The 121,179-nt window shown below is 40.4% G+C and overlaps 14 protein-coding genes and 1 long non-coding RNA gene across 35 annotated transcripts; 5 read left to right on the top strand and 10 right to left on the bottom strand.

Annotated features, from left to right (window-relative positions):
- The first annotated feature begins 655 nt into the window (after positions 1 to 655).
- Positions 656 to 2,949, top strand: LOC115739220 (protein NRT1/ PTR FAMILY 5.2-like). Its single transcript, XM_048271386.1, has 4 exons — positions 656 to 791; positions 1,129 to 1,253; positions 1,380 to 1,996; positions 2,079 to 2,949. The coding sequence occupies exons 1-4, from the start codon at positions 656 to 658 to the stop codon at positions 2,947 to 2,949; spliced, it is 1,749 nt and encodes a 582-aa protein (XP_048127343.1).
- A 1,641-nt stretch (positions 2,950 to 4,590) lies between these two features.
- LOC125312643 lies at positions 4,591 to 9,106 on the bottom strand. The gene is made up of 7 exons (XM_048271385.1): positions 8,971 to 9,106; positions 8,776 to 8,873; positions 7,261 to 8,311; positions 6,480 to 6,944; positions 6,196 to 6,381; positions 5,230 to 5,357; positions 4,591 to 5,065 (listed from the first exon to the last, which is right to left on the bottom strand). Exons 1-7 carry the CDS (start codon positions 9,073 to 9,075, stop codon positions 4,591 to 4,593), a joined length of 2,508 nt encoding a protein of 835 aa, XP_048127342.1. The 5' UTR covers positions 9,076 to 9,106.
- Positions 9,107 to 14,652: 5,546 nt separating this feature from the next.
- LOC115739125 (phospholipid--sterol O-acyltransferase) lies at positions 14,653 to 23,504 on the top strand. 5 transcript variants are annotated; one of them, XM_030672061.2, is made up of 16 exons: positions 14,653 to 15,140; positions 16,141 to 16,276; positions 16,408 to 16,552; positions 16,988 to 17,157; positions 17,253 to 17,329; positions 18,032 to 18,245; positions 18,322 to 18,496; positions 19,502 to 19,601; positions 19,757 to 19,851; positions 20,531 to 20,582; positions 20,658 to 20,729; positions 21,239 to 21,407; positions 22,359 to 22,463; positions 22,565 to 22,649; positions 22,744 to 22,832; positions 23,048 to 23,504. In XM_030672061.2, the coding sequence occupies exons 1-15, from the start codon at positions 14,895 to 14,897 to the stop codon at positions 22,823 to 22,825; spliced, it is 1,923 nt and encodes a 640-aa protein (XP_030527921.2). In that variant the 5' UTR covers positions 14,653 to 14,894; the 3' UTR covers positions 22,826 to 22,832; positions 23,048 to 23,504. The 5 variants fall into 5 exon arrangements, 3 of the variants coding, with proteins under 3 accessions (XP_030527921.2, XP_048126925.1, XP_048126926.1); XM_048270968.1 differs by having other exon boundaries at positions 16,393 to 16,552; XM_048270969.1 differs by having other exon boundaries at positions 16,393 to 16,552; positions 22,946 to 23,504.
- A 176-nt stretch (positions 23,505 to 23,680) lies between these two features.
- On the bottom strand, positions 23,681 to 34,905 carry LOC115739124 (ribonuclease E/G-like protein, chloroplastic). Of its 3 annotated transcripts, none has more exons than XM_030672053.2 (14): positions 34,576 to 34,905; positions 33,710 to 33,813; positions 32,738 to 32,919; positions 32,149 to 32,407; positions 30,891 to 32,062; positions 30,478 to 30,795; positions 30,330 to 30,371; positions 29,712 to 29,836; positions 28,229 to 28,376; positions 27,017 to 27,089; positions 26,081 to 26,193; positions 25,720 to 25,839; positions 25,027 to 25,182; positions 23,681 to 24,223 (listed from the first exon to the last, which is right to left on the bottom strand). In XM_030672053.2, the coding sequence occupies exons 1-14, from the start codon at positions 34,650 to 34,652 to the stop codon at positions 24,044 to 24,046; spliced, it is 3,069 nt and encodes a 1,022-aa protein (XP_030527913.1). In that variant the 5' UTR covers positions 34,653 to 34,905; the 3' UTR covers positions 23,681 to 24,043. The 3 variants fall into 3 exon arrangements, with proteins under 3 accessions (XP_030527913.1, XP_048126922.1, XP_048126923.1); XM_048270965.1 differs by lacking the exon at positions 34,576 to 34,905 and adding an exon at positions 34,091 to 34,538 and having other exon boundaries at positions 33,710 to 33,817; XM_048270966.1 differs by lacking the exons at positions 32,149 to 32,407; positions 32,738 to 32,919; positions 33,710 to 33,813; positions 34,576 to 34,905 and having other exon boundaries at positions 30,891 to 31,785; positions 31,820 to 31,879.
- A 2,410-nt stretch (positions 34,906 to 37,315) lies between these two features.
- LOC115739129 (indole-3-glycerol phosphate synthase, chloroplastic-like) lies at positions 37,316 to 43,151 on the top strand. Of its 7 annotated transcripts, XM_030672069.2 has the most exons (13): positions 37,316 to 37,583; positions 38,760 to 39,005; positions 39,589 to 39,849; positions 39,940 to 40,116; positions 40,600 to 40,674; positions 40,813 to 40,857; positions 40,951 to 41,115; positions 41,606 to 41,684; positions 42,144 to 42,226; positions 42,333 to 42,401; positions 42,797 to 42,883; positions 42,916 to 42,961; positions 43,020 to 43,151. In XM_030672069.2, the coding sequence occupies exons 2-11, from the start codon at positions 38,838 to 38,840 to the stop codon at positions 42,878 to 42,880; spliced, it is 1,206 nt and encodes a 401-aa protein (XP_030527929.1). In that variant the 5' UTR covers positions 37,316 to 37,583; positions 38,760 to 38,837; the 3' UTR covers positions 42,881 to 42,883; positions 42,916 to 42,961; positions 43,020 to 43,151. The 7 variants fall into 7 exon arrangements, with proteins under 7 accessions (XP_030527929.1, XP_030527928.1, XP_048126917.1 ...); XM_030672068.2 differs by having other exon boundaries at positions 42,916 to 43,151; XM_048270960.1 differs by lacking the exon at positions 42,916 to 42,961 and having other exon boundaries at positions 42,797 to 42,902; positions 42,981 to 43,151.
- Positions 43,152 to 43,724: 573 nt separating this feature from the next.
- Positions 43,725 to 49,035, bottom strand: LOC115739130 (tetratricopeptide repeat protein 4 homolog). The gene is made up of 8 exons (XM_030672071.2): positions 48,751 to 49,035; positions 47,711 to 47,923; positions 47,448 to 47,639; positions 47,133 to 47,333; positions 46,057 to 46,137; positions 45,528 to 45,663; positions 44,194 to 44,289; positions 43,725 to 43,947 (listed from the first exon to the last, which is right to left on the bottom strand). Exons 1-8 carry the CDS (start codon positions 48,853 to 48,855, stop codon positions 43,877 to 43,879), a joined length of 1,095 nt encoding a protein of 364 aa, XP_030527931.1. The 5' UTR covers positions 48,856 to 49,035; the 3' UTR covers positions 43,725 to 43,876.
- Positions 49,036 to 49,747: 712 nt separating this feature from the next.
- On the bottom strand, positions 49,748 to 54,038 carry LOC115739126 (ribulose-1,5 bisphosphate carboxylase/oxygenase large subunit N-methyltransferase, chloroplastic). The gene is made up of 12 exons (XM_030672062.2): positions 53,542 to 54,038; positions 52,856 to 53,019; positions 52,662 to 52,745; positions 52,486 to 52,543; positions 52,175 to 52,228; positions 51,739 to 51,810; positions 51,578 to 51,658; positions 51,330 to 51,502; positions 50,951 to 51,053; positions 50,743 to 50,874; positions 50,457 to 50,579; positions 49,748 to 50,257 (listed from the first exon to the last, which is right to left on the bottom strand). The coding sequence occupies exons 1-12, from the start codon at positions 53,929 to 53,931 to the stop codon at positions 50,171 to 50,173; spliced, it is 1,521 nt and encodes a 506-aa protein (XP_030527922.1). The 5' UTR covers positions 53,932 to 54,038; the 3' UTR covers positions 49,748 to 50,170.
- A 3,191-nt stretch (positions 54,039 to 57,229) lies between these two features.
- LOC115739127 (zinc finger protein CONSTANS-LIKE 9-like) lies at positions 57,230 to 65,547 on the bottom strand. 3 transcript variants are annotated; one of them, XR_007196656.1, is made up of 6 exons: positions 65,324 to 65,547; positions 63,788 to 64,533; positions 61,587 to 61,814; positions 59,608 to 59,903; positions 57,531 to 58,149; positions 57,230 to 57,453 (listed from the first exon to the last, which is right to left on the bottom strand). XR_007196656.1 is itself a non-coding variant. In XM_048271131.1 (5 exons), the coding sequence occupies exons 2-5, from the start codon at positions 64,361 to 64,363 to the stop codon at positions 58,020 to 58,022; spliced, it is 1,230 nt and encodes a 409-aa protein (XP_048127088.1). In that variant the 5' UTR covers positions 64,364 to 64,617; positions 65,324 to 65,547; the 3' UTR covers positions 57,230 to 58,019. The 3 variants fall into 3 exon arrangements, 2 of the variants coding, with proteins under 2 accessions (XP_048127088.1, XP_030527923.1); XM_048271131.1 differs by having other exon boundaries at positions 57,230 to 58,149; positions 63,788 to 64,617; XM_030672063.2 differs by having other exon boundaries at positions 57,230 to 58,149.
- Positions 65,548 to 70,589: 5,042 nt separating this feature from the next.
- LOC115739140 (thymidylate kinase) lies at positions 70,590 to 74,649 on the top strand. 2 transcript variants are annotated; one of them, XM_030672090.2, is made up of 7 exons: positions 70,590 to 70,893; positions 71,071 to 71,136; positions 71,713 to 72,069; positions 72,932 to 73,043; positions 73,131 to 73,190; positions 73,597 to 73,701; positions 74,279 to 74,649. In XM_030672090.2, exons 2-7 carry the CDS (start codon positions 71,099 to 71,101, stop codon positions 74,393 to 74,395), a joined length of 789 nt encoding a protein of 262 aa, XP_030527950.1. In that variant the 5' UTR covers positions 70,590 to 70,893; positions 71,071 to 71,098; the 3' UTR covers positions 74,396 to 74,649. The 2 variants fall into 2 exon arrangements, with proteins under 2 accessions (XP_030527950.1, XP_030527951.1); XM_030672091.2 differs by lacking the exon at positions 71,071 to 71,136 and having other exon boundaries at positions 70,591 to 70,893.
- Positions 74,650 to 77,838: 3,189 nt separating this feature from the next.
- On the bottom strand, positions 77,839 to 87,226 carry LOC115739138. Of its 3 annotated transcripts, none has more exons than XM_030672088.2 (16): positions 86,689 to 87,226; positions 85,563 to 86,287; positions 83,837 to 85,003; positions 83,339 to 83,728; positions 83,162 to 83,233; positions 82,960 to 83,040; positions 82,820 to 82,854; positions 82,637 to 82,724; positions 82,430 to 82,570; positions 80,601 to 80,792; positions 80,438 to 80,517; positions 80,247 to 80,319; positions 80,031 to 80,132; positions 79,755 to 79,860; positions 78,836 to 78,923; positions 77,839 to 78,043 (listed from the first exon to the last, which is right to left on the bottom strand). In XM_030672088.2, exons 1-16 carry the CDS (start codon positions 87,104 to 87,106, stop codon positions 77,866 to 77,868), a joined length of 3,936 nt encoding a protein of 1,311 aa, XP_030527948.1. In that variant the 5' UTR covers positions 87,107 to 87,226; the 3' UTR covers positions 77,839 to 77,865. The 3 variants fall into 3 exon arrangements, with proteins under 3 accessions (XP_030527948.1, XP_048127085.1, XP_048127086.1); XM_048271128.1 differs by having other exon boundaries at positions 85,563 to 86,284; XM_048271129.1 differs by lacking the exon at positions 77,839 to 78,043 and adding an exon at positions 78,287 to 78,561.
- A 2,773-nt stretch (positions 87,227 to 89,999) lies between these two features.
- On the bottom strand, positions 90,000 to 94,147 carry LOC115739162 (uncharacterized membrane protein At3g27390). The gene is made up of 10 exons (XM_030672129.2): positions 93,987 to 94,147; positions 93,628 to 93,736; positions 93,324 to 93,516; positions 92,023 to 92,159; positions 91,652 to 91,940; positions 91,430 to 91,536; positions 91,164 to 91,323; positions 90,899 to 91,094; positions 90,562 to 90,802; positions 90,000 to 90,381 (listed from the first exon to the last, which is right to left on the bottom strand). The coding sequence occupies exons 1-10, from the start codon at positions 94,078 to 94,080 to the stop codon at positions 90,159 to 90,161; spliced, it is 1,749 nt and encodes a 582-aa protein (XP_030527989.1). The 5' UTR covers positions 94,081 to 94,147; the 3' UTR covers positions 90,000 to 90,158.
- Positions 94,148 to 95,273: 1,126 nt separating this feature from the next.
- Positions 95,274 to 97,825, bottom strand: LOC115739103 (probable glycosyltransferase At5g03795). Its single transcript, XM_030672009.2, is given in 6 exon segments — positions 95,274 to 95,626; positions 95,629 to 96,211; positions 96,534 to 96,885; positions 96,978 to 97,121; positions 97,273 to 97,364; positions 97,453 to 97,825. Coding segments are annotated over 6 exon segments (1,563 nt in total). The 5' UTR covers positions 97,759 to 97,825; the 3' UTR covers positions 95,274 to 95,540.
- A 405-nt stretch (positions 97,826 to 98,230) lies between these two features.
- Positions 98,231 to 115,539, bottom strand: LOC125316751. Its single transcript, XR_007199832.1, has 3 exons — positions 115,529 to 115,539; positions 113,733 to 113,737; positions 98,231 to 98,296 (listed from the first exon to the last, which is right to left on the bottom strand). It is a non-coding gene; the product is annotated as an uncharacterized LOC125316751 (long non-coding RNA).
- On the top strand, positions 105,519 to 113,284 carry LOC115739101 (subtilisin-like protease SBT5.3). Of its 2 annotated transcripts, none has more exons than XM_030672004.2 (11): positions 105,519 to 105,728; positions 105,849 to 105,968; positions 106,072 to 106,169; positions 106,610 to 106,774; positions 108,816 to 108,924; positions 110,494 to 111,028; positions 111,212 to 111,309; positions 111,450 to 111,695; positions 111,836 to 111,950; positions 112,033 to 112,246; positions 112,492 to 113,284. In XM_030672004.2, the coding sequence occupies exons 1-11, from the start codon at positions 105,649 to 105,651 to the stop codon at positions 113,028 to 113,030; spliced, it is 2,319 nt and encodes a 772-aa protein (XP_030527864.1). In that variant the 5' UTR covers positions 105,519 to 105,648; the 3' UTR covers positions 113,031 to 113,284. The 2 variants fall into 2 exon arrangements, with proteins under 2 accessions (XP_030527864.1, XP_030527865.1); XM_030672005.2 differs by having other exon boundaries at positions 105,519 to 105,729; positions 105,859 to 105,968.
- A 2,565-nt stretch (positions 115,540 to 118,104) lies between the features above and the next one.
- On the bottom strand, positions 118,105 to 120,822 carry LOC115739102 (transmembrane 9 superfamily member 12-like). 3 transcript variants are annotated; one of them, XM_048285945.1, is made up of 3 exons: positions 120,652 to 120,822; positions 120,421 to 120,521; positions 118,105 to 120,339 (listed from the first exon to the last, which is right to left on the bottom strand). In XM_048285945.1, the coding sequence occupies exons 2-3, from the start codon at positions 120,452 to 120,454 to the stop codon at positions 118,376 to 118,378; spliced, it is 1,998 nt and encodes a 665-aa protein (XP_048141902.1). In that variant the 5' UTR covers positions 120,455 to 120,521; positions 120,652 to 120,822; the 3' UTR covers positions 118,105 to 118,375. The 3 variants fall into 3 exon arrangements, with proteins under 3 accessions (XP_048141902.1, XP_048141903.1, XP_030527868.1); XM_048285946.1 differs by lacking the exon at positions 120,421 to 120,521 and having other exon boundaries at positions 118,105 to 120,358; XM_030672008.2 differs by lacking the exon at positions 120,421 to 120,521 and having other exon boundaries at positions 120,652 to 120,821.
- Between the last annotated feature and the right edge of the window lie 357 nt (positions 120,823 to 121,179).

Raw genomic sequence — 121,179 nt, 5'->3', positions numbered from 1 at the left:
ACAATGTGTCTCTTTATTAAAAGACAAAAGACGGCAAAACCCATCTCTTTATTAATGTTTATGATCACCAGGAGACACGCGGAACTTCCATTAGTTTTACCCACTTGAAGGGTCGTTTTTCACTAATAAAACAAGGGTTAGATACTTAGAAAAATGCGCCTAGCGTTTGTTGCTCAGTGATAGCTCCGTTCAAGATGTCAATGTCATCGAGAATGATTAAGACTTGGTCGATGATTCGTACCGACATTTCGCCCGGCGAGAAACACCTAAACGATTAGTACAACCGAAAAAAACGAAGTAGAATGTATTCACTATCGGAAGGAAAAAATCCTTTTTCACTTTTGAAATGATGTGACCTGACATCGTCAATCCAATCGCAAGCGTTGTCTTAAAAGATCAGTATAGTATCATGTAATATCACCTTAAGCCTGAAAAAGGGTAAAAAGTAAAGTCTAATTGGTCGACCGGGAGAAACCCTAGGTAACTTAGTAAATACAAATTCCCCTTGGTGAGAGTTAAGACCTAGGATCTCTTAAAGATAATTATTTTAATTGACCATGAACAGCCAGCCTTATAAAGAGCACAACAAGATGAATAAACACAGTTTATTGAGGAAACCCTTGGTGCTCTCTCTTCCCCTCTTTCCCTTCAGAACATGATGACAGGAAAGGTTGAAGAGAAAGGAAGTGCAGAGAAAGACGATTACACACAAGATGGCACTGTGGACCTCAAAGGAAGACCCATCCTAAGATCCAACACCGGCCGATGGAACGCTTGTTCCTTCATCGTAGGTAAGGGCGAAGCCGGTGGCGCCCCCTTTCGACATGGAATCGGGGCTTGGTTAGCGAAACATAGTAATGTTTCGAGTTCATAAGTTTTCGCTTCGGTTTATAATAGCCAAAGCTGCTAGATAAGTAGTTCATTCTAGAAAAGTGCCATTTCATACTTCGGGTAGAAAAGAGAGAGTTAACTTTCTGATATATCATGTCGTGTCATACAAAAATTTTCTATCCTGTAATTATAGTTTACTAAGTCCTCAAACGTGCGTAATTTCTTTACCAGACGTGGGAAAGAGAAAGGAGTATATGATTTGATCCACGTTAATTCATTCTGGCGTTGTGTATGTAGGATACGAAGCATTTGAGAGAATGGCGTTCAGTGGGATTTCGTCGAACCTAGTAGTGTACCTGACGAAGAAGCTCCATGAAGGCACTGTGACATCCTCGAACAATGTCACGAACTGGATCGGAACGGTTTGGATGATGCCCATCCTCGGCGCTTACATTGCCGATGCATATCTCGGACGTTACTGGACTTTCATTTCCGCATCCATCCTTTACCTCATGGTATTGCACATGCATTTGGATTTATCTATGTAGGTATACATACAAATTCGATTTGTAACACGATCAACGAATGCACAGGGCATGTCCCTCCTAACGCTGGCAGTGTCAGTGCCATCGCTGAGGCCTCCATCATGCGGCCCCGCGATCAAAGAAGAGATGTGCAACAAGCATGCCTCGACCCTCCAGATAGGCATCTTCTACTTCGCCCTCTACATAATCGGGGTCGGAACTGGCGGGACCAAACCCAACATCTCGACCATGGGCGCGGACCAGTTCGACGACTTCGAGCCAAAGGAGAGGGCCCAAAAGTTCTCATTCTTCAACTGGTGGATGTTCAGCATCTTCTTTGGGGCACTATTCGCAGCCACAGTCCTGGTCTATGTACAAGACAACGTGGGTTGGCCACTGGGTTATGGCCTTCCCACACTAGGTCTTGCAATATCAGTCCTAGTGTTCTTGGCGGGCGCTCCATTTTACAGGCACAAAATGCCCTCAGGAAGCCCATTCACCAGGATTGCTCAGGTGTTGGTGGCGTCAACCAGGAAGTGGAAGTTGCCCATTCCAAGCGATCCGAAGGAGCTTTATGAATTGAGCCTCGAACAATACGCTGAGTCGAATAAGTTCCGGATCGATCACTCCGCTTCTTTGAGGTTCTCACGTCCCAAATTCTATGGTTTTTCATTAGATAGTTTCCTAGAAATGAATCATGACAGTTGAGAGTCACATTTGTAGATTTCTCGACAAAGCCGCAGTGTATATCGATTCAAGCTCGCCGTGGATGCTATGTCCGGTGACCCAAGTAGAGGAAACCAAGCAAATGGTCAAAATGCTGCCGATCCTAGCGGTGACGTTCATCCCGAGCACCATGTATGCGCAGGTGCACACGCTCTTTATCAAGCAGGGCACGACCCTGGACCGAAGCATGGGCCCTCACTTTGACATCCCTCCCGCGAGCCTCATCGCGTTTGTCACGATCTTCATGCTCGTAAGCCTCGTAATCTACGACCGGTTCTTCGTCCCTACCATCAGACGCTATACCAAGAATCCTAGAGGCATCACATTGCTGCAGAGAATGGGGGTAGGCCTTGTCCTCCACATAATCATAATGATCACAGCTTGTCTCGCCGAGAGGCGGAGGCTGAGCATCGCCAGAGAGAACAACATTTACAGCAAGTTCCAAACAGTTCCTCTCACCATCTTCATCCTCCTGCCACAGTTCGCCCTCATGGGAGTCGCCGACACCTTCGTCGAAGTGGCAAAGCTCGAGTTCTTCTACGACCAAGCGCCGCAAGGCATGAAAAGTCTAGGAACATCTTATTGCACTAGCAGTTTGGGGATCGGGAACTTCCTAAGCAGCTTTCTTCTCAAGACGGTCTCGCGAATCACCAAGGAACACGGCCACAAGGGTTGGATCTTAGACAACCTTAACATCTCCCACCTCGACTACTACTACGCGTTCTTGGCGATCCTCACGTTTCTCAATTTTCTCGTGTTCCTCGTCGTGGCCAAGTTTTTCGTATACAACGAGGAAGTAACCTTCGATAAAGGAAAGGAAGCTTTCCCTGCCAATTCAGCTAATCACGAGGCCATGGCCGAAGGATGAAAACACAATGTAATGTCGTTCACACATGTAATGATTCATAAGATCGCTACAATTTGAGCTTTACTAGATATAGTTGACGGACATTATCCTCTTTTGTCCCCTATGATTATCAGTTTGTTAATGATTTAGACGCACCGAAACTCATAAAAAAAACTAACATGTGATTGTACCCTAGTCTCCTGTTACTGACAGTATGAAACCTTAAACAAGCAGCAAAAGATGGATAAGTCACAACAACGGATACCTTATGGGAAGAAAAAGAGGCCATGGATGATACTAAGCTGTTTTACAACATAGAAGACTAATTAAGAGACTTAATAAAAGTAAGGTTAATTTCACAAAAAACTCCAAACCGGTGCCTATGATAAATTTAGCACAAACTAATTTTTTTACCACCAAAAATCCAAAACCGATACACCAGACAAATTTACTCTTCATCAATTTCCATTAAATTGGGTTAAAATCATGAAAAATTCCAAATCGATATACCCGTGACAAACAGAGAGTAAAAGCCTCAAACCGATACACCGATCAATTGTCACATGTCATCTAGCTTAATAATTTGAAGATAAAATTTAACATAAACTAACGGAGGATAAATTTATCACGGTTGTACCAATATAGGGTTTTTGGTGGTCAAAAAATTAGCTTGTGATAAATTTATAGCAAGTGTACCAATTTTGGACTTTTCATTATATTAATCCATAAAAGTATTAATATAAGCATATGTGATAGAACTATAAAATCGTTATTGTCGTGCAACATTTTGTGTTCATGGAATGAAAAGCACTATATGACCAATTTTTCGGAAAGAAGAAAAAGCGATAACACAACACGGATCCCACAAAGTAGGGGTGTCAATGGTTCAGTATTTTTTAAGAAAACTCGAACCGAATTGAACCATCGGGCGTACATTTGAAATGAATCGAATCTCGCCCTGAAGCGAATATGAACTAAACCAAAAATTCATTTCGGTTACGTTCGGTTTAGTTCGATTTTTCTTTTTTGGTTTTTTATTTTCTTGTTATTTTTCCTTTTTGTTGCTTTTCTTTTCATTTTTCTTTTTTGGTTCAAATCCAGTAGAGCCACCGGCCACCGGCTAAAGGCTGGCGACCCTCACTGGTCCCCGGGTGAGGACCACAAAGCCCTCGCCGACCCTTAGCTAGTGGCCTACAGCTTGCCGGCCCCTAAAAAGAAAAAAAAAGAAAAGGAAAAAAAAAAGAATGGTTATTTTGAAGAATTTTAGTGCGTTTTGGTCAACCGAACTCAACCGAACCGAAATAACCAAATAGGAAAAAAAAGGAACGGTTATTTTTCAGTTACCTGAACCAAAAACCGAACCGAACCGAAATGTAAGAAATTTTCAGTTCAGTTCACTATTCAATTCGATTTGATTTTTCAGTTCGGTTTTGACAACATCAGAGTTTTATGTATCTTCTGCTCTTGTGTAACTTTTCGGTATGATGGTACAAGGTATGACAAATTCCAAAACGTAAATCTGCATGGGAGTCAATTCAGATCAATTTCTACTTCAAGAAATTCAGCATGTATTTAAATTCAAGAAATTCAGCATGTATTTAAATTCTTTCTCCTGTCATATCATTGCTCCAATGGTCCTGATCCTGGGGAAACACCATCTCTCTAGTTAGTCTCTTCCTCCTCATCAAGCCCGTCATGTTGATCAGAGATCTCTACCTTGAAAAGCTGTCGCGGCTTAAGGTTATCATCGTCCGTACCCTCAAGATGCTTTGTGTTCATAGCTTCATGAGGCAACAACACATTGGATTCGTCGTCGACCGATGCACGCTTCTCGCTTACAGGAGCACGCTCGTTAAGTGGGTCAGCGTCTGCTTCCATCTTATTAGTTGGAGCTTCCCAGGCATCTCCGGCGCTCAAACTCCCTTCCGACGTCGAACTATCATCTGCTATGATGCTTGTAGAATCACCGAGCCCGGGGCTGCTCTTGCTCGCTAATTGGTTCTCGGGAAGGTGATCATCTCCGTCTTCAACGGCATCCTCACGCCGTCTCGTCAAATCATCATTTTTCTCGATCTCCATTAGCTTTTCAGCTGCTTTACCGGCGGCCGTGATGGCCCAAGAATCGCCAGTTGGGTTCCTATTTGAAATAAACATGACGGAATTAAAACGAAGCAACTAATGATAACTAAGACACATGCCCTCCTCATGGATGTCTTAAATGTTTATAGCTTAACACGAAATCAACAACTTTGCTGATGTCTCTTTTACTTAGTGCCGATTGATCCCGCGATCGAGCATCACCTTCGAGGATCCAATCCAGCTGAGAGATACGCAGACGTCAAGAGATCTATCAGAGCCGAGGGATCCTCAGAGAAGTATCCACCGCGCCTTGCTATTTCGGCTATAAATTGCGCATCCAAGATAAATAGCTGCTTCAAGCAGATTACGATTACACCAGAACAGAGTTAGTATCAGAGATGAGAGTAATTCATAATAGTCGAAACAAGTGACTGTTGATGAACGCTCATGCAAAGCTTCAAGTATGGAAAAGCCAGACTAACTCTTATAGGTTTCTCTAAGAGCTACCATAGTCTTACATCAGTGAAATCATGTTAGAACTTGGTAATTGTATGGCGTTGATAAGAGACGAATAAATTGGTAATTATAGGGCGTTGATAAGAAACTCGTAATTTGACCAATTTGGTCCGAGCCCTTTTGACGATTTTCTTATGTAGTCTCTTCTTGCTAATTTTAGCTGGGTATCGCTGACGGGCCGCCCGTATTGGAAAATAGTCAAAGGTTTAGTAATTTTTGGACAATAGGTTTAATAATTTTTGGACATTTTTTACACTTGCAATTCTTTCAAAAATCTGGCGGCACAAATGATTCGTTTTCAATGGAACACTAGAATCGTTCTTCTATAAGGAGTGATCAAGAGACAAAAATTGGCCCGACTGACCGTGTTAACATATTTTGCTTAAATATGTTTCATTTTCCGTAAAGAAAAATGATTATGTGACTGTTCTTAGTAAACAGCCTATTCTGAAAAAAAAAAATAACTAAAAATTATTATGAGGTCCACTCCTTTAAGAATTTATGGCCCATAGCATATTGTTACTCTCACAGTCACTCGAAACTGTTATGCTACCAAAGCCCTTCCGTATATACATGATATTTTGATGCTCTATTGATCGTACCGGACAGTACGAGTAGGAAATGGAATCGACTTTTACTGATGAGGGATCTCAAAAGGAGGAACAAGCATACCTCTGCCAAACTTTTTGGATATCGGGTCGTCGCAACGCAGTCGTCGAAGTCCGAGTTCGTTTCTTCATTCGACATCCAAGAAAATATCGCTTCTGTCAACTCCCTCAAGAGCTCCATTACCCAACTATGCTCGAATGCATCTTCTTGAGCAAGTTTTTCTATATCCCTAAGCTCCAAGAACAGCATCTGGGGATTCAAGATAAGATGATGAACATTGAACCTGTCCAATTGACGCACAGGATCCATAGTGATAAATAACCCTTGAGGGCGAAAGGGCAGCATACCTGAAACGAAACTGAAGGCATCATATCATGGATGGAGTGATTCCCTGCTCGGGTATCGATTTCTGATATGGTTTGCCCGTTGCTCTGCCGAGATGTGACTCTAGATAGAAACACCCGACAAAAAGAGGCTCGAAGCCGGTTATACGCCTCTTCGGTAGATGATAAACACGCAGTGTACTCATCACCTTCGCTTCGACGAGTTATTTTGCCATCGGTTCGGAAACTGCTTCTGAGTATTCTGGAGAAAAGGCCTTCCAAAGTCGAAAGACTCACCAAAGCAGATACTTGTCCAGTCAATATCTTGACAGAGCTCGAGCGATCTCTCTCTTTTTCTAGCGTAAATGATTTGCCAATTACAAGCTTTTCGAGCATCACAGTATAGTGTGTGAACAGATCTGTGAGTCCCCTGATGATTGAATTTTCCATCTGAGCTGCAACTAAAGGCCAAAGTTCTTCTGCAACAGCCTAGAAGAGAAAACAACGACATTGTAATTAGCACTAGACATAAATTCTTACCATGATCAGGAGGTGTTCAATCTAACACTAATGTTCTCATATGTTACAACGTAAAGTACAATAAGAGCATTGTAATGGCTAGTTTACTTTATGTTTTATAATTTGCTGGTGCACATTTCCATCAGATAGGATGCAGATTTAATCACGAGCAATCAAATGAAGTCGATTTTCAGACCTCGATGCTTTTCGATGCAAAAAACACGACAGAGTTGTATTACTGATCACTGAGATATAATCATGGAGCACTTGAGCAAAATAATCATACCTGTAATAGTGTGATTATTTTGCGACTGCTGCTCGTGAGAAAACAATATTCAGGCGGCTGACCGACTTCCATAGATGAATATCCTTCCGCCAAAATCCCCGAGATGAGGTACTTACCGAGTATCCAAGTGTCAGTAGCCGTGAATATGTCCACCACTTTCCTGAAATGGTCTACATGAATTGCTAAAACCTCCTCCATGTGAGGTTGCAATTGCTCAATCAGGTATGGCCTCAATACTAACTTTTGATCCCTCTCTAGCAAAGAGCAATAGGACAAAGCGAATTGCATCGATTGTATTGCGATGGACAGGCCGCCGCTTATCTCGGAAGCTGACTTTATGTATTCGCTGAAGTAAGCGACGAAAGCTTCGACTTCTTGATGCGCCCATCGGACGAATTCGAGGCTGTACCCCGATACATCTCTTCGCAACATCGCAAAGCTCCTTGCCGATTGAGAGATCAAAGAGAAGGCTAGCTTCGAGAGTTCTCGTATGTATACTTCATTCAACAGTGATTTCGATTGTCGTAGATTGCGCATTCCAGCCGCGATATGTGAGTGGTGATATTGAAGCGACAACTGGATTGCGAGATTACTGTTGCCAAGTCTTCGAAGACCAACCAATGCCTTGAGAAGTTCTGGTGCAGTTATTCTTTGATTCTGAGCCAATTGTGTTAGCTGAATTACGAGCTTGACTTTCCTCTCGCTTCTCATAGACTTATATGACTGCACACTGTTCGGCGAAGAGTTCACTTCTCTGTTCAACTTCGCGAAATTTTCATCCTCTAATTCGAGAATGTCAATAGCTTCATCGACTCTATTTTCTATTAAGAGAAGGTCGAGAGTGTCTAGGACATTGATGGCATGAGCCTGTATGTTCGATAGGATAGATTCCTCGGCTTCATGTTTGAAGGCGATCGGCTGCATTGCGTCCTCTATTGACAATTCAAGATCCATCTGATCAATGAACTCCTCCACAAGTCTCTTTTGATTTGTAGCGTGATCTTTCAATTGAATCAGTTCCGTCTCGATCATTTCGACTTCCTCAAATACCCTGCACCATATGCAAACTAGTTAATCGTCCCAGGATTACATGAGAATAAGAGTTGAGACCACCATTATTGTGACTTTTTATTTTAGGTTCTTTTGTTGTGTTAAGTCTTTAATGTATTACAACTAGTCTTGTTCTTTTACAGAAATTATACATTTAACGTTCATGACGGAAATAAAAGATCGAACCTTGTTGAAGTATCATTACGTCCGCGAAGTGATGATAATGTTCTCATCATGCGCAATGAAAAACCTTCTACATTAAGTGCAACTCCAATTGCGATTACAGGGCTTGAAATATCGAATGAACATAACCGAGGATTATCTTGAGAGCATATCTCATAAGTATGGTATCTCATGTATACACACAAAAAGAAAGAAAGTTATTACTCCAGATTAATTCAATGAACATTGTTAAAAGCTTCTTTTGTTGAGTACATCCAGGCAGGCTTGTCGAAAACGAATTACCTAACAAAGGTTGAATAATTAGAATAGATGTTCTGGTGAAACTCCTCATCAGACACCGCCTTTAGCTCGAGAAGCTCCGACCGGAGATGTTTTATACCCTAGCAAGATCGAGGAAATTCACTCAAACCTATAACCTTCATACAGTTTCACCCAACCCGTAGCGTCTCGCCACGAGATCAGAAACGCCATGCATACCTTGGCAGTCATGGACTGCAGCTGATCGTCGTCGTCGTCGTCGCCGTCGCAGTGTGCACTTGAGGAGATGCCAGTGCTCGGGTCGGAGAGCATGGAATCGTCCATGTCTTGGTGGTCTCTGAACAGGAACCTGGACGTAGACTCCATTTGTGGAGATGATTTTTGTGAAAGATGAGCCAGAGAATTGCCTTTTTATTTGGGACTACTCCTTTGTCATGTTGTGCCATTCTTTTTCCAGAGCATTGGTCTTGTCGCTGGACAATCAAAGGTCCTCGTGTCTTTTTGACTGATTCTGCCGTTTAGACAAGGCTCATAACCATGTCCTTGTCCTTTTGCTGATAGGCACCGGCGTTGGCCTCCACAATCAACTTTGGTCTTGGTGATGCCGACTTCGATTTTCTTTCTTCCTCAGTACCATAACTAGGTCGTGCCAACGTGTTGCAGAGAGAAGAAGAAAGAATGGTACATGTCTTCACGCGACAAATGGATTCATCAAACTGAGTGGAAAGGCTCGAGCCTCTGCAAGCCACATCCCAAGTGATGATACGCAGCAAACCATCACTCCCAACTGAGCATAAGACATAGTACTACCAAACTAAATCTTACTGCGAAGGACTTTGGACCTAAGCAAGTCGGCTCAAGGAGAAATAGGAAAAGGAACTTTCCGATATGATAGAGGGACCTACTTATAAGATATCTTCATATTCCCTCTCTTCACGGATATATATATTTATTTATTACGAGAGAACTTAGAAGCCTTGAGGAAAGTAAACTGCAGGTCCACTTCGATTGGCGACTGCTGGATAGGCAGGTATAATAGTCTTTTGCGCTATGGGAAGTTTTTCCTACTAAGTCATCCCAACTCTACAGAAAGAATAACTTGTTATAATGGCCCATAAACCCAGCCCATTCTCCAAAAAGCCCAAGCCCAATGTCCTTGCTTCCTCTTCGACAGATGGGAGTGCTGAAGCCAACGGAGAAGAAAAGGCAACGGCAGGGTGCTCGTCCGTGAAAGAGCAAAGGCCTGGATAACAACGATTTTAATTCTCTGATTTTGTTCTTCCGAATAAAAAATGACGAGAATCATGTTTAATAACATAAATGATTTTGATTTTGATTTTGATTTTGTTCCTGCGAACAGTTTTAGAGCCAAAACAAAAATCCAAAAAAAAATTCATTCTAGAAAAAAGAACCATTATTTGTCTAATCAAAAGTAATTTTTGAAGGTAGGTAGTAAATCCGAAAATATGTAAATTTTGAACTGTGAAGTTCTTGAGGAGTTGCTGAGCTTTGTGTATATGTGAATGATAGTTTAGGGTATTGTGGAGCTGTGGGATTTAACAAAAATCAATTTCGAAGTACGGTTTAATCAGAACGAATTTCTGAAGTTTCCTGTTCAAGTTACGCACAACAAATAATACACATAATGGTCAAAGGTGAGCATGTCAAATTCGTTATATCAACTATTAAGCATCATGTAGCTGAATCATTGGTTAGAGTAGTGTATACTTGTTGACACCTAAATTTTAATTTTTAAAAAATCATTTATGTAAGCCTAAAATGAGAGTTATTCATAATTCTCACAAAAAAATAAATTTTCATGCATTGCATATTTAATTTTCGTCGGTCAAGTGTACATCATGTTAGCTAGGGCCAGAGATGAGTCAATTGAGCACATTCCCAATGGACGACCGAGTTAAAATCGACTCGAAAGTCACTAGAGAGGGTGCAGAATTTTTTACTATAATTTTGGACTCAAAACAGCCCATTTGAGCTCTTAAAATTGCAAAAAGGCCTTAATTAATTACTCATTTTATTAGTTAAGGTCCAAGTGAGTACGGGATCACAAAACGAGCCCATAAAACATTGAACAGTAGCCCATTTCGCCCTCCTCATTCATTTGGCCGAAATTGATAGGTGTTTAGTTAGATTAGGACTCTTTTAAGGTCAAAATTCAAAATTTATTTAAAGAGTCTTATCTTAACTAAGATTTTATCACTAATTGGCTGCAAATAACAGAAAGTTTTGGTGGATACGGACTCTTAAAATCTAAGGCTTACATTCGATCCCGTTCTAACTAGAACTCTCTATCCAACGATCCAAATTGACTCCTATTCCTACTAGGATTGTCGAGACAAGGTCTATAAATACAAGGTCGTTCACATGGGGGGGTGAGCAAAATTTTTTTGAGAAGAACACTGAGAATTCACGTGAGAAAAAAAAGGAAAGAGAGGGCAGGAGAAGAGGAACCGAGAGCCTCTCGGTCAAGTCCAGCCACACGTGCCATCTTTGCTTTCTTTGGCTAACATCTGCAGCTCCGGTGGTCCTTGCTTCTTGCTTCGACGGCCACCATCGACGGTGGAGCTGCCCGATGCACATACCGACCCGTTCGTGCCGTTGAAGTGCCCCCTTGTGCTGCGTTTGTTCTGGTCCAAGGTGGCTATCCAGTGCTGTTCGAGCCGCTGTTTAGGTGGAATTCAATCACCATTTAAGGTTGTCTTTGAGGCTTTGTCTGAGCAAACTCGTGTGATTGCTCAAAGGAAAATTTCACTGCCGTCCTGGGAAATTTTCACTGCTGTTTCGCCCAAAAACACTGCTGTTTTTTGGGTATCTTCGCTAATTTTTCCATGCAGATTTTTGCTTGTTACCCAAGGTTGATAATTATATTATTCGGCGCAAAGTACTTGTTGTTTCCGATTTGATTAGGCGCAAGATCAGCTGCTGTCCAGGGGCCTTTTAATCGCTTTTCGAGGTCCAAAACAACTCTGCTTTGGACGTGTTTCATTGGTGGTGCAAGCTCGATTGGCAAAACTCACATTCGGTTCAAGACGTGCTGTTCATGCGGCCTTCTTTGGGTGAATTAGTGCGGGATTTCAATTTGTAAAGGTAGACTTCGAAGAAGCTCCATTGGATCCGAAGCTTGCTTGGATAACCAAATTTTCGGTTCAAGTTCGAATTAGGTAAAATCTCTATTTCATGATATTCTGAAAGTTGATTGCATAATTTGAATGTTTAGATGAATGAGACTTTCGGATATGATGAGATTATTATCTAATTTTAAAAAATCTGAATCGGAAGTTATCTTGTGAATATCTCGAGTATCATTGAATTCGGCTTTGGGATACTGGCATATCTTTGTATATCACGTGATTTGATTTGAATATAATTTGGTTCATGATCATATCTTTTAGGTTTGGATAGTTATCCAAAAAATCTTTTTTCTCAAATCTCAAGAGATAATTTTCTAAGTTTAAAAGATATGTGAATCCTTTGCGGATAGGGGTCTATCCCCTTTAAAATTTCGGCACCTACCCTTAGTTGGCCGAACATCATTTTTTTGAATACTTTAGTCTAATTCAAATATTTTTATAATCCACCTTGAGTATAATACATGCTCCCTTGTGCCTTGTCCCTCGGAATATATGCATTGTGGATGACTATCCGACTTTACCCCCGAAGTATGACGTCATCCGCACATGGATTTGTCTAACCTATCCCATAACTTTGGGACCGGATCGACAAATTTCATAATATATAAATTCACTATCTGACCCCACCCCCGGGGTACGACGTGAATAAATTACCTTCTGACCCCACCTCCCAGGTACGAAGCGAACTCATCGAAAAAATTCAGATTATAAGGTGTATTATGCTCAAGGTTTATTATATTTTTATTTGATTCATTTTTTCATTAAAAAATCATAAAAATCATAAAAAAAAAAATCATCATATCTTGACCTTGAATGAATTTTTTCGGAATTACATCTTAAGAAGACTCTTAATATAAATTAGATTTTGACTAATCAATTTGTGTTAATTGTCCGACAAAAAATCATAAAACCGAAAATTCATTAAAAGGTTATGACATTCCATGTGCATTTCGCATAGTCTAATTCGTCATGCGTTATTATATGTCATTCATGCATTTTCATGTCATCAATATAGTCCATATTGCATGCCATGTAGTTCGAAGTTCATGTTCACGTTCCATAAAATTCAATTTTTCCAAAAGTAATTCATGCATTTTTTTTTTTTTACTATACCACATGATGTAGATAAATCATCTTGCATGTCATATAGGTTAGTTTTTATGTTACACATCATGTAGTTAGAATTCACTTTCCTTTATATGCATCAAAATACATTTTCTCAATATCATCGTCATTCATTTCATATAGTTGCATAGCATTCATCTAATCAAGAAAGCCCAAAAATAAATTGCACCTAAATTCATTCATTGAAATCAATCGGATTCATTGAAATCAATCGGATTTGCCAATCAAGAAAATTTTTACAAGAATGGTACCGAAAGGATGTTAATTGAAAAATTAACATAATCAAGTCTCCGAACCTAAATCTCTGGTTAGCAGAAAATAAAGTATTCTCCCGTACTTTATTTAGGTATCTAATCTACCTATCAAAAAAGATTAGTGACGGCTCCTAAATTAAAAATCAAACCTAAGTTGCGATTGGTAGGGCTTGGGAGAGTCCGTATTAGGTTAGTTAATTCATCTAATTAACCTAATAATCCATTAACCTAAAAATTTATTTTTAGGTCGCGACAATACTCGGATTCTGATATTGTCTTTCAATTAATTCTTATTCCAATGAATGCATCGGCTTGATAACCTTCGTAGGTTGATTTTCATCTTTTCCATGTAAGTGGTATCATCTCGCTTGTGAATTTATAAACCCATATCTTGAAGGTGATAGAGATTTAATATAGTGCGAGTTATGAAGGAACATATTTCTTGCATAAATTGGATTGACCTTTAACTATATTTTCAATTGGTCGAAAAGGCATTGGTAAACCTCATTTGGAATATTTCGAAATGGTTATCGGTCAATGCTTTGTGAGATGGTTTCTCATTTGGTTGTGAGTTGTTAGAGATTAAGGTTGATGGATTATGTTCATATCGTTACCCAATGAGGGGTAAGTATGCATAGTGTTATCAGGACATCCTTGCGGGCCACACCATCAGACGATAGAGGTAGAGACCATATGGGTAAACTTAGTCTCCTTCATCATGGGTGCTTAGTGTAATCATAGTTAGATATTAGAATGAGTTAGTGTTTTGTTGAATATGTGTACATATCTTTTTTTACGGATTACACAAATTTTGATATTATAACATGTTTTTTTTTATCAAATATTTATGGATTTATATATTTTCATATAAGGTTGAGTTATGGTAACGTTGAGACTGCGTGCTTTGGGTGAAAAAGCCAAGTTGATGCTTATCATTATGGTCGGAATTGCCTTCATCTTTATTTTGATACCGCGAAAAGAAAAGGGATAATAACAAAATTTTAGTTATGTAATGTCATCCATAGACTTTTGATTTGAGCAATGGTCCTTTAACTTTAGTCAAATTTACGATGTGATTTCAGAACTTTTAATTTATTCAATGCGATCTTTAAACTATTAATAAGTATTTTATATAATCCTTTCGCTTGTGTTATTTTCACATAGTTTCATATTAAGTAAAAATTATTGAACTACATTGAATAAATTAAAAGTACAATAACATCATTACATATTAAACCAAAATTCATAAATCATTGCGTCATTTTACTACAAAATATATACGTGTGTACACAAACACGGCGTCGTTTGCTTACGTCACAATCCGAAAAGGCAACAACCTTTCTTGTCGGAGCTCGCCAATCTGAAGCGTCGGGGAGCTGAAAATGAAAATCAGGTGGCGTCAAAAAGTCAGGTGCGGCTGGCCTGGCGGTGATTCTCAGTGAAACTGAAACCAACCAACCAACCACTCAACAGTTCCTCTCTCTCTCTCTCTCTCTCGCGTCCGATCAAACATCCATTTGCAGACGCGACGACGAGAGGAGAGCGAGAGCAATCTCGGTCTCTGCCGCATAATCTCCCGGCGCGGCGTGCGCGGTTCGGCTTCGGAGGCGAGCAGATGAGAGCGAAGGCGACTCGGGTCCGCTCCCTCGCCTCGGTTCTGCTGCTGCTGGCGATCATCATCGCCGCGGGCGCGTCGACGGGGGAGGAGGAGGAGATACGGTCGAAGCAGAGGCAGAGGCTCTCCGGGATCATCATACCGGGGTTCGCCTCCGCTCAGCTTCGGGCTTGGTCCATCCTCGACTGCCCTTACTCGCCGCTCGATTTCAACCCTCTCGACTTGGTCTGGCTCGACACCACCAAGGTCACGTGTGGTCGGATTCTTCTGCTGTGGAGTTCATTGTTTCGTGAGTTTTGTGTGCATGTGCTGCCTTCGAGCGTGTTTGTTCCGAGTGTGCAACTTTCCACTTTTTGGTGTCGCTCTATCCGTTCGTTGATTGTTCCTTCGCTCGAGGTTTCCTACTATTGTTTTTGTGTTTTTCTGTGTTGTCGAGACAATTTGGCTGGAACGAGTGTTTTTTTTTTTGCTAGAATATTGATCTCTTGCTTCTAGTTGGAGTTGCCAGAGTCGAAATGAGCAAGGTTCTGCTTCTATTATGCGTCAGTTGAGCCATTCATGTTTCGAAAGAGGCTTTTGTTCTTTCATAAAATCTGTGAATCGTGTTTTGTGCATTAATAGGCATTAGAAGCAGAAGAGAAAACGGTGGACACAATTTGGGAATGATTGGAATGAGAACGATAGATGTCATTACTCATCTGATTGAGGAGTGATGTCTTGTCTTCTTTGCTTCATAGACTAACAAATTCTGTTGAGCTAACAGCCAAGCTAGCCAAATTTTCTTCCCCATCTTTTCCAATTTTCCCCCCATTTTTCATGCGGTCAGTCTCCAAGTGCTGCTATGAGCATCCTAGGGTAGTCCAAGCAGCTAAGATGAAGCTTGATATAATGCGTTATGGCTCCTGCATAGTTATCAGCTTATAAATATCATTGTAATGAGTTTCCTGTTAGGGATTTGTTCAGTTGGATTATGATGCTTCCTTTCTTTCCTTGAGAAATCAGTCTCTTTTCTCCTATAGGATCAATGTAAATCTATTTGCTCTAAGATCAATGTGCACATCCATAGTTTGCTAGGTTATTTTGATGTTCTTGATTGGTGCTGTTCTGTCATGAACTTATTCTTGGACACAAAACTAAATCATGTACCAAAGTTCTCGACCTCTTCACCCTTGTAGTTTGGATATTCCCCATATGCTAGTGCGTAAACGCTGGTAAATTGAAAGTTAATTTGACCCATTTTTTGCAGCTTCTTTCTGCTGTAAACTGTTGGCTTAAATGCATGCTTCTAGACCCTTATAATCAAACAGATCATCCTGAATGTAAATCACGCCCAGATGGTGGTCTTTCTGCAATTACAGAACTTGATCCTGGTTATATTACAGGTACTTTCATGGACCTTATGTTTTGTGCTTTGGCAACATGTCTTATCCTTGTGCCTATTAACTTTCTCATTATGTTATTCGTGTGCTTTTGGTAGTAAAGAACGCTTTTGCGAAAGTTTTTTTTTCTATAGGTCCTCTTTCTTCAGTATGGAAGGACTGGGTAAAGTGGTGCATTGAATTTGGTGTTGAGGCAAATGCTATCATTGCTGTTCCATATGATTGGAGATTGTCACCATCAATGCTTGAGGAGAGAGATCTCTACTTTCACAAGCTGAAGTATGTACAGTCATGATGATCTCATAAAAGCCTATTTTGACTAGCTTTGGCAAACTCTTCATTTTCCTTTGTCTTTTGAAGTAGATACTAAGATATTCCAATGCATTTGTACATAAATGCTGTTTGAAATGCAAATACAGCAAGAAATGCTCGTAGATGATGTTTAGCATAGGTATTGCATAGCTGCCACAGCTTTTGGAAAGGGCGTGGCTGCTTTTGCTTTGTTTTCTTCAAACGCCTCGCAGCAGCGCCTCCACAACTGCAACGGCTCAGAGCTGTTTCTAACATGCTGCTTCACCCAACTTTGAGGAGTTGCCTTTCTAAAATGGTTTGTCAAACACATGGACAATGGCACATCCAGCACAGCTGTGGCTACACTAGACGTAAACCTACCGACATAGGAATGTCTTAAATAATGTTTTGTTGCTGTGACAGGCTGACATTTGAGACTGCACTAAAACTTCGTGGAGGGCCCTCATTAGTGTTCGCACATTCCTTGGGTAATAATGTTTTCCGCTACTTCCTGGAATGGTTAAAGCTAGAAATTGCTCCAAAACAGTATCTTAAGTGGCTTGATGAACACATACATGCCTATTTCGCTGTCGGTATGTCAACTTACAGAAAGCTAATTATCAGTCTAAATAGCAGTCTGAAAGCAGAGAAGAGCACATGTTTGACTTTCTTTTGTGCTCCATTGCAGCGGCTCCGCTTCTTGGTTCAACTCAGACTATTGAGGCGTCACTTTCTGGATTTACATTTGGTCTTCCTATTTCTGAGGTCAGCCTTCATTTTCCTTCAAGCCAGCGGGCCTGTTACACAAACAACGTGTTTCTGTTTTCATATTAAAGTTCCTGCTGGCCTTTCCTTTATATGTTTCTCTCTTTCCTAATTATTGTGTGTTTGACGCCTTTTAGTTTGGTTCGGACTATAATCATAGAATTCTAGGTTATCAAGCATTGATCCCTTCCTATGATGCAGGTTTAACAGAAATTTACCCATATTTATTTTAGTTCCCAGATGTTCTTTTCTACATGTCTGTGAATTAGGTCTTTGTTCGCGTCCAATTATAGAGTGCTTCATTATTTGGTTTTTTACTTCTCAAAAAGGACCCTGTTGCTTCTCACATTTTCTTTGTACTTTGTATCATGACATCTTGGGTAGATACAGCCCTTGCCCTTCTCTGGTTCTTTTTATTTTGTGGTTATATGTTAATGTTTATGCATTGAATCTAATCCAATTATCTTGAAATAATTCATGGAGTTTAAATAGGAATTTTTAAGTCGTGCTAATTCTTGTATTGCATGGATATTTCTTATTAATTTATGTGCTTCTTAAACCTTCCAAACTTGAAATGTCTATAAGGTTTAACCTGTCGTCATATTATACACAGTCACTCATATGCTTAACTAAACTTCAAACAAGAACAATTGAACGTGTTTGTTATAATTCTTATAATGTCATACTTGTGCAAGGCATCAGGGGACGGCGAGATTGTTGTTCAATTCATTTTCTTCTTCCCTATGGATGATGCCATTTTCAAAGTATTGTCAGACGGATAAGGCATACTGGAAGCATTTTTCTTTGGGAAACAGCAGAGGTCATCATGCATATCAATGTGACGAACAAGAATATCGATCAAACTATTCTGGATGGCCGACAAATATAATAAACATTGAAATTCCCTCTATCCGTGGTGAGAGCTGAAAGTCTCGTTTTAATAATATGGTGAAACTGCACAGGCTCTTATGCTTTTTTTCCTTCTTTGGCAGGAGTTGACGCCTACCCATCAGTTTCGGACATTGCCGATGTCAATTTGTCAAATATGGAATGTGGCCTTCCTACTCAGCTATCCTTTTCAGCCAGGGAAATATCAGATGGGACCTTCTTCAAAGCAATTGAGGATTATGACCCAGATAGCAAGAGACTTTTGCACCAATTACAAAAGTAAGTTTTTTATTATTCTCCAATGAAGACGAATATTATGGACTCAACAAGGATAAATGCTGTGTCGTTTGAAAGAGAAATTTGACATGTTTATACATCTGCCACACGAATATGGATTACGTTTTGCTTTTTGGTTAACCTAAATCTTTTAACTTATGCACTTTCTTTTTTCAAAGCCGTAACTTCTGAAACTTCGTAACACTCAACTGTCGACATGTAATTCGCATATAATTTTTTCATAATTTTCTGAGATTCAAATAATATTTTTGGGAAGACCCAAAAAGTAGTTTTTACTTTTGCTCAAGGATAAACAAACATTCTCTTGCGGCTTTAACATGGTAAAAGTGACTGAGTTCCCTAGGTCTATTGCAATATACAAATTTCCCCTTTATGGTTAAATTTAGAAGCAACGACCTTCCTGTTCCTTCGTCTTATTGCTCACCTTATGACATTACTTTCTTAAGGTTGCCCCTCAAATGCTTCAGTCGCGTATGCAGTCAGTGTCTTCGTCCTTCCATATTATGTTCTAGAACCTGAAATGATCCTTAGTGTGCTCGGAGGAATGCCCTTTTCACTTTAAGAAGACTTTTTGCCTTTCAAGGTGTAAATGCCGCTATACCTTCGAAAAAATTGCTGCTTCTATATAGGTTGTATGTTGCCATCTCGACATCCTACGCTTTCCCTATACAAACCCTGATCTTGTTGTGATCCTTGACAGAGACTCAACTTCGACATAGGAGAATGCAACGTTGACACCATAAATTTGCTAATTAGTCACTTCAGCCTTTATGTTCTACCTCCGAGGGTTGTTTTCATCCCCCTAAGAGGGCATATGAACTTCTTAGCTGTTGCTTTGTTGATCTGTTGTCGATGTTTCTTTTTAAGTATCAAAACTTTAGGTTGTAAATGAATCTCTTAACAGGTTGCTTTGTTAGAATTTTAGTGACTGAAAAACTTTTAGATTTTCTCTCACTTCGTTGAAATTAAAGATGCTTGCTGTTTCAGGTCATATCATGGAGATCCTGTTTTAAATCCACTTACACCTTGGGAGAGGCCGCCTATAAAGAACGTCTTTTGTATCTACGGGATAGATTCCAAGACTGAGGTATGAAGCATTCTCAACATAAGGATTTATGATGCATCGGATTAAACAGTGTTTATGAGTTGTCATACATGCCGACATTTTTTATTTGGTTAAGTCACTTCCTAATATAGTAACTTGGATTTTGTTCCAACACAATTCTTGATAATGGTACCCAGGTTGGTTACTATTTTGCCCCAAGTGGGAAACCTTACCCTGATAACTGGATCATCACCGATGTCATTTATGAATTTGAAGGATCTCTGCTATCGAGGTGAGTTGCTACTATTCTGACTAGTGATAATTCTACTCGAGAGCATCTACTGGCTGTGTTCCAATTGCACAGGAATCTCCTGTCGATTTTCCTATTAAATTTTATCTTGGCCTCTGCTAACAGGATAAATTCCGGTGGTTGATGGAGATTTTACTTCTCATAGATCGATGACTCTGGAAGAAAGTTGCCTAGTCCAACAATAAGAATACTTGTCAACATATGAGTACTTGCTATTAAAATAGAATATAAGCACTTGAGTTAGATCTAAACATCATATCCAATTTTAGCATGCCCTCTATAGGTCTTCAAAGGCTAGTTTCAGGCTTACTTCAGAACTATACCTTGAAATGGGAACTGGGATTTACACAGAGCCTTGAAGGGTCTAAATTGAATTTGTGTTATTTGTGTGCAATTGAAGATTTTCCCAATCAAACTCTTAGAGTACAAGACTAGATCTTATAACACCATTTTCATCTATACCTTTTGCATTCCTGTATTGAAGACATTTTGCTCTTCTATGCTGACACACCAATCACGTCCAAATCTAGGATATAATTGGTATCATTTGCATGATGTGCCCTACTCTAATACACCTGAATTTCATTAGTGATGCTTTTATTTGTGCTTTTGATGCATTGTCCATATCTGTCAAGTTATGCACTTTTTACCATTTGAACAGATCAGGGAATGTGGTCGAGGGGAATCCAGGAGCTACAAGCGGTGATGAGACAGTAAGCCTTCTTTTAGTTTTCATCAAGTTTAAAAAACATTTTTTTAATGCAAATGATCTAGCATTTCATTTGCAGGTATCGTACCATTCTCTCTCTTGGTGCAAGAATTGGCTTGGTCACAGAATAAACATTACAAGAGCACCTCAGGTACCATCCAGAGTAACTGGTGTACATGGAAATTTGTACTTCTTTTTTGAGGTTCTTGTATACACAAATCCACGTTTGTAATTTTCAAGTTTCATTTGAGATTGGTATTCTTAGTAGGTGATCCTACTTTTGGTGCATTTGAGGGTTAGAATAACGAAATCTTAATAATTTATTTGAACAAGGACTAACAAACAAGTTGGCAGGTGGTAGTGATATTGGTTGTAACACCCAATATTTTTCAATTGCATTTGACTGATCTGTAAACATGAACCTGATGGACAGTGAAGTGAAATATTGACTTTGAGGTCCATGTTTCTGGAGATTGATATATTTCATGGACTCAACAGTCTACGCTCACGGTGTTGAATTTCACAGGACAGTGGCCAGGCTAGACTAATACACATTGGAGCTTCTCATTACCTCACATGCTAGAGCAAGATAAAGTATTCACCAAAGAGCTAATTTTATGTGCCTTGCTGAAATTTGTAGCTCTGATTCTGAATTTGCAGTCTGAGCATGATGGTTCAGATGTACAAGTGGAATTGAATGTGGAGCATCCCTATGATGAAGATATTTTTCCAAACATGACAAGATCTCCTAGGGTTAAATACATAACCTATTATGAAGATGCTGAAAGCATTCCAGGAAGGACAACGGCAGTTTGGGAGCTTGATAAAGGTGCTTCGCATTCTGATGTGTCCTTGCTAGATTTGGCTTATTGATGAGTTGACTAAGAATGTCTTGCTTCAATATGGGCTTTTCAATGCATAGCCCATTGCACCAACTAACACTTTGTTTTTGACCAATCACCAGCTACCACCCGAAGAATGGATAATTCATACTTTTTAATGATGAAAATAATGAAGAAGAACGTAAATGATGTTCCTTACCAAAAAAAAAAAAAAAACGCAAATGATGTTAATCATTAATTCTAGGATATCTATCAGTTTATTTTTCACCAAGAACCACAGGAAAATAAGAATATTCCTTTCAATTAGAACTTGGGATTTTAATAACATAGACACTTAGTTCAGTTACTGCTGAAGTAGGGGACATGCTCGACCAGAAAAAAAATAAAACAAAAGTAGGGGACATGCCCATTGTTTCACTTTGGGTAACCTGAACGATGCATTCTGATCTAGATAGGACCAATTAGATTCCACTTTATGATATATATGATGTTACTTTTTCCTTGGAGATAGATGAGCTCTAGGTAAGTTTGGATGATGATTGATAAATTATAGACTTCATGAAAATTCCTATTTCTTGCCCACAATGGCTGGCCCAACTAGCAAACCATCCTTATCGAAGCATTACACTTGGATTTTGGTCTCGCTGATCCATTCACTCTGTTTTCTGTTACCGAACTAAATAAGAAGATGTTGAGGTGCATGGCAACCCTTTAATTTCCTTCTATTTGGAATATTTTGGAGTTTGTACAACGCTGCTGTAGTATGTTCTTAATATTTGTCCATAAAAAATGCTTTTTTCATGCAAAGATAAAGTATAACATTTTGGTTGAAGTATGACATATGTATGTTGAATCTGTGCAAATCATTTTACATCAACTGTATGTCTCATCTCATCTGGGTAATTCTGTGACAGTAAATTGACAATATCTTAGTGTAGCAAACCACAGGAATATTGTGAGGTCCCCAGTATTAATGAGGGAAGTGTGGCTTCAGATGTGGCACAATATCCATCCTGAAGCAAAAACAAAATTCGTTACGAAGGGTATCTTCTCTCTTCTTCGACCAGTTTTGAATGCATTTGAGTATTTATCACTACTTACACTCTAGGCTAACGAATGTCCTCTTGCAATAAATTTTTTGCAGCTAAGCGTGGACCTCTAAGGGACAATGACTGTTTCTGGGACTATGGGAAAGCTCGGTGTGCATGGCCTGAGTATTGCGAATACAGGTGCCTTTTTTATCTAACCACTATGCCTTGTCGAGCATGGCTTTCTTCTTTTGTCCTTGCAAATATTCATCATCTCAGGCCCAGGGTGGTGTAGGTATGTTTTTGGAGACGTTCATCTTGGGCAGAGCTGTAGACTAAAGAATTCTTCCTCCGATCTTCTATTGCATTATGTGTAGATAAGAGGTACCATCTTCCTATCCTCCCTTACCCCTTCAGATTGAGGGAATCGTGGATATTGCGTGCACTGCTAGACCTGTGTGGCAGTCACCTTAAAATAACAATCTATTTGGTATCAGGAAATCATTCCAGCTTTATGGACTTCAAATTAGCTTCTTCTGTTCCCTGTCCCGTTGTGTGAGCTCGGTTGCTGTTGTCTTAGTAATGTTTTATATCCTCAGGTTTTTGTCAGTTGATATACTCCGCCAGCTCATGCCGTTGGTATGCTCTGGATAGATTCTTTCTAATTACTGCTAAAGAAGACTTCTTTCATATGCTGCACGAGGAGGACCGCATTTGCAACTTGGATTTGATCCATTAGTTCATTCCGAGTAATCCCTAGATTTTTACTCTTCAGCAATAATTCTTGTATACCGTACTATTGTTTTAGAAAACAGTGGCACTCGGCAGTGCGCCAATGTACCTTACAACAGGGTCTAGGTATAGGCATTGAACCACAATTAGCATAGCTGCATCAGCCCCAAGTGAGAAGGCGTGGGAAGATCTCTACAACCCTGAGCTAGCTTTAAATGTTTCCTTGTACCCGAATTGGTCAATGTTCGTCGGTCCAGCTTTTTGTATGAATAAAAGGGAGATGTTCCCAAGTTTTCCCTCTCAGTTTTAGCTGTTACTTTGCTTTAAAAAATACTGTTCATAACTCCTCAATTGACGTTGATGGGCAATCTCCTGTCTTCTTTCTTACACTCTGGTATACTTGTGAACTTGGAATTTGATCTGCATAGTCTGACATTGAGAAGCTCGTCTCTCCTGTGATTCGGCTAACGACGTAATTTTCTGTTCAATGCAAATTGATGTGGTGGCAAGCAATTCTTATTCATAAGATTTGCTAGAGATACAGATATCTGATAATATTGTTCTGCACCACGGAAAAAATACAGTTCCCTCACAAGCAAAATTGCTTAGAAATTCAATGAGAATATATACATTAACTTATATTCCTATCTTTTTCCTCCACACCCGGCATCTAGAATGGCCATGATGTCAGAACATTCAATATTTTGATCTCACTGGATGCTCTAAGCATCAGCTTGCAGTACAAGATATCCTCCGTAAGAACGAAAAAATCACAGCTTTTTCCTCTGCTACTTTGCACCGGTTTTCTTTGTGGGAAGGCTTGACTTCTGTCCGTATAAGATAGATATTTCTCCAGGCATGTGCTATCGACGAGTTTTCCATTTCTTCACTGGAATTATAGTCACCTGTTTCCCTGAATCTTTGGCTCTTCTTTCCTTGGACCGTAGAATTGGAATGGTAACCTGATGCTGATTCTTGTTCACCTTGTTATCGTTGCCAAATGGCTTCACTTCAAATTCACCTCGGGTGAAACCTCTAGCAACCTGGGCCATGTAAAAATAGAAAAGGTTACCAACCAGGAGAACTCTCTTCATGCAATCTTCAATTACCTTCCATAATCAAATCAAATATTTTTCACCAGATGGAAGTGTTATAGTCACAACCTACAAGAGATGGAATCTGTTTCTAGCATGCAGCAAGGTGTCGTAACAGAAAGACATAATGTTTCTTTTGCAATCCTAGGCTTAATGTATCGCATTGAGCCATGAAATTTTCTCCCCAACCCACATGTCCATCCTTGGCACAGTTGGCATGATCTCCACACCTTAAAAGACTGCCTCCGTGTACTCCATTAAGATGCAACTTTTTGGTAGTGATTCAAGTCAAAAGGCCTCCGTGAATTCTTTGGGAGATAAAGGTTGAAGGATCTTGAATACATGGGTAAAACTAAGATTATGAACATTAAACACAGAGAAACGGCCAAGTCAAAGTAGCCAACATCCAGTTGAAGGGTTGGATTATTGTTCCTTTATTATGGCATCATGAGACAACTAGAGGCCACATATACACGAGGCAAAAAGCATGGTCATAAAAGCAGTTAAATCTCTACATCAATGAAAGACATACATGAACTTTCTAACTTCTCCTTCCATTAGCAACTTGTCCTAGCTAAAAATGACTATTCAGCGAACCATTTAACAAGTGCTTGCTTTTAATGGTAGTTTGAGCAGATGGGATTCATTGTTCCAGCTAAAAGAACTTTAGAGAAATACCCCAATGACAGTATTCTCTAACTTGGACTCAGAGTTACACTATGATTGAAAGAACACTTAAAGACAGGGCATACCTTCAGAAGAATCCAAACTTTAAGGGAACTGCTCAAAATTGCAAGCCGTGTCTTTTTTCCAGAGGTCAAGTAGTTGCACATGTGATTGTCAACCCTTAATACAAGTCTTGGCCAGGACTTAGCGTCCTCAGGATCAGCTTTTGGCTCCACGACAGCCTATACCAAAAAAAAAAAAGGGGTCAAAATGCAAGGATCGCCAGACAAAAATCTGATTAAGTCACAGATCAGGATACAGGTAGTTCCATCCCTGAAACATATCAAAGCCCTGGAAGCACTTAATTTGATAAGTTCGTCTTCTTTTTCCAGGCAGCAAAGTTTTTACAACATATTTGAGATAAAGATACCATAAGTGTCATAACATTCGTAAGATGCTCACTTGAATGTCATAACTTTTTCTTGGACAACTTGAGTGCCATAAATTCAAAAAAAAGTTCACTTAAATGCCATAATTTTCAATTATTCAAAGCCTTATCTTTCTAATAGCATTCACCCAGATGCCAAAAATCCAACGCGGGATGGCACTTATGGTGAATTTTAATGGCACTCAAGTGATCGAAAAAAAAAAAGTTATGGCACTAAAGTGCGCGCCGTCCAAAATCAATGGCAATTGTGCTATCCTTTTCCCCGACAGATTCTTTGTTTATCATGTTTCAAAAGTTTGAACTGAACATGAGGCATGACATGTTTACTCACCAGCAAACGGCAAATTTCCTGCTCAATCTTTGAGAAGGAAGTCTCAAGAGCTTCAACTCTCCCGGTAGCATGACAACAGGTACATGGCTCACTTATCATAAAAGTGACACTAGGTCGAACCTGCCCAAGTTATGCACACATCAGCAAGACAAATTTGTTGACGCTGAACCCCAAAACTATTGCAACCATATAATTGTGGCATTTGCTTGGACGATCAACTAATGGATGTTGTAGGATAGCAACGCACAAAACCAAAATGATAAATATTACCCTCTGATCAAGAGGACCGTACTGAAGATATTTAAAGCACTTTTTTCCAAGAGCATGTTAGTAAAATTTCAAGCATAAGTGAGCAACCTACCCTCTTTCTGGTTATTTCCATGAGTCCATGCTTGGACAATTCAGATACTTTCACCATAGAACGGTCTCTCTCCACAGCCTTCTTCACTTCTTCATATACTAGCCTTTTATTTGCTGAAGGAAGCAATTGTTCTCAATAAGAAACAATTAGAAGATCAATGAGCAATGAAATACTCGTTACTCTTTTGATGGAAACAGCAGACTCAATGCACCTTAAACGTGACCCAATCTTCACTCCTGATAATACACAGGCCTACTGACTCGGCAATTGAAAATTAGCTTGTTCTTAATCTGATATTCAGTATACATAAATGAGTACTTTCATCCCCTGCAGCATAAATAGTTTGGTTCTCTGGAGAATTTTCTACTGCCTTAACTGAAAGATTTTAGGAGACCACAACCAACTACTCTAAAAACTTAAGCTGTTAGAAGAATGCGTGGTTTAATATTTATTTATTTCAACACTCCCCCTCACACTTAGTCTGGTCTTTTGCCTAGTACTAAGCATGGATATATTCATTGGGGAGGCAAATAGGGGCCTGGAAAAATTTGAACTCGGGACCTCCTGCTCTGATACCATGAAAGATTTTATGGGACCACGATCAACTGCTCTAAAAGCTTAAACTGTTAGAAGAATGCGTGATTTAATATTTATTTATTTCAACACACACAATATATCACCTAACCAAAAAGCATCTTTCAGTGATTAAATCACTAAAATGACTTGGATAGTTTCATGGTGAACACAAATTATGAATTTCTATGCAGTAAACCATAGCTAAACACAGTATCCTCAAAGCCAAGTCATTCAAGAGAAAATGCAAGTCAAGTTCTGCTAGTTTCGGCATATGGAGCTAAATCTAGACAAAATTGGACTATTAGAAACATCATTAGGGCACGCTTGAGTGAGCATGAGAGAGAGAGAGAGATCGCTTACATTCGTCTGCCATATCAATGAAGTCTACCACAATAATGCCGCCGATATCCCGAAGTCTTAACTCCCTAGCAATCTGAAACGTACCAAGAACAGTTATGGCATTAGCTTTCGGCAAAATAGAACACTGTCCCTTTATTATGCATAGATAATCACCCACGACTTCAGTAGTTGATACAGGAATTAGGACAAAGAAAAATATTACCAGACTAACCATGCATATGCCTCTAAGATATCAGAGCTTGGACTAAAGCTTAGGTATGCATCACCATAGTAATGAATCTATCTTACTGTGCTGATGACGATAAAAAGATGACGACAATGATGATCACAACGATAAACGACGGTAGGAAGACGATAATTCTAGTTGTTATAGTACTGAACAGTCCAGACAACAATGACAACTCAAATGAAATGATGAGTCACGTCAAGAGTACATGTGAACATTAACAGGAATGCCAAATCACATTAGCTTGTATCTACTGGGCAGTATCATACTTATGACCAGGTCATCGGATGCTTATTGGGATGCCACTATCAAAGATTCTTCACCAGTGACAAATCAGATTCGTTCAAAGAGAATCCTTCCAAAACCACTATCCCTGACATCTAACGTACTTTGACCTCTAAAGAAAGATTGCATAAATGAAGACTAAATACTCAGAATAACTAGTATCTAGATGAAAAGAAAACTTACAGATGGGAAAAACATCATATGCTTTTTAACTCTTGCATTACATCCACTCCTATATCAGTCTCACTCTAGTACTTTCATTTGCTCTATTTTGGAGAGATGCCATTCTGAATTTCTGATCATTGTGGCATCCTATTGATGTATGATGAGACATTGCTTGGCACTCAAGTCGAGCATAATAGGTTTAGTACTATCTCTAGAAAAGATCAAAACCGTGAATCTTGAATCCAGGAGCTCCTGATGGTCAACATAGGACTGAAAAGAAGCCAACCAATGTTACATCGTGTTTTATACTCTCTATCCTCCTCTATAGCCATACTACGTTTAAGTAGATAGAACTCATAAAATTGCACGTTCTTAAGAATTTTAACTGCATCAGAAAAAGTCTGTTTTGCTTTTGGATAAGAAGGATACTACACAAGAACTGTAATGAAGAATAGGCAAAAGAACCTGAAAACGTTTCAGTTTATCAAACAATATGTACACGAACACTTGAAACAAGAGTTTAGTATCCAAAGCACCTGTCCAGCTGCTGCAAGGTTTACATCAAGAATTGCCTTTTCTTGTGAGTTTCCCTGTCCAAACATCCCATGACCGCCATTCACATCAATAGAGACTAAAGCCTCGGTTTGTTCAATCACCAAGGAGCCTCCATTAGCAAGTGGAACCCTGAGATTAAATGAAAGTGAACCATGTTTAACCAAACTTGAGTATGAGATTATTATGCTTAAGGCTGCAAATAATATACATGATAATGAATGCATAAAAGAGGAAGATCATCAAAAGTAATTTTTCACTCCATGATCAAATAGATTGCTCATGGTATAAATGCATTTACCCTCTAAGCATCCATCTTTGGACTTTCTTTCCTATCATTGAACTCGGCCCATGGATTTTCAATATACATTTGTTGTTGGCTTTCCTAATACCTTGAGCCTCTATTTTCACTAGACCCTCCAACATCTTATGATTTTGAAATTTACTCCGCTATCAATTCCTAGTTTTTCCCCTAAACAATCAAGTGATGGGAAAAGGACACTAACAGTCCCATTAACTTTCATCTGATGCTCACTTTGGTGCCATTACTTTTCAAGTGATCATTTAAGCATCATAACTTGAATAAACCGATCGGTCAAGTCATATTGGCAATTTTCTTTACCTCCTACGTGGCATCAGTCTAATATCGATCACCTGATGTGGCCCACCAAAAATTAAAGCCCCAAAGGACTTTGGGTGCAACGTAACTTAATTGATCTCCTTTTTAAAGTTCTGAAACTTAAATAATCACTTGAAAATTTTATGATGCCAAAGTGAGCGCAATACAAAAGTGGTGGCACTACAAGTGTCCTTATACCTCAGCTGATCAATGACCTCCTTCAGAAGAAATATTATGTAGTAGTGGCCATGCAAGATGTGGTTGACGAAGGCTGCTGCATCAACAGTGCAAATGAGGCAGAGCTCTACTCATTGACACTGAAAAACTGAGTTTGACTCAATTTATCATCATGATCAAAGTGCCCCAAGTATCAAACCAAGTTGAGTTCACAAATTGACAATACTTGACTCTAGCAGTTCCTGATTCCAAGGGAGTAGTTGGATTTTACGTTTTTGAACATACACCTGTTGTTAAAGGTAATACGCAGATGATATTGCATCTAATACCAATTGCACTTGAAAACTCATATTCATGAGTCTAAAAATCCCCAAATTTCCCTCCCTCCAATTATCCCATGAAAACGCAATAGGGATAGCTGATAGCATCCCTCTTTTCCTACTCTTTATCAAATTGCAATCCTCCAAATCATCCATAAATGCAATTCTCTCTCCCCTACCAAATAGTTAGAGAAAATTCCGTCTGCAGAAGTTCAGCTAGTGCAACAAATTTTTACAGTCTTACGACACATATTTGGTTATACTAGAGTAAATCAACGACTTAAAATTATATCTAAAAAAATATAGCATATTTGAGTTCTTCAAACCAGGAAATATCGGGATGAAACTCACCTTTTATTCAGGATATTATCAATCTCCCCTTCAATGTTGAATTCATCAAAAAGAGGAATTCTTTTATCGTACAACTCAACACGGTCACAAAGATCTGGAGCTATTTCTTGAAGATAGTTGGTAACCTGAAAGTACAAGAGATAGCTTATACTTTGTAGGTTGGAGAAAGTCCATACTCATATTTGATAGCAAAGACTTTCCTCATCATCAGAACCAGCTAGTAAAATTAGTTTCAACCAGATAAACAACACAGTATGAAGCGTCTTAGATAAAATCACGGTCACATTTTGCTTTTCGACCGTCATCTCAGTTCCACATAAAACAGCAGTATAGAAGCATTGTTTCACTCAGTAAATCATCATTAAAAATCTCATCGCATAGAGATATCTTGACCACTACTATGTTCATAACAATAACAACATGGATCAGGTTGCTTCTAAATAATATGAGGAGATGTGCCCGATTAATATATGAAGGAGCAATCATCTATATTTTCCCAATATCCAGAACCTCACAGAAACAGAGAGAAATACCATGCTATTCCATCCAATTAGCAGCCCAATAAAGAAAAGCATGTGTTATTCACCAAAGACATGCTTCGCAACTACTCAGCAATACCTCATGAAAAGTCCTTGGAGAGTCTACCACCATTTTTGTCACCTAGAAGTGGATCAGAAACATTGTCATAAATAGTATAATTTATGTTAGATTAAAAAAGACATCCACAAATCGTAATTTAAACAATACAAGTGCAAAGGGCAGTAACCTTCTCGTTAAAATAGTCCTGGACCACTGAGAGTGTTTGACCCATAGCCCTATGCAAAATAGAAGGAACAGCTCCTTCAACACCTTCATCTGAAGCAAGAGCAGCAGATTTTGCATGTTCCACTATGTTTTTCCATGTTGAAAGCAAACCTTCCAAATCTTTCTGCAATTCCTCTAAAGAATGACCAGCAGCAACAGTCCTCACAGTCAGACCGAAACCTTGGGGCTGCAAAGTCTTTGCTATAACTTTCAATCGAGTACGCTCCATCCCAATAATCTTTTTTGACACTCCAATCCTATCGCACCGAGTCATCAATATCTGCAAACCAATAGAGGTCGAAGCAAATTAGATATTCCAAAACAATAGCTCAACAGAGTCCATTAAGAGTAGATAAAATACGATGGAGAACCCACCCAGAATCTACTCCTCAGTTTAGGATATGCAGTCAACATGGGACCTTTTGTGCCTAGTCCTTCTTTGACTACTTGAACAATGATTTTGGTGCCCTTCCGGACCTTACTCCACTTATTATCCCCAGCGGATGTAAGAGTAGCGTCCTTTGCATCTTGAAGTTTAGATCTCTCGGAGTAAGTGGCAATTGCTGTTTCAAAAGGAAGAAAACCTTCAAGAGACACACCTTTTTTATGTTTGTTGATTCCAGCAACATCATCCTCTATACCAGCAGCCACACCGACTTCATCCATATGCAACAGACTACCATTCGAAAATCCTTTCAAGGACTCTGTGGCATCAAAATCATCCTCATATTCATTTTCCTCATAGTCATCATGCACAGCTTTTCCTGAAGCATCCTGGGAGAAAATCTCTGTGACATCATCAATACTTTCAACATTATCTAGTGCATGGTCATCTCCATGATTAAGTGGATGACCTTCAAAAGCTTCATGCTCTGAGCCATTTGGTTTAGTTTTCCTCGTTTCTTGATGAAATGGAGGAAACACAAAAGGTTCTCTGTTACGCCTGATATCCATAAGGGAGTGTCTCGAGTTGCCGATGTTGACAAAAGCACCGCCCATATGTGGAACAAGTTTCATGACGATACCAAGATAAACACTATCACATTGTACATCAGTTTTAACAGGCTCCAGAAGCAACTCAACTAGCTTCCCACCTTCCAGTACTGCTATTCTTTGCATTGTACATATGGAGGAATTGATTAATATAACAGTAGAAATAGAATCCTCAACCGAAACTAGATGCTTTCGTTCTTCTGTCAACATCTCACCAGCATCTTGATAGTACTGATTTTCAGACTCCATTTGAGTAAACTCATCTTCCCCGCTGCCACTCTCTGTAGGTACAAACTCTTCTTCCCCGCTGCCACTCTCTGTAGGTACATCAATATCCATATCCTTCAATGTACGACTAGGAAGAGTTGACATCAGCCAAGGCTCCTCAATAGATTGCTCTCTTTCAGAGATAAAAGTAGCAGAAACATAATCCTTCTGCGTATCACTTATCATGTGTTTATTATTGGAGTAACTCTCATGGTTGACCTCTACAACTAAGAATCTTTCCGCCTCTAGCAGATCAGTTCCCAGGCATCTGACAATTTCATCTTCATCTGATAAGCCACTGGAAGCATTTGAGTGTTCAGAAGCACCGTAAGGAAGTTTTAGAGTAACAACCCATTCAGAAAAAAGATAATACCTCTTGGTACGGTTGATGTCGAAGGCTCAACTGGCAGGTACATTTCCTCTATCCATGAGCCCCATGAATGAGCTGAGGGTATTCTACTTCTGGTTCCGAGCTCCTTCCATGAATCCCTCACAACAATATTCTTATCTTGTCCATGATGTTGAGGGACAATAAGAGAAAATTCAGGCCCTGGCCGCCAAGTTGTATCGTAAGGAGGCCATGATGCTTCTTTCTTGAAATAGTTATATTTGAAACTAACCCCGCAGGCAATCTGATGAAAAAAAAGCCTGAGCTATCGATTTTGACAGATAGCAAGTTTGATGTTTTATTCCAATTTTCAGCCATCAAAGTAAGAATAAAATGGACATAAAGCTATAAGCACAAGAAGAAAAGCCCCTGAAACAGCTACATCTTTAACTTTCATCATTCATCACTCATTCTCAAGAGACCAATTAACTCACCAGAGGTAAACTTGAAAGATGAAGGCAAATCAGTTAAGGCACTTAGAAAGAGAATTATGATTCTAAATTGTTAAGCAGGCAACACTTCAATTTTGATACTTGCCAACAAGATTTATTGTTTCCGATCTAGTGACAATTACCTTGACTTCAGCCTTCCATAAGTTAGCGTCTTCAGTTGGAGACATTGGAACGGCCATTTGGGGTTCCCAGAAGCCTAGTTCCATAAGATCACCAGCTAGATACAGAAGTTGATCATCTGCCACTTCTGCTTCAACAGTCCAAACCACCTTGCAGTAGCTCTCAGAAGTAATAGAGGACTTCCCTGGATTTTGGTGTGAGATAGACATGCCTCAGTCTCTCCAAAGTATTCATCCCAAACAGCTAAATAAAATGATCAGGAAAGGTGAATCTCTATGAATTAAAATATGAAGTCGACTCGGGTCATCTTGGAAACTATATAGCTAACAGCAACTTTTTCACCTGCAATTTTTATTGATAAGATTTTCCTAGTAGACAAGGCTCACGAAGGATAAATTATTCCACTAAGTTGAACACAAGCAAACATGCTCAAGTATTTAATAACACTAACTATCTTAGTGTGGTGGTAACTTATTCGATATGTAAAGTAGCTTAGTGCTGGTCACTCTAATTACCTAGGTAGTAACTTTTCAAGCAGACAAATCATCATGAGATCCTACATAGACCACAAACGCGAGATCAAGAAAATTTTGAAGTTTAGAAAGTGGTATAATGGAATAAAGCTCCTTCAAATTGCTTAGACTGATAAACATTTTTGAGATCATAATTGTCCATTATACAGAATCAAGGACGCTCGCACCCAAATTTCTTCCATGTCTCTAGTGAGAAAAACTGACACCACTCAAAAAAGAACAAGAAAACTTCCTTCCAAATGTACTGTTTATATGAATCTTCTCTATGGACACTTGAGAACACCAATACTTAGCCATAACCAACCATCTTAATAAAAAGGAGAAGAACAGCAGCACTTGTATCTCATAGATAGCTAATGCTCAAACACACTATTTGCTAGATTAGATTTACAAATATCTGGCACCAAAAGGCAAAAAAGAAAAGAAAAGGATAAACTTTACCTCTCCTTGCATGCATTATAGCTGATCTCGTGCAGAAATTGTTATTTCCTGTGCGAATAGTATGTCCCAAAACATTCTCGTAATGTGGATGCCAGCACATAGACCTGGTTCAGCATTAATCCGACATCAATGGCTTTCATACTATTAACAAGTGCCTGCACATGCACCCACAACACATGCATGCATACACGCACACACACAAGAACACAGAGAGAGTGAGAGCACACGTCAAACAATTAAGCGCACTGCAGCAAATTCATATTTTGTGAGAAAAGGATACGTTTTTGGCAAACAAAACACTTTCCAGTGTCCTTCCAACTACCATCTCATACAAATCCCAAGCTTATTCCATGGTTAAAATCCAAAGAAAATATAATCTGGAGGATCTTCCCCATGAAAGCATCCCAAAGTCATCTTCTGAATGGAACCATCGCTGGCTCTTCATAATGTACTTCTCACAAAATGAACTGCCACCCTAAATTTGTGTTAATCTAATATCCTATTGCAATGTCAGCCAAAGCCAAAGAAGTATATAGCGGCAACCGTGGACAGAACTAAAGGTTCCTCATATGAGAAGCTTGAGCGGAAAATTGCCCATTCAACGAACTCCGTCATCATTCAAGCAAAACGAGAAAGAATAGGCCACTCTGTGCTCACTGTGTGGCTTCGTAAATATCTAGAGAGGCCAAAGGCATACACATTTTAGAGAAAGAGAGCATCAGTAAGATGCTTAAACATGTCACAGTAGAAGGTCCAATTGAATTTCACCCCCAAATACAGGACAACGAGATGGATGACCTCTCGCGCCGTTCACACTCCTTCGGCGGCATTGGCACCAGAAACTCAAGACGAACTTCGACACTTACGAGCAGAGTAGAGGAGACAGGTTGGGAGAGAAGAGGTAGCGAAGGTTGGGGCGAGGCAGAGCTTCAGATACGTCCATGGATTCCGCCGCCGCCGCCACCGGAGGAAAGTTCGCACTTCACAGTTCACAGCTGAGGGAAGGAAGCTGAAACGCTGAGTCCCCCATGAGAACTCGAGGCGTTTAGCCGACTCAAGTTCGTCATTTGCCGAATCGAGTATCGACTTTTGAAGAGAAAGTTTGACTGAGGTTTCCCTCTCGGTGGATAGAATGGAACGGATAGAATCGCAGAGAGACAGAGGGAAAGGCTTTGACGTTGCGACAGAGCGAAGAAGATGATGGTATTTAACATCGTCAGAATTACATTTTCGGTCCCATAAATTTACGAAATTTCACTTCTAGTCCTTATACTTCGTTTAGTCACAATTTTAGTCATCATATTGTTCTCCTTATGCAATTTAAGTCCTTTCATCAGTTTTCCCTTCCAAATTTGCCAGAAATTGCTAACTTGGCAGTGGTTATTGACATGTTTGCCTGCGTGTCCAAGCCTCTGCAACAAATTAGACTTTTAATCCCCTAGTAATTTTCGACCAAAAAAAAAAAAAAAATCCCCCACTAATTTTAACATTTAACAAAATAATTGTATTCTTTAATGTTATATGTTATGCAAATATTTTGTAAATTATGTATAAAAAAATTTGTTGCATTCCAAATTTGTATTAAGGTCACGTAAGATTGTTCTCATTTGATAAAGTAACCCTCATTTCCTAAACAATTGCATTCCATCTATCAGACCAAAAATACCCAAATCTTATATGAGAAGTCGAGCGAATTCCCCTTCTTATTGAGATATAATCCAAGCAAACATGCATGCGAGGTAGGATACCACACCCTTTGTTCGATTCGAAGGTTCCGTATGTTTAAAGGGGAATGGATGATTTGGAGAATATTTTGTTGGAAATAGTTGCTTGTATTATCACTTAAGAAAATAAATAAACGAAAAATATTCTCATCGTCTTCGAAAATGTTGAGACATAAATTATTATCGAAAATGAAAAGATTTTTCATCAACTGAGCGATACAAAAGATCAATATTAAAAATTATTTTCAAAATCATAAATTTTCTGTGAAATAAACGGAGTCGAAGTGTTGACTAAGGGCCCCTTTAACAACGCTTTTGATTCTCTGTTTTTCTGTTCTTTGGTTTTCTAGAACATAAAAAGAACAGAAATTCATTTGGTAATATCTATTAATTTTACTATCATGTTTTAAATCCACATTCTTCTAGTCGATCGCATTCCATCTATCATACGAAAAATTCCCAATCTTATGTGAGAGGTTAAGCAAATTCCCCTTCTTATTGAGATACAATTGGATGAAACATGCATGCGAGATACGATACCACACTCTCAATTCAAAGGCTCCATCTATTTAAGGGAAAAAGGATGACTTGGAGAATATTTTCCGATAATAATATTTTGTTTTGTTTACAAAAGTGAATGAACGAAAAATATTATCATCGTTCACGAAAATATTGAGACATAAATTATTGTCGAAAATAAAAATATCTTCCATCGGCTAATTATTTCAAGCGGTACAAAGAATATTTTTCAGAATCATTAATTTTCTGCAAAATAAGCGAAGCCAAAGTGTTGACTAAGAGAGTTGCGTGAGGTTATTGCTTCTTTACGAACTCGATGGACTTAAAAACTCTTGCCTTTATCACAACTAAGTGAGAAAACATCTTGTTAATATATTCCGTGATGCATTTTATTTACAATTTTAAGACAAAAAGAGAAAAAAAAAAAACAACTGAAGCATGTTTTGCCTTCATAACTTTTGCCATTCATCGATTGATTATTTTAAGCGATACAAGAAATCAAATATAAAACATATTTTTCAAAATCATTAATTTTCTGCGTAACAAAAGGAATCCAAGTATTGTTTGGTAACGCTTTTAATTCTCCATTTTTCTATTATCTTATTTTCTAAAACAAAAAAAGAACAGAAATTCGTTTATTAATGTCGGTTAATTTTTCTATTCCCCAGAACAAAAATTATTTCCTCGGATAGAATTGCAACAAAAACAAAAAGTAAAAAACAGTAGCTTCTTCATTCCCCAAAAATAAAAAGAAAAACAATGTCATTTCACAAAAAAAACTCAATATAACTTAATATTCGTCTTTACAATCATGAGTCTATCGCCAATTATCGCCACCGTCACCGATCGGCAATCGCCGTTGTAGTAAAATATAAAAAAAAGTTGGGAGTAGAAATTTTTAGGATCGCACTAAACTCATTTCTATTCTTTTTTCTATTTTGAAATAGAAATTCTATGCAGTTACCAAATGCATTTTTTCTGCTCAAAAACTGTTCCGGAAAATAATCAGAAAAAAAAAATCATCTGAAGAACAAAAACATTACCATACCCACCCTAAGAGTGTTTCGCGAGGCTATTGCTCCTTTGCGAACTCGGTTGACATAAAAAATTTTGCCTTTGTCACAATCGAAGTGAGAAAACATATTATCGAATTATAAACAAACAAGTAAAAACACTTTTTTATCCTGAAAAATGATGACTCGAAATTTCGAAATTGTGAATCTTAATTGTTTATTTTCTTTTTCACATAACACAAGAAAAGTGTTACTATCCTCATTTTCACCGAAAAATTACAGCGTATCCACAAAATCGCCCCCCCCCCTTTTTTTCTCGCTGTTCATTTACTGCAGGATTCTTATTTCCCATTTTGCCTTTTGGCGATGAATGTGTGTGATGTGATGGGATGAGAGCCAAAGGAGACGAATTTGAGTACCAATCTTGCACCTCTCTTCCCTTTCCTCCGCTTGTTGCTGCGTATACGGTCTGAAACTCTCCTGCCGTCGCGGAAGAAGAACACCCATCTTCCGCATTGACGAGCGAAACCGAGCGGTCGAAGCGCTTGCTCGTCTCGTGAAGTTCTGCGTTAATTGTGGAGGCTTGGGAATCTTGCTCGAATCCGCAACTGTCTAAGGGTGAGTGTATTGTGCTTTGGTTCTTCAAAGTCTTCGTTCCAATTGGCTTTGCCTTTCCTTTTTCTTTTTCTTTTTTTCCTTTTTTCCTCTTTTTTGGGTTTTTTTGAAAGCAGAGGTTCTGATTGAAGTACGTGAGCTTATCCTCTGCGTGCGTGATTGATCGGAAACTCCTGGGCATGGTTAAAGTTCAAGACTTTAATGGCAATCGTGGCTGGAGATTGCGGTTTAGCTATCAGCAGCACAAAGGTGGTGCTAGAAATGGCTCGAAAGTGCATTTAGCTGTCGAATTAGTATTCCGTGACCATTGCTGGTTGATTATTGATTGAGTGAGCTTAAGTGAATTTAAAGGATTTATAAATTTTGCCGTTAATGGGTGTCAGTTGATAGTGTGTTAGTTGCTCATTGGATTAAAAGGTGACTCTTAAGTAATGTACCTGCGAATGGAGATGTGTTTGTTGATATGTGCCGCGAATGTCTTTCCAAAATAAAAGAAAATGTGCTGCAAATGATTGAGTGGGCACGCCAAGTGTTTGGTTTAAGTTCCAAAAGAAAGGTGGTTTCCCTGAGTGGCGATATGATTTCGACACTCATAATTTGTAAAACAGTGCAATAGCAGAAGAGGTTGGCATGTTGATATGCTCAAATGCCTAAGATGTAAGCGAATCGGGTGGCTTTGGGTTGAACCGGGTTGATTGTGATAGGGGGCTGCAGGTTGTATTTGCGTGAGAATATGTAGGTGTGAGTTACATGGGTCATTCAGTCAAATGCTCATAGGACCTACCCATTTGCCACCACGGGGAACCTTCTAATTGAGTATGAGCCTTGCTTTTGCTATAAGTTTGTTTATCATGAAACTCGTGCATTACCCTGTTATGCCAAAACTTTTTTTGCTCCAATTTATACTACTTAGTTCATATTAAATAGTATTCAAGAAGTTGTGGCTCCATCTAATGCTGTGTGATCTCATACGGTCATACCTGACCCATGAAAACTTGTTTTAGTTGCATGAGTACATGAATATGAACTGAATTTACATTTCTTGCATTAAACCTATGCATGGAAAGAAAATCATGTTCTGTGCCTGAAGTTCTACATTGTACTATAATTTAAGTCCTTCCTACTATTTGGTGGTATATATAGAATGAAATTTTCTCTCTCTCCATTCCTGTGTGGCAGAAGTTAGTTTTGCCTAGGCCCAAAATCAAACAATAAAGTCACTGGAAAGTACAGATAGAAAGCCAAATCAAGAAGGAGATGGAGGGGTTAGTTTCTTTTCGAGCGACGGCTAGGGTTCCATTTCATGGTGTACCCCTCATGCGCAGGCCCGTGAAGTCATCAATCTGTAAATTACTTCCAATTGCTGCAATGGACCTTCATGCGAAGGAAAGTAAGCTCTCTATCAGCTGTGTTCGAGCTCAACAGGTTACCATTCTCTTCCAACTCTGTTGTTTCCATTGCTAGAATTACATAAACAGTATCTTCAAATTGGCTTTACCTGCTTAATGACTTCTAGGAATCAGCACAACTCATCTTTGTCAACAACTTTTCCTCTCAATTTCTCGAATCTAGGGTGAGTCAATGTGGGCATGGTTTGAGAAAACAATTGTTGTCGGCAGAGTGTTGGTGCACCATTATCTAGCCTTGGTGAATTGACATTACAAAATCCCATTCATGTCCTTGCTATGGTACATATGCTTACGACTATGAGATATTTCCTTTAAAGGCAACAACCTTTTCCTTGGCTTTGTGATCATGAACTATTTATTAAGAGTACCATATTTACCACCTATCTCATCTGCTAGCTTGTGTTTTTAATAGAAGCAACAAATTTTGAAGATCTTCACCGTACTCGTGCTTCAGCTTTATTTAATATGCAGTACTATTTGAGGTCGGCGTCTTGATATGGAAACTATAAGCTTGTTTCATCATCTTTCCAAAATTGTTGATCTTATTAACTTCTATGAAAACATTCATCTACAAAAGAATTTACTGTTTTTCTATGCAGTCGGAGACGAGTGATATATCTGCTACAGTTGTATCTGCTAATGAATCACAAGAAAATTCTCTTAATGCCAAGGACTGGGAATTAGGGATGTACCAAGATGAAGTAGCTGCTAGCCAAGGGATCAGGATTAGAAGAAGGCCACCAACTGGACCTCCCTTGCATTATGTTGGGCCCTTTGAGTTTCGATTGCAAAATGAAGGCAACACTCCTCGAAATAAGCTGGAGGAGATTGTATGGCATAAGGAAAAGGAAGTCTCACAGGCAATTCATTATTATTTTTCTTGTAGTGTATCAAGCAGGCAATATTTGTGATATATTTTGATCGGTTGTTGCTTATGCTTTTAATTTCAGTTGAAAGGAAAGCAACCCTTGGTGATGCTTAGGAAAGCCCTTCAAAATGCTCCCCCGACTAGAGATTTTATTGGAGCTCTTAAAGCAGCTCATGAACGTACAGGACTTCCGGGTTTGATTGCTGAAGTTAAAAAGGCTTCTCCAAGTAGAGGAGTACTGAGGGAAGATTTTGATCCAGTAAGTTGCATATTCCGTTGTGTTATGACATCCCTATCATATTTACCGATTTGTAAGAAACCCTACTTAAAATCATACAAATGTAACAGTGGATGCTGTGTGACAATGGATATGTCCTCATCTCTTTATAGGAGAATCTCACATTTCCAATTACAGATATCTATCACCTATTTAGGCTTTGGGGAGCCTTGAGTTGTAACCACTATTCATAGCTAAGCCGATATATGTTTAATTGCATCTTTTTGCATGATAATTTTCCGTTGAATACTTGACTTGAGCTGTGGAACAGAGGATTTGGCAGACGGACCTTGATTGGAAAAGAATCCATGTGACTAACCCCACTCAATGGAAAGGACTTGATTGTTGTTGATGTTTGATGGTGTATAATAAGCCGTGGCAGCGATCTAGTTCTGAAATTTAATGAGTAGTAGTGGCTGTTAGTATCTCTTGAAACAGTTTGTTGTTGACAAATGTTTCTTTCAGATTGAAATCGCCCATGCTTATGAAAAAGGAGGGGCAGCATGTCTAAGTGTTTTGACTGATGAGAAGTATTTTCAGGTAAACTTGTCGGTGGACGTCCTTGGATGTAGCATTTTAATGTTCATAAGTATTAGCAATATAAATAGCAAATCAAAGATATGTCAACCTACAGCAGTGGCTGATATATGCTTGTTCATTTTCACTTGGCGAATGCAGGGGAGCTTTGATAATTTAGAAGCAATAAGGAGTGCAGGAATAAAGGTTTGCCCCTGGAAATAAGCTATTTTCTTGAATGGGTACATCAGTATGATGTTTGGTTTTGCTTATCCTCTTAACGAAATTGATTTTATGCAGTGCCCTCTCCTGTGCAAAGAATTTATAGTAGATGCATGGCAGATTTACTATGCTCGAGTAAAAGGTGCAGACGCCATTCTTTTGATTGCAGCAGTTCTGCCTGACCTTGACATCAGATACATGATTAAGATTTGTAAGATGCTTGGGTTGGCTGCTCTTGTTGAGGTTTGAATATCTCTCTTTCTTGTATACCTTTTCACCATTTGTATTTTTTCTCGTTTCAAGTTTGTTTTGCTGTCCAGGTTGAGAGTCGGCTTATCTCATTTCAAACTGGTTTTTCTCCTCTGGTTCAGAGTCGGCTTATCTGATTTGAAAATAGTTTTGTTCTCCTGGTTGCAAGTTAGCTTAGGAAAATGCATGATGTCTTTCATAAATTAAATTTCTTGTTCCAAATCCTTGAAAAGTTTGCTAAGCTTTTATGAATATCTGTAATGTATATAGCCAGAAGGCCTATGCCTTGTTCTACTCTTTTCTTCTATTGGTGATTGGAACTTCTGTGATGTTCTCTTTATTGGAGTCATTTGTGATCTATGTCCCATAACTGGACGGACGGGTATTATTAGGATCATCGCCCTCGGACTTTTAATTCAGGTGGTTCAGTTCGGCTCCAGTGGGGTCAAATTCATTTCCTGATGAGAATTGCATTTATTTCTAGGTGCATGATGAGCGGGAAATGGATCGCATCCTTGGAATAGAGGGAGTCGAGCTTATTGGCATCAACAACCGCAATCTGGGTAGGCTTTTCGTATATTTGATGACATAGCTGTTTAACTGGTTAGTCAATTCTATGTGATGCTAGTATCAGGGGAAAACAATTTTGTACTAGTAGTTTCAGTTTATTATTTCCAACTAAATCATTGATAGCAAAACCGATGAATAAGCTGGGAATTTTAAGGAGAACCAATGCCACAAAAGAGAAAAATACAAAGTAGATGATTCTAGCAAGGAGAAAGACGAAAGAAGGTAATTAACTGTTGAAATTCGGACAGAGAGCAATGTCCTTCAGGTGTATTATTAAATCTACTCTCAAATGCGATGTATATTCACCATGAGAAGTGAATCAGGATTTAGACCATTACTCCAGGGATTGGATGGTATTAAATTTGATGAGATCATATTGGACGGGTGTAGAATTCGAAAAATCACCTGCACATTTTAAGTATTTATGACTGATTTGACCTCTTTGTTTGCAGAAACATTTGAGGTGGATATCAGCAACACACAGAAGCTTCTTCTTGGAGAGCGTGGGCAATTGATCCGTCAGAAGGATATAATTGTAAGGCATCTCCTTTTGTATTGGTGGAAGTATTGTATGTCCTAATGATTGCTTGCCTGATCTTAAATCTCTCTTATCTTATTTCTCAATAATTGTGAACCTTAAGGTTGTTGGGGAGTCTGGACTGTTTACTCCTGACGACATTGCCTATGTACAAGAGGCCGGTGTTAAGGCGGTAAGCACTGTATTTCTGCGTTTTCTTCATTCTCGCCCAAAGTACATGTTTTGCTGTTTAAACAAGAACGACTTTTTCCAGGGCAGATCGGTCTATATTTGTAGCCCCAATCCCAAGTGATAATTTCCTCTGCTGGTTTTTTTTTCCATTTTGTCTACCATCTTATTTGGGTTGTAGTTTTGATGGATCACGATCAATCTGATGGTACCAAGTGTTAAACCAGCTTGTATTTTATTGAAGGGAGGATGATGAGATTAACTCCATCATCAGTGAACATGTTAACCTACAAACGCACTTGTAAATTGACGTTACACATTTCCATTTCTGTACTTCCAGACATGATTATCAGATGAGTCGCAGCTGATTTGATGGACTTTCATATTTTACTTTCGCAGGTATTAGTCGGGGAGTCGCTCGTGAAGCAAAGTGATCCCGGGAAGGGAATTGCCGGACTTTTTGGGAAGGACATCTCATTCTGAGCTCAGAGCAAAGCTAAAATAGAATTATCATTTCACAGATGCGCTAAGCGAATTGGGCTTTTAACGTATCTGCCAGTCATTATTAAGCTTCCTCATTTGCAGAGAACTGGAAGAGAGCATTGTAATCAAATATCTGATGGTAGGAGGTGACTTCTTACGTCGGACTAAATTGTAATAAACACTCTGTGTGATTGTTTACATTTGATAGACAGGAGCCTCTCCGGAACGTTTAGCGCGATTTTGCCACTAAAGATCTATAGTTTGTATGATAGCTTTTATACTCCACCTTGAGCATCTGGTCCACGAGCCCACGAGCATGGTATTTTCGCATTCTGTAAACGCCTCTCTCTCTCTCTCTCTCTCTCTCTCTCTCTCGAGACAGATGCTCCTAACGTATATCATGTCATTGATTGATGAATCACCAATTATACAAGTGCTTCCAACAATACAGCACAGACCAAGGATTGCATAAGATACTACTCATTTATGTCAAAAAAACGAAGACCCTCCAATTTCTTGAGATGCAGTCTCTTGACTTGGCTGACACTGATTTTGGAGCATCGACATCCATTCCAAACGCGCGGGCGGCAGTTAAAAATGTGATGGCTAAAGAACAGAAAGTGGCGACATTCATGCACTCAATCTTGTGACATTTTTTATGCCTGGCTCAATCCAACGCATAGATGTCCAAAAGCCGATGATTGGCCATCGACATAAAGAAAAAAAAAAGATTATCCTTAGAAATGATTCGCTCGTTTGGAAATTGGTAGTTATTCACAAAAGGGTAAAGGGTAATCCAAAATTTACATATTGTAAACTACAGGTAAAATTAGAAACATTTATGTGATCTATGTTGCTCCTGCTAGTATATTGAATGTGTTCCTCTACTCCAAGAGTAAATTTAATAAGAAATTGATGCGCTCACACTCGTTTTGGTTGAAAAAAAGAAAAGCAAAACAGTTACACCAAAGATACAACAAACATGGTAACCTAACATCAATGTGGAGTCCACTTTCCAGATTTGAACACTTGATAGAAGCTGGACCTTCTGGAAACGACGAAGAACACTGCATTGTCACCACCATATTCAATCAGGAAGCAACAACAAGATGTAATCAAATAAGAGATTTCACAATAGGGAAGGTGAAGTCCAGATGATGGTAGGAATATTACAATCATTGCAAGTCAATTTTGGTCATCTAAATTCTATTCATGTTTTGGTCATCTAGATTCTATTCATGTTTTGTTCCATTCCCGTCAAAAAATGGAAAGTACATTTCACTCTTTGAAACAAACAGGTCCTAAATACGCACCTGGAATTCCCGGAATAATGAATCTAGACTCTCTCAAAACATCATGGAGAGTTCTCTTCTCATTAACTCTGATCCACTTATTGGCAGAGTCGTCACCTGAAAATATGCCCAGAGATTAGATGTGAATTAAGCATTACATAGAATGTATGAACTTGCTCTACTTCTTTCAACTGAGATTTTCTCGACACGAGGAGCATGAGAGAAAAGGATGAACTATCTGAAGCTTCGTTTCAATAGTGAAGAAAGATGAACTTCAGACAACATTCTTAAATAGTATTCAACAAATAATGAGAAAAGATCACTTCACATATAAGTGATAGCCACCAACATCAGATTTTCAGATAATATACCTCTGCCAACAAACTATTACCATCAACTCCATAAAGGTTCAGGAGCAAATATACTTCAATAGTAAGAGTGAACAACCCAAAACAGTTCTGTTAAAGTTAGTCTGACTATACAAGCTTCACCCTTCAATGAACTGACAAGCATGATAATAATGAGATGTAACCACTTTCAAATATCACTAAACAAAGTCCAATACGATAACTAACACAAGTCCACCCGTTTTCTGTTTGCTTCAGTGGCGCCCAAAAAACTCCCTCAGACCTCTCCAACAAACCCAGATTAAGTACATTCCTCCATCTCTCCTGATAAATCTCAAAAGCAACCATTGAAGGTTCATTTCACTTAACCGGCTTCTTTAAGGCTCCTCACTGTTAATTCTCTCTCATCAGATGTTTTCCCAGCTTATAATTATATGCTTCATGATGACTCTAATCTCAAATTGAAGCTTCAAACTGGTCTCCCCAAAATCAAGATACTCACAGGTGTCTTTCAAATCATCTTCCCAAAGATCATAAGTACTTCATGTTCATCTCAAAACCTCACATCGATCCAAGTTAGTTACATTCTACTTAACAATCAGGAGCCAAACAAGTGAGGAAAATGTCTATCTGTATCTCTCAAAAGAAGAAAACTCCGGAAATACCAAAGGAGGCTGTTCATATGTACTTCATCGATGATTGATGTTCATAAACAGCATAACCAATGGAGAGTCCCATGCAATTAGTTGACCCTGACCTTCGAGATGTGAAAACCATCGAATTATTCTTTGATGAAAACCATTCATGCTAGCCAAGCATCTCAAAACCTTTTTGAGGTTGTTTTGTTATTTTGTTCCCAATATTTCCATAGGGAAAACAAGTACACTTAAAGACTCTTAAAAGTCCATTGGTAAGAGACATGTTCAAGTCAACTGTTGCAAAGCAACTAATCTACTAGGAAAAATAAGAGCACCAATACAGGAAAGTTTCAGCGAGGAGAAGCTCTACCAGCAGAGATAGTGGCACTAGAAGAACTGCCCGTAGCGTTTTCATCTTCATAAGGAAGTTCCACATTAGCACCTGCAGTACCTTCTAAAAAATACCGGAGGAGTTTTGCAGCTGACAGACAAGTTCCAGAACTAGCCTGCAGACCAAAGCTAGTTCTCTTGTATTAAACTTGCAAAATAAAGTTGAAGGCAGCATGTCCATTCTCAAGGACAAGATACTGATAAAGAATCTCCTCCACTATGTCTGCATTATACTATTGCCAATACTTCTGCCCAAGTGTGTAGATACAATATAGTGAAAATTTTGCAGTCTCCCAGCATCTTTCCTAAGATCAAACCGCCAAAATGCAAAGTTGCATTGTGCTCAGAAATAATCCACCAATAACATGACCGACATAAAGTATCGGAGATGTAAAGAATTATCTATGTAAACAATGAAAAATGAATTTTGACCTAGATGGCAAGATTACTCATGGGATACACAAGATGAACAAGCATGAACCTTGACCATAAAATCTCTAGCAGCTCACCTCATAATACAACTCAATAGCATCACGGGTGTACTTATTTTCTGTATCCCATGGTAACGGAGGAGAATCCACTGAGAAGATCTTTGAATCTTAAGGAAACATTCAATGAAGGAAGTGCTCACATACCAAAATTATGATTGTCAAATAGGGGTGATAAGGGGAAAAAGAACCTTCTTATTGTACGAGGACGGTTGCACCACTAAAATATCCCACGTTGCAATCTCATTATGATAGTTGTACATTAAGAACCGTTCATAGATCAATCACAATTAAGAAATTTGTCACGGATTTGACTTGACTCAGACTACCATCCAATCCATGACAAAATCTCCAGTTTTCTCTTCAAATTCAACGGAATTCTTGGTAAGAAGGTAAAGTACTTTTTCTAATGTAAGAGGGCTGAGAGCAGCTTCTCTCTTCCATCTTTCTTTCCCCTATTCCCTGATCAGCATTCAACAAGGCCCAATTAATCACAAGGCACACAGACTCAGGAGAAACCGAGAAAATACAATGAGGAGCACTGAAGAGGTTCCTACCTCACAAGACCTCATGACAAGTTTAGCTAGCAAAGGTGCCTGATCTCAAAACACTTTGAGCTCTATCCTAAAGTTTATGAGATCAATAATATCCTTAAGCATTCAATGCCTGTAAATACTGACCATATTAAAATGCTACTTATAAGAATCTAGTGTAATGGTACATCATTGTCTACTCCATTTAAAGTGCAAGATCACCACAACAGTAGCATGACTGCATTCAGCAAAGTCTTTTCTCCATCGCATAACAGATTCTTGTCAAGATTTTATGTGTTTTAAAAAATACTTTCCATAATCAAGAGTCAATGGAGGAATCCTAGCTCATTAATCCTATGTGAAAAATCTCTGTGGACCCATTACCAAAAGTGGTCCAGCATACCAAAAGAACAGATGCAGGAAGTTGGGGAATCCAAATGAGAAATGGAAATAAAGTGCAGTTATCTCAAACATGCAACTGACCATGAATAAAGACTTTGACACATGATGGCAAATCGAGTTAACATAATGTCAAGTAAAAAAGAAAGTAAAAGATAAGGATATTAAGTCAAGATGAACTGAGAACATGTCAGTCTCGCAGAAGTCCTCGATGAAGTCACTGGACATGACCTCTGCATACAAAAGGAGAACTGGCCAGTGAAGTATGTTATCTTTATCTAGTACAGGCTTTTTCAGGCCAGTAAGCTCTCGATACATCGCCTTCCCCATCTTCAATTTGCGTGCCTCAATTGCAGAAACAAGGCCCTAAGAATTTTTCCAAGACCAAGACATAGAGGTTAAAGACATAACAAAAACACTCTGTAGAAAAATGAAGATTTTCCTGGTACAAGTACAGGTGAAGATATTTGAGATGCCTACCTTAGCTACTGTCACCGCATTGGAAACTTCGGCGTCATGGCTTTGGTGCTCCATTATGTTGGACTCAACTTTCTTTGCAAGTTTTTTAAGTTCTTCATTACTTGGATCCTTCTCGAGTCCGTTTTCACAGTACAATTTGGCCTCGTTCAACAGATTCAGCAACAAAGATGCTTTGGCAGCTCGATAAAAAGCCTATAGCATGAACATCATGTCTTAAGATCCACAAAGTAAACGTAACTGGACTGTAAATGTAGATGACTTACCTTAACATTTGTTGGGCACAGATTAATTGCTTCTTCAGCATCTGTTAGAGCACGCCTATAATTTCCCAGAAGCAGATTGACATGTGCTCTATTTGCGAAAAGAACTGAATTCTCAGAGTCGCTTAGAGCTTTCTGATTAATGGCCCTTGTGTAACAATCAATAGCATTCGAATAGTGTTTTTTGCCCAACTTAACATACTCATTACCTTTCTCCTGCAAAGCAAATGGACAATTGGAACAGACACAAAGAAACTGTCTTTCAAACGCGATAATAGCAACACGATCTGAACTATGGATGAAGGCATCAATCTAATGACATTGTTTTGGCAGTCCCAAGGTGCCACTAGTCTATTCGCAGAACAGTTCCTATCAACCATCTACTCAATAAACTTACCCCTAAAAGCACACTTATGTCTCAAACTCCTGTATCTTGACGGCCAAACGTACATGGATAGAGAAATATCTACATCAATGTAAAGAACCCAGTCCTTACAAACTAAAAACGCACACAGACATAGCACAACGTTCATGTACTGATTTCCCGATAAGGAATGTAGCACCAGTTCCTGTTCCTAATACCCAGTAGCCGGACCAATACTATCTGCTGATTATAGCATACAATATCGGCAAATCCAACTAGTATTCTGATCAATAAGGTGGTAATATCACAGACAATTTAACTTAATGCAAAAGAAAATCACATGGTTACCAACTGACAAAGCAATTTAAGTTGCCACATTGTACAGGCTCCAACCCCGCAAGCAGGCCAATATGAGAAAAACAAAAACTCAGCCAAGCTTCGAACTTTCGTTCGAATCGACAACTGACATTATGCGCTCCAATCAATCCACCTCAACAAAGCATCCGCCCAAGACTCTCAAGTAGGCATGCGTGGCACTTGTAGCTTTTACATGACACGGCATGTCGACGGCGAAAGGCGTCGAAGACGAGTGATGGGTGAGAAACAAAACGCGAACTTGAAAAGGTCAACCGCGACATCCATAAAAAATGGCGAATTGACTGAGGGAAGCAATAACTACCTTCAGCTCGAGAGCGGCGGATTCTTTCAGAGCGGCAATGGCGTCGAGGTCGGCGATCTCGCTCTCGGTCTGGGGCTGCGACCCCTTCTCCATCCAAAGAGCCATATCGATTCAATGCCCGGTTTCGCTTCGCTCTCTTCTTTGATTACTAGTGCCAACCGATTTGGGTTCAGAGAAGATCCTCGTACTCGGGTCGTTGTAGTACTCTGGTGGGACTAGGAGTCGTATCTTCGTTTTCCCTCCGTGTCTTTGTCGGCTCCCGCTCCATGAAGCTCTCTCTTGCAAGTCTCCAGAGAAATCTTTCTTTCTTCGAAAAAAGTTTAAAAAAAAACGAGAAATGCCAGCGTGTCGTAACTTGTGGGACCGGGTTGTTTTAAATCCCCAATCGCTTCGATAGTTGACCAACGTTAACGCTAGTAACTTTTTAAGAGAATACCAGCTTTGGGGTCCGCTTACCAATATTTACTTGATTTGTTCCAATATCACCAAATGGTTCGATAATTATTAAAGTCAGCGATGAAATAAAGTTTATTAACTGATTTAGAAATTTACGAGCCTTGATTTGGGTGAATATCAACTTTTCGCATGTTACTAGCTCTCGATATTAATATACTAGTTAGTTTCAACTTTACTAGCTCTCGATATTTATGTGGGAGCCTACCAATATCCTAAATTCGCTAACTCTTATTTAAGTATTTTTGGTCATGTTTGTTCGATTGCTTGAAATTGTCAACTATTTCGAATTATTTATTAATGTCGGGAAAAATTATCAAAAAAGTCATAAAACTATTACAATTGCACTAATTCAATCCTAAACCTTTTGCATTTGTCAATTTAGTCCATTAGGCTGGTCAGAATTGACATGACCAAGTATTAATAATATTTTAAATTTTTAAATTTTTTCTTTTCTTTTTTGCCTGCCTTTGCTTCTGGCCAATCGTTGGACTCGACGGCCGACTGGAGAAAGAAGGAACGAAAAAAAAAATTGAAAAAATACAAAAATATATTTTTGTCTTCAAAAGTGGAGATTTGCTGGATTTAGTAACAACACAAAATGAAGATTTATCCTCCTATCATCCTCATTGAACAAAATAAGAGTCGGAGATATTCAAAATCGAAGTACAATCGAAGTGGCATTTCAAAAGCCAGAAAGATTCATGAGTAGAGCGGGCATCATCAGTTGCAATATGACATTCTGAGACACCTGATCTGCTATCGTCTCCATACTCTTGCAATCTAAAAGTACAATCGAAGTTTATACTGGGACCGGCAGCTGATTGTATGCCTGCTTGACCTCAATTGGCACCGAAAGTCCTCATATCTCCATTGACGCCAAAGTCGGATTACAAACTGAGGTCACATTGAGATCTCAACAGATCCGAGAGTCTGCCATTGCAAGTATCACCATGTTCTCACACTCTCATTTAAAGAGCTTTCTCAACCCATCAAATAAATTCAAAGCTCGCAGTTCGCCGCTCCTTAGATCTCTCAACCTTCTTCTCAGAATCTGAAACAAATAGCCACACTGGGTAAGCACGGAAAGAGATATTTTTGGCTGCAGATATTTGTATGCCATTTACACATATCTTATCCGCACATAACAATGACCAAGATGACTGTCAGCAAATGGGACATTGCCGACATAAGAATATATCACACAGAATAGATGCAACTAATTGGCAAATGATGCATATTAGACTCCTTACATATTGAGCTCGGAAAAGTATCCTTCTCTCGCTAGTGCATAAGTCTACAGCTAACTGTTTTAGAAACAATCTTCGATTGAGTTGTTTCGGAGAAGTCACATCCAAATCCATTGACCCACTCTCCTGGAACATTAGAATGAGAAAGAAGCCACAAGGTCAATAGTCACATTATCACTTCTGATCAAGGTGGGATTTATCTCTCCCAGGACGAGGAAATTGGCACATTTTAAAAATTGATGTAAGTTATAAAACTGCAGACATTCAGTCCCAAAGGCAGAATGTTAACCTGCAAGAATTTGGAGTACTTAGATATACTCGATTCACAGCTGTCTAGTATGTATTGCAATGCTTGTTCCTCTATTTCAGGGAATCTCATGTCCTTTTTTGTTGTTGTCTTATTTGAAGCGGCAGCTGCCAACTGCAAAGAAATAATAGCTGCGTAATGAAAATAAATCAATACGACAATTATATTTCTCAAAGAAAAACTTAACTACCTCTTCAAATTGATTGCTCATGCTGGGAGGGCTAACAGCTAGATAGGCATATGCCATTAACTCTACAGGCCAGCCAGTTATTTGTACGGGAAAACACTGGGTGCTGCCAAGACATAGATCACTTGAAACTCAATACAAGATGTAAGTAATAAATATCGGGACCAAGATTTATATTACACGATGCCAATGGATATAGATGAGCTATTACATCGAGACTATTGGTAAATCAACCTTAATGCCTCAATCGGATGTTGATGTTAGTGCATAAGCTTAAAACAGGATTCTGCTAACAAAATATTAGTCATAGATGGTTCAGGGGTTGCAACCAGATGTCGATGTCGAGCAAATTAGATTGATGCAGAAAAATTAGATTACTTACGCGGATAAGCCATGCTTCCTTAGAGCTTCTAGCTTTTTGCTGTAACTTTTGTCGGATTTCTTGAGTGACAGTAATACCTCTACTGAATCACTTGGGTTTGTGCCCTCTTTAGGAACAAACCCATAAGACAGTAGGAGTTCTCCATTAGACTTCCTGCCATATGATATGAAAACCTGCAAAAGCCAATCCAAGAAATCAGAAGACTTCCACATCTCATTCTTAAAACAGTTCGAGTCTTCGAGATTCACCTGCTCGCCTGGTTGATAGGGCCGGTCAGTTGTGAAGACAACTCCCTTTGTTGCACTATCATAGTCCAGAAAAGTTTCAACCTAGGTCAGTCAAAGGGTAGCCATTTAAGCATCAACCACTAAAGAAAACATGTAGTTTGACGTGAGAATGATCAACGCACCTCACAACTGTGATTCAACATATCTGCCCATGGAACTAATGCAACCCTTCCATCCATCGAGGGTAGACGGACCTGTTTGAAAGCAATATTAAAATCAAATGTCGCTATTTTAACCACCTCACCCCAGAAACAGTTAAAAACACTCACTAGCCAAATATGCACTGGGATAGATTGTATAATAATGGCTTGATTATTGATGTTCTTTTCCCAAAACATCCATTGGAATATAGATGATACATCATTACTTTATGTAAGACGTTACTACTTTCTACGATCCTTCTGTCCTCTTCCTACAGCAACATAACTGCAGTTCTTCATCAACAGTTGGTTATGAACAATCCAACAGCATTAGAAATCACAGGCACACATAATTCTTGAAAGGCAAAAGTCATTTTGGTGATACATGTCTTGGAGCTGTGATTTGAGAGTTCCTTACCAAGCGGGAGAAAAGAATGCCAAATGACCATTTGAATGTCTCCAAATTATATACCTGTAATTCAATGAACATAGGGTAAGATGTTTTCAGCAAGTGCAGAATCTCTACAAAAGAAAATTCCGGACCAGATAAATAACTTGAGAAACAGAATTTAGATGCTAGTTGCAAATTCTGAATGTCAACAAATTGCAACTTTAAATTTGGAAGTCTCAAAGTCTTGGCAAAAATTACTATGCAGGTTTACCGCTACCATATATTTGTAAAATGATCTCAAGCATTCTAGGCCATCGACACTACTTTAAGATAAATACCTCTTCAGGAAATAATTCAGGATGCTTGGAAAATATCCTGGACCTTAAGTCATTATATCTGCACAGGAGATCAACATCAGCATCCGCCCTTTGAAAATCATGATCTCCGAAATCGAGTAGAAGAACATCATAGTGAAACATGGCAATGTTAATGGGAAAAAAAGGGGCAAGCCTACGTTCCAATGACATTAGTAATCCTTTCAATTGCTCGTTGTCTGATTTGTGATGCTTCTAAGTATCTATCCAGCTCTGCACGCGTCCTGAAATGAAAAACTGAGAGTAGATCCTTAATCACATAAATTGAAACATGAAAATAGAAATTAAAGTTATTGAACTTGTAAGTAAGTTGGTAAAAAAGTGCAGGAACTACCAGTATAAAAGTGAATAGGGCTGTCTGGGGAGGGCCGCGATATAATTGCTCCACCTAGAAGAACCCATCAAACTTGCTTCACTAATCAAGTGTGTAGCAAGCAACGGCCAATCTGGCACCGAATTTCTCTTTAAAATTTCACCAGCCTCTGCACAGCTCCACTCCTACCATCATCGAAGCAATCAGGCAGAGAGACAAAATTTCTTAATTAAGGAATCTGGCAAGTAGTGAATGAGCATCACAAACTTCCAAACAAGAATTCGTGAACAGCCTCTGCCAAATTGGTGCCTAAGTCATTACCCAAAAACGATGTGAAAGTAAAATAAAGCGGATCCAACACCTAACCTGATCTAATACCATGTACAAGAGCACCCAATGAACACCTTCCCAGACAGAGTAAATTACGTACTTCGTTTCTTGTTTAATGTACAGGGGATACCAGCTTTCACGAATCACATTACATTCATCTCTTCGATTATGAAAGGCAAGCCATTCATGCCAAAATTATGTAATTCACAAGAAATCACTCGGCTCGTGACTTGCTAGGTTACGTCAAACAACAATCAAAACTTACCACCTCAGTGTACATCAGATTTTAAAGCTTCTGACGCTCTCCTTGAAATTACGCAGTAAATAGGGATGGTTATATTCTTCGCAAATCCAAAGCTATGGCTACGTAATCTTACCGACTCTGAGGTGATCACGAGCGAAGGAGGCACGAACAGCAACTTCTCGCCCTTCCTTATATTCTTCAACGCGACGAGCCCTCTCTCCCCAACGTCGACTCGCTGAATCGACATCTTCTGCGGCGGCAGACCGGAGTCCGACAGCCACCTCTGCAGCGCCGACGCGTTCTCCAGAGAGTCGACCTCGCATCCCCATGGGATCCGCTGCGCTTCCGACGCCTTGGCGGCGGCGGCGGAGGAGTTAGTCGCGGACACCGAGCAAACCACTGTCGTCCTCGAGGGCGAGGGGCAGGGCGCGAAGCGAGGGCGAGGTTTGTAGGCCTTGCTGTTGAGTGGAGAGAAGGCTGGGACGAGTGAAGTCTGGAAGATCGTCGAAGCAGCTTCTGCCATGGCCGATCAGGTGTAGAGAGAGAGAGAGAGAGAGAGAGAGAGAGACCTTATCTGAGGGGCGACGCGAGAAGAAGAGGAAACGAGAGGTTGATGGTGATCGCGGGAAAGCATTCGTTCGTGTCGCCGGAACACGTCCAATGGGAAAAAAGGAATATTTTATTCCAATTAACATTTAAATTTTCAGTAAGCCCATATCCATTTTCACATCAAACTATAAACTTTCAAAATATTCACTGAAAGTCTTAAAACTTATTATCAAAGTGTAATCAAGCGTTAAAACTTGAAACATTGGTGCAATTGATCCATTTCATTAATTCCGTCCAATCCGGCTAACGAAAAATTCTTAAGTGGTATTTTTTATTACTTTCTCTCTTGCCTCTAAAATAAGGAAGATTCGGCTAAAACGACGTCATTTTGATACAAATTTAATTTTGAATATAAATATTAATTAAATTAAATTATTAAAAAAAACAGCAAAATAGGCCAAGGCCCGCCACACCCCACCATCGCCGAGACAAGGACTAGACAAGATCACCGGCCCCCGGCCAATGGCGGGCGACCCTAGCCTACCACAGGCAAGGGCTTGTAGGCCCTTGTCCACATCAGGCTGAGGGCTACCACTAGCGAGGTTGCTGCCCAACCCCACCCTAACCAGCGGCGACCCTCGCCTACCATTCGCCTAAGGTCGTCGGCCACTAGCCGGAGCTCAATGACCTTGGCCGACCCTCGCTGGCCCTTCGAACGATGGCGAGGGGCAACAACAGCAACAACCCTCACTTCTTTTGCCTCTTTTTTTAATTTAGTTTTTTCTTATTTTGATATAACTAATATTTATATAAAAAAAATCAAAGTTTTGATCGAAACAACACCGTTTTGGACTTATTTTTCTTATTTCAGTCATACCAGAGCCATGTAAGAGAGAAAAAGTAATAAAAAAAATGGCACGTCGGCACTTTTCATCTGTCAAATTGGATGGAGCTAACGGAAGGATTCAATTGCATCGATTTATTAAGTTTTAGGATTTGATTGTACTTTCTGAAAATTTTGGGACTCATTTGTAATTTGGTGATAAATTTTAGGACTTCTAGTGAATATATCTAAAAAAAATTACATGCAAATCTGATGTATACTTTTTCTTGCATGGCAAAATAAGAAAAATAAATATGCTGTTTGACACTCGTTATGGCTAAAAAAATCAAAGGAAAAGAAAAAGTGAATTGAATGATTAAAACTGAACCAAACAAAATATACATTCTTTATTGAGCCCGAAACCCTTTTTTGTTTTAACTGAGACCTCATCGGTTTAACTATCTAAGGCCCAGGAAGCTCAACCAACTCGTCCAACGCCCCATTGGCGAGTCCGAAACCTTTTTTCGTACTTTCAATTTCGAAGAAATTGTCCTTTTCGAGCATTTTTATTATCCTCTAGAGATATCGAATGACCGAGCAAACTCAATCAATTTTTTTGAGAAATGTTTTCTTAATAATAGTAACTTACATCGGTTAGAGAAATTATTCATTAATTCTTTTATCATGTCCACTGTCGGCACAGAACTATTGTCCTTATGTTTAAACAAAAATTGGTCCAAATACTCTCGTTCCATGAAGTTAGTCTCAAACAGACTTGCAATCCTTTCTCCAAAACTCGGCTGATTAAGTTAGTTTTGAAGAAAGCTTGCCTCTCAATTTTCAGCTGGAGATTACTGCTGATATTTTGTTGGGGCTTGGCTTTTTATCAGTTTTGAAGTTCACGTTTTCATATGCCTTCAGAGCACAGGCTCTCATGACGACGATGAGAGTAAATGAAACGACTCGCGCTGGGTGCGAAGCAAATATGTGGAATGTTGATTGGTTTGCATGCTACAATATGGGTGAACACTTCACCTCCACTCTTTGATAAAGCGGAATTTCTGAGGGCATCAGCAGAAATTAGCTCTCCGGTGAACGAACAGTCGCAAATATTTGTTGACATTTATCACCCGGTGCAAGCTTTGTTCTACGCCCGGTCCCGAAGAGCTCGGTTCGCACTGCGATACATATCATAGTGTGGCCATGAATGGGATTTTGTAATGTCAAATTCAATGAATTGCGATTAGAGAGTACCATATTTACCACCTATCTAATCTGCTAGCTAGTGTTTATAATTGAAGCAACAAATTTTGAAGATCTTCACCGTACTCGTGCTTCAGCTTTATGTAATATGCAGCACTATTCGAGGTCGGCGTCTTGATATGGAAACTATAGGCTTGTTTCATCATCTTTCCAAAATCGTCGATCGTATTAACTTCTACGAAAACATTCCCCTACAGAGGCATATACTGTTTTTCTATGCAGTCGGAGACCGGTGATATATCTGCTACAGTTGTATCCGCTAATGAATCACAAGAAAATTCTCTTAATAAGTACTGGGAATTAAGGATGTACCAAGATGAAGTAGCTGCTAGCCAAGGGATCAGGATTAGAAGAAGGCCACCCGGTGAGCCTTCTTCAAGGCTTTGTAATGTCAATTCACCCAGGCTTTGTTGACATTACCACCAGGTGAGCCCCGTATACAAACTCATGCATACATTTCAAAATTTCATGCATGGTACTCATCATGCTTGTGTCATGGACCGAGGGTTTCGTGAGTCAATCGATCGACCACATAGCCCGAAAAACAACAATTGCAAAAAGTTTAAAACTAAATTGGCCAAAAAAATAAATAACAACTAAATTGGCTCAATTACAATAATTTTATGACTTTTTTGATAATTTTTCCTAAAATTACCCAATCAATCCCGAACCTATTGTTTATATACCAATTCAATCCTAAAATTTTTAAATTTTTCAATCTAATCCTAGACCATTCCGTGAACTGTCCAGTCAATGTTCTCCGGAGATTGCCGATTGGGCAGTCCATTTGTCATCAACCGTCACGTTGGCAATATCCCTCGAAAATTGGCCGAAAGGAGTATATTGACATTTCGCGTAAACGTTTATGATTAAATTGATAAACTTAAAAAATTTAAGATTGAATTAACTTCCGTACAATAATTTAAAACTCATAGGACACTTTCCTTAAAACATATGGTTGCAAATTCTTAATGATTTCAACTCGATGTTTGTACTCAAGATCAATCCTATGAAGACTCAGATTTGTTAGGTTCTCTAATATTGAATTGTCGGAATGGGATGGTATTAGGGAGGTTACTATTGGGAAGTTGCCCGTTAAATCATTGACCTTGAGTGCGACTTTTAACGTAAATCTAAGTTCCCAAATCGATAATTTAAATCCCATAGAAATAGTGATAACTTGTACGGCGACAAGTTTTGCACGATAAATCATACTGCATTCACAGTGTTCACATACTTCGCAGCAGACAAAAAAGAATCTTACATGGAATACGTACAGATTGTTCCCTGCAACGTACAGATTGTTCCCTGCGCTATACTAAAGTGTGAAATGAACGAAAATACTACGATAACACCGCTAACCTTAGCCAGACTTGGTCCTCCTCTATTCCACATCTATTTATGTCCTGCCTATACATGAAAGTGTGATTTTCTTTTCACAGCTCGTCTTATACATGAAATGCAATAGAAACAATAAAAGCACTAACCTGAGCTTCAGTTGAAACTGTAAATTTGACCAATCATGGAGAGGAGCAGCCAAATGCAGGAAGAGCTTCAGAGAAAGAGGTAGACGAAAGCCTGCCTACTCCATATTATCATTTATGACGTGCCTAACTATGTCTACATGGCACCAATTATGATTTCCCCCCTTATCCCACAGTGAAGAGGCCCAGAGGATGGCAAGGCAACAGAAGCTGCCAAGCAAATGATACTCATGCAATTTGGCAGGAAGAATTTCGAGATTAGTTAATTCTTTATGGCGACGAGGACTGCCGTCAGCCCCCACATTTCCATTATGCCATCCCACCATCCCTCTCATATTCACCTCTCTTGGCTATAACTGAGGCTCCAGTGTCATCATCATGCAGATTGTCAAGGCACTCGATAGACACCTGCTCCATCCACTTCCCATTGAACCAACTATTTGCAAATAGAAGGTGAGGGTTCCTTCCCTCTCTGGGCATATATATGTCAACTCAGTAGCTCCTGGTTTGGCTCAATGGGTCATAGTCATAAACATCGCCAGCCTTGACAAAGCGGCCCTTCACTCGCCTTCGCACATCAGCTCTTGCTTTACGAGAGGCATATCTCACCTTCTTCTCAAACCTACGCACATATCCAAGAGAATAATGGAGATTAATAAAGAATAGTCAAGGGAAAAACAACTGCCCCCCCCCCCCCACCTTCCCCCCTTTTGGGTTTTTTTTCTGGGATTGGTTTGGGTGGGGGGGAGAAGGAATTGGACAAAACTACCCTTAGTAAATGCAGGCACATGAAACATACGTCTGCACTAGCTGTTGGTTACAAGGTTCTCGTAAATGCGCATAAATGCTTAATTTTCTTGGAGCTTGCAGATCAGGCAGAGGAACGGTGATTGGATGGGAAATGAAGTGTATGTACAGCACTTTACATCTGAAGCTTCCACTAATATGGATACATAAAAGCAAACAGAGTTGTAGATCTATGTGGAAGATGATTATATCAACCTATATTACTCTGAAATGATGGAATAAGAGTCAGTTAATTTGCTTCAAGTATCAAAGGGAGCCATCATTACCCATTTCTAGTAGCTTTGGCCAAGAAAACAGAACCATATCTGCCAATGCAGCGTCACATTTCTAGTATCTTTGGCCAAGAAAACGGAACCATATCTGCTAATGCAGCGTCACAGTAAATTCACTTTGATAAATTTACTTTGCTTAACCAAAAGTACCTCAACTAGTTATCCATCTGTTTCTCAGTAACCAAAAACACATACCAGCACACTATAAATGTCAAACAATCATGCACCGAAGATTTTGCACCATCAACTACCACTGCTCAATGACAAAAGTTGGTGTGCTTGATTGTCAACAATTGATCTTGGCAGCTCTGAACAGAGACAAATATTGAAAGAAAATAACTAGAAAATCAATAGCACAGGATTCCATGCCTCATATCACAAGCAAGTGCATCAAAGAGCAAGAAAGCCAAAATGGTCATAGAGTGTACAGAAGCTTGTTTGCTGACATGAAACTAGGGGAGAGGCCTAATTCTTATATTGATAGGATAACATGCCAAAAATTGTTCTACTCATGCACGCGTGCGAGGGAGGGAGGGAGCAATACATGGGAAAACTGGATAGCTTATAGAGGCAGGCCTTGATTAAGAAAACATAAGAACGGTTAGCTACTAATGCGGACAGAATGGCCAAAGAGGTGAGGCTCAAATCAACTTGCACCACAAATTTATCGAATAGAACTCCAAGCCCACCAAATATGACAAGTGCTTATCTTATTTTCCACCTCAAGCAATAGTAGTGGCACTTCTAAACAAGAATATCTCACATCAATAAAAGTGTAAGAGACACAACTAACATACATTGCCCCTGACTGAACTCTTATACTGGAGAACCAAAGTTATGCTAGTGGAGTCAGACCAGAACTGAAATCCCACTCCTAACTATTTTATTCAAAAAATTCTAATGAAGCTGAGGAAACATGTCACAACACAACAGATCAACGTACAGGATCTATTTAATCATGCTAACTGTGAATTGATGTAAAGGTTTAAAATCATGCTTACTTGCGTGTCTTCTTCTTTTCCTTGTAACGCATCACAGCATTGCTCCTGCTCGCTGATGTGAATGAATTTTCAGGGCCAGGGGCACACCACGGAGGCTCTCCCATAAGAAGCATTGAGGAAGCTCCACAATCTTGATAATCACCAGCACTATTCTCTCCAATAAGACCAGAGAATGAGAGATTGGAATGGGGTTGTCTTGTCGAAAAACAAATAATAGGCTCGGTTTTAGAGCTCATCATAGACTCAGCCGAGGCAACACTGCATGCAGGCTGTATGGCATATCCAGAAGATGATCCCTGCGAAAAAATTCATGAACTATCTTTGTTCAGTCATATGTGTACATAAAAACCTACTATGCCAGCAATAATCAAACTAAAACAGAATAACAATGCGAGAGAAGTTCTACGAGCCCTGCAGTGATAGCAATGCCATTAACACCTGATAGCTAGGAAGACTTAGAAATAAGAGGCAGTGGCATTATGTTGAATATTGTGAGAGAAGCTCAGCTGGCTGCAACAACTATGAACATAACCGGCCATAAACCAAACTAAGCAGGTTACACACAACTTTAGCCCAACCAGATTGCATATGAAATTCATTAAGACTCCAAGGGAATTCCAAATGCCACCAAATAAACCTCTCCTGAGTTTGGAAAAAGAATGATAGTATATAACACATATTATTACTTCGTTAGACAGAAGAAAGGAATTTAAAATACCAGCAAAAGGTTCAGCATGCCTCGACCATATAATGATGGTCACCAACAATTGAAGATGAATTAGAACATGCTTATTGATCCATGAGCAGACACAACCCAAGAGCATTTATATAGTAGAGTCAAAACAACTTTCAGATGCACATACAGCTTCCAACCAGCAGTGCCACCCATCTTTCAAAATGGGAAAGGACTAACCTCATCCTCCTAGACATTTGATAGAGGGAAGTCTTTCCCTGCAACATGGAAAGGGAAACACAAACAACAACAACAACCACCAAGCCTTATCCTTAGTTATTTCCTCAGAAAACAAAGGTTGTCAACTCATCAAGAAAGCAAGCCAAGAACAGCCCACGATGATTGAATCGGTACTCAACCCAGAGCTGGGATAAACAAAAGGGGACATCAAACATCAAGCTTCTATTAAAGGGTAACAAAATCACACAGTGTTTGACATATTGTTCCACCCCATGTTCTCTTCTTCATTTTGCTTCGAAAGAATGCCCCCTTATGTCTAAATCTATGTGACGCTATTCTTCATATCCATGTCTCCGCTAGTCCAGTCTGAAGGAGAATCATATGCCCTGCTTTTAAGGGGACAGCAACTTTTTTCAACATCCCACTGACCTCCCTTCTTGTAAGTACTTTCCCAAACATAGTCCACTATTTCTCAAATCAGAATGAAGTGACAATCGATACCAGAAGTAGCTTGACTTTGATAACAATCTCACGCTGCTTTAATCTATAGACAAAACCAAGGACATGCAGAAACTCTTGCATTTATAGTTATATTTTACTGCTCAAAGGAGTCTTCTGTCTACAACAAACAAGTAATATATATCGAAACTCACACAAATATGTTTATAAGGATACACGGCGTCCAATTTATTAACCTAGAAACCAACTGTTTACATCATTTCATCTCAATATGACAACGCCTAAGGACTTCTCCAGATGAGAATACAATTCATCCCAAGAAACAGTGCAAACCATCATTGACCTAGTATTTATCCTTTCTGAAAAAAAGAACTGGGAAACACATCGATAGGGATGCAATGGCAGCAACTACTGAAATAACAACATAACCACACTCGACTCTCCTTCAACAAAACAGAAAACGGAAAGAAAAGAGGACAAACAGGGAAAAACATATGATGCAAAATTGAGTGGTAGAGAGATCATGTCTCTTCTATCAGATGAAAGAACAGATTTTGCAGCAAAATATTCACAAAGACTAAATATGCTTCCTTTAATAACAATATACCTCGGCAACTGCTGGACCCTGACAGTTGGAATCAGCAGCAGACATTTCCTTTGTCCCAAATAAGCTCTCAATCCCACCATTCTCAAACAGCAATTCTGAGTTAGTTAGGGCAACACCAAAAAGTTCTTCATAATTTTCAAGATCCAAATCCACTTCATCCATGTTGAAATCCTCAAAGAACCTATCATCTTCAAAAAGCCCAGGACTTTTTGTAATCGGGATGCACACCTAAATGAAGATGCATAGGAAGCTTCAGGATTCAGTGATGAATGTAATGCGCCAATATGCAGTAATACAAAATGCGTAACGGAGGAGCTTAATGCAAACAGTTTTAGAAGAGCTGATATCAATCCCAAAGACAATATAATTATCGATTTTGGTGGTATTTCAGGGCAATGTTTCCCACAACACATCATAATATCTACTACCCTAATGGAAATGTTTCTATCAAATTTTTTTCCTCTACAATTTTGGAAAAAAAAAAAAAAAGCAGGACTACTGCTAGAGCATCAGCACCAGGATGCCCTCTAAGAATGGAGTTTAACAGGGGAAAAGACCAGCAGTAGAGCGGAGAACATAGATGCTTGTCAAACTTGCATTTCACAAGAAGGCCACTAAAAGAAAAAGATCGATGTTGTTGGAACTGAACAGCACAAACTTCGTCAGTGCTCATGTAGAAGTTTTAACTTTGATAAATCCATGACAGACTATTTTATGGTCGAAAATGAAATTCATTAAAACACCAAGATCTAGTGATTAGACAAGCATTTGCACAAACAAAGTCAAATTCATGAGATCTATAACAAAAAAGTAGAACTCACATTCACACGATACGCGTGCTAGAAGGATTTCACAAATGCTGTTAAATTACTGAAAAGAAATGAACTGTTGATTTGCTTCATAGACTAACGTAATTCAGAATGATTCTTACAGTTGGCAACACCAGAAATACAGAAATAGACTTATCAATTTCAAGCGACTGTTGCTAGTATTTAAGCATGGTAGGATGGGTTTAAAAAGGTGAAATCACTCTAGACACAGCAGATGGAGCTACCAACGCTATCTTAATTTGCAGCTCAACAATATACATCCCATAGGAGAAGCTGAGTGAAAATTCAGGGCTTCTTCGATAGAACTGAAAATGAGAACTAAAAGTATTAGAACTGTATTTTAAGTGCTGAGTACCTTTTAAGTTCTGCAAGTAGAAAACAGAAGTTGCTCAATAATAGCTGAAAATTGAATGTTGAATGTTATTAACTTCTCAAGCTCGGAACTCAGACCTTTACTGGTAGGTTTTAGTAACATAATTACTATTATTTATTTTTTCCATCAAATCAACTAAGAAACACTTCCTTACTCAAAACATTATAGTAAAAACTTCACTTGACTTGATTGACTCTATTAAGTCAAACCTAGTTAGTTTCATCAAATGACATCCCACTAGGTGCTCAACGTTTTAATTTTTGGCAATTAATTGAGTTGTCAAACAAGGTCATACATTGATAATAACACACAGCAAAACGAGACAGCTTCCCAAATATTAGGTTTACGGACTCAAAAGAAGACAAAACCAATGCCCTTATGCAATGGAAAAATTACAAAGGTTCTCTCATCTATTGAAACAGTATCCTTTTTGGTTGGGGAAAGTAGAACTAGAATATACAAGCTGACTTGGCCATGGTGAACCAAATTTCCTAGTGAAATCAGATGACACTTCTACGCCAACCTAGTAAAGCATCATTAAACTCAATCTTCACAGGATCTAAATTGATTTTTTCAAACATGTCTCTGAATGTCGAATGGGAAAAATAAAACACATTGCTGCCACAGCAGAATTCAATGAGTAACGTTGATTCCAAAGAGATAATAATAACCATAATAAGTGCGTGGCATTTAGAAAATAAAAAATTCAGTCAATGGTTTTAATCAGTCATCAAATGGTGGCAAGAACAATCAAGGAAAAGGAGGAGCAATCAAAAATAGTTCCATTTATGAATAATGCCTGTCAAGCAAACAGTTCTGATCTCAAGCAATTAGATACCTTTCAACCTAAAAAATTTCCTTTTCACACCATCATGGACAAATCTATGTTGCAACAACCGCAGTCTGCCTCGGGAAGCGAACTCATTGGTTACTTCATGTTGTTCTTGATGACTTTCTTTTCTCAAAGTAGATGCAAATAAAGTAAACTGGTCACGTACCTTAGGAGTCGCCATGCTTGCAGATGCAGCCTGCTGACCCATGTTCTGAGACACTGATCTCCGCTCTGGCAATGAAGATGACCCAACCCATACATTTGCCTTCCCAGCCTCAACATCAGCACAAACAGATACATCTTGGCTACTACTATCTTTTGGCGGAATGCAAGCTGCGTTTTCACCATCCTCTGCTATGCTCATCAACCCCATTCCCTTCTCACATGTGGATTCACCTGCAGAGGGGAAGTCTAGCACGAAAGACCAGATTGAAGAAAGCTCTGCTGCTGAGGGACAACCAGAATAACAGTTTAATGTTTGTCTCTTATGTGTTGATGCAGAGGTAGAGGCCCCATGACCGATCCAATCACAATTCTGACAAAGTGAGACCCTCTCTTCTGCACATCTAACAACAGCAGGTTGTGAATTACACCTCTCACATAACAGCGTTCTTGAATGGCGCCTCGAAAGGGCATTGGCAGAATGAACATTCCGATCACATGATAAGCACAAGCATGCAGCATCAGATCGGCAATAGACCATGGACCTCTGCTCTCCACAGAACTCACATATGTAACCCATTTTCAGGCAGTAATTCCTAGTTGAATCCGGAAATGAACTAAGAGAGTTGCAATACTTCTTCGACTCAAAACCACAATACTTGATCTGAAAATTAAACAGGAAGAACAGCTTCTTCAATCTCTGAGATTCCACCAAGCCCCTTCCCAATCCTCAGTCACACAGTTTCCTTTCTGTCACCAAAATAGAATACTAGTCAGCTGGAAAGGAAGAGTGAGCTGCATGTAGCTTCAGGAGATCAAGCTTTGAGTCCTTGTCTAGGCCAAGCAGAGAAAAAGTAATCTCAACCAAAAAAAAATTCGTGTTACTATTCCCAAAGCAGTAAATTGCTCAGACGAAAATAAGAGAAATGCAATGAAAAAATATTGAGCTTTATAAAGATGATAGAAAACCTCAATTTCAAGCTTGAGAGCAAAAAAAAATTATAAGATGCCTTTACTAAGAGATTATGTCAAAAGGAAAAGGGAAACCTTTCAGCAGATATTAGGGTAACTTAAAGCAACTTAAGACTGATGAAAGGGGGTTACCCGAAAGCACAAAAACTTTGTCCGAAAAGAGTTTGTAGATTAACCAAAAATTAAGCAGATTTGTAACTTCATTAGTCAGCCTACGGAGAACCAACGAACTATTATCCTTTTTTTCCACTGTCACATTAAATTGTCAGCGACAAGGATCAGAACCGCCACATAAACCTTATCCACCCACATCGCGAGGAACGATTGATAAAACAGGTTTCCAAATTACACCAACAACTCACCCCCCACCCCTCCGAGACGAATTCAACACCGAAACTCTGCGATCCAACCACAGATAGCACGGAATTTCGCACTCCCAATCACCAAGCCCGTCGACCCACAAACCGAGCGCTCTCCTCGATCAAGCAGCTCACGAAGCTGATCTCGAAGACGCAGCAAAACCGACCGAATCGAACAAAAGACCAAAACGAGACAAACAAAAGATCACCTCGTCAGAAGGACGCGAGATCTGCAACCAGCTCCGACGAGCACCGATGTCAGGCGGAAGAACAGCAGCAGCATGCAAGGAAGAAGGATCAGGAAACCCTCCACGGAAGAACTACGGAGCTTCACAGAATCTCGCTCTGCACAAACAAATCCTTAGAAAGAGAGAGAGAGAGAGAGATATGGTGGGTTGGGTATTGTGTGCGTGGGTGCATGTGTGAATGTAATGAACAGAACAGAAACATGACATAAGACGATAAAAAAGCGCGTAGGAGAGAGAAAAATAAAATATTAAATAAATTCCAAATAATATCAATTTTTTTTATTCGTTGGACGGTATATTATAATGTTGATTGAACGATGCATTTAATGTTGTTTGGCCACTCGGACAATAAAAAAATAAATAAAATTGGATCAACATTAAAAATTGGAAAAAAGAGCAACGTGGGTGGGTCCATGTCCTTTTCGGAGTTAGACCGAAAGTTGCTTTTTCCGTTTTTCTTCTTTTTTTTCATTTTTCCCAATTTTTTTTTTCTTTGCTACTAAAAAAGTCTAGGCTATACACACACATGCTTCTTCGGACCTAAGTAAGTCCCAAAACTGCTTCTTGCCTCGGAATTCCTCAGGCCTAAAACAAAATAGAGGGTATTCCTCGTCACCGAATAAGAAAAAAAAGGATGATTAACAATTATGAGTGCAGGGCGTGCGTGCACCGACACCTTAAAATAAGGAACTCATATAGGCGGCCCGTTAGATTATCGGACAAACACTGGAGGTCTTTGTAGGAGCAAAAGCTCCCTTCTTTGGCGAAGGAAACCGAATACTAACTCCTTCCCCATTTTAGGATATGTAGTACCCTTTGGGCCTTGACTAGCCTTTCTATTTTGTTGAGGTTGTTTCGTATTTACAATTGTTTCGACTTTAAATTTTAACTTTAGCGAGAAATTTTGGGGGGTGATTTAGAAGTCTATTGTTTTAAATTTTGTGAATTTAGTGTTTCGTACTTTTTTTAATTTTTTATTTAACCCACGTCGTCGGGATGGAATTATATTCGTTGTTCGTATTTTCACTTTTATTCTCATCCTCAAATTTTCGAAGGAGACTGGAAATTAGAATTAACATTCGATCCGTATTTCATCGTTAATAAGGGTATATCGCGATTACTAAAATAAAACATCCCCATTTTCCAAAAACAGTAATTCTACGGGATCATCTACTTTCAATTTTTTGATGAACTTTTATTTATCTTTCTTCTCACGATATTTGAAACCATACTCGTGTTTAGTATCTAGCTTTTGAAATTTATGAGCACGTGAATATTGACTTTGGAATCACTTTTTTTTTTTTGGTAAGGGACTTTGGAATCACTTGCTTGCCCCGTCTTTCAAGAAATTAGATGAACTTTTCATTGTGTAAAAAAAAAAAGCAAAATTGTAAGAGAAAATCAATAAATAGTTTGGTACGCCCCAAACAAAATCACACTTGCTAAGCCGCACGCAATCTAATAGACACCTGTCCTTTCTTTACTTAGGTGTTTGTTGGGCATCACGTGCTTTATCAAAGCTTTTTGGCGGCTATTAATTAAGATGATTAGAAACTTAATCACATTCTCGGAGTTCATAATCTTATAGGAACAGTCCACAACCCTACTAATCCCTTCTTATTACTTCGTGAGATGATGGGGAAATATCACTCTGGTAATTAAGTGTTAATTAAAGCCACCATTAGACTCAAGTAGAGTAGACAATAAGTGATCGTTTAATTTAATCTATGAAATGATAATCTAGAAAAGTGTTCATGAAGATCTTCAAGGACTTTCTTGATTGACCGTCCTCAATGATGTCATTAGTTAAGTCCTTTCTATGGAAATTTCTTTGATAAAGCCATACTTATTGTTATAATTAACAAAGAAAGGAAAGAATTGATTCAATTAATTCCGTGACAATCCAAATCCTGGACCATAAAAGAGGGGAGGATTCACTTGTGATGTTATTTGTAATAGAAAAAGATTAACTCATGGATGGTCCCGATTGAGTAATCCATTCGAGAATCTGGCTAACGAAACACGAGCTTTCAAATTATTTATTGAAAGAATTGGAGCATGACCCTCTTTTGAGCATGACCCATGTAGAACCGGAGCCCAGTTGGTTCAGCGAGGGCTCGGAGAGTAATCACCGAGACGAGAGGGCTTTCTTTCGAATGCCAGCAAGAACCATTCGTTACAATCTCGTCGAAGAAGGAATCGTGACTAACCGAACTTTATGGAGGAAAATCACCTTCCCCAAAATTTTTCCCCAAATTGCCAAGGCAAGTGGAAGCCTGTGGGGGAGAAGCTTTTGACAGCGACGCCGCTCCCGCGTCAGCATCAGACCCCAAGTGGGGCCCTAGTGGAGGATCCGAAATATCTTAGAAAGTGCAGCGACACGTGGCGCTCCCTTTTGCGCGAGGTGGCGCCTTTTCGTACGCGAAGCATTAGTGAAATGACACTTTTCGCCATCGGATAAGGCATTTTGATTTTGCGATTTGGACGACCCACTCGGGATTCTATTGACTCCTTCGCCACCTAAGAGTTCATGGGCCATCGAAGGACTTTCTTACTATCTTCCAAAAAGCAATTAATTAGGAGTGAACGATTTTAAGGTTAAGGGAGTCATCCCCGTGGACATGAAAGCAACTCGAGGAGGATTGATTATCGTATTTTGGAATCTGAAGCCGATCCTGTAGATTACGAAACCGACTTGTTGATCTTATTCGAAAGATAAATTTGCTCTTTTAAAGTACACATCTATCAACACGTAATAATCAGAACCATGATACTTAACAACAAAATTATGAGAAGTGAAATACCGGTAAAAGCCAAACAGAAATCAAAAGCATAGAATTATCCTAACTTGTCCCTTAGTCGAGCAAAATGAATGCTAAAGCAACCGCAGAAATCTTCACTCGTCAAAAGTGACAACTCATAAAAGACTAAGCACATAAAATAAAATAGATAGCAAAAAATTTCAAAACACATAATATAATACATAAATTACATAATTCCGTTACTCGTTCTTCCATAAAAGTTGCTCTCAATTCTAACCACGCGAAAAACAAACATGGTTAAAATGGGTTCAATCTAGGGTCGGTTCGTTTGTCCGATTTAGCACCTTAACCCTAGTACCAAACCTGCGCAGCTCGGTTTCCAATTATTGAGATCGAGGGCCGGATCATTTTCTATAGGAATCGGACTGAATCGGACCGCACGATGCTGATCCGGTCCAATTCACGATCTATCTTGAACCGGTGCTCATTTCTACTATCAAAGCAAGTAGTCACTCAAACCCCGTCCGTGAAAGGAGGATCGATTTGGAATTTCCTTCAATGAGAACCCGCGCTTAGTTTCTTAAAGACAAACTCGGGAAAACGCTTTGTCGTTTTGTAATCCGATCTGCATTTAAGCTCGATCTCGATCTCGAAAATGTCGTCCGACGAGTATAATGCCGTCGAGTATAGCGGAAGACGAGAAGGCGAGCCCGGTCCACTACGAGAAGAGGCTCGAGAAGATATTTTTGTGGGACCCTTTTAAGTGCGGGGGCAGAATGTGTAATATTCCCCAACTCGGGGTGAGTAATATGAAATTTTATCCATCATGTAAAAATAAGCAAATAGATGTCCAAGAGAATTTCATTTCAACTGTTCAAGGTCGATTTTTTTTCATAGAATATAAACAGACAAGTTCAATTATCAAATCGAAACCACGGTACAGAAAACGCGAAATTACATCTTTGGTCCTGTACTAATGAGTAATTTACTTTTGGTCATTATGTTTTGGGGAAAAATGACATAAATGGTCCATCAACTTTGGCTAAATGTGCAATGTAATTCATAAACTTTAATCTCATGTGCAATGTAATACATGAATTTTTAATTTGTTCAATGCGGTCCCGAAATTTTGGAACATATTCAATCGAATCACCAAATTATAAGAAAATGTTCAAAATCGCCATTAAACTTGAATTAGTAGAAGGATTACGTTGAACATTTTCCTATAATTCAGGGATTAGTTGCACGTGTTTCAAACGCTCGGGGATTACTTTACATATTAGGCTAAAGTTTATGGACCGCATTGTACATTTGATCAAAATTCATGGACTATTTGTGTCATTATTCCTTATGTTTTGCTTCATTATTATTGTAGCCATCAAATTATCTTATTATGATGGTTTTAAGTCACTTCATCGAATTCTCATTCAAACTTTATTGATACTTATCGAGTCAACATTTTAATACGCGGTGCCTACATATATAAGTCTATAAACGAAAGTTAGACTTTTCGTCCCCGTACTTCCTTTAGTTCTCAAGTTCAGCCCATGTACTTTATTTTCACAACAATTTAATTGGGAGCGCGGCTTGTTCCGCTTTAGAGAGAATGTACGTATTTAATTCATCATTCAAAACCATATCACACCCTGGATTTGATGCAACGCGATGAATTGAGACGATAACCATGCTAAATGATTATCAAGTTCATCATTCGGAACCACATCACATGCTGGATTTGATGAAGCATGATGAATTGAGACGGTATTTTGTAATTATCTGTTTCTTTATTTTTCGATCGCCTGGAAGGGACAAAAGAAGTAACCTGTTCTTTCTTCAATAATTTCCGATCTTTGGTAGACCTACGAGCAGAATTCGAACCCAAATGAAGTTCTGATCATTTGTCGGATTAAAAAGAAAGAACAGAAGAAATTAGTTTATTTCTTTCGGAAGCAATTAATTCTTTGTCTCCTTCTCGGGTTCCGTGAATAGTCGGGCAGTTTCTCGCGTTTTTGCGTTTGTCCTTTTGAAGCGTCTTGCTGTTGTTCTGGATACTGTTTTGATTGTTGACCGGAAAGGGGCCCCAACAATTTGTCAATAAATATGTTCATGGAAGATAGAATTTGCATATGATTACGAGTGTATGACCCGAAAGGCTATGCTTATTAATGAAATACAATCGAATTTATTGCATCTTCGCGAGAGTCCGAACATTTTCCTTAAAAGCATTCGGCGCAATGTGAGGGTCATGCCATGGTGGTCGCCGCGGCGGCCACTACAACATAAGTATAGTACTTAGATGTAATTTGGCATGTCCGATTACATCAAATTGCACACCACGAAATTCTGGAGGTTCATCCAAAATTAAATAGCCAAACATGACGGCTCCCGCTTCTTCAATTTCAGAATAACCAGATTAGGGCGCCAAAAGGTGACTGGAGAGAAATCAGAGCGCCACCTTAAATCTCTCTCTCTCTCTGAGCAGGCCCAAAAGCTTCTGCTCTCTCTCACTTCAGCCGCGGATGCCTCGCGTCGCTGCCCAGCCCCGACACGACGATCGCCTGTTGCCTTCCCTGACGGCGAGACGCCGCTCCGAGCAGCTGACCTGCATCGAGGCGTCTCCTGCCCGGCAAGGTTTCTCTGTTCTCGCTCACTTTTGAGCCTTTTGGAGACCGATCGAACGAGCTTGATTTAGCATTTCGGCCGATTCCCCTCAAGTTCCCGCGGTTGGGGCTTTCCTTTCCGGAGCTTCTTTCTTTCGAATTAAGCGTGGTACGCTTTGGTCTCATTCGCTCCCTCTCTCTCTCTCTCTCTCTCTCGAAATTCCTTGTCTGCTACAGAGAAAAAAAAAAAAAAAAAACTTTTGTGGATTCCTCGTGTGTTATGGTTAATTCGTTGTTGAAGGGGATGCCGATGAGTGGGTTTAATTTGCTTTTCTGGTTCTTGCAGCTTTAGCTTCTGTGGGGGTTTGGAGGGTATGAACCATGCTTGCCATTTCATAGCTACTAAGTCCATGTGAGGGTCCTTGAATAAATCCTATTTCGAGATGAATTTGCATTTAATTGCTTTGCTGTCAATTTGGGGTTCGAGTTTCGCTTGGTCTGAATAATTCGTTGGACAATTTTCTTCAAGGAAAGAACGTAGAGAACATCTTGTAATTTTTTTGGGAGCTCTAGCTTTTCAACTCGGAGTGATTTTTTTATTTTTTAAGGAAAAACTGAATGTGGATGCATATCGATGGAGTAGTTCACTGGAAGTTTCAACACTTGTGTACAAAATGAAATTGTGGGTTGGATCTTGCGATTGGTGCAATTGAATTTTGAATTTTTTCAAACTAGTGCACTGGAATCTCTAGAGTTAGAGATTACCACGGAAGAGAAACTGGAAAAGTGATAAATGGAAGGCTTAATCGCACTTTTTCAAAAACTCTTACGACTCGATTGCGATCCGTAGCAATGTTCAGGGCTTCTTGTATACTTTTCCCCTTGTTTATGTGAAGCTTTAATATGTTGCTGGAAAGATTGTTGTCATTAATAAATGTTTTAGGCCTTCCCTAAGTACTTTGCTTTTGTTCTGTGGGCTTTTCTGCAGAACCATTGGTGCTGTAGCTGCCAAGAAGTCATTCATTATTTCACCGAAGTTTTCTCGGCAGTCTTGCATCCGGGAGATTAGAATGGAGAAGGGTCAGTATAACTGCCTAAACGGGGGCAGCAGTGAGTCAAGAGGTGCTCTTATTGTTCTAGAAGGTTTGGATCGCAGCGGTAAGAGTTCGCAGTCAATGAGGCTGCTTTCTTTCTTGGAGGGACTGGGGCATTCGACTGAACTGTGGCGATTTCCGGACAGAACTACAAGCATTGGTCAGATGATATCATCCTACCTCTCTAATGAATCGCAGTTAGATGACTACACGACGCATCTTCTCTTCAGTGCTAACAGATGGGAGAAGAGGTATGTCATCTTTCTTGTAAGCAGCTTGTGCTTTCCTTGCTAAAATCTGTACACCATGGTCAATCTATTTGCAGAGACGAGCCTAGTAAATATCTAGCTCTGTTTGCCAACTAAGTGGTTCTCGCCTTTCCTTAGTGAGCTGGTGGACACGATGTCTTCTCATCTTACAGAACAGGGATGGCTAATGATTCTGTGGTTCTTAATAAACATAACAAAGCGGAAGGTTAACACCTATTTTTCTTTGACCATCTGTTTTAGGTGGTCATGTTTACATGCTTACCCTTGTCTTTGTATGAGAGTATCTGCGACAATAATAACATAATATTAGAAATTCTGGAGGATAATTGGTGAAAAATAATTAGTAATTTGTGTACGGGCTAGGTATTTGGCAGCTTGAGAATGAAAGCATCCAGGATCTCTATGAGGTGAAACACTAACATGTGATTTAATGAGGTGTTTTTTGCATCCATTACACAACTAATGTGGAGAAGACATGTCAAGAAAATGATTATGATGTAGTACCGCATGTGATGTTAAATGGTATAGTGGATGCATAAGATGCTTTCTTGACAGGATGGTTCGCTATGATATAGTCGTTATTAGTATGTTTGGCAAAGTCAATATCATTTGAGCAAACTATTGTTGAATCTTTTTGACAAGGTTGTCTTATGGCATATGATTAAGCACGCTTGCTCTCAAACGAGAAAAAACTTTCTGCTGCTAATTAGCATGCCTTATTATTCCATTCTTTTTGTTTTTGTCTTTTTTGTCTTGTCATGCTAGTCTTGTACAAAGTATATGGTAAGCAGGTACCAGGATGATTTCTCATTTTATTGGCCAATTACCTCTCTCATGTTTGCAGATCTTTGATGGAAAAAAAACTGAAATCTGGGACCACCCTCATTGTTGACCGATATTCATACTCTGGCATTGCTTTTTCATCTGCCAAAGGACTTGATTTCGAATGGTGCAAGGTTAATACCACTAGAGCATATTTCACCAGAAGATTCAATCTTCTTTATGTTGTGGTTTGGAGATGATTCTTTTTTTCCTCTTCTCAGGCACCAGAGATTGGTTTGTTGGCCCCAGATTTGGTCTTCTATCTGGACATACCACCTGAGGTAATCTAGTCATACCATGAGGGGGAGGGGGAGGGGGAGGGGGAGGTGGCAAGAGCAGGACAGAGAGGGAGGGGGAGAGGGAGAGGGAGGGAGAGAGAGAGAGACATTCCTATCCTGAAGTCTGGTTGGTCCGAAGAAAATGAGAGAGAGAGAGAGTTTATTTTGGTTGGTGAAGAAATTTTTTCCTTTTTATGATGTCAAAATCTAGAGAAACTGTCACTGAAAAAGGAGAAGTGTACCTGGAAACTGTTGGATCAATATGGAGAGGCATCTCTTCGATTGTGAGATGAGAAGAACAGCAAGGATTTTCTTTAAGTTGTTGAATGTGTGATACTGTACTGTTTCTTTATTATAATATATTGGAACTAGCACTTCCTGACTCCAGGTAGCAATTTCAAAATTTCAGAAAGCTGCAGAGAGAGGAGGATATGGAGGTGAGAGGTATGAGAAACTTGAGTTTCAAAGGAAGGTTGGTAAAAGCTACCATGCTCTGCGTGATGCCTCCTGGAAGGTAGGTCAAAACTTCATCTACTAAATTCGGCAATATGATTCGACCATGCGTTTGGTAGTTCATGTTAATATACCTTGTGTGTTGTCATCTGGGACATTCCCACCTGGTTTGCTGTGGTTTTGGAAATCTTCGTAGGCTGCATTTGCAATCCTCAAAAGATCCATCATTCTTTCTTGTCTTCTCATTGGTCTTTAAAGCACTCAAATAAGGATTTTTTTTTTACAGTGTACATGGTTCGACTGGTGTATTTAGAATACTGTGGTTATCAGCTTACTACTAGAGAAGATTTAGTCCTGATATCTAGCTTTTAGATGACTGCTGTACATGGTTTCCACACTGACACTTACATTAGATTTTACAGCTGTGAATTCCTTTCCTGTGCAATTTTATTCTATTTGGCATGTTTGCATTGCATTCGATCTGCACGTAGCATGCCACATAAGAATGCTTTTTCAATTATCATGATGGAGATGGATGTAGGAGTTCTATCAATTTTTTTATTTTTGATGCTTAGAAGACTGAGAGGGCTGTATTCATGTAGCTGCCGATCATATGGGTTCCTTCCATTTATTTGCAGATTGTAGATGCTCTGTTACCAATGGAAGATATAGCAAAACAGATGCAGGAGATCGCGATCAATTGTGTCTTGGAATGTCAAAAAGGCAAACGCCTTTCACATCTATGGTCATGTTGATTTTGTCTAGCAACATTGAAGACCTCGCACTACCGGCTTGTTTTACTCGAGAATGTGATCTACGGCTATTCGTTTCTCATTGTCAGAGGACAATTTTATGCGGGGTTAGCTATGAAGCTTTTTACTGTTTCAGGACCCGTGTGAAATATGATATTACTTTGTGAGTCAACAGTAAAACTTGTCAATTAATAACTGTGCGACACTCTTCTGTGGTTTGTTGTTCCATCACATTCTAAATAGAGTGATTTCTGAGAGGTTAGTCAGAGCCTGACCCTTCCTGGCTTTGAGCCTCACCACTCAATCTCTTCTTTGGTTGTGTAAGTTGATGGGGATTCTAATTACTCAGTTCATTGCCATCGAAGGATTATTTCAGTATCTTTCAATAACTGTTAAGCAATTAAACAAATTTGCAATTCTTCAATACATCAATCTTATAATATAATGCATAGTTGACGTATGAGAAAATTATAAAAAAAAGTTATAAGCATATTGTAATTATGTTAATTTGGTCTTAAATCTTTTTGTATTTGTGTCCATTTAGCCTTTTCAGCCAATTGTTATCGGAAGTTGATGACATAGTGCGGCCGGCGATGACATGGCGTGAGTGGCGCTGATCCGGATAAATTTTAATAATATTTTAATATTTTTAAACTTTTTTTATTTTTGAATTGGTTGCCGGACTTGGCGGCCAGTTAGAGGTGGAGGAAGAAGAGAAAAAAATTGAAAGAAAAAAAATACAAAAAGAAAATTAAATATAATTGAAAAATAAAAAGTTGAGAAAACATTAAAATATTGTTAAGAATTGGTCATGTTAGCGTCGGTTGCATCACATTAGCAATTTGGATCAAAATTGATCGAAGGACCGAATTGATATAAATATAAAAGGTTTAGGATTGAATTACAACAAATGTAAAAGGTTTATAACTGAATTGAAAAAAAAAATTAGAACTGAATTCGCATATTTACAATATAGGACTTTTTTGATAATTTTCCCATTGATGTTCTGAAAATCAAAGTATTCCTTATTTAATATATTTAAATAGTGCACCTAGAAGGAACAGTAAAAAAAAACCTGCATAAAGTGGTAGATCCACGTCATTAATTCATGCAATAATGCATATGTTCTTGGGAGAGTGTTACTTCGGTTGCTCTCACCTCTAAACATTCATATGGAAACTTCCACCATTTGTGTTAATAATAGAATACTCCAATAAGTTTGGTCTATGGAGTTGTGTCTTATTTTATTTAGGCTCCGATTGTTTCGCTAAAAAAGAACGATTTAAAAAAAATATATTTTAAATATGATTACTTGTCTCGCATGAAATAATTATTTAATGAAAAATATTTTCATTATCGATAACGATTCTTTCATGTCTAATATTTTTATGGACAACAAAAGTAATATCCGTTTATCAATTATGTCATTCCTCATTCTCCTATTTCACGTCAAAACAACGTTCCTCTTTGTGGTGTCTTAATTTTCTTATTGTCTCACTTGTTCCCCTATGCCTTGGCGGGTCGCTCGGTAAAATAATTGGATTTGTTGCTTTTGGAAGCATATGAGGTTTTCAACCTTAGCTCTTGCTGGGAGCAACCTTTTTGGGATTGAATGCACATGTAAAAACTAATTGAAAGATATTATATAAATTAGAAAAAAAAAATTAGGAGTATGATAACGATGACAAAAACATTTTCCGTGCAAATGGATAGGGAGTGACGACATTAACACAAATCAGACATTTGCAAAATCCGACTGTTGTTGTTTTCATCGAATGGAAAGACACCTTTTGTTCCCCCAACCAAAGAAGTCCAATGAACAAGGAAGAAGCTGAGATAAGAGAATACGTTCTCGCCTCGCTTTTTTTTTTTTTTTTTTGTAGAAAGCTCGACCAGCGCAAAGCAGCATAGGAATTTTTTTTTTTTTAAATCCAAAGGATGAAGAATTCTTCGATTGATTTGTCCACTTCAGGACAATTGAGATCTTCCGGTCTTCGTGCGTGGTAGCAGCTCAAACAAAGAAAGTAGAGTCTAGTATGAACTCAAGCCCATCCCGCCCATTTGCTGCTAGGTTCAGGAGTGAATTGTTGCGGAAATAGCTGCCATCACATTAAACATGGTCGATGGTGTGGTAAAAAAACCTCCTATTCTATGATTATTCTTGTGACCACAATTAGGAGGTCGATTCTCAAAATACATAGAATCTCCTCATCCAATCACATGATTCTACTCCATTAAGATCTGATGAATTCAGACCTATAAAGGTCCCTTTAGACGTCAACTTAAGCAATCAAAACAGGTAGAAGAGAGGTTTTGTTTTTTGCTAGAAGAGAGGTTTGCTTTTTGCTGTCGCCTCTCCATCGGCAGCCATGCCACGCCCTCTGATCACCACCGTTCCCGCAAGAAACAGATGACCCAAAACCCTACCCACCAAACCATCACGATATATACCCGAGACTGAACTGTGAGGAAGGTGATCGGAATTTTAACTCCCCACTGATTGTCAGTGGTTCTACAAATGGAAAATGCCACGCACGCAAAGTCCACAAGCCCATATAGCTTTTCAACTTTGTTTTTCTAAATCTTCAGTGGACAAACGGTCATGACCCCCTGAGACTTCTCTCCAACACCGCCATGTATCGACCGCTAGCGAAATAAGAAATCCTTCCCACTTATATCACAATCCATAGCTTGCAAGCAGTTCTTCCAAAAAAACTGCCAAAATAGTCGGAACCAATTTTTTTTTTTTTTTAAATTACTGCTTTTGCTGAATAGAATCATCAAATCATCGCAACAAAATCCCGTGGCTCTTAAAGAAAATACCAAAAGCTTGACGTGAAAGTTTCCATAATATGCTTGATACCCCCAATCAATACAGAGAATGGACCATAAGAAGTGCACAACCACAAGTACAAATAGATGGACGTAAAAGGTAGAATTCCCCCGAGTGCTGAGAGAAAAAGCCCCTAGACTTAATCAGATTACAAGCGATCCTCACTTTTCGCAGTATGCCAATTCCACAACTTGTTACATGATACCAGAACTAGATCCAAAATCTCTTCATACGGGTTTCAGCATACATGTACAATTGGTGATGCCAATGCATCCTCAAGCTTACCCCCGACGCAATTCCAAACAAAAGACAACCTTGATGTCCAGCACAGCGCAAGCACTATAGTTGCATAGATGAAATCTGAGGTTTTAGTCGTGGCACAAATTCCAACTACATAGGAAAAATCAAACACATTGTAGATAGGTTATTTCTTCCACAAAGCCGACAGGGTTTTAATCCAAATGGGCATCGGCAAGATTGGTGTCGAACTGCCAAAATTTAGAATCTGTTAAAGATCACGTCTGACATGTTGAAAACCACATATATTGACCAGTTTCAGCATGTTCAAAATCAAATATATGCATGTCGACACCAACAAGCTTTGGAATCCAACTTTTCCACTTATTCATCACAATATACTTTAACCTTGTAATGCATCGGAGACACATCGGCAGAGCCTCAAAATCCTTGAGTATCCCACTGGTAGACGCTCTATAGCGGTTGTAATCTCCTTTGAAAGTGACTGAGGCAGCGAGCGAGAAATTTTCTCCATGGAAGCGTCGATGCGATATGGGAGAACTTCTGAAGGATAAAGCCCACTGCACAATGGCCATCATCACCAAGAGTCATCTTCATGAACAGAAGATAGAAATGGTTCGATAGATTTGACCCACTATGTATGAATACAGTTTGAATAGCAGCACATAATCTATAATAACTTCGAACTAAGAAGCCCAGAAAAAGGGCTCAATGTGAATTAGTCAAAGGTAAATGTCCAAGATTGGTGCCACAAAAAAAAAAAAAAATCCCTGAAGTCTAGAAGAGAACAGGATTTGTTTGAAGTATAATGAAGGTCCAGATAAAAAAATACTTTTCCTCAATAATAGCAGTACTTAACTAATCCAATCGACACTAATGGAAGTTCAAAAAGGAGTCAGAGAAGTAGAGTAGATGCCAATGTCAAACCCAACAAGCTGAGAAAACTCATGCATGGAACATACTGTTTCTCATTTCTGAGACGGCAAATGTCCAATTCACAGATTGGACACCAAAAGCCTAAATGATAATTGAGCAAAACAGAAGCACATCATATGGTTAGGTTATCAATTAGACAGGCCTGCAAGGAGCAAACCCTGGCAAGTACTTCACATGATTGGTCAAGTACAATATAAGAGAAGCGAATTGCAGAAATCTAATTCCCAAGTGACATTTCTAGGTTGGGTGACCCGTCCAGAGAAGCGTAAATGGAAACATAAGATGTCAAAGAATGCTAGTTTCTCTTGTAAAGCTGTCTGCAAGTAAATGCACGACTTTTTTAAGCTGCAAAGAAGCTTGTGGAACCTTCAGATGTTAAACACCAGAACATATTAAAAGAACTAAAAGAAATTTACCAATTCAGACATGTCATGTCAAAGCTTAATGCCACCTTCTGATCACTGTGGAAGTTAATGAAGGAAAGCAGCAGATCAAGTTGCCCATCTGTAAAATGCATGAATCAAAATCAGTGCACATGGTAACAATGTAGATCTATATATGGAAAGTCTCGTTTTAGCGAGAATGAAGGAAGGCAGGCCACACATGCCCATCAATTTAATGACATTTAAGTTCCTCGACTGGTCTTTTGATTCTCCGAATTTCATCCTCAAATTAAAATTTTCACTTCAATTCCGGAACTTATTGACTCTTTTTTTTTTTGAAAAGTAATTTCTCACTCAGCAATTCCACCCACTTGTTATAGTCGTTATTATGTCTATAATCAGCAAAGAAAATCAACAAGCAAACCCATCTATATTACAGCACCAAAACATTTGAAACTGAACTTTCCCAAAAATTGGCTTCCCGTAAGTATGAACACAAAATTGACCACTTATCCCTAAAAATGAAAACAAGGACCCAGTAACTCCCTCCAACATGCACAAAAACAATATTGACCGGAACTGCAGTTAACAGAAGTCATTAAGCTCAACAACCGACTTTGAAAAGAATTCAGCTGTAGGACCACATTGAGAAAAAGCAACAAATTCAAGGTACAAACAACACTTACAATTTAGCTTGATGGATAAAGTGCAATTTGCATTTGGATGATGATAAGAAATTACGAGTAAGGGGCAAACCAACAACACCAAGAAAAGCTACTAAACACGACGGTGAGTGAAGATGAATGCATCATGAAAGCAGAATTTTGGTGTGGAAGGGAGCAGATCACACAAGGCGGTGGTACTGAAATGTATTAAGTACCAAAAACATCCAAAGAAACAATTGATTTGAGAACAAAGAAAACAGAGTCCAAGCACAAAAACATTTGGTTACCTCTTGGAGAGAAAAAACTTGTGTATGTTAGACTCTTAATTTCTAGTCGTGCTAGAAGTAATTCCTCAAGTACATCCAAGAGATTTCTAAGAACGAGATGTGTCATCTGCAAAGCCATTAAACACGAAGTAAGAAAAGTGGGCCAAGATACAGCTGAAGGGAACACAGCCTTTGCTGATAACCTCATACGTCTTCCATACAAGATTACTGGAGAATAAAGGGATTTTAAGCATTTAATCTAGACTGATGCATCAAAAGGTTATGATTGACACTCACTTGAGTTTCCTTTGCCAAACATTTTGAAGTGGCATACTTCTTAATTGTCTTGCTGTTGAAAACAAAAGCAAATGCTGTGCGAGCTGCCATATTTGGATAATTCTAACAAAAGAGAAAACATCATTTAGGTCTAGTTGCAAAACAACAACAAATAAGCTACAAGATACCATGATAGACTTCTGTATTTCTTCTCCCACATTAGTGACAATACATTACCTGTTCTATCTTTGTATCAACCAATTTGTTGGAAACTGTTAAACTTGGAACTGGATGAGCAGTCAAGCTAAGCCTGCATTGATTCAAGGAAACGGAAAAGCTAAAAATAAAAACCGTATTACAATTTATACACTGCTTTAGAACTGTAAAGTGAACTTTTCTATAGCGTGAATCGAAATTGAAGAAGCAACCTTTGGAAAATTAACCCAAGATAGTCAAGAGTGATATCATGATGGCCACTTTTACTCTCAAAGGAACTCACTTTCCACAGCTGAGCAAACAGTAGAGAGGTGGAACTGTCAGACAGATTAATATTCTCATTGTATGGGATGAACAAACGGTAAATTAGAAAACCTGCAAATCCAGGCGAACCAATCTGCAACACATCCTTTTCTTCATCAAGTTATTGATTAGTCCAATTGTCTCTACGCAATCTAATTCTTCCTTCATCTTGCAAAATCTGTTTAGAGATTTGGTCAAGTTCTCTATTTTCTTCTCTAAGATTTCAATCTCCTGCTTCATTGATGTCATTTTGTTATGAGAAACCTGCAGAAATAGCATCTCTTTTAACAGAGTATGCACAAAATCAATGACTTTCGCTAAGACATATTGTTATTATGACTAACTAAAAAGGCAAAAAGGTTAATAAAGAAAGATCAACCTGCATGTTACTACACTACATGCTACGCTGAGAAATAATGAATATGTGATTGCAGGATAGCAATAATTGTCCCAGAAGCATGAAGTCACAACTGCTACACATCACACATAAATATTCACTACCGTGCACAACAATACATTAGACGATGATGGTAGGAAGTGACGCAACCTTTCTGTGCAGAACTTAAAGAGTGCTTGCATGTCAGAATTATTTGACCATGAGCTTGCGTTTTGAACATATACATCACTTTAAAAAGGTCAAAGTCATTGACTGCATACTCACCTCCAGAATTAGAAAAAGTATAGGACAAATAAAATATCTATTCTTTCTAAACCTTATGAAAAGGTGTAAGGGACAAGTTTTAAGCCTGTGAGGTGAATTTTAATACAAGGTCCTAATTGCTTTTACCTTTGATGGCACAATCTAGACCTCTCACTTTATTCATAGTTTTTATCAGTTGACGTAATTGGTGCTTGGATTTATACAGCTTTAAGCATGTGATATTGGGATTCATTCCATAAACTTCAAAACTGAAATCAAAACATAGCAGGAAGTCAGATTTCATGCTTTGAACTGGGACATGTCTGCATCTCATCTTTTTACATGGCCCGAGTGTAATGAGAATTTCCTGCCTTAGTTTCGACAGTTTGGTCATAAGACTTCAGAGATACTAGCTTCTATTTCTTCGTTTATTTGCAATAACTGCATCATTAGTTGCATGGCAGGAGAGAAAAACTTTCAATGAACTTCAGAGGCTTACTGCATTTCAGGCAACATTCATTATTCAACTATACTACAATGCGAGTACCATTCCATGTCTGGACCATATCCGGTAACAATACATGATCACATCACAAAAAACTGCATAGGAACAAATGGGTCTATACACAACTGCTCAACTCTTTAGCAGTAACAATGAGGACTTAAAAACCAGATGAAGAGGTTTTATTTCCCATCACTAATTATATGTAGAACAATGAAAGAATATGATGCCGTAAGCCATTGTGCCTTGGGCACTCGTACAAATTTAATACGGATGAAAATATGCAATAGAAACCTGAAAAGGACTTCCCGTTGCCATAACTGGACGAGCAGATTCATTCAATCTTAAGTAATTTCAACAACAATAATGATAACAACCATCTTCAAATAGCTGAAATTACTATTTGACAAACTTAGTCACAAGCAGGGTTACCATCTGAAATTTCAAAAAAAAAAAAAAAACTGTGGATTTGAGAAGGCTATGAAGTTGACATGTAATTATTGAGAAAGAAACGAAAATACGTTTCTGGGGATGGAAAAGCAGAGTAAATCCCATTAAACTTTATGTTGACTGTCACATCAGTCTCGGAATATGTCAGTCATGCTCTTTCCCTCCATTCACTTTTTTTTCTCTTCATTTTTTTTCCTTTCCTTCCTTAATGTGGTAGTTTGGGGTGGAGGAGACAGGATGCGATCGTATGCACTAGATCGGCACTTGCTAGGAGCGAATGATACAACAACAACTAAACAAGTCACCTACCTCGTATTTGTTCTCAAATTGAGTTGAACATTGATGATCATCAGGACTGCCACCCTCACCAGCAAACAATGAGGTCTTCTTGATTATCAACTTTAATGCATGAGACTCTTGAATCGAAGACCTCAAGATTTGTTCTGTTTTCTGCTGAGAACAACATCAGCATGCAGACCATGAATTAAGAAAATATGTGAGTGAGTTGCTCTATACCTGCAGCCTCTCGCGCTTCGCACAATTTAAGCGCAATCTCTCCTTTTCATGCAATGCTTTATACAGCAGAGGAATGATCTCATATAATCTGCAAAACTCAATGATGGAAAAAACTCATTTTTTATACCCAACACGCCACGTATCAATTAGTCATGACTCTCACAAAGTTAAAATGGACACTACCTTTTCTCAGAAGCACTACGAGATTGATCTGCCTTCTGTAAAATCACGAACTAAAAATCATTACATTGCTACATCATAAAATTGCCTTCATATAAAAGAAAAGGAGATAGAGGCAGACATTGGCCAATAGCCTAGCTAACCTTAGTCTGGATGGCAGAGCTAAGCAGCTCGTAGTTTTTGACTTTCTGAAGGTAAACTAACATCTCATCGAGCATGCTGATCTATACATCACCCACAAAAAAAAAAAAAAAAAAGATGCCAATAACTATATGTAGAACATCAAGAGGATGACTGAAAATTTGCATAACCTCAAAATAGAAAGAAAGGAAAATAAATAAATACCATTCTCATATCTAGCTTGTCAACCAAGGGAGACGTTACTTTTCTGCTATCATCCAAGAACTTTGTAAAAACCTGCAAGTTGATCTCCAAATCAAAGAGAAGCATCGAGTATTGGACTACTTATTGTGAAGAGCACCACAAAAAGGAAAGATATAGAATTGTCAACATTACACTAACATCTTTCCAATTTCTACATTGTGGTATGCTATTTCCAGTATTCTCTCTTTCCATACAAGAATTTTTGGGATGTTCAAGTGAGGAATTGACATCAAATCCTTCACTTCTTTTGATTTCTGAACTCCCTGTTGTCCTGGCGACCTTACCGACAGGATCTCCATCCTCAAGAACATCTCCTTTCCTCTTCCGATGGTGACATTCCTTGATCTCTTGTGCCGCCAAAATACTTTCGGAATGACGAGGCTCCAGCTGATTGTCATTACTAATAATGCCAAATGCGTGAGACTTAGAAGTAGCTATGCTTTCCCCAACAATGGACTGCATATTCTCACGATGGGGCATGTTATGGATTTCTTTGTCGTCATTCTGCGCTGGTTCCTTGGAGAGGCTCTGCATAGCAACCCATAGAATCAATAAAGACAAATAACAGAAACAAACTCATCGGTGTCAACAGAAAATCATGACGATCTTGAGGTGCTTTCAGTTTCACGACATGACCTTTTTAGGCAAAGACACATCAGTACTTTTGTTTGGATATATGGAATCAGGCATAACAGAAGAAACTTTTCTTCCCCCAAAAGAAACTTCATCTATTGATCTGACTCCATCTGCTTCAGTCTGGAGGTCCTTGAGCGGCTTTAAACTCTGCAAATCCAACATGTTTCCGCCCCTTGGAGATATCCTCTCAAGGAAGCAGGACTTTATCTTGTTAACATCTTCAATTGGATAGCCACCAGAGGCTACAGACTGTAAAGGACTTCCAAATTGATCTGAGTCATTGCCAATGGACTTTGTGTACACATTTTGTTGCATAGAGAAACCACGTGTACTTTGATCATTCCCTGATGGTAATAACTCATGATTTAACCTTTGCACTGGGGAAGTTGACAACCTACGACTGACAATAGGTTCCTCATTATCCTTTCTTCGAGCAACAGCAGTTTCATCCAATGAAGGATCAGTTTTCAAAGAGACCAAGGCAGTGTTTTCAGAACTCTCGAACATAGATTGTGGTTGCATCACTCCACCACCTGACACGCTGAAGTTGTCGAGCGAGACCATTTCTGTCGCTACTGTAACAGGTTGATCATTATGATTAATGTGCAAAGATGCGCGAGCTGGAGATTGTCCATTCCTGGCAAGAGCTAGAGTTTTCTCAGCTTGGCTCAAATTAGTATTCGTCTTATTTATGATTGGGGTCTTTGTTGGACTGCTATCAAGAACAGCAACAGGGGAAACTGTGAGTTTGCTTACTACATCTTTGCTAGTGTGTACCTGAATGGTACTGGAAGGAGAAGTAGATAGATAACCAGATAACTTGAGTTTTAATGCTTTGATTTCCTTTAAACGAGTAGAAGGAGATGAATCAAGATTTCCGAACTTAGGAATGTTCTTCCAAAAAGATGACAGCGTCGAACCCTCCTTACTTAGCAGTGAACCAGAAATTTTGGCTGAAGCAGATGCAATGGAAAAGTTTGCAGGTGAACTAACTGTATCCAGAAATAATTGCCGCCTTTTAGCTGCTAAAGACGATATAGAGCCTTTCAAATGAGATGTGTGCAATCTGTTGGGGTCCTGTTCAGTAGAATCAAGATTCTGACTTCCATTCCACAGGGAATTTTCCTTGACAGATACTTCAGTCACATGTTGAAATACAGACCCAAGCTGCAAAGAGAAGAGAATTAAAAGCTTCAATCCACAATATGGTCCATTTATTCCCAAAAAAATGTTCCGATTATCGCACAGAGAGCAAGTCTGAGAAACCAGAAGCTTAAAAATTCATCTGGAAAAATCCCAGCATAGCCTTCATTGAACTTTAGACAGAAGACAAGAAAAACAAAATAAAGAAAGGGACGCAGAGAGCCATATAGCCTAGCCAACATGCATGAGAAACAGATGCGTAATTCACATCAACCAATCAATTGTGGAATTATACATCGTTGATCGTAAAATTAAATCTCAGCAACAGGATCTCATAAGCTACTCCTAAACTAGAGAATATAGTGCTGCATATGGCTGCAGCAGATAACTGCTACATGCAACCAAAGACACTTCCATTCCACCATTAGTTTCTGAGACCAATCAAACTCAAAATTACCAGGGAGGTGCACGTATTCCAGATGCCCCAATAAAGGTTGAGTGGTTCTAGCTAGTCAAAATGTAAAACGCAAAAAATAAATCTGTAAATAAACAAATAAAATATATACTAGAACAATGTTCTTACTTTTATAGTCTGATTGGGAGTATGGATATGCTGATAAACAGGTGCATCGGGAGTGAAACTGTCGACCATATTAGATGAATCACTCCCAACATTCTGAATGTGCATTCCTTCGGAAGCACTATTTGCCTTGTCTAATTCATGATGAGCTGGAACACTCATCTGATTGGTTCCATCAGTGCCCATACAGGTCATCATGTTATCTGCAGAACCCTTAACATTCTCCTTACTGCTTCCACTCTCATCAGCATTGGAAACTTCAAAAGTAGCTGATGCATTCGCATTGTCAACATCAGAACCAGGAAGAGCTTGCAAATCCTGGCTGCCTTCTGCCAGGATGGCATCCAAGGAGGGAGAAAGTCTACCATAGTCATACCTATTTGGACTATTCCCAATAAGGCTCATTTCATTGGAATCTTTACCATTACTGTGAACATTATGCATAAGACGAGCAGATTCTGGAGTCAGCTTCCTAGCATTTGTTAGCATCATTAAACTTCCAGTGCTGACAGGGGTATTTCTGTCCGAGGGTGTTCTCTCATCAAAGGTAAGATGAATGCCTGTTGGCGACTTCTCCATGCCAGAGTCGGATCTGGCAAGGCTACGAAAATGCATTGAGAATGCTGTAGAGTCCATAGTTACATCGTGATTTTCATCTGAAGCAGCAGAGTCAGAGAGCCTTCCGGGTCTAATGAAGCTTGCGGAGACAGGACCAAAAAAATTGTCTTCTGGGAAACAGTACCAGCAAAACACAATATTCAGGACAACATAAAACTTTACGGCCCACATAAGGGCCAGAAAGAGGAACTTGCAGCATAGCACTACAAATAAAGCCACAGCTTTCATCCACTTATAGCACAGCAATTAGTCACTATAAATAATTTCCTCTCCGCAGACAAACTCAGAGAGAGAGAGAGAGAGAGAGAGAGAGAGAGAGGGGTGAATTCAAATCTTAGAAGAAACATGAGGCTCAAGTCCAAAAATTTGAAGCGTTTGCTTCACAGCCTAAATATCTTTCCCACCAATTTTCACCAAGTCTGCTCGCCGTACACTGAAATTCACCCTACCATGTTTTCTTAAACCCAAAGCTCTGGTAAGCTAAAAATCGTACAGACACAAATTAACTTACCGTCATTAGAAGTTGCAGAGCCAAACGTGCTGCTCCCCGGAGACGGCGACCCAATCGGCCTCAGGAACGACTTCCTGGCGACCCCGACCTCGTCGTCGTCCTCCTCCCCGTCCTCCTTATCGTAATCTCCGCTCGGCGTGCGCTCTCTCGAGTCGTCGCTGTGGTCCCCCAAATCCCTAAACAGCGGCCGCACCCCGGCGTCGTCCCCCGCGGACCCGCCGCCGGAGTCCGGGCCATCGGGCTTGGGATGGGAGGGAGAGGTGCTGTCGTAGTAATCCTCGTCCCGCTTGAAGATGTGGACGGAGGTGATCTCCACGTCGGCAAAGCTGACGCGGCGAGACCGCTTCCTCCTGGCGGCGACGGTCTCGTCCTCGGTCCCGGTGTTGGCGGGGTCTTCAGGGAGCTCCTTCGACGACATCGCCGGGGGGATTCCGAGTTCGACCAGTGCAGAGAGGAGAGAGTGAAGAGACGAAAGGAGACGAACGAAGCGCGGACTGGGAGGGAGTTGTGCGGGAAATGACAGATTGACGTGTGTTTGAAAAGGGGGGAAACCGATCAGACTTTTTTGCCCTTTTCTTTCAAAGACAAAATTTTCAATTTTTTTTTTAAATTAATATTTTTGGTCGAATTTTAAATTAAATTAACTTTCCGGAAAGTAATTTACAGCGTATATTATTGTCATCCAATAAATATTATTTATGATTTAGATGATAATTTGATAATTAACGTGGTGGTCCCGTGATCGACGGTTGATATTAGCATTCGTATCCATGGTTATCAATAATGTTTAGTCCGAATCGGTCCTAACGCTTCAATGCAACACGATATGATTTAAAATATATTGTTTAAACTTCACTTATATTGTTTAAAATAATTAATATAAATATTTAATTATCTATAATTATTTGTGCCTAAATATATTCGTAATAAAATATTTTCCTGGAAGAGAAGCATTTCAGTTCTCGGCTAGCTGGGTCCAAAACGAGTACTTCTGTGAATACCTAGGCAAATCGATTTGTGAGGAATTATCAAGCATGAATTATAATCTAACATTTAACTTGATTATTTATATTATAATCTTCGTTCATTTTGTGGTACCTCATTCCACGATTCATTCTTTTTAATCACTTAAGTATTCTAGTGCCTTTAATCCTTCATATGTTTTTTTCAGTCAAATTTAATCCTTCATATTCAATGGGTCAAAAAGATTGAGATATACAGCTATTATCACAGATAAAAGCACAAGTGAACTGTTTTTTTTTTTTTTTGGTCGAGGACATTAATTTGGGTACACGAACCAAATCGAATATTTCGGACCTTTCCGGTTCAGGTAATCCTTTAAAAGAACAAGCACCGTAACGATTTGAGTCCTAACTGATTTTAAAAATTAACCTAGGTTTAGCCACAAAAAGTGTGCACTAGGTTTAGCCGCAAAAAATTACGGTAACATAAAAGGCTCATTACCGCACACTTTATGCAGCTCTGTCACAAAATTTTATCTCATTCTTCGTAAAGATGGACAAAAATGGATAGCTACGCGTAAGAGGGTCAAATTGCCTAAGTACAGCTCAGCATGTGCCAATAGACATGCGGCCCTGCTGGTAAATGGATTTGATTAAATACGCAGCGGAACGCGTTATTGCTCATGATGTCACGATATATTTGCCAGTGTCCGTCTTTCGCGAGAGTTAATTTCTCTTGACGACCACAGAAATTCCACTTCATCATCGGTAAGATCCACGCCGAGAGATTTCCACAGCTCAATCGCATGATGGATTTTCACTGGGTCTCCATCCATTTTGCTCGCCGGAGGAAGCAAATCAAGAAGCAAAATCTTCACTTTGCATCCGGCAAAATGAAAATGTGGACTTCAGAAGCGATGAAAAGCCAGTCCCAACAAAAAAAAGAAAAGCAATGTCAGACGGGGTTCTATCTCAAACCTTCGCGCTCGACTGGCTAAACAGCTTAGAGAACAAAAACCAGGCCACTACCCATCTAGCCAAAGCATGATAAATTGCCAAGCATAGATGCACAAAATACAAAATCGTGATAAATTGCCAAGGACAGACGCGATCAATCAGGTGAAAAGCAGGACCCGAGCAATGCGAGTTCTGGCAGACGGTTCGAACCCAACATAGCAGATTGGCCGTGGTTCCTCGGATAGAAGATTCACGAGCTCATTGTCGTGAACGATCTCTTGTTAGAAGCTCCTCAGAATTCGGAACCCCTCCTCCGGACTCATCCTAACCAAAACAAGCGCAATCAACGAATCGCAAACAAAAATTCACATTCGACAGACATATCAAGATTCTGTCGCGACTTTAATAGGCTGATCATTATGATTAATGTGCCGACATGCGCGACCTGGGGATTCTCCATCCCTGGCAAGAGCTAGAGTTTTCTCAGCCTGGCTGAAATTATTGTCCATCTTATTATCATGAACAGTAACAGGGAACTCTTGTGAGTTTGCTTACTACATCTTTTGCTGGCATGTGCCTGAGTGGTACTGGAAGGAGAACTAGATAGATAACCAGATGTATCGAGTTCTAATGCGTTGATTTCCTTTAAAAGAGTAGAAGGAGGAGATGAATCGAGATTTCCGAACTTAGGAAATGTTCTTACAAATAGATGACAGGCTCAAAACCATGCTGAGTTCTTTGCTTACTTAGCAGTGACCCAGACATTTTGGCTGAAGGAGATGCAATGGAAAAGTTTGCAGGTGAACTCACGTGATCCAAGGAATGACGGTTGATATCAGCGATTCATTCATATCAATGAATATGCATTAGGTTTGTCTTGATTTCCAAAATGGGAATATTGACACATACATATAATCTCTTTTGTTGTCCTTTACGATTTTAAAAAATATTTCAAATTTTGACAAAAGAATCGAGAAAAAGTCCCATCATATTTTTCTCTCGAAAAAAGATGCCCCATAAGAATATGGATGCCGGATGTCCGGGTACCGTGAAAAATGAATAACACAAAAAGCATTTTTTTTTTAAAAATGGCTTGAAATTATAAATCAACGAAAAATATATAATTATCGACAATAATTTATATTTAAATATTCTCGTAAATGATGAAAATATTTTTAATTCTAAACTTTACAAACGATTTTTCTAAAAGAAAATATTTTTCAAGTCAAATAGACCCTTAAATTCTTCGAGAAAACTAGCATTTCTATTCTTAACTAGCTGACTTCAAAAGAAAGAAAGGCTCAAATCTCAGCGGCTATGCTCCAAATCCCCTGGTCTTCCGAGAAGTTGACATTCTGACTGCAAGTTGTCCGCCGAAGCACAAAACACAAGTGACCCAAAAACATAAGCCGTCGCGAACACTTTCTGTACAATACCTTGGTAAATCAATTTTCCTGGTTCAATACAATACAGTTCCTAATGCCGTGAAACTATCAGTGTATGACCATGTACGAATGCTGGACCCTTAATCACGTGCGGCGAAGAAAATCGCTAGACAATCCCATCAGGCATGCTGACACGCCCTACATCTCTCTCCTCTCCATCAGCAGTTCCGGTCGAGCTATCCCTCCCATATCCGGATTTGAAGATGCCTCCCATGCGGTTTGCAGAGGAACCGGCGTGGACAGCCTCTATATACAACACCTTCACCAAATGTCTGAACCGGCGTCTAAAAGTCGGCAATCGGGACATGGAAGCTACGATCCCCTGCAACCTGCAACCATCAAGTAAATGCACGGAAGGAACTGATTCCCATCAGCCTCTCTAATTCAAGCAGGTGAAGGAGGGACTAGCATGGGCCGAATCTAATACTACACAGTACATACAGTTTGATAGTGTACATTTCTGTATTATCTATTACCCTAGGGACAAGAGATTGACCGCAAACTCATACCTTCTAACTATGGCTTGCACTTGTGCCCTTCTCACACTGTCATCGGATGGAAATCCAGTGTCGTCCCAATCCTCGGGTTTTTCATTTTTGCACATCATTACTAGCTCTCTAAGGCACGCCTCCTCGTCTTCGGTTAACCGGAGGCCCTTGATTTGTTCTTTGATAACTAACAAAGGGCCAATAAACCACTCAAACATCCTGTCCCTCGGACTGTTCATCAATGTAAGCTCCACATCATCAACTGTGAATCCATTCAAAAAACATCCGTGAGAATCCTTAAAATAACATGCAACTATCCATATTCCACAAACGAAATACTCAGATTTGATAAACGTACAGATGAGCAAACCGTCAGTCTCCGACTTAGCTGAAGCTAGCAGACATTGTAAGATTGACCAAGCAGGAAGCTTGATGCCTAACTTCTTACAATTTCCTTTCAACATGCAATCCTCAATGTCTTTAACATCAATCAAACCTTCACGCAGAAGTATCCTACCATTAACCTCACATGATTTAAAGAGCCAATCCCACACCTGCAGAGATAAGATTTTCGTTGGTGAACATCATATCAAAAAGATGATTGAGGCGTCTATTGATCTTACTTGCACTGGTCTATACTGTTGGATAGCCCCCTTCAATGTTCTGGACTGTTGTGAATATAGTTTTGAAATGTATGGACCTCCTTTGCCATCCCTCGATCCATTGTTGACGCTGGAATTCTTTCTCTCGAGGCTAGCTTTCATGTTTCGACGATATTTGGGCCTGGCTGTCAATTGGTGGCTCAAACTTAGACACCAATTTGTAGTAGAACAAATCCTCACAGATTATCAAGCATGAATGATCAAATGAAAGAAGATCGCAAACGCACCTCGGCAGACAAGACCCTTCTTGCAGGTAAAGTAAATCATTAACGTACTCATCGAACAATGAGACAACCGACACAATGTATGCCACTCCCATTTGAAGCGAATCCTCCTGGAATTAGGTATCTCTGTTCAGATCAAACTCGAGGATAAAGAAAAGCTATCAACACACTGATGCAAAATTGTTCAAATACAAGGATCTTTCAGGAGTGGCATATTTTTAGTACCTGATAGACAACTACTCCACTATACAACCCCAGAAAAAAGCTAGCAAGGAAAGCTGCTGCCACAGCTCCAACAACGGCAAGAGGCCACAAAATTATGGCAAGCCCCGCAAATGGGACACACACCGTCTCTAAAAACGGTCCTTCTCGGCCAATCAAGTCTTCCAATAGTCTCTTCCACCCTCTCAACAACATATATGGACTTTTCACCAGGGCAACAGCCGTGATCAAAGGAACATCTACTACCACCCCCATCAGACTCACCAGCCAAGCAGCAGGCAACTTTGATAACCTGAAGATAACATCATAACGTCAATGCGCCGCAGCTGCCATATTGCATATTGTTACAATTTAGAACTAAGGTACAATTTTACTTGATGTCCATGGGCTTTTCATCTGGTTGTATTTTCTCTCTCAATTCATCCATAAAGGAAAAGTAGGAGTGGAAGCAGAAATCTGTGAAGTCCCGTACCACAGTGCAACTTCCTTCTACTGTGGACCAAAGACCATCCTGGTACAAAAAAAACCACATTTACAATTGGGATACAGGCGCTGCATATTGTTGTGAAAGCAATAACTGGAAAGAAAGGACTCACGGTCACCACACAAAGATTAAAAGAGAGAACACTAACTGTATAGGAAAAAATACAACCACCACCAGGCTTTTTCCAAATCAATGGAGTCGGTTACATTCGCCGCTGCATTCTATCTAATACCAATACCTAGTAATATCCAAGCTATCACATGTAAATAAGTCCCATATGAACCCCATAAGCTACTTGGGATAATTTAACACTTCCTTACACGCAAACCGGACTATCAAAGAATGCACGTGAAACTAAGTGAAAGGGCTTTAGGTGGAAAGAGATTACATGTATAGAAGACCCGAACAAAAAGCGCCGCACATCCCCTGCTTTCAGGTAACATATTACTCTCACGTGGAGTGGTTGCTTACTTATGATTGGAAATGTAAAAAAGTCATCCAAAACTATAAAGGACCTTATGAGATTTTGCTTCTTGTTGCTTTCAATATATTATTCAAAATGAAGGAGAAACATTGACAAAGATGCTCGCCTTGTTCACGTCAATAACAGTTCACCATTAACTTCCATCCGGCCAATAAAGTTTTCACTGTTTATGACTTTACTGTAAAAACTGAAGTCTAAAATTGCAAGAGAACTACTAAGTGGTCAATGACATAAGGACTCATTCAAGCTGCTATCTGAATCTTCTTTCAGCTGCCTATTGCCCCCCTGAAGGACTTTTTCTTAGGACAAGGTGTTGTGGTCATAAATTGATACCATGGCAACCAGAGATACCAGATCCTATCAGTGACTAGCCAGACATCTGCTATGCAATGCAAAGCTTTTAAAACGCCGAGTATCCACACAAAATTGCATGCTTTAGCTGTCAACCTTCTGTAAGGCCACTATTCATATACATAGCTCAGTGCGCCCCTAACACGTCTTCAACAGGTATTTGAGAAAATCTTTATATTCCCTGAAACAGCCAGCAATTCTTAGACATTACGTATTGCAGATGCCCTATAAATAAAGAATATCTTGGCACTGGAAATCAACACAAAGACACCGTTCCCTAGTTACACGTTTCAAACTGCAGAAGAAGCCCGAGCATCCAGAAACAAGCTAGAATCAGAGCCAAACTGGGGACTTACAAGAAAACAATGATAGAACTTGTCCGTCACATTCTCTCCAACCGCTTCAAAGGTTGCTATTAGGGGAGCAAAGACCCCGTACGCCACTCCACCCAACATGCTCCCTGAAATCCCGACCATAGGCCAAAGGACTAGAGGCACTGGCAGTATTATTAGCACCAGAATCTTCAGAATCAGCCCCAGCCTCTTGGTCCTGAAATTATTGGCACCACAAAACCCGAATTGCAAAGCATTAAAAAGGAAAAAAAAAAACAGAGGAGTCTGAAATTTCGGACGCGACGGCGCGAATCGCCAGCACCATTACCTCGCCACGCAGTAGTAAGTCCAGGCAACATGAGCAATCCACAGCCCTATGATCACGGCCGAGTTTCCCAACCCGATGATGCACACCGCGACCGGACCGACTACCGCCGCTGTTGAAAACAACAGGCGAATCACCGACGGATACGGACAGGAAGTCGTCACCAACACAACAAGAAGAAGCAGGCATTTCTCTTAATTTTCACTAGAGCATCCTCTCTCTCTCTCTTTTTTTTTGGTGGAGCATTCGACAACGAGTGATCGTCGATTGAACTCCGTTTCTCCAGCGAAAGCTAGCCTGCAAGCTTCCGGCGACGAGACGAACCACACTGGGACGAAGGAAGAGAAGAGGTCGGGCGTTACCTTTGAGGAGGCCGAGGACGAAGAGCGAGAAGAAGAAGGGGAGGAAAGTGACGAAGCTCCACAGCTTGCCCAAGAACCCTACCGGGACCTCCATTGCCGGCTCCAAAGCAGAGAGAGAGAGAGAGAGAGAGCGCGCGCGCGTGGGTGTGCACCTTCTACGCGAAGAAGATGGAGATGACGACGGAGGGAGAGAGATCGAGGAAGAGCTTTGGGGGGGGAGGGTGAGGTGGCAGCGAGAGGGAATCATCAGAGACACGCGTCGACAGGAGACAAGCGCAACGGCTTAAAGCGATCCGGGGAAAGTGACGAGTGACGGACACCCCCCGGCTCTCCGTCCTATGTAAAAAAGCTTTTTAATTTCTTTTTTTTGGCGGGAACCGACTCAAGGCATAAAATAAAATAATAATAATAATAATGATAAAAGCAAAATCGATTAATTTCTTTTTTTCTCTTCCTTTTTGATATTAAAGAAAGATTGTGTACGAATTTCGCATAAATCCCGCTCTAATTCTCATTTTATTTCCTGCCGGACTCGCGCCTTCTCCGAGGACACGGCGACTCCGATTGACCCCATTTGAAGTTTGAGAAAGGAAGCTGCTAGTCGGATAGTACGATAGCAATATCGGTTATTTCTGACCACGCGATCTCTCGATTAATAAATATTTTTTTTTGCAAAACACACGGTGATGTGTGTAGATTTGTGATTGAGATTGTATCGTCCTTAATAGATTGTCAGGAAAGCATTTTCTTTTGAGAAATTCCCTTGAAAAGGCCGAGAGTGTGTGTTATTCGAGGATCTAGTTAGACAAATTAAAAGTTAAAAAACGGGGGACGCACCTGATGGAGAAGTGGGCCTGTGGGAACGAATGGTTTAGTTCCAAGCCACTCCGATCTTCTCTTTTATCCTCTCCACGCTTATTGACGAAGAGAGTCTCTCCTAATCTGATAAGCGGTACCTGATCGGAAAAGGCGTGCAAGGTTACGAGAATCTAAGTGTTCAATTATTGTCAATTTAATCTTAAATTTTTGCGCAAAATTCCCATATGATCTTTCCGACCAAATGTTGCCGTAAAATCACCGAAGTGGAGGTCTAGTCACCGCTGGCCGCCCTACGTGACACAACTCACGTCGCTTTAGTGATTCCGCTGAACATTAGCCCAAATGACCACTTTACATTTCGTGCAAAGATTTATGACTAAATTAATAAAAATTGACAAGTTAAGCATCGAATTTGAATCCGAACAGTAGGTTTAGGACTGATTGGACAGTTTCGGGATACAATCTTACTTAAGCGTTGCTCGGAACTTTTTGATCGTAAACATTTTGAGAACAGAAAATCTAACCTACGTAGTTTCTTGCCCTCTGTCAGGGCTGCTCAAAATGGTCTATCCAAAGACATGATGCTAAAAAAAATATTGTTTCCCAAACAAGAGAGCAAATTCTTCCCGAGCGATAAAAATCTGCTCATCTTTCCCGCACAGCAATGCTACACATAACGGAGAAAAGCCGCAACAGTCTCTCTTTCCGATCATCTACTCGACGCACTCGCCCGGTTTAAGCCGAGTCGGCGATCCGAATGTTCAGCCGGCGGAGCCAGATGGAGTGGACGGTCATGTGGAAGACGTCGTACCGCCTCGGCGGCCGTTGGCCACGAAATGCCTCTGCACTTGCTTCACCCTCCTCTGCATCCTCAGGTACTGCGACTGCGAAATGCCCATCAGTATCTTCTTGATGTTGGGTATGTCCCTCACTTGCACCCGCACGGAGAAGGCCTTCCAGTTCAGGACATCGCTGAACGGCGGCACGTACCCGTCGGAGATCAGCACGGGCACGCACTCCGCGTATATGGCCTCCACCACCCTAGGGCTCGCCACCTCGTACCCGCTCGGGCACAGGCAATACCTGCTCTGCCTCAGCATCGACTCGTAGCTCGCCCCGCGTGGGAGCTCGTCGTAGACTCGCATGTCCGGGTCCTCCTTGCCCTTCCACTCCCGCAGCAGCAGGTGCCTGATGTGGCCGTGCAGGCGGCCCGTGAAGAAGGCCAGGATGCCGCGGCGCGACGGGGAGGGTCCGCCGAGGAGGCCGGAGATCTCCCCGGTCTTGAGGTTGATCTCCGGGAGCGACGCGTCCTTGAAGGGGTCGAACCCTTCCGAGGTGTTGGCGTTGCACAGGACCCGGATGGACTTGCTGAAGAGGTTGGGTACGTAGGAAGACGCGCGCGGCCCCTGTGGAACGTCGATTCATTCTATTTCAGAAATCAAGCCTTTGAGTGCAAAGAAGGCCAAACGGTTAGGGACTTTGAGTGATCAATGGAACCGCCCGGATCGGATCGGATCGAACCGCCCGTGCAATTCCGTGACTTGAGGTGGGTTAAAACTGGATAGCACAAGAGTTGAAAAGCTCGACACGGTGAAAATCGATCTTCTTCTTCTTGTTTTGTTTTAAAAAAAGGGCTCCATCAACATTAAAATAGAAATACTACGAGCGCTCGACGAAAGATGGACGTGTTTTCGTCCGGACATGAAATGTGATGTTAGCGGTTATTACCCAGTCGTGGCAAGAGAGCATGAAGTGATCGGCCCCGAGGCTCCGGTTCCAGAACGGGTACTTTGCGGCCAACACGTCCACGTAGTCGACGACGGCACGCCCGATGGCGCGAGTCTCGTGGGACCCGGGCTCGTAGAGGTACTGGACCAGCATGACCACGCTGAAGGGGAGGAAGTAGACGAGGGCCTCGTCAGGGTCCACGGTCCGGTACAAGTTCTGGCCTCTCTCCATCTCATGGATGAACCTTCCCTCCGTGGAATATATGCTCTTGCATGGCCCGTCGTGGAACATTGGCGGCTCCCCTTCTTGGTACACATATATCTTGAACAGCCTCTCCATCTCCAGATAGCTCCTGCACATCGCCGGCAGCGTATGATCCTCCAGGCTCACGGAGTCGACTGTCGAAGAACCGATCGGGAATTGTAAGGAAGATGGAGACCGTACCTGTGGAAAGCGTTGGCGTTCCTGTAAATCGGTCCTCGGGGGACATAGTCGGCGTCGGCGTGGACCGACGTCAGGTTCCGGACCAGGGCGGCTTCCCTGATGGCGGACCGGGCTCTGGACAGGCTGGACTCTAGGCTCTCTAACCTGCCCAAGTGATCAAAATGCCTGACAATGAGTGAGACTGACTCAATCAGGAGGCGATAAAGGCGTCCAGAACGCCTGGCTTTTAACTCAAATCTCTCTGGAAAGGACATCAAACACACACTTCTAAAAATCCAACATCTTTCCTCCTAACCTGCTATATCTTTTGGCAACCCTCACAGGCTCTTCGATGGCCACCGGTTCATCCGATTCCGGTTTCTCCGACAGCATCTCAGTCTCGGCCGCCTAATAGAATAGATGCAAAAAAAGGATCCTAGGATTATCAGAAAGGGTGTCCTAAAAGGAAAAAAAGGGAAATTTTGTACAAAGGTACGTTTCTTAGAGGAGCAACAGCTACATGTTTTGCTTCCGAATAATTCGAACGCGACGGAGACTCGACGGCGCGGCCCAAATCATCTGGCCTGAGTGCAGATAGAGCAATGGTGGCTCTCGAGCTGACAAAACCAGCTCTCAACTTCCACGGCAAGGCAAGTTCGAGCTGAGAAGGCGACCCATTACAGGCCAGAGCGAACAGACCAACCGAGATCAACACAAGCAGCACGAAAAGATAAAGAACAAGAAGCGAACTGAATGACCGGGGCGCCGAAGACGAAGCCGGCGAGGCCTTCTGAGTGCTCATTTTGTGCACTGCTCTTCAGGGCTCTGTTCCGGCATCTCTCGGTTGGAGTTATTAGCGGCCAGAGTGCCCGTCTTCAACAAAGGATAGGATTCATTGCTTCATGGCAAGTTATTCCAACCTTGCGCAGGAGAATTCACGTGGGTTTTCTTCGCTTCTTCTTCTTCTTCTTCTTCTTGGCATTTTGTCAGATATTAATAAGGAGAGCACAAGCCATGCAAATGCTTTCTTAGAGTCGACGTCTCCTTAGGCTCGCCAAAGCCTTTTTTTAAGCTTAAGTTGAGCTACTTTCCCCGGCGTTACACCGCCTTTCATGTGTCAAAAGGAAGATATCTACCATTGAAAATACAGAAAGTTAGATTCCAAACTAGAAATTAGAGTAGCAGGAAAAGTTCGACACGAGGATTGCGTGTTTTCTCTATGAGTGATCGATCGGACTTGATTGAATTACTTCAGACTGTCGAGTGTATCTCGCGGCGAGACACTGCGAGGTGGTTAGTTTATCCGGGACGGACGCCTCCTAAAGAGTAACGGGGGTGTGCTCTACTCGAGGCTCATTGAGGTTTCTCCTTTACCTTCTCGATGAGGAGTGTCATCGAAAAAAACCAAAAAAAAGATACTTTCTCAAGCATGTCTAATGCAAATCGTGTTAGACAACGAACTTATAGATTATTTAGGAGTTACATTCATTGAAACAATATGGGGGATTCAGTTTCAGGCATATTCATGTGACAATATATATGAAGAAATTTTACCAAAAAATTCCCAAACCTATGCTAATTTAGTTGTACACTTTTTTTTGTGTGTGGCTAATTCAGTCCTAAACTTTTTGTATTTATGTCAATTCAGTCTATCTATCCAATTTTGGTTGAAAATCGCTGACATGGATGCCGACCATCCTACATGGTATGGCCGGCGCTGATGTTGGCAAATTTGAGTAATATGTAATGTTTTTGGATTTTTTTTTTTATAAAAATTTCCTTTTTTCTTTATTTTTTTTCTCTGGAAGTTTTTTTTTAAGATCAAATGGGGTTGACCATTACGTGTAAAACTAGCATTTATTCAAAAACTTCCATGATTAAAGAAATATTTTGACTGTTTCGTTTGGTTGTTAGGAAGAAGTTATGTGCTCTTGGTCTCGGCACGGCCTTGATCATTCGTCCGATCACGTACAATTCGTCGAATCACGCTTCTCCGTTTCACCTACGATGATCGATGGTACCGACAGCAATTCATTGACTGCTGCCGGCGGTGTCGCGGAGATTCTATGCATGATGTCCTGGGCTAAGATCTCAGGCTCTTCCATTTCAACAATTAGCTTTTGGCATTGGATGTAATTTCCTTCGTACAAGACGGTATCGTGGTAAATCATCCGAGATGTGACTTCTGGGGGTGAGATTCTTACGAGGTTGCTGTAATTATATGTATCCATTGGTGTTAAATACGGGCGGACAGATTCATGAAAGGATATGGTGAACTTCGAGCTTGTGTTCTCCGGTCGATGTCGAAATCGATTAGCTTCCGATAATTTGTCGATTGATTTGTCGTTTAACCTTCTGCATTCCTTGGCAAGACATGCAATACGTAGCTTGATACTAGCATACGTATAAGCAAACGAGAAAGCTAGTGTATATACTCTAAAATCGGAAAATAAAGTGGTAAAAATTTAAGACTCGATAGCCCAGGGCCCATAAATCCAGCCCATTATAGCTCATGGGCCTTCACAAGCCCATCCACTCAACAGTAGTGGGCTTCAGGGCCCATGGGCCCCTGCTTGGTCTACAAAGGGTTTTGATCCTAGACCTTCCCAATTCCTTTGTACATGAAATTAACCTCGTTTGTTTAGCAGAAATGTGACGTTTTCGAAAAACTCAATTTTCGGGAAAAGTATTATATTTCCGATGCTTAATTGAGACTGAAAAATATTTTCCATCGTTTGATAAGGAAAATCTCATTTATTTTTTCGCATCGAGAGACGTCGGACCTCCCCTCGCAACCCAACACCTTTCCCGTTGTAGCTTTTAAGTTTTAACAACTCTCACAGGGCGACTGGTTCATCCGATTCCGCTTTCTTCGTCAGTGTCTCATCTCGACCACCATATGGAAAAGATAAGCAAAAGATCTAGTAGTGTTAGAGAAAGGCCATTCATGATGTCCAAAGAAGAGAAGGAAAAAAAAGGAACATTTTCCGCATAGTTACATCTCATCCTTTCGCATGAAGGGGAGAAAGAAAGCTACTTGATTTGCTTACGAGTGATTCCAAAGGCGACGGAGATTCGATGACCCGGTACAAACCACCGGGTCACGGTGAAGAGAGAAGCAGCGGGGATCCCACGAGCCAACGGAAACAACTTTCAACTTCCGCGGCTTGGGGAGGTCGAGCCGAGAAGATGACCCATCGACCGCTAGAGTGAACAGGCCAATCGAGATCAATGCAGGCGAGAACCGAAAACGAATTGGGAAAAAAGAAAGAAAAAAAAAATAATTCAGAAAATTATGAAATTATTACAGAAAATTAACACGTTAGCGTCGATAGTGCTGTGTCGGCGTCAACCGACTAAAAAGGATTAACGACCGAATTGACACAATTGCAATAGATTTAGAAATTTTCGATAATTTTTTCAAATTATTAGTAACTAGTGAGCCCCGTCCTCATATGATAAGATTCATTGCTTCATGAGCCATCGATCTATGTTCAAATGCTTCAGATCCGAGGTCTCGGTCTCGGGACGGCCTTAATCATCCGTCCATTCACATCGGCTTCTTCGCTTCACCTCCGACCGACGGTTGATTCGGCGAACACCTCAACAATACGCAGAAACTCCGTGCACGACGAAACTCACGGTTAATGTTTTCTTCTAGCTCGAACAATTAGGTTTTAGCTTCGGGTGTAACCTTGTCGAGATTAGAATGAGATGGTACTGCAGTGTAACGTTGGTGTCGCTTTTTCTCTCCGTCGATGTTAAATATTCGCAGACGAATCTACGAAAGGAACACGACAGACGGTGAGATAATGTTTGGATGCGATGCGGAAATCGATTGACTTTCCCTTAATTTTGTCGATTAAGCTTTTGTTTAGCGTTTTGCATTTCTCGGCAGACGTTTGGTGTTTATACTGGAATACGTATTAAAAACGAGAAGGCTAATCATCATACTCCAAAAATTAATGTATATTTCTCAAAATAGCTGCCTAAATCAGTTGGAACATTTTACTCCATAATCAAGAGCTCATAACCCCGACCATTCACAAGGCTATCTATCTAGCAATTAGGGGGTGATCGGTTCCCAGTCCAATCCGGTTCCCTTTAAGAATTGGGATAAGGACCGGTGGTCCCGGATTGACGGTCTCGAGAACCGGACTAGACCGGATCGACCACTCTCGTCTAGTTCCCGGGCGGTCCAATGGAGCTAGTAAAATATCCAATATTCGAGGAAAAAGAATACCAAATGAAGCAACAAGCCCAATTTTCATACAATCTCGACTCATTTGGCCTCGCGATATGGTGATTTCGTGAATGATGAAATCGCAATGCGAGTAGAGAAATCATGGGAACAACAATTGAATAAAGAGAAAGAACAAGGTAAGGACAAAACAAAATCCAAAAATTTAAAAAAAAAATTAAAATCAACAGTGTCCGGTCCGATCTCGTATCACCGGAATCGGGAATCGGATTGCCCGGCCACCGATTTCAATTTTAAAGACTAGGAGCCATATTGCCATCCTCTGGAACCGAGAACTGGCCCACCGACCCGGTTCGGTTCGGACCGATCCAACTTGCTCACCCCCCTTTGGTTACAAGAGTTCTCTCCACTCTGAGCATACTTGGTCTACCTTTCTCGACACAGCCACAACTGCAAAATGGGTGGTCCATCTTCTGATGGGGTCGTTCGACAAATCCTTAGCAGCATCGCATCGCCTTTTACCTTTTTAGAACGCGCCTTCAATCCAATTTTGAAGCTCTACGGTCTTAAAACATGTATTGTCCTATGTACAAGTTACACCACATCACAGCATAGCTGTAGCAATTGTAGTACAGCCTCAACAATAATATTGACACTGCAATGTAGCTCACAACGTTGCCAGGAAAGTTGGATGGTTTTCTTTTAGATGGACAATGTTTCAGAGTGCGTCCGTTGCAGATCTTTCTTTTTTTTCTCGGTACTTACACATCCAATCTGAACCATCCGTTTGAATCCACAAGTGGATTCAAATGGATCCGGGTATCGTCGTTTTCTAAAATTGATGGTCGCGATTGCTCTCCCGGAGCAAAATTACAATAAATAATCTTCTTTCAAGGATCAGGAGTACCCCAACATTTGGCACAGCTCTTTTTCAATTGGAGCCATGGAATTCTCTTTTGGTCTCGCTCGATCAAATCTATTAATTTTCCATTTGGACTTTCTTCAAGTTTTGTTCTCCTCGTCCTGCCAATGTCATGCTTAGAACCATTGTTACGTCACTACAAGCATCGCCACAGGTGACGCAGACCTTTGTGTGAGAGAAAGAGAGGTCTGAGAAAACGAGATCCGCCTTTAATCGATCCTCATCCAACCGATAACTCATCCGTGTGCACATGCCGACCTCACACTCGAACACGACTCGAGGGAATTGAAATCTTATCTATTCGATAAATGATTAACTCATCTCATACCCGACACTAACCATCCGAAATTGATGTGAAGGTCTATCTCCCTCACCGCCATCCTCCCAACTTCTATCTGTTTAATAAATGATTGACTCATTCCAACTTCGAGGGAACTGGAATCCTATCTATTGGATAAACGATTGAATAAATTCTCTCAACTTCGAGGGAGCTGGAATCCTATCTATTGAACAAACGATTGACTCGTCCCATACCCCGACAGTAACCATTCGAACATGACGTGAAGTCTATCTCCCTCACCGTCATTCTTCAAGTCGAGAGAATTTATTTATTTTTCTTTAATTTTACATCTCAGAGTCGAGATGAGATGAAGTAGTTTAAGGAATTCCTCGGGGTTCGACAATTTTTTTTTCAATTTATCAAGTGAAAAATGAGGATGAGAAGTTACATCTGCTGCGTCTCCGGACGTTTCTTTGATGACTGAGCAACAATCATTTGTCGGGAACTTCCCGTTTTCCCACGTGGGAAAAACTCCTGTCAAGAGTTCGACAGGATTCTTTTTTTGGGTTTTTTCTTCCCCCGAACTTAAGGCCGGCGAGGACGCGCCACTCAAGTCGATAGAGCCGCTGGTTGTCTGGACGTATCCACCGTACGTCGTGACGGAGCCCCAGCCAGCTTGCTGTACAATCATGTAGTGCTCTCTCTCTCTCTCTCTCTCTAGCTACACCATGTGATACTTTGGATTGGTTTCCTGATTACGATTTTCTTTTTGCCTTATGTTCAAGCCTTTGGAAAATGGTAATTGTGTTTAGATTAGCCGATGAAGTTAGTCATTATTGATGTTCCGAATTGAAAGTGAAAATTACACTTCGCTTGTGGGTCAAATTTTAACACGCAGTTGGAATATCCGAGAACACGATGACTAAAAAACTAACTGCCCAACTTTACCCAAAAAAAAAAAAAAAAACTAACTGCCTAATGGGAACAAAACTAAACTAAATTTATCACAAGACCCGACCCATCTGGTCGGACAGACGCATCCGGTCGGACCCCAGCCGGAGCGGACTTTGCAAGAATTTGGGCTCCATTGGATGAAAGTAGCATAAATACATCTTGAAGCCCGTTTCTGCAATCAAGCTCTTTCTGGATCGGGCTTGGATTTGAGAGAACTTCAAGGTCCCAAGTAGAACGTCCTCAAATGGTTTTTTTTTTTTTTTTTTTATGTACCAAAACACGACGTTCTAATCTATCCGAAGCAATTGCTAATCGACGAACCCCGTTCTTGTATCACTTATCCATTATTTCCTAATGGCCGTACCCTGAAATAAGGCGCTTCTTTTCTTTTTGTGTGATTGCTTTCGTCATCTTTTCTATTGATCAATAGCCCGATATCCTAAAAGCACTCCAACTGTAGCTCTTGACCTAATTTTTATTTTTGGATCTCATAAAAACTCCCAAACTTTAGGTGCAGTTCCAATTCTACCGTAAACTTTTATTTGTCTTATAAAACACCCTCAACTTTAGGCCTAGTACCGATTATATTCTAAACTTCTTTTATCTCATAAAAAAAAGCCCAGCTTTAAGTCTAGTTTCAAATTTACTCTAGTTTCTTTTTTATTTGTCTCATAAAAGATCACAAACTTTTGCTTGATATCTAAATCTGCTTCCACTAATCCTTCGTAAAAAAAATTGGCCTTAGTGATTTTATCCTCGATCTTCGATCTCTCGTGCTTAGGAATGCTCCATCTCTTGTAGTCAGAGCTCTTGCGCTTGAGATGCTCGAATAGCTTATACTTGGGAGTTTTTCATTTCTCGGTTGTCAATAAGGAATTTTGGACGGAAAGTTGATGGGGCCAGATTTGTGACTTAAGTAAAAGCTTGTGTTTTTTTTACGAGACTGTAAAAATGTTATGGTAGAATCGAAACTGTACGGTAAAATCGGGGCCGGACCTAAAATCGAGAGTTTTTCGTAGGACAAAAAAAAGGTTAGGGTAGAATTGAGACAAGACCTAAAATTGAGGATTTTTTATGGGACATAAAAAGAAGGAGCTTAGGATAGAATTGTGACTAAATGTAAAGCTGGAAGTCTCTCTAAGACAAAAGGTGGAATTTGGGCGAGAGCTAAGGTTAGGTTTTTTAGGGTATTAGGCCGCCGATCAATCTGTTAAAAATGTACCTAACTCCAAGAAAAAAAACATGTTAATTATTAGATAAAAGAGGGGTGCGTCAACTCATTCGCATAGTCCATGTTACAATTATCGAATATAAAACTCACAGAAATCCAGTATTTTGAGCAGATCTGGGGCTCTTCTTACTACAACTTTTGCCTACATACCACCCTTGGATTGTACATACTACCCTGGAAAACTTATGTTGAGAGAGGGCAAAATGACTTTTATAGCCCTGAAAGGTTACCCCTCAGGCCATTTCTTTTGCTTTTGGCCCTTGGAATATTTCAAAACTGTGGTGCGGATATGGCTCATCTGCAAACTTTAATGGACTAGAAAGGTCAAAATGAGTAGATTCCCTAGTCCCCACTTCCACCGTCTTCCTTTTGCAGTGCCACCTTGATCAAATAGAATCGAATTATGTAATTTTTTTCAATCAAATCCACTCGGTCCACACAGTTCGACAGTTTCCTCTGCACCCACATGAATAAAAATAGTAGTACAGCTGACCTTGTAAGAAGAAGAAGAAGGGTCCATTAGGACCATTAGCTCCATGTCCTCACTGCCTACTTTCCTAAAGTTCGTACAAAAGGGGCAAGAACCCTTCCCATTGTACTATTTTATAGAGAAAATATGAAAATTTTATATGCGCGACGGATACACCACAAGACAGAGATTTACCAGGTGTAACCGGTCGATAATTCGTTGTCCACATTTTATGAATTCCATCTTGCCTTCTTCCATTCGTCTACACATCTCGTTTTTTTTTTTAACAGGTCGGTCATACGACTTATTATTGTCACATGATGCTGTTTTTCCTTATATAGTATATGAGAAAAAATTTGAATATTTCAAGTCGGGGCTTGTGTAAGGAAGTTATTAGGGTTTCCTTTTGACCATCTTGTGCTCTCCCCTCTTCGGCTCCCCTATAGAGAATCGAAGCCCTTCTTTTTTTTTTTTTTTTGGGAAGGGGGGGGGGGGGTGTTGGACTTGTGGCGGTGGAGACTCTCTCTCTCTCTCTCTCGTTCACAAACATTATAAAGAGGACAAACCCATCTTCGCTTCTTTTCTACTGTTCTTGCAAGAGGGGTGGTGCAAGTGCCATAACCAAAGCAGTTGCCATGAGCCTTTCCGTTCACCTTCTCATGCTCTTTCTTCTCTCGCTAGCACAGCACCAGACACCCGCTTTTGCTACCAGAAAGGTGAGCACTCAAATCTTGAGCCCTCGCACTGTTCCATTTGACAATGGAATCTCTCAATTTTTGTCTTAGCATCATCACGAATCTTTTCCCTTTTTGTTCTGTGGCTGTGCTTGCGTGCCGGGATCGAAGTCGTGGGTGGTTTACTTGGGATCTCACTCGCACGGCGGGGATGCTTCATCGGCTGATCTGAGTCGAGCGACGGAGTCTCACCACGAGTTTCTTGGCTCTTTCTTGGGAAGGTATTTGCATTTCAATGGCAGATATAGTTCGCCACCCCCCACGCCAACTCCTTCTTCTCCTTATCGGCTTATAGGATGCATTGATGACATTGTTTTTTTATAGCCGGGACGCCGCCGAAGACGCCATCTTCTATTCGTACACGAGGCACATCAACGGCTTCGCCGCAACTCTTGAAGATGAAGTGGCCGCCCTAATCGCTCGTAAGCTCCGACCTTCTTTTTTCCGCCTCGGTTTGGAGCTTGAGTTTGACCACCAAAAACAACAACAGCCCCTTCTGTTTTTGTCACCGTCCTAAATTTGAAGCGCAACTTGCATTTCTTGATGACAAAGTCATTCAACCCTTGGTTACCACCATCCTCATTGCTCCATTCCTTGCCTTTTTCTTCTTTTAAGCGCGAAAACCTCCGAATAATTAACAAAAGAGTAATGTCTCTCTGAGGAAAGACTAGTGCCCTAGACGGCGATCACGTGCGCGTCACGTGTTGATCGAAAATCCAAACTTAACCCGTCGCATCACTAAATAAACCAGTTTTAATTGCTCGAATTTTTTTTTTTTTTTTATGCCAAGGAGGCACTTTTTTTTTTATTAATTTTTTTTCACATTTTTAAGGCTTATTGTTGGTTTTTCTAATCTCGGCAGGGCACCCAAGAGTGGTGTCGGTCTTCCCGAACCAGGGCAAGAAACTACACACAACAAGATCGTGGGAGTTCCTAGGCCTCGAGGCAAACGGCGTGATTCCTTCCAATTCAATTTGGAAGAAGGCTCGATTCGGTGAAGATACCATCATTGGGAACCTTGACACAGGCAAGCCAATTCGACCCACTATTTTCTTTTTCTTTTTTTTTATTTATTTATCTAATTTAACATCATATCTTGTTGACAAAATAAAAAAAAAACAACATAAGAGTCCCCGAAACCCGCAAACGTTGACTTATACCACAGCCAGAGCGAGGCTGTCTTGTCATCTATCGGCCGATAAAGAAATGTGAATGTTTCAAGATCCCATCTAATGATTTTTATCGGCTCGTCGTGTCTCAATACGCATCATATCTATAACCATCGATACCCATCCAAAGATTTTGTTTTTTCAAAAAATCGTATCGGCGTTGCGTCACCGACTCGTCGTCCGACGCACGTTATACCGAATCGAGGCATAGTATAAGAGGGTAGGTATTAAACAAATGGGCATCTTAATCTTCATTAAACAAGTAAATATAGTAAGATCTGCCGTTAATGATGGACATGGGTGCATGTAATCAGGTTCGAGATTGTCTTCTATCCATGATGAAAATTATTATTGTTGTTGAAGATCGATGGATGTTGTCTTCTGCTTGCTAACTAGAGAAGGAGCAAACTCATGTGTAGCTGCATTATTGGAATCCTAGTAAAAAACCTACGCAAGATGGGGAAATAATTGTGAAAATTTGTGGAGGAATTTGCTCTAGAGGTCCTTATCTTCTACACAAATATGAGGTATCTGTGTTTGGACGTTAGAGGTGCACGTTTGAGAGGGTCAAATGCCAAACACTAGTCAAAGGTACTAGAAGAGGAACGCATCATGTCTTTAGTCTAATTTGGGAGGAGATAAGAAAAAGTATCAGAGTCAGCATATTGTTAGACCCGTTTGCTTTAACTTGGAAAAAACAAAAAAATAAATAGTATCTTTTGATTGCGGTCAAAAATTTATAACGAAAAGAAATATTTTGTAATTCGAGAAAAATGCGGAGAGAGAGATTATAAATATTGACTCTACATGTCACAATTTGAATGTTCTCTAAATTACTTTTGATATTCGAACATTCAATGATACAAAAGGCTACGCGTAAAAATGGTAAATTTTTATCAGCAAAGAGTAAAAGTCAATTCAAACACATCTTTGTGCTGCTGGTGAACCAAAACCATGATGTGATGCTATGCTAGGGATCGAGGGTCTAAATTGACATCTTCGTGGTCTCGACCATCTTGCGTGCTCCCCTCTTCTTTCGATCATAGAGAGCGATGGAGAGAGACCGGTTATCCCTCAATGGTAAAGGATTCCCGTCCTTATGCTACGAGGTTGTTTGGTATAGCTTGTCCACAACAATTATAACCGTGAAATGTTGTCGGGTTCGAAAGTGTTTGGTTAATAACTCATAATTGCCACATATACTCTCACAAGCTCTCTCTCTCTCTCTCTCTCTCTCTCTCTCTCTCTCTCTCTCTCATGAAAATTACAACATTAGCAAAGTTGATCATCTTGGCCAGAGGAAAAGTTCAATGATCATCCTGTCATGTGAAGTGCTGTGCTCACTTCAGGAGCCGAACTTGGTACTTGCAAGAGCATGCATCCATGGGACCAAAACCATAATTACACACAGAGAAATCCCCTCACCCATATTCCCCACAGAAGCTGCCCACGCAAAACCCTCTTTTGATATTCAACATTCCACGACAGTCAAATTACAAAAAGCTACGCGTAAAGATGATAAATTTTTAACAACAAAGAGTAGAAGTCAATTCGAACATATCTCCGTTATTTATGGTGAACCGGGATTGAGATAGAGCCTAAATTGACATCTTTGTGGTCTCGGCCGTCACGCGTGCTCCCCTCTTCTTTCAATCATAGAGAGGGTTGGAGAGAGACCGAGTGATAGGCGACGAAAGGAGGCTGGTTGGCATAGCTTTTCCGGTTCGGTCGGCCCGTCTTGCTCACCACCCCTTCTCATGATTAAAAACGTCGAAAGGAAAAAAAAATAAAATCACTCTCCATTTGTGTTTAGGCCAAGAATTGACAGGGCTGTAGTGCAGCATGGCATGGGAAAAGTGTTTTGTGTAATCGATTGTGGGGGGTGTTTGGCGCATGCAGGGGCGTGGCCAGAGTCGAAGAGCTTTAGCGACGGAGGGTTGGGACCGATCCCTCCAAAGTGGAAAGGAATCTGTCAAAACGACAGGGATCCTCGCTTTCGCTGCAACAGGTTCTTCTTCTTCTTCTTCTTCTTCTTTCTTTCTTTTTTTCTTTCTCTTCTTATCCTTCCTTTTCAACGCTGACTTTTCTTCCATCGTAGAGTTTGTGGAAGTGCCCCCAAGTCTTTTTGGCATTTCCCTTTCCAATTTTTTACGTCAATTCCTTCACAATAGACAAAAACAAGACTCTTCTCGAACAACTTACGCGATGCTGGCGCATGCGACACCATTAAATGAAGGGATAATGACGTCGGTAGTCTTGAAATTTTGACCTAACATATAATGTTTTCCTTGAACTGTTGAAACGTTCGGTGTGGTCCTTGAACTATTCGTATATATTTCGATGTAATCCATCGATTTTTCCATAACAAAGTTAGATCAATCTGTAGAGACTATTCGCTTGTTTGTATGATTGGACTATTACCCATGTTTTAATCTATCTTTTCATTTCAACCCGTTTCCTAAATTAACAAAAAGAATATTCTATCTCCCATTGCCCTCGTCATCGGCCACTTCTCGAGCCACCAGCCTAAATCCCTCTCTCGATCTCGCTTCGCCTCCATGTTCGTCCTAGTGACGGAGTCGGATCAGATTTCACGATGCCTTATCCGGTCTTACTAGGCTCGGGTGGCGAGACCACTTGCCCTTCCTCCGGAAATTTAGGATTTTCTTTGGATCCGTAATCTGTTACATAAATTTCTCAAATGATAAAGTTATTTGTTATTTTCGAGTTACCTCCTAATTTAAGAGAATTCCATATAAACGTGTTGGTATGCGCGGAGGTAAATAGCGAGTCAATATTGAAAAAAAAATGCTAATTCCATTAAACATATCCCTTTTTTTAAAATATCGATTTGACATATGAAACCCTTTTTTTTCTTTCTCCCTTTGTTATTTTTTTTCCGCAAGAATTGGCTGACTTTCGTGAGACTTTAGCTATCTGTGAATCTCCTCCTCCATTGCCATAATGGTTTGTTCCAATTTTTCGTCTTCCTTGAAAACGGACAAATCTCATTTTGCTCCGCTAATTCGCTTTGACGAGTTCCTGCGTCCGAACAATCTTTTCTTCGTTCTTTTTCCACTTTTGTTTTTGTCTGAAAAGTCAAACTAGGTCAAAGGATTTAAAACCCATAATTGTTGACTTTTGTTTCCGTTGACCCTTTTTTGCACACCACACGACTAATTCACATTCAAAGCTAAGCTTCAAAATTCAAATACTCTCGATCACTCGTAGACAATATTGCTCGTACGAAACGGAAAAAATTATACTCGATAGATCGTAGTTTCGGTTCGGTCTACTTATTTTGCTACGAAAAATTGATGAATTAGATCATAAAAATTAGAAGTTTGGTGCTTGGATTGAACATTTATGAATATTTTAAAGGATTTTACTAAACAAGTTAAAAAAAATATACCTTTTGGCAAAAATTTAAGGATAAGTAGTGTCGTCTTTTTTTTTTTTTTTTTCCATTGTACTCATTTCGTTCTCCTGCAATAAATATTTTAAAGAAATTGTAAAACAAATTTTGGAAAAGAAAAGACAAAATTAACTCCCGCCAACGGGAACATCGAATCCGCAGGAAGCTCATCGGCGCCAGATACTTCCATGAGGGCTATGCCGCCGCGGTGGGACCCCTCAACGCCTCCTTCGACACCCCCCGCGACAACGAAGGCCACGGGTCCCACACCCTCTCCACCGCCGGCGGCAACTTCGTCCCCGGCGCCAGCGTCTTCGGCTATGGCCGGGGCACCGCCAAGGGGGGCTCCCCGAGGGCCCGAGTCGCCGCCTACAAGGTCTGCTGGCCGCCGGCCGCCGGCAACGAGTGCTTCGACGCGGACATCCTGGCTGCCTTCGACGCGGCCATACACGACGGCGTGGACGTCCTCTCCGTCTCCCTCGGCGGCGTTCCCTCCCCGCTGTTCAACGACAGCATCGCGATCGGCTCCTTCCACGCCGTGAAGAATGGCATCGTCGTGGTTTGCTCGGCCGGGAATTCCGGACCCGCCGACGGCACCGTCACGAACATCTCACCTTGGCTGATCACCGTGGCAGCAAGCACCATGGATCGGGATTTCTCTAACTACGTGGTGATTGGCGATAAGAGGCGATTCAAGGTCAGTCTCCCTCTCTCAATTGGCTAAGCTGTTCTAAGGGTTAGAGACGAATTTCCAATTTGAAGAACCACACGATTGCACCGGAAATTGCATATTCAATTGTTCCATGTCCGCTAGATGATCAGCAAATAAGGCCTAATCCTGTAAAAATGTCTCCTTTGGCTTTCTCTTTTTGCCCTGAAGGGTGCAAGCTTATCCCCAACTTCCTTGCCTGGAAGCAATTTCTACAAGCTTATCAGCGCAGCAGATGCAAGATTGCCCCATGTGTCGGCCGATGAAGCGTAAGGATCACAAACCATTTCCATACTATTGGTGTCTTGCAATTGCTGTTTGCAGCTGAACCCGTTGATTTACCTCTTTCACTTAGCCTGATAAATACTCTATTGCTAATTTTTCATGTGTTTATGGTTGCATAACGCAGGCTGCTCTGCAAGAATGGAACGCTTGATCCGAGAAAGGTGAAGGGGAAGATCCTAGTTTGCCTTCGAGGAGAAAACGCGAGGGTCGACAAGGGAGAGCAGGCCTTCCTGGCCGGCGCGGTCGGGATGGTCCTTGCCAACGATTTGCTCTCGGCAAACGAAATCATCCCGGACCCTCATTTCCTTCCCGCGTCTCACGTCAACTACACCGACGGGGCAGCCATCTTCAGTTACATCAACTCGACTAAGTAAGCTCACACAGGCTCCCTTTCGCTCCCTAATGACAGATTCTGCTTCGAAGTGACGTCATTCTTGGTTCAGCTCATGAGGCTGCCATAAATCGTGTCTGCGTGATTTGACGTGTTTGTGCAACCTTTCGTCGCGACAGGTTTCCCACTGCTCAGATCACACGTGTAGTGACAACTATGGGCGTGAAGCCGTCTCCATTCATGGCGGCTTTTTCCTCCAAGGGGCCGAACACCATCACACCCGAAATTCTAAAGGTACTTTGAAGGTTCATCGAGGATTTAGTCCCACTGCTTTTGTAATGATAGCTAGTTGAGTTAATGAAGTGATTGTGAACAGCCGGATATTACTGCACCTGGAGTCAGTGTCATAGCTGCCTATACTGAAGCAGAGGGTCCGACAAATGAGGATTTCGATAAACGCCGGGTTCGTTTTAATGCGGTGTCAGGCACCTCGATGTCGTGTCCTCATGTTTCTGGCGTTGCGGGTCTTCTGAAAACTCTACATCCAGAATGGAGTCCTGCTGCAATTCGATCAGCAATCATGACTAGTGGTTAGTACGAATGAACTATACACTTCAACTATATTATGGTCTCAGCTGTTATGTCATACGGGCACACTGAATCTTAGGGGAGTGAAAATGGCAAACCTGCCTCTCTTGCAATCTCCACTGAAAACAATGCAAAACAAACCTGTACATAATCTGGTCATGACTAACTAGACTGGTGTTTGATAGGCGTTTCCAAGATGCAAAACGTATTGACAGATCTTTGCCCCCCCGCGTCTGTTTGCTTGCAGCGACGACACAAGATAATGCAATGGAATCGATCATTAACGCCTCCTACGACAAGGCGATTCCTTTCAGTTACGGAGCTGGACACATCCAACCCAACCGTGCTATGGACCCTGGCCTGGTCTATGATCTGGGTATCAAAGATTATCTCAACTTCTTGTGTTCTCTAGGTTACAACGCGACGCAGATCTCGAGGTTCTCTGATGGTGCCTATAATTGTTCAAAACGCATCAGTCTTCTAGACTTCAACTATCCTTCGATCACGGTTCCTAAGCTCTCAGGATCATTCACGGTGACTCGAACTGTGAAGAATGTTGGCTTGCCAGGGACCTACAGGGCGTTGATACTGCAACCGCATGGAGTTTCGGTTCTTGTCAAGCCTGCCTACCTGAAGTTCAAGAAGATTGGCGAAGAGAAGTCTTTCAAGGTCGTGTTGAAGGCGAAAGGAGCCAATGCGACTAAGGACTACTCGTTCGGAGAGCTGATATGGTCGGACACTGAACATCATGTGAGGAGTCCTATTGTTGTGATGGCCATTTCTTGACTGTCATTATATGCCGAAGAATGGCCTTCTTATTAAATTGATGTCGACCCTATTATTGAATGGTGCTTCTTGAATTTAAAATAATGGCTTCCAAATTATAAGGTGTTGAAATTTATTAATTCAGAAACTAGGTTGAAGATTAGTAGTTACATTCATCTAAAAGCTAATTGGTCTTCAAAATGAGAGCGTTGTGAATATTAGTCACGCAATCGTGCTTTGTATCTGCGAAAGAACTCAGTTCTCTTTCTTCTTCATCTATTGCTCGAGCGTCCTGTTGCTCCTTCTCTTCATCCATTGTTTGGAAAACTGAAGTTTCAGAGGGTTGTTGCTATGCCTGGACGACTAATTGGCTAGTCAGTTCGAAGAAGACTCAATGGACTGAGATAAACCAATATCTCTTAACAAAGCTCCTCCTTAGATTGTCATCTGATGTAGATATGACCACCGAAATATGTGAAACAGATGAGAGAACATCGTTTTAATACATTAACAGCCGGAATAAACTTCTTGTCCCGCTTTCGACAGTGCAACATGACAAAGGCAGCATATGATACAATAAACATGATGTGCCCTGCCGGGACAGACTTGGTTTTTCCTAGTGCAAGGATTTCAAGCAGAGAATAAAATATGGAAAAGTGGTTCTCCGTTGAATATGTTTAGATGAGAAGAGAACATTAACGAAGTAGAAGGGAATGAGCGAACCGATGCTACCGGTTGTAGCAGGGCCGCTATTGCCACTGAGTGAGCAACCGGCATAAACTGTGATGGAGGATCAAAGCCCATGCTGGAAGCATAGAAAGACTTTCACCACCATTTCCAATCCTCTGCTTGAAGGTCGCACTGCTTAAAGATCAGCCAGAGTGTCACTCGAACTATGAAGAAATGTTGGCTCTCCAGGTAGCTACAGAACATCGATTCAACAAATGAATGAAGTTTTGCTGTTTCAGTTCTTGTCCACCTGAAGAGAAGTGCATTCCAGGGCTGTTCCTGTAGTTTCTAGAGAACGGCCTTCTTGTTAAAACTGATGCTGAGCTTATTTATGAACGGTGCTTCATGGATTCAACAAATACTCGGTTGTTGAATTACTGAACTATAAGGTGTGTCGAGAGACTTGGTTCAGCATTATTTGCCTATTCATCTGAACATTAATTGGTTGTTATTAGGAAAGTATGTGCGGTCCGGAGTTGCTCGCATGTGCTATCTATCTGCTAAATATCCGGAGCCACCCGTCATTGTCCACCTCTCCTTCTGGTGTTTGGATGTATAACCTTGACTTCTAAAGATCATCTGATGCATTCCATTCCTGCAAAACTACTAATCTGCGTATTCAGTTCGAAACATTAACAGCTAGACTACTCACATCTCTGTTGATGAGCAAATAAAGTAAACCATTCCTGTACTCAGATCGAGGTGACTTCAGTTTTCCGAATGCATGGAGCTCGAGCAGAGGGTGAAATTCGGGAAAAAGTGACTACTCACATTTCTGTTGACGAGAAGAGAGCATTCACAAAGTAGAATGAAGTGAGGAAGCCGATGTTATCAGTTGATAGCGGGGCTGCCATTGCCGAGATGGGCGAGTAACCAACATAAACTGTGACTGATGAGGGCCGCAATCTTGAATTTCATCATTAATCATCTCAAGTTCAGTTTTCCAGGTCATGTTTAAAACTGCAAGGAACCACCCTGAAGCCCGGAGTCTTTGAACACTGGCGCCAGTTTATAATTGTCAGAGACCATGCCGTCCGATGATGGTGCATCAAACCTGCATTATGTCGTTAACTGTGGCCTCTGTGCTCATTCACCGTGACCCTGTATTTGAGATGATTAATGATGTAAACGTCATCGTCGCTGTTCGGCGGTGCATACCATACCGGCTACCTGGAAGCCGGTCCATTGAATGTTAATCCCACCTGAACTGGCATGCCTTCTTACTGGAAAGCCATCAAGCATCATGCTCACGTGGTACAAATTAACGAATGAGCTGCTTCAAGAGCCTCGACTGGTGCTCACTCAGGGGATCAGGGGTGCAGAGGTAGACGGGCACGTTGACATACCCTCGGAACTGGTACGGCGAGTTGACGATTTGATCTCCCATGAGAGCGGCGCCCACATTGCCGACACGTTCTAGGATCTCTCCCACGGGCTTGCAGTAGGGAGACCATAGTAAATCAAGGAAAGCAAAGTCTCAATGGAGGTCAAAGAGCTCTGTTTTTTTTTTGTGTGTCTAGTTCTATCCTACCGTTATTATATTTTACTATATAAGCCACACTGTGTGTGCTATATGCCTTGCTAAAATTACAAAACCATGCTCCCTCCTCACACGTCCCCACCCCACTCCTCCCGAAAGTAGGGATTCGAACCCCCCACATCCCTCTTCCCAAATGGGTCCACTTGGGCAATCCAAATTAAAGAGTGCACAAAGAAAACCCAAATGCTGATTGCAGAGCTTGTCATCTTGGTATGCACAAGAGAATTAATTGAACGGCGTGAGGCTAAACGTAAGCAGATCCTCCGATCTATCGCTAATGATAGATTACAAAGGGCATAAGGACACCTCAAGTGCTGATATTTGTGTACAACGCTCACTTTGATGCCAATATTTTCTTTGGGATCACTTAAGTGTCGAATCGGAGAAAAAAAGATCACTTTAGTGCCAATGGCAAGAAGTTCTGGCGACCTTACCGGAGTTGGCACTTAAATAATCATTTTTCAAAAAAATTGACACTTAAATAATCGTTTTTAAAAAAAATTGGCACTTAAGTGATCCAAAAAACGACCACTTTAGTGCCAAATTAGAGAAAAAAAATATCACTTTAGTGCTAATTGCGAGAAATTTCAGCCACCTCACCGGAGTTGGCATTTAAATAATTGTTTTTAAAAAAAAATTGGCACTTAAGTGATATAAAAAAATACTTGGTACCAAAGTGAGTGTCGTACATATATATTGGCACTTGAGGTGTACTTTTGCTGATTATAAAGCATCATAATCTAATCCATCCATCACCTTACCCAAAAAAATAATCTAATCCATCATGATTGAAACTAGTATGGTTGATTTTCTTTTTTGGACATAACAAGAAACCGTGACTAAATAAAGATCATATAAAACATATTAGAGGTGATCTGTTTCAAACCCGAAACTTAGAACCTACTATGTTAGAACATATTATTAGTTTTTGAAACTTGGAACATACCATATTTGCCTCGAAACCTACACTACTTTTCGAAACAAGCCAGGGTAAGCCGAGAGAGAGAGAGAGAGAGAGAGAGAGAGAGAGAGAGAGAGAGAGAGTTGTGAAGTGTCTGAATGAAGTAGGAGAGAATAGAGAAAAGGAGAAATAGAGACAAAAATATCAAGAGAAAAACATGGATTTTAGACTTTATGAAACAGGTTCCAAAGTGTTCAGTTTCCAGGTAGTTCTTCACTTTGAACCGGAAACTAAACCAATTTTCACGCGTTCCCAAAATTTAAAATTGGGAACTGAACCGCTTTTCAAGGCGGTCTGGTTCTGGTCTCGTTCCGGAGTGGAACCAGTCCAGTTACATAGCCCTAAGACATACGTAACTCATAAATGATGTTATTTTGGTCTTGACGATGGCTGCTTCCCGGGAGTGAAGCACTCTCGTTGTCTATGCGATATTTAATGTAATCAACAGACTCATTTTCGTCTGCTCGAAGAGGAAAAATTATGAATCCAGGTCAACGTTGACCACACCAATTTCTTGCATCGTGGATGTCCACGTTAATGCAGGAGCAACAAGCCTAGTTCACAAGGAAATGTCAATGATTCTTTGGACTTAGTGGTTGGACGAATGGTAAAAGAACGAGAGATGAGATGGAAATGGAGGACATTTGCTCCAAATTCCCGGGCACGTTGGTCAGACCATTTTTTTTTTTTTTTTGGGTATTTTTCTAGGTACAATCACTCAAGCCAAAAATTCAAGGGGATCTCGTTAATAAATGCACTAATAATGCACAACGACACACTTTGAAAATGATTGTATCTTTCTCGAATCACCCTCCTGATTGGCGGGTTACAAGTTGTAGACATTGCCGGCATATAAGATTAATAAATATAAGCACGGACGATACCCCGTGTTTGTGACCCATCGTTCAAAAGGTCATTGGAGAAAAACATGAAAGGAAATTGCTCATGCGGTAGCGATAACCGATAAGTACCTTACATAAAACAGCATGCAAAGCAAAAGCAAATAGAATTGTCACTTCTTTCCCTCCTATTTTATCTCTTCGATGATCAACCTAACACCGTCATTTTATCTTCTCTTCGTTACTTTGAGCGAAGGAGACGAAACGAAATTACCAAAGATCTACTTCAAACTCATCGACTCGCTTTCTGGGAAGACTTGGTTTTGTTTCAGGGCAGATAGGAGTCGCCGGCAACCAGAAACAACATGCCGAGCCAACGTCTACGACACCAGTTTTCTCGTAGTTGATACCGATGCTGATTGATGCACGAGAAGCAAAATTTATGTAGTTCATTGCTCTTGTATCTGTTGAATGGCAGAGTCGAAAGAGAACGAATATGAAATGAAATGGGAGACATTAGGTGCTGGTTCTCAATCTGCTCGGCAGAAGGGACTCAGGCTAGGGAAAAGAGATTAGCTGCGTAGGATAAATGGCAAGGGTGTGGATATCTCATGGTTTTTTGAACGGGCCCTAGAGATTTTCGCGACCTGTTAGTCTTCTCTACTTGAACTATCTTTCGATCATGAACCGTAAGCTCTTGGGATCAATCACAGTGTGGCTCAAAGTGCGAAGAATGCTGGCTTTCCAGGGAGCAAGGGAGCATCAATTCTACTAGCGAGCGAAGTTCACACTGTTTCAGTTCTTGTCCACCTGAAGGTTGAGAAGATTGGAGAAGAGAAATCTTTCAAGGCCATGCAAGGAGTCATATGGTTGACAAGGGCATTCCAGGGCTGTTCCTGTAGTTCCTAGAGAATTGCCTTCTTGTTAAACATGATGCCGAGCCTATTTATGAATGGTGCTTAATGGATTTAACAAATGTTCGGTTGCTGAACTGCCGCAAATAACACTAATCGGCATCTTCAGTTCGAAGAAGACTGTTAGCGATAAAGCTCCATACTTGATCATCGGATGATACAGAAATGACAGTGGAAATCTATGCCATAGATAGGAATACATTACTTTGAAACATTAATAGCTATCTACGACAGTCCCGTTCTTATTTCGACAGCGAAACATGACAAAGGCAAGGCAATAGATAATAAAGTAAAACATTCCTGTATTAGGATCGAGGCAACTTCAGCTTTCCGAATGCAAGGAGCTCAAGCAGAGGATGAACTTCAGAAAAAGCCGACTCTACTCAGATCTCTGTTGATGAGAAGAGAGCATTCACAAAGTAGAACGAAGCGAGGAAACCGATGCTACCAGTTGATAGCAGGGATGCTATCGCCGCGATGAGCGAGTAACCAACATAAACTGTGACCGATGGGGTCCCGCTCAATCCCTTCAGGTCAAAAACCAAGTAATAGATGCTGTACATGAACACAAAGATGGAAGCCGAACCGGAAGCACAGAAAGACTTCCACCACCATTTCCAGTCCTCGGCTTGTAGATTGCGATAGGTAATGATCAAGGAAGTTTCAGCACAGAGAATAATGAGGGACAGAAGACAAAGGCAGAGGGTCCCCGTCACGCTGTAGAACCTACCGAGACATATGCTACTCAGAAGGAAGAAGAGTTCAATAAAGAGCGTGCCGAATGGGATCATCCCAGCATCAAGAACTAAGAGCCACGAGAGAAGTGTCCTAGCCGGGATTTCCCTAGGAATGTGATTAGTTTTCACTGGATATTGGATGGCCTCGGCCCAGGTCGCTAGGAGTCCTCCCAAGAGCGTGACTGGCGCTGAAATGCAGAACAAGAGCAACAAAGATCTGACATACATGGAGGAGAAAATAAAGGCGGTGCTACGGTTGTTCCACATTACGAAGTTGAGGGACACCAGTACGATGAAGATGATTCCTGGAAAGAGAAATACGATCAACCATGAGACCAATTTCCAACCATCAGTACTTCCTTTCAGCGTTCTCCACAAACGCACGCCAATGTACCCGCCAACGATTCCCAAACAAGAGTAGATAGTTATTATCAACGTCAGTATCATTCCTCGAGCATCAGGCGGTACGAAGCCGAAGGCTGCGATAATTACAGTCACAAATCCAGTCAGTGCGATTTGGACCCCAGTGCCAACCATCACACTGAGAAGCCTAGAGTGATTCGGCTCTTTGAATGCATCACCGGCGAGAAGCTTCCAACCCGAAGGCTCGTCATCAGTCTGTGCTTCAGCCTGCTTATCGAGTCCCCGACATTTTGCAAGTTCCCTAGATATGGTCTTATGGAATATGGCGAAGACAATACCGGTTAAGACAAGGATGGTTATCAGAGAATTGAGTACCGAGAACCAACGGACACTCGAATCTCCCTGCTTCAAATAAATGTCCCAACGAGACTGCCAGCCGATATCGCTCTTCACGAACTGAACTTCATAAGTGAAGGATATCCTCTCGTCCTCCCTCACAACCTGCGATGTCTCAAGATCGAGGGGACATTCAATTGGATCAATGTTGTCATACATTTTGAGCCTTTGCATGTTTTCTGGGTCGTACTTGACACTGCAAGGAACCACCCTGAAGCCCACAATCTCGAACGGCGACGTCGCTTTATAACCCTCAGAGATCATGCCATTGGATGACGCATCAAAATCCATTATGTCACAGCCCCGCTGACCGCAGTCACTGTGCTCGTTCACCAAGATGGTGAACTTGAGATGATTAATGATGTAAACATCATCGCTGTCCGGCAGTGGATACCCAATTGGGAAGCCGGTCCATTGGATGTCAATCCCACCATAGCTGACATACCTTATTACCGGCAAACCATCGAGCATCATGTTCACTTGGTACATATCGCGAATGCGCTGCTTCAAGAGCCTCGCCTCCTGCTTGCTCAGGGGACTAGTAGTGCAGAGGTAGATGGACTCATTCACATGCCCTCGGAACCGATACGGCGAGTTGACAATCTGGTCTCCCATGAGAGCGGCGCCCACATTGCCGACGCGTTTTCGGATCCCTTCCATGGGCTTGCAGTATGGGAGACCATAGTAACTCAAGGGAAGCAAAGTCTCAATGGAGGTCAAAGAATTAACTTGCGCAGACATATGATCATTGCTGACGTATGTGTGCATGTAGCTTCTTGCCAAAGAAAACCAAATTGAAGAGAGTGCAAAGAAAACCCAACTCCTGATTGCAGAGCTTGTCATCTTGATAGCTACAAGAGAATCAGGCAACTAAGCTCAAGTTCAATGATAATTCGTCTCAAAATACCGTGCATGAAACTCATGAACTATACTCCAATCATCGACGAAAAATTTCAGATCTTTCATGGCTTAGCAGCAAGAAAAACGTCCTTCATCGGCACGAGGCCAAAGATCAGGAGATCCTTTGATCTATCTACTAATGAAAATGAAGCATCAGAATCCAATACATCAAGAAAACAATTTTGGTTGATTTCTTCTTCTTCTTTTCTGGGATATTGCAAGAAAACATAAGTAAATGAAGATCAAATGACAATAGAACGTACCTCGCAAACGATGAAATTGCAGCTCTTCTCGTTCTCGTTTCTCGCTACTTATGCGACCATTGATGGAAATTGACAGATTCGTCAGTATCTTGGGTAACTTTCTGGGAAGAAACTTGGGTTTTATGAATGGACAAACGGAAGTTGACCGCAACCGGAAACGACACTCCAAGTCAACGTTGAGGGCACCATCTTCTCTCATAGTGAACATCGACTTGACAGGCGAACGTGGTCCACAAGGAAATGTCTTTTGTGTTATGGACTTGGTGGTTGGAAGAATAGTACGAGAGTGAGATGAAAGACAGAAATTTGGAATTTTAGGTACATTTTTTTTTTCTTGGGGCGATATTTTAAAGCCGAAATTGGTTTGGGACAGCACCAGTTCATACTAATTGTAATAATGTATGACCACACGCTTCGAAAATGGTTATTCTTTGGGATAACGACACAAATAGTCATTGAATTTTGACTCAATGTGTAATATAATCCATGAACTTTTAATTTGACCAATATGATCCCTCAACTTTAACC

The sequence above is a fragment of the Rhodamnia argentea genome, chromosome 10, assembly GCF_020921035.1.
Source record: "Rhodamnia argentea isolate NSW1041297 chromosome 10, ASM2092103v1, whole genome shotgun sequence".
Classification (NCBI taxonomy): domain Eukaryota; kingdom Viridiplantae; phylum Streptophyta; class Magnoliopsida; order Myrtales; family Myrtaceae; genus Rhodamnia; species Rhodamnia argentea.
This window is presented reverse-complemented; position numbering and strand designations above follow the sequence as displayed.

Excerpts from the sequence above, each read along its gene's own strand:
- LOC115739220 (XM_048271386.1), top strand. The coding sequence starts at position 656 with ATGATGACAGGAAAGGTTGAAGAGAAAGGAAGTGCAGAGAAAGACGAT. Across the intron at positions 1,254-1,379 it reads TCACGAACTGGATCGGAACG|GTATACATACAAATTCGATT; the intron begins GTTTGGATGATG and ends TTATCTATGTAG. Across the intron at positions 1,997-2,078 it reads GATCACTCCGCTTCTTTGAG|ATTTCTCGACAAAGCCGCAG; the intron begins GTTCTCACGTCC and ends TCACATTTGTAG.
- LOC125312643 (XM_048271385.1), bottom strand. The coding sequence starts at position 9,075 with ATGGACGATTCCATGCTCTCCGACCCGAGCACTGGCATCTCCTCAAGT. Across the intron at positions 5,358-6,195 it reads ATCCAAAAAGTTTGGCAGAG|CTATTTATCTTGGATGCGCA; the intron begins GTATGCTTGTTC and ends TGCTTGAAGCAG. Across the intron at positions 5,066-5,229 it reads GCTGGATTGGATCCTCGAAG|GAACCCAACTGGCGATTCTT; the intron begins GTGATGCTCGAT and ends TATTTCAAATAG.
- LOC115739125 (XM_048270968.1), top strand. The coding sequence starts at position 14,895 with ATGAGAGCGAAGGCGACTCGGGTCCGCTCCCTCGCCTCGGTTCTGCTG. Across the intron at positions 16,277-16,392 it reads TGATCCTGGTTATATTACAG|TTTTTTTTTCTATAGGTCCT; the intron begins GTACTTTCATGG and ends CTTTTGCGAAAG. Across the intron at positions 22,464-22,564 it reads AACAAAATTCGTTACGAAGG|CTAAGCGTGGACCTCTAAGG; the intron begins GTATCTTCTCTC and ends AATTTTTTGCAG.
- LOC115739124 (XM_030672053.2), bottom strand. The coding sequence starts at position 34,652 with ATGGACGTATCTGAAGCTCTGCCTCGCCCCAACCTTCGCTACCTCTTC. Across the intron at positions 26,194-27,016 it reads CATTGATATGGCAGACGAAT|CAAATAAAAGGCTAGTATAT; the intron begins GTAAGCGATCTC and ends TGCTTCCTTCAG. Across the intron at positions 25,183-25,719 it reads AGGAAATTTGCCGTTTGCTG|GCTGTCGTGGAGCCAAAAGC; the intron begins GTGAGTAAACAT and ends TTTTTGGTATAG.
- LOC115739129 (XM_030672065.2), top strand. The coding sequence starts at position 38,838 with ATGGAGGGGTTAGTTTCTTTTCGAGCGACGGCTAGGGTTCCATTTCAT. Across the intron at positions 39,850-39,939 it reads AGGAAAAGGAAGTCTCACAG|TTGAAAGGAAAGCAACCCTT; the intron begins GCAATTCATTAT and ends TTTTAATTTCAG. Across the intron at positions 40,858-40,950 it reads TAAGGAGTGCAGGAATAAAG|TGCCCTCTCCTGTGCAAAGA; the intron begins GTTTGCCCCTGG and ends GATTTTATGCAG.
- LOC115739130 (XM_030672071.2), bottom strand. The coding sequence starts at position 48,855 with ATGGCTCTTTGGATGGAGAAGGGGTCGCAGCCCCAGACCGAGAGCGAG. Across the intron at positions 47,334-47,447 it reads ATGCGGTGACAGTAGCTAAG|GGCCTTGTTTCTGCAATTGA; the intron begins GTAGGCATCTCA and ends AAAAATTCTTAG. Across the intron at positions 46,138-47,132 it reads TCTCAGTTCATCTTGACTTA|ATCTTCTCAGTGGATTCTCC; the intron begins ATATCCTTATCT and ends TAAGATTCAAAG.
- LOC115739126 (XM_030672062.2), bottom strand. The coding sequence starts at position 53,931 with ATGGCAGAAGCTGCTTCGACGATCTTCCAGACTTCACTCGTCCCAGCC. Across the intron at positions 52,746-52,855 it reads CCCTATTCACTTTTATACTG|GACGCGTGCAGAGCTGGATA; the intron begins GTAGTTCCTGCA and ends TTTTCATTTCAG. Across the intron at positions 51,054-51,329 it reads AGGAAGCATGGCTTATCCGC|CACCCAGTGTTTTCCCGTAC; the intron begins GTAAGTAATCTA and ends ATGTCTTGGCAG.
- LOC115739127 (XM_048271131.1), bottom strand. The coding sequence starts at position 64,363 with ATGGGTTACATATGTGAGTTCTGTGGAGAGCAGAGGTCCATGGTCTAT. Across the intron at positions 61,815-63,787 it reads CAAGCATGGCGACTCCTAAG|GTGTGCATCCCGATTACAAA; the intron begins GTACGTGACCAG and ends ATCTTCATTTAG. Across the intron at positions 58,150-59,607 it reads GAAAAGAAGAAGACACGCAA|GTTTGAGAAGAAGGTGAGAT; the intron begins GTAAGCATGATT and ends ATATGTGCGTAG.
- LOC115739140 (XM_030672090.2), top strand. The coding sequence starts at position 71,099 with ATGAACCATGCTTGCCATTTCATAGCTACTAAGTCCAT. Across the intron at positions 71,137-71,712 it reads TTCATAGCTACTAAGTCCAT|AACCATTGGTGCTGTAGCTG; the intron begins GTGAGGGTCCTT and ends GCTTTTCTGCAG. Across the intron at positions 73,191-73,596 it reads ATCTGGACATACCACCTGAG|AAAGCTGCAGAGAGAGGAGG; the intron begins GTAATCTAGTCA and ends TCAAAATTTCAG.
- LOC115739138 (XM_030672088.2), bottom strand. The coding sequence starts at position 87,106 with ATGTCGTCGAAGGAGCTCCCTGAAGACCCCGCCAACACCGGGACCGAG. Across the intron at positions 83,729-83,836 it reads ATGTGTCTTTGCCTAAAAAG|AGCCTCTCCAAGGAACCAGC; the intron begins GTCATGTCGTGA and ends GTTGCTATGCAG. Across the intron at positions 82,725-82,819 it reads CGTAGTGCTTCTGAGAAAAG|ATTATATGAGATCATTCCTC; the intron begins GTAGTGTCCATT and ends TGAGTTTTGCAG.
- LOC115739162 (XM_030672129.2), bottom strand. The coding sequence starts at position 94,080 with ATGGAGGTCCCGGTAGGGTTCTTGGGCAAGCTGTGGAGCTTCGTCACT. Across the intron at positions 92,160-93,323 it reads AGTTCTATCATTGTTTTCTT|GATGGTCTTTGGTCCACAGT; the intron begins GTAAGTCCCCAG and ends TTTTTGTACCAG. Across the intron at positions 91,324-91,429 it reads GAAGGGTCTTGTCTGCCGAG|GCCCAAATATCGTCGAAACA; the intron begins GTGCGTTTGCGA and ends ATTGACAGCCAG.
- LOC115739101 (XM_030672004.2), top strand. The coding sequence starts at position 105,649 with ATGAGCCTTTCCGTTCACCTTCTCATGCTCTTTCTTCTCTCGCTAGCA. Across the intron at positions 106,170-106,609 it reads AGTGGCCGCCCTAATCGCTC|GGCACCCAAGAGTGGTGTCG; the intron begins GTAAGCTCCGAC and ends TAATCTCGGCAG. Across the intron at positions 108,925-110,493 it reads CCTCGCTTTCGCTGCAACAG|GAAGCTCATCGGCGCCAGAT; the intron begins GTTCTTCTTCTT and ends TCGAATCCGCAG.
- LOC115739102 (XM_048285945.1), bottom strand. The coding sequence starts at position 120,454 with ATGAAAGATCTGAAATTTTTCGTCGATGATTGGA. Across the intron at positions 120,340-120,420 it reads ATTTTTCGTCGATGATTGGA|CTATCAAGATGACAAGCTCT; the intron begins GTATAGTTCATG and ends ATTCTCTTGTAG.